Source organism: Dendrobates tinctorius, unplaced genomic scaffold (genome assembly GCF_039654945.1).
Source record: "Dendrobates tinctorius isolate UK_male_01 unplaced genomic scaffold, ASM3965494v1 ptg000017l, whole genome shotgun sequence".
Lineage (NCBI taxonomy): Eukaryota > Metazoa > Chordata > Amphibia > Anura > Dendrobatidae > Dendrobates > Dendrobates tinctorius.
The window spans coordinates 11634106-11778284 of record NW_027361685.1 but is presented as its reverse complement, the minus strand read 5'-3'; the positions used below and the strand labels follow the sequence as shown (position 1 = coordinate 11778284).

At 45.5% G+C, this 144179-nt stretch overlaps 2 protein-coding genes across 7 annotated transcripts; one reads left to right on the top strand and one right to left on the bottom strand.

The window, feature by feature from the left end:
• Positions 1 to 26204: 26204 nt before the first annotated feature.
• On the bottom strand, positions 26205 to 60686 carry LOC141082288 (uncharacterized). 6 transcript variants are annotated; one of them, XM_073566235.1, is made up of 7 exons: positions 60553 to 60686; positions 39824 to 39970; positions 38499 to 38645; positions 38294 to 38417; positions 38113 to 38210; positions 37824 to 37914; positions 26205 to 27618 (listed from the first exon to the last, which is right to left on the bottom strand). In XM_073566235.1, the coding sequence occupies exons 2-7, from the start codon at positions 39899 to 39901 to the stop codon at positions 26258 to 26260; spliced, it is 1899 nt and encodes a 632-aa protein (XP_073422336.1). In that variant the 5' UTR covers positions 39902 to 39970; positions 60553 to 60686; the 3' UTR covers positions 26205 to 26257. The 6 variants fall into 6 exon arrangements, with proteins under 6 accessions (XP_073422336.1, XP_073422339.1, XP_073422340.1 ...); XM_073566238.1 differs by having other exon boundaries at positions 26205 to 27615; XM_073566239.1 differs by having other exon boundaries at positions 38294 to 38372.
• Positions 60687 to 61615: 929 nt separating this feature from the next.
• Positions 61616 to 99370, top strand: LOC141082340 (uncharacterized). The gene is made up of 10 exons (XM_073566286.1): positions 61616 to 61699; positions 83922 to 84101; positions 88343 to 88466; positions 88545 to 88642; positions 91142 to 91291; positions 91421 to 91600; positions 91683 to 91806; positions 91890 to 91987; positions 92186 to 92276; positions 96624 to 99370. The coding sequence occupies exons 1-10, from the start codon at positions 61616 to 61618 to the stop codon at positions 98222 to 98224; spliced, it is 2730 nt and encodes a 909-aa protein (XP_073422387.1). The 3' UTR covers positions 98225 to 99370.
• The last annotated feature ends 44809 nt before the right edge of the window (positions 99371 to 144179 follow it).

The following is a 144179-nucleotide window of genomic DNA, read 5'->3' as shown; positions in this document are numbered from 1 at the left end:
CATTTCCCACATTAAGAACATGAAAAAGGTTTCTCCCCTCCCCTGAGTTTTTTGGTGACTAAGAAGAGATGATTTCTTCACAAAACATTTCCCACATTCTGAACAGGAAAAAGGCTTCTCCCCTGTGTGAGTTCTCTGGTGCTTAAACAAATTTGATTTCCAGTTAAAACATTTCCCACATTCTGAACAGGAAAAAGGCTTCTCCCCCGTGTGAGTTCTTTCGTGCTTAAACAAATCTGATTTCCAGTTAAAACATTTCCCACATTCTGAACAGGAAAAAGGCTTCTCCCCTGTGTGAGTTCTTTGGTGACTAAGAAGAGATGATTTCCTCACAAAACATTTCCCACATTCTGAACAGGAAAAAGGCTTCTCCCCCGTGTGAGTTCTTTGGTGCTTAAACAAATCTGATTTCCAGTTAAAACATTTCCCACATTCTGAACAGGAAAAAGGCTTCTCCCCTGTGTGAGTTCTTTGGTGCCTAACCAAATTTGATTTCTCTTTAAAACATTTCCCACATTCTGAACAGCTAAAAGGCTTCTCCCCTGTGTGAGTTCTTTGGTGCTTAACCAAATCTGATTTCTTTGTAAAACATTTCCCACATTCTGAACAGTATAAAGCCTTCTCCCCCGTGTGAGTTCTTTGGTGCCTAACCAAATCAGATTTCTGGCTAAAATACTTCCCACATAGTGAGCAGCAAAAAGGCTTCTCCCCTGTGTGAGTTATTTGGTGCTTAAACAAATCTGATTTCTTTGTAAAACATTTCCCACATTCTGAACAGTAAAAAGGCTTCTCCCCTGTGTGAGTTCTATGGTGAGTTATAAGCAGTGATTTACGTGCAAAACATTTCCCACATTCTGAACATGAACATGGCTTCTCTGCTGTGTGAGTTCTCTCATGTGTAACAAGATGTGAATTCTGAGTAAAACATTTCCCACATTCTGAACAAGAAAATCTATTCTCTGTTTTGTGAATTTTTTCATGTTTAAGAAAAGTCTTTTCAAGAAAACTATTTCCATATTCTGAATATGAAAATGGCTCCTTTCCTTTACAATCAATTAATTTTTTAATCCTTATTTTGTGACTTTGATTTTCCTTAGTAGTTGGTAATGAACCAAAAGATGGGACCTGTTTCATAGGATCAGATGACAGATCTTTGCTGTGAAGGGATGATGGTATATGTGGAGTAATCGCATTCACTTCAATTGGATCCTGTGAGATCTCAAGATCATCAGATTTAAAAATTGAAGATGTCAGCGTTCCCTCTGATCTCCTGGTACAGTCCTCTGCTAAAAATAAAACCAATTAATAATTTTGAATAAAATTTTCTCAAATTTTATACTTTTGGACATTTCTATTTAAGCTGTCCATAAAAAATACAAGCTTTTAAGAAATATTGAATTATTCACCAAGACAATGACAGTTCACAGTCTAATCGAAAGCCTCATAGCATGAACCAGTGCATCATGGTGCTCAATGGTTTATTCATTCTGCCTCCCAAACATGGAATAAAAAGCCAACAAACAATGTAAGTGTGAGTATAATATAACTAGTTTTTCTTCTCTTTCAGGTTACATCGGGGGCTTATCCACAGCATTACAGAATGCTGTAGATAAGCCCCTGATGGCGACGCTGAAAGGCCAAAAATGTGGTGACAGATTCACTTTAATTTACGGTGTGTGTCTCCTGGAGCACAATCTGGACATTATGTGTTGGATAATAAAATGGCAAATGTGCAATTTTCATGTTGCAACATCCAATGCGAGCACATTTCTGTAAAGTGTCACTACTCCCATAGAATAATTCACTGAGGGTTATAATTTCCATAATGGAGTCACTTTATGGGGATTTCTACTGCTTTAGTTTCCTGAAATTGTGTTATATTAGGGCATCTGCAGATGGTGTGTCCCCTCTCCCCTGGAATCTGCTCCTGCGATGTTTGGTTCCATCACCAAGCAGCGCCTTATTTATGGTGCAGACGTTGCTGGTAATAGAAGCGATGTCAAAACCAGAAGTTCTGGGTGGCGCTGGCTCTGTCCAGCCACTAAGATTAGGGTGCCTGAGACCAGTAGTTTCATCCAGCCTGGCAGTATGGGTTTGTGTGCTGTCCAGCAATCTGGTAGCAATCTGCTACCTGCTTAAGCCAATTAGAAAGCACCAAACCCTACTAAAGCTTGAAGCCTATTCCCGGAATCTGCCAGATACAGCCTTGTTCTCCTCCGGTTCAGTCCTCTGTGCTCAGCTGGTGTATTTGTCCTGGTGAAAACTCTCTGGGTAATTAGAGTTTGGGGCTCGGTGGTTCTTGGCAAACTAAAGTATCGTAAGGGCCAATATTTTCTGTCAGATGAGTTTCAAGAAGAAAGATTAGACATTTACGGATAACTTTTTATAATAGTGCAGAGCTGAGGTGCCTTATATTTAGATCTCAGGCATTTGGCAGAGGTAATGGAGACCTTATTTTAAAGGCTACCAGGTAGTTGCAGACTCACATAAGTGAGGCAGGCCGAACACACCATCATCAGACTACCATACAAAATGAACCTGTACAAAAAGAACTAGAATAAAAAACATGTTACCGTATTTTTGGGATTATAAAACGCTTTGGATTATAAGACTTTGAGGAGAAAAATAGGAAAACATTTTTTTTTAATAAAATGGTGGTGCTTCTTATAATCCATGCGTCTTATTGCTGTGGCGAAGCGGGGTCCAGGGTCGCTTCTCGAGGAGGCAGGAGTGGGGTGATGCTGCAGGTCGCAGGGTGGGATGAGGGGGTGTCCGATGTGCAGTGCACCGCTGCGAGTGTTTGGTGCTGCTGGGGTGCCTGGCGCTGCTGCCTGGGGTGTCCGCTGCTGCTGTCCGGGGTGGCCACCGCTGCTGCCCAGGGTGGCCACCGCTGCTGTTGCCCGGGGTGTCCGCCGCTGCGAGGGTGCTCTACCGACATGTCGTGAAAGGCCAGAGGCCCCTGCATAGCCGTGGTTTCTTCCTGTGCAGTGGACTCCGTGAACATGGCCGCCGGGGAGCCATGCATGTGCAAATGGAGATCTCGGTATCAAGATCTCTGGAGATGAGATTTCAGCCCTGAAATTAGATCTCAGGATTCTAGGAAGCCAACAGCATAATTACCCTCCACTTTCTCTTACAGGCCCAGCATAATATTTTCCTTCATGTGACTTTCTATCTTGTCAGCACATTCTACATACGCTATCATTTGGCTTTATAGTTACAGATCTGGGCAGGTAACGGTCAGCATTTTGAGGTAGGTTGATCCTCCAGGTTGTAAGTTCTATAGAAAAGGATTTTCAATGCCCAAAGTGATTTGAACAGTTTTGGGTGGAGGAGAATGTTCTGGTCTAGAGGCAAAATGGTGATCATGGTAATACGGCCGGACTACAAATCTGTGACTTCTCTGCATTCAGTGGTTACTACTCACCTGGGTAGTCATATGTGGGAATCTCCTCTTTACACCGCTCATCACCCCTCACATATGTCTCTGTAGTGTTAATATGGGTCAGATCTTCACCCTGAAACAAATATTGCAAAAGTCACAGACAGATGGAGAAGTCCCATCTATGATCAGCTCTAATCCTGCCATCTCCACCGTTCTCATTACACAAGTTGTTGGAATATGTTTAGTGCAACAACTCCATTCCTGTCTACGAGTGTTTAGTTGCTAGATTTGTATGCTGTTTATAAAGTTTAAAAAAAACACTCCCAGAGGCTCACACAGGGAGAGCATGTGACTGTACTTCCTGTTTTCCTGCTGTGTCTGTGTATGAGAGAAGCAGCCTGTTGTAGATGCTGCACAGATAAAGGCACACAAATGATTTATTCCTGATCTATTAAGCTTATCATATATTGTTCCTGAATAAACAAGTTCTGTTGACACACGCTTGGAGAGAATCGTGGGTAATCCGCTGCCAACAGAAGTTCTGTGACATATTAAGAGAAGTATAGAGACTACATCATAGAATCATAGAATTGCAGAGTTGGAAGGGACCTCCTGGGCCATCTGGTCCAACCCCCTGCTCAAAGCAGGATTCGCTAAATCATCCCAGTCAGATGTCTGTCCAGCCTCTGTTTGAAGACTTCCATTGAAGGAGAACTCGCCACTTCTCGTGGCAGCTTGTTCCACTCATTGATCACTCTAGCTGTCAAAAAGTTTTTTCTAATATCTAATCTGTGTCTCCTCCCATTCAGTTTCATCCCATTGCTTCTAGTCTTTCCTTGTGCAAATGAGAATAAAGTTGATCCTTCTACAATGTGACAGCCCTTTAGATATTTGTAGACAGCTATTAAGTCTCCTCTCAGTCTTCTCTGTTGCAAACTAAACATTCCCAAATCCTGCAACCTTTCCTCATAAGACAGGGTTTGCAGACCGGTCACCATTCTGGTCGATCTTTTCTGAACTTGCTCCAGTTTGTTGATGTCTTTTTTAAAATGTGGTGCCCAAAACTGGACACAATATTCCAGATGAGGTCTGACCAAAGAGGAGTAGAGGGAAATAATGACTTCACGTGATCTAGACTGTATGCTTCTGTTAATACATACTAGAATTGCATTTGCCTTTTTTGCTGCTGCATCACACTGTTGACTCATATTCAGTCTGTGATCTATTAGTATACCCAAGTCTTTTTCACATGTGCTGTTGCTTAGCCCTATTCCTCCCATTCTGTATATGCTTTTTCATTTTTATTGCCCAGATGTAGTACTTTGCATTTTTCCCTGTTAAAAACCATTCTGTTAGTTGCTGCCCACTTCTCCAGTTTATTTATATCTTTTTGAATCCTCTCTCTCACGTCAAATAATTATTCTCGTCTACTCCTTCTTGGTCAGATCTCTTCTGGAACACTGTGTCCAGGTCTGGGTACCACATTTAAAAAAAAAAAATAGAAAAGCAAGAGCAAGATCAGAGAAGAGCTAACAGGATGGTGAAATAAAACAAGACTGAGCACAAGACCTTCACAGCCATCTACACATCATAGGGGAGATCTCCTGACACCTTCTCTCCATCTACCTGATGATCCTGAGGAGCACTGGGATCTTCTTGGTTACAGTCCTGTGGAAGAAGAGGACGGGGACATCTCTCTGGTGTTGTCCTCTTACTGGATAGATCTGGAGGAAACACATTCAGGGACTGAATTCATTCTCTACATACAGATAATTATAGGCCGTGTGTATTTAGTCTTGTCTATTACCTGGAGATGTGAGGGGCTGGGGAACCTCCATTATGACGTTCTTGTACAGATCCCTGTGTCCTTCTAAATACTCCCATTCCTCCATGGAGAAATAGACGGCGACATCCTGACACCTTATAGGAACCTGACACATACAATGATACCGTCATCCCCCCGATCCCTTCATAGTGTTACTGTATAATGTCCCAGCATTCCCAGCGGTGTCACCTCTCCAGTCAGCAGCTCAATCATCTTGTAGATGAGTTCTAGGATCTTCTGGTCATTGATGTCCTCATGGATCAGGGGGTGAGGTGGAGGCCCCGTGATTGGGCTCAGGGGTCTTCCCCATCCCTCAGACACAGGGTCCTGACAGCGATCACTAGAGGTCTTCTTCACCACTGTGTAATCCTGGTTATGGAGAGACACATTAATAAATCTCACTACAGACATTTCCAGAGTCCTCACCTCTCCAGTTCTGTCCATCTGTTATTCCCATAGATAAGAATGATGGAATGTGACGTCATCAGAATCTCTCACCTCTCCAGTGAGACGGAAGAGGACCTCTAGGGTGAGGTGTAACATCCTCTCCGCCATCTTGTCTCTGTCCATATCCATCCTTGATGGGTAAATCAGGAAAATTTTCTTTTGTAGAAGATCTTCACTGAGAGGATCCGATATTGTAGAGACCTGAATGAGAAGATGATCCGATGTAACATCATAAGAATCCTGTGTAATAATACAATTACTGGAGATAATAAGGGAAACATATGAGGAGATTTATTATTTTACAGGGTTTAGTTTTCTTCCCTGACATCTACTAATAAAACCTATATATTTAGGCCACAGACAACAAGCAGTTTCCTCCTCGGAGTCGGCAGCTGAACACGTTCCTCATAGACTCATCTTCCATAACGCTAATTCTCGTCTCATTACCGACACTGGAATCGGCATTAGCAATACTGCAGGAGATATTCATTACACGCGACATGAGAAATAACTCCTTCATGATGAGGACGACATCTTCATCTCCTACTACGGCTCTAGAGACAGATTTGGCCAGAGTCGGTCACTGCCTCCATCTCCACTGGCCGTCTATATGAAGGTTTCCCGTCTTCCCCGCACTGGAATCCTCTCTCACGTTAGATCTCAGCTCTGAGTCACACACAGAAGTTTGAGGCTTTTAGAAAAGATTTTTAGTTTCCACAAACACAACGGACAGAAATGATCTGATCCCAAAGTCTCCATGTACAGTGATTTATGGGGTTTATTTCTGGCCTTAGGCTTTCCTATATTACAAGAAAAACTCCAGAAAAAGCCGATATTAAAATGTTTCTAAGGAAAATTGGCTCCAACAATTCTTGTAAGAAGAAAAAAATATGGAAAAAGCAGAAGACACATTTTATAATGTTTAATATGTTAAACATTTATTAAAGAGAAATGAATCTTTTTGTGCCCCAGAACATAGATGTACACCGCAGGGACGGCACAGATGAGGCTGCAGCAAAAACCCTGGCAGTTTAACCATTTGCTGCTGTGAAAAGCAAACATGGCATCTAAGAAGGTGTGACAGAGTTTGGCTGAATGCCCCCCGCCTCCAAGTACTCGATAGTATGGGGCGGCCAAGTTACTCCGATACTTACATGCCTAATAATGGGGTCTGGGCTGCAATGTATGAAGGTCTATTAGGCCGGGCCAGAGGCAGCATCCAATAAGTTACCTTATAACACCCCCATACACATTAGACTAAAGTTCCATGAAAGCACTGATTTCGGGGGATTTGGCCGACCATATAATGTATTTGGGGGCCTCCCGACAGATGATGTCAGGGCAGAGAAGGATCCGGCATCCTGAATTTCAGAGGATAATCCGTTTGTTCTTCCTGTAGATAATCCTCCTCTAGTGGAGTCTGGAGGCGACTCTCTCATACAGACCACAGGAAAGCTGGAATATTTGTGTGTATGGGGGAGTCGGGAGAGATCGCCGTCTGCCAAATGACCGTTCAGCCAACTCTGATCTCATGTGTATGGGGCCGTTAGTATTACACTGACAGGCAGTGATGATACACGGCACTACAGTAGTACAGGGCATCACCGGAGCCATCAGAGGCTTGTATGTTGTGTGATCGCACTGATCAGAGGGGTTTAAAAAAGGTTTAAAGTGGAAAAAAATCACAGTTTCAGCAACAAGAAATATCCATCACTATATGGAAAGCAGAGTCACTGCACAATGTTAGTTACGTCACATCCATAACTACTTTATTATACTCTATTATCCTGTATACATTGCAGTAGATAGAAAAAAAAATCTCTCTATCTATATTAACTGTTCAAAAAAATAAAGGGAACACTTAAACAACAGAATATATCTCCAAGTAAATCAAACTTCTGTGAAATCAAACTGTCCACTTAGGAAGCAACACTGATTGACAATAAATTTCACATGCTGTTGTGCAAATGGAATAGACAACAGATGGAAATTATTGGCAATTATCAAGACACACTCAATAAAGGAGTGGCTCTGCTGGTGGGGACCACAGACCACATCCCAGTACCAATGCTTTCTGGTTGACGTTTTGGTCACTTTTGAATGTTGGCTGTGCCTTCACACTCGTGGTAGCATGAGACGGACTCTACAACCCACACAAGTGGCTCAGGTAGTGCAGCTCATCCAGGATGGCACATCAATGCGAGCTGTGACAAGGTTTGCTGTGTCTGCCAGCATAGTGTCCAGAGGCTGGAGTCGCTACCAGGAGACAGGCCAGTCCACCAGGAGATGTGGAGGGAGCCGTATGAGAGCAACAACCCAGCAGCAGGACCGCTACCTCAACCTTTGCGCAAGGAGGAACAGGAGGAGCACTGCCAGAGCCCTGCAAAATGATCTTCAGCAGGCCACAAATGTGCATGTGTCTGCACAAATGGTTAGAAACTGACTCCATGAAGATGGTCTGAGTGCCCGACGTCCACAGATGGGGGTTGTGCTCACAGCCTAACACCGCACAGGACGCTTCGCATTTGCCACAGAACACCAGGATTGGCAAATTCACCACTGGTGCCCTGTGCTCTTCACAGATGAAAGCAGGTTCACAATGAGCACATGTGACAGACGTAGCAGAGTCTGGAGACGCCGTGGAGAGCGATCTGCTGCCCTCAACATCCTTCAGCATGACCGGTTTGGCAGTGGGTCATGTTGTGAGTTCATTTTCCCCTTCACCATTGAGGTCTGATGAACTCCCTCTTCTGGTGAAGGAAGGTAGTGAGGCTGATTACCAAACACCTGGGCAGGATGATGATGACTGGGTGACGGGAATTACTGACTGGATATAAGGCAGCCGACGCCCTTCTGCCTTGCTGGTGATCTCTCTGAGGGATTCTAGGAGACCAGTCTGATTCCTGCTCCTCAAAAGCTAAGTTTTCTGCTCTACCTTTTGCATTTGTGTTTTGGTTTTGTTTTGCATTGTTTTCTTGATTTCTGCCATTCCCTGCTGGGGTGAGCTGAATTCCTTTTTGCTCTGTCTTCAGAAAATACCTGAGTACTGATATAGTCTTTTTGAAGCCTAGCATCTTCAGGGCTTTTTTCCCTATCAGTCTGTTGGCTCTTGTTTTGATAGGGTTTTTGGCGGATTACAGACAGCAGCTTTTCTATCCTGTCCTATCTGGTTAGCTTGGGCCCCATCATTTGCTCAGCCTATCTTTCTATCTGTGTGAGTGTTTTTTCATCTTGCTTCACCGTCATTATATGTTGGGGGCTGCCTATTGCTTTGGGGTCTGCTTTGGGGCAGTTTAGATTTCCCTTTCTGTCTTTAGGCTATGTAGTTCTCCGGCTGTGATCGAGGGGTCTAGGGCACCGTAGGAACCCCCCACGGCTACTGCTAGTTGTTGTTGATAGGTTCAGGGGTCTGCAATCCGATAGCTGCCAACTTCTCTGGTTTTCTGGACTTAGCTAGTATTTCTGTTTTTGCCTCCTACGGTGACTCATTTCATAACAGGGTCAGTAATGGTGTGGGGTGGCATTTCTTTGGAGGGCCGCACGATGTTGGACTGTGAGCACAACCCCCATGGAGACACAATTGTGCCTTTACCTGGAGATAAATTCCCAGTGGGGGGCAATTTCCTAAATGCAATAACTTAAGTGGGGAATTCAGCTCTTTTCGCACTTAAGGGATCTGTATATGGAGTCTACAAACTACAGTGGGGGAAATAAGTATTTGTTATGCTGCTAATTTTGGGGCTAAAGTCACATTTTTGTGAGGAAAAAAAGTAAAATTGTCATTTTTTCCTTCTACATTGCTTAAATTCCTCTCACACTGTCCGAATTCAGATATTGTCCTGGTCAGAAAGGAGAATACAGGGAGCGAAAGGGTTAATAGGACTCACAGGAAGAACCGGCCCAGAAAGCAGAAGATCCAGGAGTGTCTGCCACATATATGACTGCTCTGTGCACAGGACCTGTGATGAGGTCACAGGAGGGGAGAAGTCAGAGGTCACATGATCAGGGGCCTCCGTGTGTGCAGGACTCAGTGTGCTGGAGCGCTCCCGATAATCAGCTGCGTGTGTCGCGCTGTGTGATAGTCACAGCACCTACATGGAGAGCGACACATGCAGCTGATTATCGGGAGCACTCCAGGGATCCGGGGTCCCGATGCAGCTATTCGGTAAGCGATATTAGCCAATAACAACTTCTCCGACGATATTCGCTCATCTTTAATAATAACAGCTCAAAGAAATTCACCGAACTTTTCATTAAGTTTAATAGTAAGACCTATTAAATATTGAGCACCAGCGGGACGAAGCATTGACAGCGGCATGTAAAAGTGTGGGCGCCCCGGGTCAAAATGACCGTTATTGTGAGCAGCAGTAAGATGAAGATGAAATGATCTCTAAAAGGCCGAACCTCTAAGATGACACATGGCCTTTGTATTTTAGGCAAAAATAATAATAAAAATATATATAGAGACTTTTTGACAATTTCATAATTGCAAAAAGGAAAAAGGGCGATGCAAAACTTTGGGCATGCTTAGAGATTTGTGTACTGAGATAATTTTGACCAAGATTTCACACCTTAATTAGCTTGTTAGGGTTATGGTGAGATCACATGGTGACCAGGAGCTACAGTCTGAGGAAAGGGCTAAAAAGCCTTCACTAGACCCCTGTACAGCTGTATAATGAGGCCCAGGCTTTATAGTGAAGGGACAGGAGTGAGGGCCTGTTCCCAGGAGCTACAGTCTGAGGAAAGGGCTAAAAAGCCTTCACTAGACCCCTGTACAGCTGTATAATGAGGCCCAGGCTTTATAGTGAAGGGACAGGAGTGAGGGCCTGTGCCCAGGAGCTACAGTCTGAGGAAAGGGCTAAAAAGCCTTCACTAGACCCCTGTACAGCTGTATAATGAGGCCCAGGCTTTATAGTGAAGGGAGAGGAGTGAGGGCCTGTTCCCAGGAGCTACAGTCTGAGGAAAGGGCTAAAAAGCCTTCACTAGACTCCTGTACAGCTGTATAATGAGGCCCAGGCTTTATAGTGAAGGGACAGGAGTGAGGGCCTGTTCCCAGGAGCTACAGTCTGAGGAAAGGGCTAAAAAGCCTACACTAGACCCCTGTACAGCTGTATAATGAGGCCCAGGCTTTATAGTGAAGGGACAGGAGTGAGGGCCTGTTCCCAGGAGCTACAGTCTGAGGAAAGGGCTAAAAACCTTCACTAGACCCCTGTACAGCTGTATAATGAGGCCCAGGCTTTATAGTGAAGGGACAGGAGTGAGGGCCTGATCCCAGGAGCTACAGTCTGAGGAAAGGGCTAAAAAGCCTTCACTAGACCCCTGTACAGCTGTATAATGAGGCCCAGGCTTTATAGTGAAGGGACAGGAGTGAGGACCTGTTCCCAGGAGCTACAGTCTGAGGAAAGGGCTAAAAACCTTCACTAGACCCCTGTACAGCTGTATAATGAGGCCCAGGCTTTATAGTGAAGGGACAGGAGTGAGGGCCTGATCCCAGGAGCTACAGTCTGAGGAAAGGGCTAAAAAGCCTTCACTAGACTCCTGTACAGCTGTATAATGAGGCCCAGGCTTTATAGTGAAGGGACAGGAGTGAGGGCCTGTTCCCAGGAGCTACAGTCTGAGGAAAGGGCTAAAAGCCTTCACTAGACCCCTGTACAGCTGTATAATGAGGCCCAGGCTTTAAAGTGAAGGGACAGGAGTGAGGGCCTGTTCCCAGGAGCTACAGTCTGAGGAAAGGGCTAAAAGCCTTCACTAGACCCCTGTACAGCTGTATAATGAGGCCCAGGCTTTATAGTGAAGGGACAGGAGTGAGGGCCTGTTCCCAGGAGCTACAGTCTGAGGAAAGGGCTAAAAACCTTCACTAGACCCCTGTACAGCTGTATAATGAGGCCCAGGCTTTATAGTGAAGGGACAGGAGTGAGGGCCTGTTCCCAGGAGCTACAGTCTGAGGAAAGGGCTAAAAACCTTCACTAGACCCCTGTACAGCTGTATAATGAGGCCCAGGTTTTATAGTGAAGGGACAGGAGTGAGGGCCTGATCCCAGGAGCTACAGTCTGAGGAAAGGGCTAAAAAGCCTTCACTAGACCCCTGTACAGCTGTATAATGAGGCCCAGGCTTTATAGTGAAGGGACAGGAGTGAGGACCTGTTCCCAGGAGCTACAGTCTGAGGAAAGGGCTAAAAGCCTTCACTAGACCCCTGTACAGCTGTATAATGAGGCCCAGGCTTTAAAGTGAAGGGACAGGAGGGAAAAAGTGGGGAAAGGAGCCAGAAGAGCCGGACTGCCCATCACTAACCTGCAGAGCCGCACTCCACATATATGGCTGCTCTGTGTACAGGACCTGTGATGAGGTCACAGGAGGGGAGGAGTCAGGGGTCACATGATCTCCGGAGTGAAGAAGCTCCATGGAGCCTTCTCCTCAGTCAGTGACATTCCCGCCATTATTTGCCCCTCACTACTGGCACAATTACCCCGCGCCGCCTTCTCTACACAGTGTTATGTGTGTAATGTAACGTGTGATTTCTCTGGAGGGAAATAGACCCCACACATGAGGGAATTATCACCAGATACCGGCCGTCTACTATATGGCGGCATATGATTGTGCTATCGACTCCACACCAGGAGCTAAAATGCCAAAATCTCGATTATTACCCCCTTCCAGAGTCCGGCTGAGGCTCATATACGGCCATGCTCCTCTCCAGTCACCGTGGGGGGTTTGGTAGAAGGATGGAATCATAGAATCATAGAATCGTAGAGTTGGAAGGGACCTCCTGGGCCATCTGGTCCAACCCCCTGCTCAAAGCAGGATTCGCTAAATCATCCCAGTTAGATGTCTGTCCAGCCTCTGTTTGAAGACTTCCATTGAAGGAGAACTCACCACTTCTCGTGGCAGCCTGTTCCACTCATTGATCACTCTAACTGTCAAAAAGTTTTTTCTAATATCTAATCTGTGTCTCCTCCCATTCAGCTTCATCCCATTGCTTCTAGTCTTTCCTTGTGCAAATGAGAATAAAGTTGATCCTTCTACAATGTGACAGCCCTTTAGATATTTGTAGACAGCTATTAAGTCTCCTCTCAGTCTTCTCTTTTGCAAACTAAACATTCCCAAATCCTGCAACCTTTCCTCATAAGACAGGGTTTGCAGACCGGTCACCATTCTGGTCGCTCTTTTCTGAACTTGCTCCAGTTTGTTGATGTCTTTTTTAAAATGTGGTGCCCAAAATTGGACACAATATTCCAGATGAGGTCTGACCAAAGAGGAGTAGAGGGAAATAATTACTTCACGTGATCTAGACTGTATGCTTCTGTTAATACATCCTAGAATTGCATTTGCCTTTTTTGCTGCTGCATCACACTGTTGACTCATATTCAGTCTGTGATCTATTAGTATACCCAAGTCTTTTTCACATGTGCTGTCACTTAGCCCTATTCCTCCCATTCTATATATGCTTTTTTCATTTTTATTGCCCAGATGTAGTACTTTGCATTTCTCCCTGTTAAAAACCATTCTGTTAGTTGCTGCCCACTTCTCCAGTTTATTTAAATCTTTTTGAATCCTCTCTCTCTCTTCTCTAGTATTAGCTATCCCTCCTAGCTTTGTGTCATCAGCAAATTTAATCAGTTTACCCTCAATTCCTTCATCTAAATCGTTGATAAAGATGTTGAACAATACAGGGCCCAGGACAGAGCCCTGTGGTACCCCACTTGAGACATTCTTCCAACTGGATGTGCAGCCATTTACGACCACTCTTTGGGTCCGATCACTAAGCCAGTTATGAATCCACCTAACAGTTGCCTTGTCCATTCCATACTTAGTCATTTTTTCAATAAGGATTGTATGAGAGACTTTGTCAAATGCTTTGCTTTAGTCAAGATATACTATATCTACAGCATTTCCTTGATCCACCCAATCAGTAATACCATCATAGAAGTAAATTAAATTAGTCTGACATGACTTATTAGTTACAAACCCATGCTGACTCTGTTTAATCACTTCATTCTTATCCAGGTATTGACATACATGTTGTTTAATAATTTGTTCAAAGATCTTTCCTGGTATAGAAGTCAGACTCACCGGCCTATAGTTGCCTGGGTCCACCTTCTTCCCCTTTTTGAAGATAGGAACAACATTTGCTCTTCTCCAGTCTTCTGGCACTTCTCCTGTTCTCCAAGAATTTTCAAAGATTATGGAGAGGGGTTCAAAAATTTCTTCTGCTATCTTCTTCAGTACTCTGGGGTGTAATTCATCTGGACCTGGAGACTTGAATACATTTAGGTTAGCTAAGTGTTTCCTCACTATCTTTCTGTTTATAGATATCCTGGATTCTTCTATTCCCTTAATAGGACAGTGAATAACAGTTGATGTTACATTTCCTTTCTGAGAGAAAACAGATGCAAAATAGGAATTTAAAAGTTCAGCCTTCTCAACATCCTGTCTTACCATTTCATCATTTTCATCCTGTAAAAATCCTATAGCATCTTTGACTTTTCTTTTACTTTTGACATATCCCCAAAATCCTTTATTATTGCTTTTGACATCTCTTGCAAGCCTCAATTCATTTTCAGCTTTAGATAATCTGATTTGTGCCTTGCAGGTTCTGCAGACAGCATTATATTCTTCTTTAGATATGCCTCCTTCTTTCCATTTTATAAACATTTTTTGCTTCCTTTTTAGCATGTGCTTAAGTTCTGTGTTCATCCATCCTGGTTTCCTTAAATGCTTCCTATTCTTCCCTCTTTTCGGAATTGTTAACAACTGTGCTTTGAGAATTTCATTTTTCAAGATTTCCCATCCTTCCTGGACATTTTTGTCTTTAAGGATATCCAGCCATTGGATCCCTCCAATTCTCTTTCTGAATCCCTTAAAATCTGCCTTTCTGAAATCTAACCTTGACGTCTGAGTCTTCACAGGTCTTCCGCCTCTAGTTATCCAAAATTCTAAAATAGCATGGTCGCTACCTCCTAGGGTCCCAGCCACTTTTACCTCCTCAACCATTTCCTCCCTGTTTATAAGGATTAGATCCAAGGTAGCAGTTCCCCTTGTTTTCTCCTTTACCTTTTGGAAGATAAAGTTGTCAGCAAGAGAGGATAAGAATTTCCTTGACCTGTTAGTTTTGCCTGAGAGAGATTCCCAACAAATGTCTGGATAGTTGAAATCTCCCATGACAACTATGTCATATTTTTTGGAGAACTTGGCCATTTGATGCATAAAGAGTTCATCCATATCTTCAGCTTGCACAGGCGGCCTGTAGTAAATGCCTACAATGGTGTCCTTTCCATTGTTCTGTCCTTGTATTCTTACCCAAACAGTTTCCACAGAACTCCCAGTCTCTGAAGCTTCAATCTCTGTGCAGATATACGCATTTCTAACATACAATGCGACACCCCCTCCTCGTTTATCAAGTCTGTTTCTTGCAAATAAGTTGTATCCTTCTAGTCTTGTATTCCAATCATGTGTATTGTCCCACCAAGTTTCAGTGATTCCAATGACATCATATTTCTTTTCCTGTGTTAGTAGTTCCAATTCTCCTTGTTTGTTGCCCATGCTTTGTGCATTAGTATAGAAACATTTTAGTTTGTGATTGGTTTCTCTTTCTCCAATATTTTTTTTAATTAGATTCTTTCGTCTTTGTTCTTCCTTTCCACTTCTAATAGCAGAGTTCTCAGTAGCATTTGTCAGGTGTATGGCTTTTTCTGGTCTTTTGCTTCCCTTCCCATGTTGTTCTAGTTTAAAGCTCTCCTTACAAGTGTAGCAAGGCGACTTCCAAATACCTGCTTTCCAGTCTTCGTAAGGTGCACCCCATCTCTAGCAAGTAGTCCATCGTATAAGTAGTTCACTCCGTGATCCAGAAATCCAAATCGTTGCTGACGGCACCATCGACGTAGCCAGTTGTTCACCTGCAGAATCTTATTCCACCTCCTTGTTCCATGGCCATCCACTGGGAGGATGGAAGAGAAGACCACCTGCGCTCCCAGTTCTTTCACTTTCTTGCCTAAGTCTTCAAAGTCTCTGCATATGGTTTCCAGGTCGTTTCTTGCGGTGTCATTTGTCCCCACATGTAGTAGCAGGAATGGGTAGTCATCTGTAGTCATGGAGGGTTGTGCCTGTGAGTCACGCGTCACCTTCCCTATCCTTTACCCCTTATACCTGACCTGTTTATCCAATTATCTGGAGCTAAATGGTTTTACAAACTTACCGTGAGAGGGGAATATAACCTTATAAGTGTACGTCAGGGGGACGAATGGAAGACCGCATTCAATACACCTGAGGGGCAGATATAAAATCTGATGCTGCCATTCGGGGTAACCAATGCTCCGGCAGTCTGTGAAAATGTCGTTAATTATATTTTTTTCTCACTGATTGGTAGATTTGTGGTAATTTTCCTGGATGATATAGTGAGTTACTCCCGTCCTCTGGAGGAGGATGCTGAGCATGTCAGACAGGTTTTCCAGGCTCTACGTGACAATTATTTATTTGCTAACCTGGAGAAATGTCAATTTGTGGTCCAGCAGGTCCAGTTCTCAGGACATTTGGCTTCTGCATTGGGGGTTCAGATAGACCCCGTTACGGTCCCAGCAGTCCCTTCATTGGTTTGGACTATAAGCCGCACTAGACTATAAAACGCACCCCAAATTTTCAGAAGGATAATAGGGCAAAAGGTAATGTGTCAAATGGGGGTCTGTCCCACAGTCTGAATTCAGTAAACCCGGGGGGGTCGGCAGCGCTGGTGGAGCCGGGTCACAGGAGGTGTGCGGTGATCCGGCGATGACCTGACTTATCCCAGGCTGGTGCAGCAGGAGCCTCTGTAACATCTGTAATCTCACTGAGGCCATTTGGAGTAAGGGGGTTTAGTTTATAAATCCAGAAGATTTCTTCCCGATGTAGTTGTCCAATGCGATTCTGATCCTGTGGGGGAATCTCCTCTGTGGGGAATATTCTCAGTTGTGTGGAATCTTTCTTGTGTTTGATGGTGTTTGACGTGAAAGCCCATGTTGGAGAAAACCCTATGGAGTATTGGAACGGTGTGAGTTCAGCCTTTTGTGGAGGGGTTGGGTCGTCCTTCCCACATATAATTTCTGGTATGAGCATATAATCACGTATGTAACATAACTGGTGGAACATGACATGGGAGTTTTGATCGGGAAAATGTCACCAGTAGAAATAAGGGTGAATTCAGAGAGACCATGGCAGATCGAGTCACAACAGAGGCAAGTTTTCAGATTGCATGTAATGAGTTTATTCGGTAGACAGGCGATTTTTAGCAAATCTTCCTCCTTTTTTATGTTTCTTGGTGCTAGGACATTTTTCAATGATGGAGGTCTTCAAAATGTCAAAAAGGGATTGCTGGGTAATGTTTTTCCCACTCCAGCTGTCTGACATGCTCATGATGCTTCTGCAGAGGACGTGAGTAACTCAATATATCATCCAAGTAAACTACCGCATATCTACCCATCGGTGAGAAAAAAAATGAAATATTTAAAGACTGCCAGAGCATTGTTTAATCTGAATGGCATCACCAAATTTTCAGTATGCCCCTCCGGTGTATTGAATGCGGCCTTCCATTCATCACCATTGTGTATACGTATAAGAGTAATCATAAGAAATTGAAAGATTTGTCACCCAGATCCTTCTTGCAATTTTATTCCATGGTGAAACGTGCCATCAAACCATATTAGAGTGCGGCGTGCAGGTAGCAGGGAGCTATACAGATGAGAGAGCCTGACGGACTACGGCCGTTTCACACTTGCTTAGCACTTCTACCGGTCCATGCTTGTCAGGGGGTTACACCACTTCCTCTTAACAAGGGTTAGGGAATGGTTAACTGAGAAGTGCAAAACATTTACAGTGAGTACAGAGAAATGATTAATGTAAAAAATGTAAAGAAATATAACATAGATCATAGCCACACAGACATATTCAATGTATCACTGAGGCCAAGGGGAACTTGTGCATCGCAATCCACAATCCATGCTGCTTCTCTTGTTAGTAGTAATCTATTCTGGTCACCGCCTTGTACAGGATAATCAGCGGGCTCAATTCCTGCAGATCTCAGCACATCGGGGTCCGCATTATGGACCTCTCTTATATCATTAATGTCACAGATCCTTTTCCTGTGTAACTGAATGGAAATGTTCTCTGAGCCTGATGTGCCGCGGTCTAATAGTCGGGGCAATATAATAATCGTCCTGGGCAGTATATGACATAAAGCGCTTGCTCTGTGCGGCCCGTGATTAGTTTATCTACCGTCATCGCCCCGATCCTCAGATTTCTCCTGTAAGATGGAGATGACAGAAGGAGCGATCCCCACAAAGGAAATGGCCTCTTGGGCGTCTTCCATGTAACCAGGTGACTTTATTGTTCTTCTCCTGGAATCTTTCCTGTAGCGATAAGTCATCTAAGTCACCGCTTCTTCTAGAAGCAATCGAGGGTTGTTCTTTGCTGCTACGGCTAAATCTTTATCTCCTCACAAATGCCAATTCCTGTTTATCGCTGATTTTATTACATTCATATTGGGATTAGGTGTAAAAGTAACAATAAACCTTTTATTATCTCGTCCTTTTTTCTGCTCTTCCTCCTGGATCTTGTAACTAGACCCACATGGGTTCCTCCATCTCTCTAGCACAGTGTAATAATGTTGGCGGATCACCTCTGTGTAATAAGTCGTCTGTCAGGTCATTCGCTTGTTGTAGGAAACCTTCTTCTCTACTATTCATTGTTCTCAGCCTCAGATACCGGCTGTATGGTCGGCCTCTGTTAGTATGTTCCAGGTGCGCATTATTAGAATGGAGGGACATATTGGTGGCTGCAGGTTTTTATAGGTGCTGGTTATTATTCTACCATCCACTATTTAATTATTCACATCTGAGAAATCTAAGTTATTCTATCCAAATTGTGAATAAATCTCATATTAACCTTATTCTCCTCGTTCAGATATGTAATGAAATCATTAACCCCTTTCTGTATCAGCCCACACCAGAAACACATCATCCACATACCGGTGGTCCGCACGGAGGTGTCAGGTGGGGTTTTACACTATAAATATATTTATTTTCACAGTCTGGCAAGAACAAATTAGTGAAACTGCAGCATCTGGCTCCCCCATCGCTGTCCCCGTCATCGGGGTGGACCAGCTGCCCCCAGAAGAGAAGGCCTTATGGGACAATATAACATTCAGGCTTTCCAGGATGAATCCAATATAGTCATCTGTTTCAGCAGTTTTTTCCATAGATTTTTTATTGCTTCCAGTCCTGTGATTTGTGGAATTCGTGCGTACAAGCTCCCGACGTCGATCAAAGCCAATTTATAACCCTCCTGCCAATCTATACCGGACACAATTCTCTATAAATCTCCGGTGTCCTTGATGTGAGCAGGTGCTATTCTCAGTAATGGTCTCAGACACCGGTCTATAAATGTAGATAAAGATTCTGTTACTGATCCGACCCCGCACACTATCGGGCGACCTGGTGGGGGCGCTGCGTCTTTGTGGACTTTAGGAATATAACACCAATGCGGCTTGTGTGGAAATTCAGGGAAGAGTTTCTCTGATATTTCTCAGACAATCGTCCCTTCTCTATGTGAAATCTCAGAGAAGATCTTAGTTGTTCCTTCTCGTTATTTGTGGGATCAGCGCTTGTTTTTCTATGTGCTGCTATCTGATCGCTGTCTTTCTGCTTCCTTAATATATTGTTCCATTGCCAGTGGCGTATCTAGGGGGGGCAGCTGGGGCTGTTGCTCCGGGCGCAGCCAGCAGGGGGGCGCAGTCGGGCCGCCTAATGCAGCGGTCCGCAGTGTCCTCCCTGGCAGCTGCGTTCTGCCGCTCCCCAGCCTGAGAGTCAGCGGTTCTCTGTGTCATCTGTCAAGCTGACAGCCGGCGCAGAGAAGGTGCGCGTGTCGGCTTCCAGGGAACAATTATATACAGACCCCAGTACAATTGAAGCTCTGACCGCCGGGTCAGAGCGACGTCAGCAGCATGATCAGGTCATGTGATCACGCTGCTGACGTCAGTCCCCGACACCCAGAGTGAACGCTGGTGGTAAGTAACTGTGCTCCAATGTGGAGCTGAAAAACCACCAAAGATGGGAGATGGGGGGTGTTAATGTGGGGAAGGGGGTTAATGTGTGGGGGGGTTAATGAGTGGGGATTAATGTGTGTGGGGGGATTAATGAGTGGGGATGGGGGTTAATGTGTGTGGGGGGTTAATGAGTGGGGATGGGGGTTAATGTGGGGGGTTAATGTGTGTGGGGGTTAATGAGTGGGGATCGGGGCTAATGTGTGGGGGTTAATGAGTGGGGATGGGGTTAATGTGTGGGGGGTTAATGAGTGGGGATGGGGGTTATTGAGAGGGGGGTTAATGAGTGGGGATGGGGGTTAATGTGTGGGGGGTTTAATGAGTGGGGATGGGGGGGTTATTGAGTGGGGGGTTAATGAGTGGGGATGGGGGTTATTGAGTGGGGGTTAATGAGTGGGGATGGGGGTTAATGTGTGTGGGGTTAATAAGTGGGGATGGGGTTATTGAGTGGGGGGTTAATGAGTGGGGATGGGGGTTAATGTGTGTGGGGATAATAAGTGGGGATGGTGGTTATTGAGTGGGGGTTAATGAGTGGGGATGGGTGTTATTGAGTGGAGGGTTAATGAGTGGGAATGGGGGTTAATGTGGGGGGTTTAAAGAGTAGGGGTGGGGCTTAATGTGTGGGAGGGTTAATGAGTGGGGATGGGGGTTAATGTGTGGGGGGTTAATGAGTGGGGATGGGGGTTAATGTGTGGGGGGCTAATGAGTTTGGATGGGGTTAATGTGTGTGGGGGGTTAATGAGTGGGGATGGGGGTTAATGTGTGGGGGGATTTGGAGTGGGGGTACATAATGTGTTGGGGGCTTTGGGAGTAGGGATGTGGGGTTATTGAGTGGGTGTGAGGGATATATAATGTGTGGGGGGATTTGGGAGTAGGGGCAGGGGGTTATTTAATGTGTGGGGGGATTTGGAGTGGGGATGGGGGTTATTTAATGTGTGGGGGTATTTGTAGTGGGGATGGGGGGTTATTTAATGTGTGTGAGGGATTTGGAGTGGGGATGGGGTGTTATTTAATGTGTGAGGGATTTGGAGTGGGGATGGGGGGGTTATTTAATGTGTGTGAGGGATTTGGAGTGGGGATGGGGGGTTATTTAATGTGTGAGGGATTTGGAGTGGGGATGGGGGGTTATTTAATGTGTGTGAGGGATTTGGAGTGGGGATGGGGGTTATTTAATGTGTGTGAGGGATTTGGAGTGGGGATGGGGGATTTAATGTGGGTGGGGGGATTTGGAATGGGGATGGGGGGTTATTTAATGTGTGTGAGGGATTGGGGATGGGGGGATTTAATGTGTGTGGGGGGGGATTTGAGGACACAAAATGAAGAGTGTGTATGAGGAAACAGTATGGGGGATGGGTGCAGACAGTATAGACAGGGAGCAAACGAGTTAATGTATGTGGACACAGTATGGGGAGTGAGGGTGATGGGATGTGTGCAGACACAGTACCATCCACCTTTTCTACAGCCCCTACCCAACATCCCTACAGTCCCTTCTGTACACTTGCTTTGGCAAAACTAATGTGTATTTAGTCCTGCCAATAAAGCTTCTTTGAATCTTGAATCTTGTATGGGGAGTCGGGGGTATGTGTGAGCAGACAGTATAGTAAATATAGGAGGAGACAGTATGGTGAACAGGGGGGATGTTAGAGGAGACAGTATGAGGAGGGAGGGGAATAGTGAGGTGACAGTATATTGCAGATATTTTTATTTAGGAGCACTATAATGACACTTCTATCTTTAAGGGCATCGTGTGGAGATTTGCAGCAGAAGACCGGAGAAGATAGAAGTCTGCAGAGACGGCTGTGGATGAGAAACTCATCATGGGGTCTGGACAAGAAGAAGAAAAGGAGACCGACTCCAGAAACAATGTCATCTGTAAGGTACCTGGATGTAAGTGTTATCTGTGATACTGACTAATTCTCTTGTTTTTATTTATGTTAGGAGCATTACAGGGGTTGTCCAGGTTTGTGCTGAGTCTGCAGACATTCTATGTGACTGCAGACTTCTGAATTCTCACAGTGCTCACTGAACGCTGTCAGGATTCTCTCATGCCGGTAATTTACATACATGCGGTCACATGCTGACTAGACATGTGTGGCCTCACTCAATGAAAATGAACAGAGCGGGGCCGGGCACGTCTAGTCGGAATGTGGCCAGAAGTATACAAATCACATACATGTGCTGACATTACTGTACATCGGCAAGTGAGAATCCTAAAAGTGTGCAGTGCATTCATTGTGAGAATTCAGAAGCTGCAGTGTCAGGATTCAGCTCTGCAGGTTCCCGTGTCATCACATGGACACGTCACTCATATGCGACTCTCATACTTATGGTCCTGTGACAACGAGCTTCTCTTCCTGCTTCTCTCAGATTCTCACTGAACATTGAGAGCATTAGGGAGAGCAGCTCGTCAGAACATGACTAAGTGTGCAAGTTGCATATGTACTTTGGTGGGGGCAAACCAAATTCTTGCCCCGGGTGCCAGAAAGCCTAGATATGCCTCTGTCCATTGGTATTAACACTACATTATTGCCTTTATCGGCTTCTCTAATAACAGGATCTTGGAGTTTTTATCTCCTTCGGTGCTCGCTGTTGTTTTTTGTTACATTATCTGTTGTTTTTTGTGCAGCACTGCCTGTGTGTCTTTTACCCCTCTGTAAAAAACATAAAAACAATTAACCCGATCAGTAGTGTTGAGCGATACCATCCGATATACAGAAGTATCGGATCGGATTGGATCGGCCCGATACCCAAAAAAGTATCGGGTATCGCCGATATCGATACCGGAAGTCCCATTCAAGTCAATGGGACAGAAATATTGGAATTAAAAAAAAAACCCTTTCTTTCCTTGTACATCCTGTTCGGGAGGGGGGGGGAAAGAGTGTGGGCGGACACTGTGCGGGTCTGTACGGGCCTCGGGGGTCTGTACGGGCCTGATGGGGGTCTGTGCGGGCCTCTCGGGGGTCTGTACGGGCCTGATGGGGGTCTGTGCCGGCTGCCGGGGGTCTGTGTAGTCTGCCGGTGGCCTGTGCGGGCTTCTCGGGGGTCTGTGCCGGCTGCTGGGGGTCTGTGTAGACTGCCGGTGGCCTGTGCGGGCCTCTCGGGGGTCTGTATGGGCCTGCCGGGGGTCTGTGTAGACTGCCGGTGGTCTGTGCGGGCCTGCCGGGGGGTTGTATGTGCAGGCATCGTCCAATAGGACTACAAGTCCCATCGGGATATGCCTGCTACAATGACAGTGATTGACACATTAGCCAATGATGGGACAGTAGTAGTCCCATCATCCGGCTAATGTGTTGAATGTAAAAAGAAAAAAAATACTACATACTGTATATACAACATACATACTACATACATGCTTCATATATACAAAATACATACATACTACATGCATAATTCATATATACTACATTCATACAACATACATACTACATATATACTACATTCATACGACATACATACTACATATATACTACATTCATACGACATACATACTACATTCATACAACATACATACTACATTCATACAACATACATACTACATTCATACAACATACATACTACATTCATACAACATACATACAACATACATACATACTACATTCATACAACATACATACTACATATATACTACATTTATACTACATATATAATGCTACAGACATACAACATACATACAATACATACTACATTCATACAACATACATACATCATGCTACAGACATACAACATACATACATACATTATACATACATACTACATACAGTACATATAACAGAGTACATACTCAACATCACTTGTCACTTTGTTCCCTGAAGCCAGTGTCATCTATGAAAAAAATTAGAAAATAACAAACAAGCGATATACTCCCTGATCCGCAGAAATCCACGAGTGTCCCACGCTGATCTCCCATGGAGAACAGCAGCATCAGCTGATGCGACCGCTCTCCACGGGGCTTCAGGAATCTAATTAAGGGTAGGTAGGTATCCTTCCGCACTGTATTCCTCTGCCACTGTAAAAAAATAGTCCCTAGTCTCACTTTTGGCATTGCTGTGTGAGAAAGTTCCCACGCAGCTTTTGCCATAAAGTGAGACTAGGGACTATTTTTTTAGAGTGGCGGAGGAATACAGTACGGAAGGATACCTACCTCCCGTCATTGGATTCCTGAAGCCCCCTGGAGAGCGGTCGCATCAGCTGATGCTGCTGTTCTCCACGGGAAATCGGCGTGGGACCCTCGTGGATTTCTGCGGATCAGGGAGTATATCGCTTGTTTGTTATTTTCTAATTTTTTTCATAGATGACACAGGCTTCGGGGAACAAAGTGACAAGTAATGGTAAGTATGTACTGTATGTTATATGTACTGTAGGTCTATATGTATGTATTGTATGTAGTATGTATGTAGCATGTTGTATGTCTGTAGCATGTTGTATGTATGTAGTATGTATGTTGTATGAATGTAGTATATATGTAGTATGTATTGAATGAATGTATTATATGTAGTATGTATGTTGTATGAATGTAGTATATATGTATGTTGTATGAATGTAGTATGTATGTTGCATGAATGTAGTATATATGTAGTATGTATGTTGCATGAATGTAGTATATATGTATGTTGTATGAATGTAGTATATATGTAGTATATATGAATGTTGTATGAATGTAGTATATATGTAGTATATATGTATGTTGTATGAATGTAGTATGAATGTAGTATAAATGTAGTATATATGTATGTTGTATGAATGTAGTATATATGTAGTATATATGTATGTTGTATGAATGTAGTATATATGTATGTTGTATGTAGTATATATGTATGTTGTATGAATGTAGTATATATGTAGCATGTATGTAGTATGTATGTTGTATGAATGTAGTATATATGTACTATGTATGTAGTATAAATGTAGTATATATGTAGTATGTATGTTGTATGAATGTAGTATATATGTAGTATGTATGTAGCATGTATGTTGTATGAATGTAGTATATATGAAGTATGCATGTAGTATGAATGTTGTATATATGTAGTATGTATGTTGTATGAATGTAGTATGTATGTATGTAGTATTTTTTTTTTTTTTTTTTACATTCAACACATTAGCCGGATGATGGGACTACTACTGTCCCATCATTGGCTAATGTGTCAATCATTGTCATTGTAGCAGGTATCGCCCGATGGGACTTGAAGTCCCATCGGACGATGCCTGCACACACAAGACCCCCGGCAGGCCCGCACAGACCACCCACAGCCGGCACAGACCCCCCCAGTAGCCGGCACAGACCCCCGACAGCCGGCACAGGCCCCCGGCAGGCCCATACAGACCACCGACAGCCGGCACAGGCCCCCGGCAGGCCCGTACAGACCACCGACAGCCGGCACAGGCCCCCGGCAGGCCCATACAGACCACCGACAGTCGACACAGGCCACCGCAGTCGGCACAGACAGCGCATCATGATGACATCATTTCAGCAGCCAATCACAGCCACAACAGTGGCTCATAGCATTATGGGAACTTCCGATTCCGATATCCAATACTGAAAAAATATCGGTACTCGGTATCGGAATTCCGATACAGCTAATATCGGCCGATACCCAATATTTGCAGTATCGTAATGCTCAACTCTACCGATCGTAAACACCGGAAATAGACAAAATATGAGAGTGCCAAAATTATGTTTTTATGGTTGGCACAATTCCACAAAAAATTGCTGTAACGAGCAATCACAATTGTACTAATAAAAACGTTATCTCGTCCTGCAAAAAATAATCCATCATACAGCTCCACCGGAGGAAAATAACAATGTTACGGGTCTCGGAAAATGGCGAAACTGCTCCAAAAATGTTTCTTTGCAAACCTCAGATTTTTTTAATCCACTAAAATAATTAAAAAAACTGGACATGTTTGCTTTTTTACAGAGGGAAATGAGATCATTGGGTGTGAAACATAGAGCCACAAGTCACCTGTGTATAGAGCGAGTGTATAGAGCTGTGAGCCTATAGTAACCCACTAATATCTGGATTTATACGTAATGCCACCACTAAATGCTCCATCACCGGTGTGTATAGAAGTGATGAGGGACGCCCTTGTCTCGTCCCATTATTAATAGATGATGTGTCAGATAGGAGGCAGTCTCCCCTAATTATCAGTTTAAGGTCAGTGTGTAAGGAGAGAATGATAGATAACAAGAAAAGGCCCAACCCAATATGTCGTAGTATATCCAAAGAAATGGGCCTACCATTAATGGCACTTCAAAAATACTGATATATCCAATAAGACAGAAGTATGAGCCATAAAATATACAACTTTATTAAAGCACAATGGCCGAACAATAAAGGCACAATAAAAAGGAGATACCTGGCTAATAAACCAAACAAGGTAAGTATGTATGTATAAATCCACTAAGGGATGTACCAATAAAAGATGAAGAAAATCTTATGACTGAATAGCATCCCACACACAAAAAAGGCTTCTCCCCTATGTGTCGTCTATGATGTTTATTAACAGTTGATTTCCAAGTAAAATATTTCCCACATTAAGAAAATGAAAAAGGCTTCTCCCCTGTGTGACTGCTCTGATGTCTAACAAGAAGCGCTTTCTGGTTAAAACATTTCCCACATTCTGAACATGAAAAAGGCTTCTCCCCTATGTGACTGCTCTGATGTCTAACAAGAAGCGCTTTCTGGTTAAAACATTTCCCACATTCTGAACATGAAAAAGGCTTCTCTCCTGTGTGGGTTCTTTTATGACTATCAAGACTTATTTTCCATTTAAAACATTTCCCACATTCTGAACATGAATATGGCTTCTCTGCTGTGTGGATTCTCTGGTGCTTAACACAATTTGATTTATTGTTAAAACATTTACCACATTCTGAACAGGAAAAAGGCTTCTCCCCTGTGTGAGTTCTCTGGTGGGTAACAAAATGTGATATCTGGTTAAAGCATTTCCCACATTCTGAACAGGAAAAAGGCTTCTCTCCTGTGTGAATTCTCTGGTGAGTAACAAAATGTGATTTACGTGCAAAACATTTCCCACATTCTGAACAGGAAAAAGGCTTCTCCCCTGTGTGAGTTCTATGGTGATTAACACAATCTGATTTATTGCTAAAAGATTTCCCACATTCTGAACAGGAAAAAGGCTTCTCCCCTGTGTGAGTTCTCTGGTGATTAACAAAATGTGATTTCTGGTTAAAACATTTCCCACATTCTGAACAAGAAAAAGGCTTCTCCCCTGTGTGAGTTCTCTGGTGAGTAACAAGCTCTGATTTCTGTTTAAAACATTTCCTACATTCTGAACATGAAAAAGGCTTCTCTCCTGTGTGAATTCTCTGGTGAACACCAAGGTCTGATTTCTGATTAAAACATTTCTCACATTCTGAACAGGAAAAAGGCTTCTCCCCTGTGTGAGTTCTCTGGTGAATAACAAAATGTGATTTCTGGTTAAAACATTTCCCACATTCTGAACAAGAAAAAGGCTTCTCCCCTGTGTGAGTTCTCTGGTGAGTAACAAAATGTGATTTACGTGCAAAACATTTCTCACATTTTGAACAGGAAAAAGGCTTCTCCCCTGTGTGAGTTCTTTGGTGCCTAACAAAATGTGATTTCCATGTAAAATATTTCCCACAGTCTGAACATGAAAATGACTTCTTTCCTTTAGGAGCAGTTTGTTTTTTAATGCCTCTTTTGTGACTTTGATTTTCCTTAGTAGTCAGTAATGAATCAGAAGATAGGACCGGTTTCATAGCATCAGATGACAGATCTTTGCTGTGAATGGATGATGGTATATCTTGAGTAACCGCAATCACTTCAGTTGTAACTTGTAGGATCTCAAGATCATCAGATTTAAAAATTGAAGATGTCAGCTGTCCCTCTGATCTCCTGGTACAGCCATCTGCTAAGATAAAAAACAGTTATTTTTAATAAGATATCTGAGTTTTATTGTCAGGAACACCGCACTACACTCGCTCACTGAGCCAGTGCGCGTGTCCTGAGTACAGAAACAGTGTTAAAAGATACCTGTGGAGCAGAGTAGCAGAGGTGACCATGCGTGCATCAAACTATCGGTGTCAGGATCCTGTCAGCGCCGGAAAGTAAAGATGCACAGGACCTGAGGACGCTGAAGTTAGCAAGCTGGCACAGGACCTATGGTCATGTGACTGCAAGGGGGCGGGGCTTAGCGTCCTGCTTTCAGAGATGACAGGACACCATACAACAACTCAGAGTCAGGAAAAACGGAGGTCACACACAGTCCGGGCAAACGAGGCACAGGAGGGACAAACTGACGGGTGGTCAGACAAAGCCAAAGGTCATATACAAGACGGCGACGTGGTACCAAGGGGACAAGCAGAGGGAAGTCGGGTCACAAGCAGAGAGTCATACTCGAGAGGTAGCGCAGTACAAGAGGGACAGGCAGAACTCGAAACAGGGACAGAACTGGATCAAAACCAAACAAGCAAGTTACCAGGCACAAGGCACACGTACGCACAAGGTCAACTAACTCAGCCGAGGGCAGGAGTATAACTGACACCGGACCTAGGTCCAGCGAGCATTAAATAGCCGCCCTCTGCCAGAGAGAGGCAGAAACAATTAACCCCCAGTCTGATCAGGATGGGCCAAAGCGAAACCCCGCCCTGGATCATGACATTTATATTTTTGAACATTTCTACTTAAACTGACTATAAAAGTGGCAAGCTATGTAAAAAAAAACTTTATTTACCAAGACAAATGACAGTTCACAGTCTAATAGAAAACCTTGTTGGATGAACCAGTAGTGTGCGGTGTCCAACTGTTTGTTCATTCTGCCTCCCAAATATCAAATATAGAGAAACCAATCAATGTTATGTAGGTGAAAATAATACCAATTCTCATCTCACAAAAAACAAGTCCCCACTCAGGTCGTACATCTGTCAATGGAAAAACAGAGGTTCCCACACTATTAGTGGCTCAAAGGCTGTTGAAAAGCAACAAGGTTTCTATAAACCAATCCAGCAAAATCCGCTCTCACTTCGGAGTCTTGCAGTGAGCGCAAACAACATTTAGGATCCCTGTATTTAGCAATATTATAGTGAGAAGAACCCACTTAATTTGTGGTGTGTGTCTCCTGGAGCACAATCTGGGCGCTATGTGCTGGGTAAGAAAATGGCAGATGTGTAATTTTCACTCTCCAACATCCACTGCGTGTTCATTTCCAGAAAGTGGCTGTAGAGTGAAAATATTCACTCCTCCTACACACGTGGCCAAAGTTGTTGGTACCCCTCGTTTGATGACAGAAAATCCCACAATGGTCACAGAAATAACTTGAATCTGACAAAAGTAATAATAAATAAAAAATCTATCAAAATTAACAAATGAAAGTCAGACATTGCTTTTCAGCCATGCTTCCACAGTATTTAAAAAAATAAAACTCATGAAATAGGCCTGGACAGAAATGATGGGACCCTTAACTAAAATATTTTGTTGCACAAGCTTTTGAGGCAATCAAACGATTCCTGTAACTGTCAATGAGACTTCTGCACCTCTCGACAGGTATTTTGGCCCAGTCCTCAAGAGCAACTGCTCCAGTTGTCTTGTGTTTAAAGGTTGCCTTTTCCAGATGGCATGTTTCAGCTCTTTCCAAAGATGTTCAATAGGATTTAGGTCAGAGCTCATAGAAGATCACGTCAGAATAGTCCATTGTTTTCCTCTCAGCCATTCTTGCATGTTTTTAGCTGTCTATTTTGTGTTGCTATCCTGTTGCAAGACTCATGACCTGCGACTGAGACCAAGCTTTCTGACACTGGGCAGCACATTTCACTCTAGAATCCCTTGAGTCTTGAGATTTCATTGCTCCCTGCACACATTCTAGAAACCCTGTGCCAGATCCAGCAAAGCAGCCACAGAACATAACAGAGCCTCCTCCATGTTTCACAGAAGGGACAGTGTTCTTTTCGTGATATGCTTCATTTTTCTGTCTGAGAACATAGAGCTGATGTGCTTTGCCAAAAGTTCCATTTTTGTCTCATTTGTCCATAGGACATTCTCCCAGAAGCTTTGTGGCTTGTCAACATTTAGTTTGGCAAATTCCAGTCTGGCTTTTTTATGATTATTTTCAACAATGGTGTCCTCCTTGGTCGTCTCCCATGAAGTCCACTTTGGCTCATACAACGACAGATGGTGCAATTTGAAATTGTTGTTCCTTGAGCTTGAAGTTCACCTTTAATCTGTTTAGAAGTTTTTCTGGGCTCTTTTGTTACCATTCATATTATCCGTCTCTTTGATTTTTCATCAATTTTCCTCCTGCGGCCACGTCCAGGTAGGTTGGCTACAGTCCCATGGATATTAAATTTCTGAATAATATGTGCAACTGTGGTCACAGGAACATGAAGCTGCTTGGAGATGGTCTTAGAACTTTTACCTGTAACATGTTTGTCTATAATTTTCTTTCTAATCTCCTGGGACAACTCTTTCCTTCGCTTCCTCTGGTCCATGTTCAGTGTACACACCATGTCACCAAACAGCACAGTGAGTATCTGTAGCCTCTATACAGGCCACTCACTGATTCCAAGATTGTAGACACCTGTGATGCCAATTAGTGGACACACTGCGATTTACCATGTCCCTTCTGTCACATTATTTTCAGGGGTACCATCATTTCTGTCCAGGCCTATTTCATGAGTTTTATTTTTTTTAAAAAATTCTGTGGAAGCATGGCTGAAAAGCAATGTCTGACTTTCATTTGTTCATTTTCATAGATTTTTGATTTATTATTACTTTTGTCAGATTCAAGTCATTTCTGTGACCATTGTGGGTTTTTCTGTCATTAAACGAGGGGTACCAACAATTTTGACCCCGTGTGTATAGATTATAACCCTCAGTGAATTAATTTATAAAATGGAATCACTTTATGGGGATTTCGACTATTCTGGTTTTCTGTCATTTAGTTACATTAGGGCTTCTGCATATGGTGTGTCCAATCTCATCTGGGATCTGTTCCTGCTGTCCAGCTGGAGTAATCTGCTCCCTACTTCAGCCAATTGGAAAGCACCACACCCTACTAAAGCGCAAAGCACATGGCCGGAATCTGCCAGATACAGCGCTGTTCTCCTCTGGTTCAGTCCTCTGTGCTCAGCTTGCGGCTTGTGTATTTGTTTCCTGCTGTGACTGTGGCCTGTTTACTGACTACTCTTGTGTCTTCTGATTCTGTCCTTCTGGTTCTGACCCAGCTACCTGACTATTCTTCTTGCCATCTAACACCACAGAATAGCAGGTAACACCATGGCCCAAACCTAGGGGTCCCAGTGTTAGTCTAGGGCCATGTATTGGTGTTAAAGGGCGATGAGCAAGGCAATCCTTGGGATATGGAAAGCAGAGAAGATAGAGCCAAGCATGTTCATGGTGGATATCTTTTGATGAGCGAGAATACTCATTGCTCGGGTTTTCCCGAGCATGCTCGGGTGTCCTCCGAGTATTTTGGCAAGCTCGGAGATTTAGTTTTTGTCGTCTCAGCTGCATGATTTGCGACTGCTAGACAGCTTGAATACATGTGTGGAATGCCTGTTAGGGAATACCCCCATGTATTCGTCCTGGCTACAAGTTGCAAATCATGCAGCCGAGATGATGAAAACTAAATCTCCGAGCATGCCAAAATACTTGGAGGACACCCGAGCATACTCGGGAAAACCCGAGCAACGAGCATACTCGCTCATCACTAATTGTGTCTGCAAACTATTCCAGCTAGATCTGCATTCAAATAGCTAAATGGCGCTCCTTCCCTTCTGAACACTGCCATGTGCCCAGACAGTAGTGTACAACCATATATAGGGTATAGTGCGAAGCTGGAAAATAATTTGTAAGATCCATTTGTTTTCTATTATCCTTTGTGAATAATTTATCACCACATAAAGTGACACACGTCAGATATTAATAATGGGGCCTGATTAAGAACACAAATCTGGCTGCAGGAAGAGGTTAAATCAGAGGATTTTGGACACTACTGTAATCAAACACTGTGACTATAGACAATAACATCTACTGAAATGATCAAACTCCACAGTCTCCATCAGTAATAAATGAGCAGCTAGTGGTGAAACCTCTCTGGGGTAATTAGAGTATGGGGCTCGGTGACGTCACAATCTAAACTATCGTAAGCTCCAATATTTTCTGTCAGATGAGTTTCAAGAAGAAATATTACACATTTATAGAGAACTGTGTATAATAGTGCAGAGCGGAGATGTCTTAAAGGGAACCTGTCAGCCGGATTGTGCTCAGTAACCTACAGACACTGTCAGGTCAGCACCGTTATACTGATTACAATGATACCTGATGATGAAATCCGTCTTGTGGTTGTTGTTTAATCTGTATTTGTAGTTTTCAGTTAATGAGATTCTCGTGCTCTGGGGCGGGGCTGTGGGTGGGGCTGTGGGCGGGGCTTTATGTGGTGCTCTGATTACATATTCATCTGTATTGGCTTATGACAGGTTGCTGACCCCTCACTGACCTGCCCCCATTATTACATAATGCATATAATAGCATTGATATTATTGGTGATAATGCCTATAATATTGTGGCTATTGTGAGGCTTAGAAAAAAAATTACATCCAGCAAAATGTCACCAGCGGCCCCTGTCCAGTAGCCTCTATCTCTTACTTATAGATGCTACTTGTGCAGGCGCCGCCATCTCCGGTGACATTTTGCTGGATGTAATTTTTTTCTAAGCCTCACAATAGCCACAATATTATAGGCATTATCACCGGTAATATCAATGCTATTATATGCATTATGTAATAATGGGGGCAGGTCAGTGAGGGATCAGCGACCTGTCATAAGCCAATACAGATGAATATGTAATCAGAGCACCACATAAAGCTCCGCCCACAGCCCCACCCACAGCCCCGCCCCAGAGCACGAGAATCTCATGTCAGTACATTCTACGTACGCTGTCATTTGGCTTGATATTTTACAGATCTGGGCAGGTAACGGTCAACATCTCCTAATCCCAGGGGGTAGGTGGAACCTCCAGGTTGTAAGTTCTGTAGAAAAGGGCTTTCAAAGCCAAAAGTCATTTGCACAGTTTTGGGTGGAGGAGAATGTTGTGGTCTAGAGGCAAAATGGTGACCATGGTAATACGGCCGGACTACACCACCGATAAAGCAGCCACAGCCGGTGACTGAGAGGAATCTGTGACTTCTCTGCATTCATAGTAGCATAGTTTTGAAGGCTGAAGGAAGACCTTATGTCCATCTAGTTCAGCCTATTTTTAGTGCAGCTGTTCTGCATTCAGAATTAATAATAATAATAATAATTTTTATTTATATAGCGCCAACATATTCCGCAGCACTTTACAATTAAGCGGGGACATGTACAGACAATAAATTCAATACAAGTTAAGACAATTCAAACAATGACATTAGGAGTGAGGTCCCTGCTCGCAAGCTTACAATCTACAAGGAAATGGGGGGACACAGTAGGTGAGAAATGCTTGTTAATTCAGGTCTGGCAATTATAATAGGGATTTTCATATAAAGCTGCATGATCCGGTCATCAGCCCGTGTGTTTAAGCGCAATAGACAAGTATCAAGTGCAGTTATCATGTGCATGAAGGGTGTGGAGACAGATGAATAGTAGGGTGCAGATTCAGAATAATATTTGGAAGGAGGGAACAGGGCAAAGTTAGCTTGCTGAGTAGTTGATGTGATAGGCTTCTTTGAAGAGATGGGTTTTCAAAGCGCGCTTGAATAGGTCAGGGCTAGGTATCAGTCTGATCGTCTGGGGAAGTGCATTCCAGAGAGCTGGAGCAGCACGAGAGAAGTCTTGGAGACGGAGGTGCGAGGTTCGGATTACGGGGGATGTTAGTCTTAGGTCATTTGTAGAACGGAGGGCACGTGTAGGGCGATAGACAGAGATGAGAGAGGAGATATAAGGCGGTGCAGAACAGTGGAGAGCTTTGTGGGTGAGAGAGATGAGTTTATACTGGACCCTGTAGCGAATAGGTAGCCAGTGTAATGACTGGCACAAGATGGAGGCATCGGTGAAGCGGCTGGACAGAAATATGACCCTGGCTGCCGCATTCAAGATGGATTGGAGAGGAGAAAGTTTGGTAAGAGGGAGACCGATCAGAAGAGAGTTGCAGTAGTCCAGACGAGAATGAATAAGAGCGACAGTAAGAGTCTTAGCAGTTTCAAAGGTGAGAAAAGGTCGGATTCTGGAGATGTTTTTAAGATGCAGGTGACAAGAGCGACTGAGTGATCGGATGTACGGAGTAAAGGAAAGTTCAGTGTCGAATATGACCCCAAGACAGCGGGCATGCTGCTTGGGAGTTATGGTTGAACCCTCCAGGGTTATTTCGATGTTAGGTAGTGTGAGGTTAGTAGAGGGGAGAAACACAAGAAGTTCAGTTTTAGAGAGATTTAGTTTCAGATAGAGGGAGGACATGATGCTAGAGACAGCAGACAGACAATCCTTGGTATTTTGAATTAGGGTAGGGGTGATGTCAGGGGAAGAAGTGTATAATTGGGTGTCATCAGCATAGAGATGATACTGGAACCCAAATCTGCTGATTGTTTGTCCAATAGGGGCAGTGTATAAAGAGAAGAGGAGGGGGCCTAGGACTGAGCCCTGCGGGACCCCGATAGTAAGGGGACGAGAAGAGGAAGAGGAGCCAGAAAAAGATACAGTGAAGGAGCGGTCAGAGAGGTAGGAGGAGAACCAGGAGAGGGCTGTGTCCTTGAGGCCTATAGAGCGGAGCATAGTGAGGAGAAGCTGGTGATCCACAGTGTCAAATGCGGCAGAGAGATCCAGGAGAATCAGCAGGGAGCAATGACCTTTCGATTTAGCTGTTATTAAATCATTAGAGACTTTAGTGAGGGCAGTTTCAGTAGAGTGTAAAGAGCGGAAACCAGATTGTAAGGGGTCGAGAAGAGAGTTATCCGAGAGATAGCGGATTAGACGGGAGTGGACCAGGCGTTCCAGGAGTTTAGAGATGAAGGGAAGGTTAGAGACAGGTCTGTAGTTAGCAGTGCAGTTCTGGTCCAGGGATGGCTTTTTAAGTAAAGGGGTTATGATGGCATGTTTAAATGAGGAGGGAAATATACCTGAAGAAAGAGAGAGGTTAAATATTTTAGTCAGGTGAGTGGTGACCACTGGTGAGAGAGACTGCAGGAGCTGTGAAGGAATGGGGTCACTGTTGCAGGTTGTAGGCCGAGCAGAAGCGAGGAGCTTGGAAACTTCTTCTTCTGAAACAGGCTCAAAGATGTCTAGTGAGCTTGAGGTGCGGCAGGGAAGGGGATCCAGGCACTGAGGAGATAGGGCTGAGATATCCTGATGGATGTGGTTGATTTTTTCTAGGAAATAAGTGGCCAGATCCTCACCGCTGAGGTTGGTGATGGGGGCCTGTACTTTAGGTTTCAGGAGGGAGTTTAAGGTTTCAAAAAGTCGTCTTGGGTTGTTGGATAGTGAGGTGATGAGGGTGGTGAAGTAGGATTGTTTGGCCAGATGAAGGGCAGAGTTATAGGTTTTGAGCATGAACTTATAGTGGATGAAGTCTTCTGCTAAGAGAGATTTTCTCCACTGCCGCTCTGCACACCTCGAGCAGCGCTGAAGAGAGCGTGTTTGCGTTGTGTGCCAGGGCTGCTTTTGTCTGTGTTGGGTCTTTCTGCGTATAGAAGGTGCTGCTTCATCTAGGGCATTCTTCAGTGTATTATTGAAGTGTGACAATGCTATGTCTGGACAGGAGAGGGTGGAGATGGGGGCTAAAGATGTGTGGAGATTGTCCCTAAGCTGTTGGGTATTAATGGTACGTGTATTCCGATAAGTGTGGTAAGTGGGGGTGTCCCGGGTGAGGAGACAATTCTTGACAGAGAAGGAAAGAAGGTTGTGGTCCGAGAGCGGGAGAGGTGAATTAGTAAAGTTGTGCAGCGAGCCGGGACGGGAGAAAACCAGGTCCAGAGTATTCCCGTCCTCATGTGTAGGAGAATTAGTAAACTGTGAGAGGCCGAATGAAGAAGTTAGAGAAAGAAGATGAGAGGCAGACTGGGAGAGCGGATCATTGATGGGGATGTTAAAGTCTCCCATGATGAGGGTGGGGATGTCACAGGACAGAAAGTGAGTAAGCCAGGTGGTGAAGTGGTCTAGAAACTGGCGGGAGGAGCCTGGAGGGCGGGTGGAGAATTCACACATAAGAAGAGCATTCTGCCCAATATGAATAAACATCAGAAAGGGTTAGATTAAAACAATAATCCTTTTATTAATCATCACATAAAACCACAATAACATAGTAATAGTAGATGAAGTAGTCGGTGTTTGGGAAACAAAAATAGATTCCCCGGAACTGATTCAGAGCCTAGGCATAATAAAGTGCACCATGAGAGAAATCCCCCCAAAAAAGCAGTAAGGTACCCGTATCAAGTCATCACCCTGTACATACAATCTCAAATCACTATGGATCCCATAAAGAGCAAAGTATCCTAATGCAGGATAGAGAGACTGCTAATAAAAGAGCACTGTGGCTAGTATGCAGGGAATCGCCCACCATAGAGGCTATACCTTCTTTGCTATACTTGTACATATATATTAGGTCTCCCCTAAGTCTTCTCTTTTCTAGAGTAAATAGACCTAATTTTGATAACCTTTCTGGGTATTGTAGTAAACCAACTCCATTTATCATTTTAGTAGCCCGCCTTTGAACCCTTTCAAGTTCAGTAATGTCTTTCTTGAGCACCGGCGTCCAAAATTGCACACAATACTCCAAGTGTGGTCTGACGAGTGATTTGTACAGAGGGAGAATTATGTTTTCATCTTGTGTCCCCAGACCTCTTCTAATGCATCCCATGACCCTATTTGCTTTGGTGGCAGCTGCCTGACACTGGGCACTCCAATTTAGCTTCTTATTGACTAAGATGCCTAAGTCTTTTTCCATGTCTGATTTCCCCAGCAGTTTCCCATTTAGTAAGTAATTGTAGCGTCTGTTTCTCCTTCCCATGTGCATAACCTTACACCTTACACTAGTGTAATGACAAAAAAAATTTTTTATGAAACCATGTGCAATGGAGGAACTTTTATGGGTTATTTAAGAATAAGTATTGCTTTTTTTGTTTTTTAAAAAAAGTTCCCCCTTTCATTCAAATGAACTAAGGCAAAAATGGTATTTTTCCGCCAAGAAAGGACATGCAATTTTGCATTATTATCTTTTATGTTGACAATAGGAGGGCAGATTCCTCGTCCAGATAGACCTGTTTGCTTTTACACTGTTGCTGGAATTTCTAGAAGACATTTTCTGAATGTACTTCTTGATCATAAAACTTGAAGCTTTGCACTGAAAATGAAAAGATAATACTAAGTTCCAAAATATTTTAAAATATTCCAGAATGTTCTATATGTGAATAAAATACCACTTTTTGTTACAACTTAGAAAGATATTTTCTTTAAAGATTAAAATTAAAAGATGAAAAATCTTTTGAAAAAGAGGGGGAACTTTTTTGAATATTTTACAAATTTGATGATACTAATGTCATTTGAATGCAATTGTTCCTCCAATGTAAGGGGTTTCATTTTCGTTTTGCAAAATTTTTAAAATTGTCATCACCCTACTTACACTTATCTGTGTTAAACCTCATTTGCCATTTTTCAGTCCAATTCTCCAATTTACTCAAATCTGTCTGTAGTTGCAAACTGTCCTCCTTTGTGGTAACTACCTTACATAGTTTTGTATCATCTGCAAATACTGATATTTTACTGTGTAAGCCATCCACTAGATCATTAATAAATATATTAAATAGTAGGGGGCCCAATACAGAACCCTGTGGTCCCCCACTAGTAACCCTGGCCCAATCTGAGTGTGCCCCATTAATAACCACTCTTTGTTTTCACTAAGCCAGCTACCTACCCATCTACACACATTTTCCCCTAGCCCAAGCTTTCTCATCTTACTTACCAATCTTTTATGTGGGACAGTGTCAAATGCTTTAGAGAAGTCGAGATAAATGACATCCAATGATTCTCCTTGGTCCATTTGAGAGCTTACATCCTCATAGAAGCTGATCAGGTTAGTTTCACAGGAGCGATCCTTCATAAATCCATATTGATATGGAGTTAAACATTTATTAACATTCAGTGGTTACTACTCACCTGGGTAGTCATATGTGGGAATCTCCTCTTTACACCGCTCATCACCCCTCACATATGTCTCTGTAGTGTTAATATGGGTCAGATCTTCACCCTGAAACAAATATTGTAACAGTCACAGACAGATGGAGAAGTCCCATCTATGATCAGCTCTAATCCTGCCATCTCCACCGCTCTCATTACACAAGTATAAAACATATAATACTGGTGGATAAAACAAGACTGAGCACAAGACCTTCACAGCCGTCTACACATCATAGGGGAGATCTCCTGACACCTTCTCTCCATCTACCTGATGATCCTGAGGAGCACTGGGATCTTCTTGGTTACAGTCCTGTGGAAGAAGAGGACGGGGACATCTCTCTGGTGTTGTCCTCTTACTGGATAGATCTGGAGGAAACACATACAGGGACTGAATTCATTCTCTACATACAGATAATTATAGGCCGTGTGTATTTAGTCCTGTCTATTACCTGGAGATGTGAGGGGCTGGGGAACCTCCATTATGACGTTCTTGTACAGATCTCTGTGTCCTTCTAAATACTCCCACTCCTCCATGGAGAAATAGACAGCAACATCCTGACACCTTATGGGAACTTGACACATACAATGATACCGTCATCCCCCCAATCCCTTCATAGTTACTGTATAATGTCCCAGCATTCCCAGCAGTGTCACCTCTCCAGTCAGCAGCTCAATCATCTTGTACGTGAGTTCTAGGATCATCTGGTCATTGATGTCCTCATGGATCAGGGGTCTTCCCCATCCCTCAGACACTGGGTGCTGACAGCGATCACTAGAGGTCTTCTTCACCACTGTGTAATCCTGGTTATGGAGAGACACATTAATAAATCTCACTACAGACATTTCCAGAGTCCTCACCTCTCCAGTTCTGTCCATCTGTGTTAAGGGCTGGCGGAATGCACCAAATAATAAAGGTGGTATGAGGTGCGTTCGCAGCCTGGGGTCCACCATGCAGAGATGGAAACCTGCTGCTCAGTAATGGTGGTGACTATATGGCAAATAATAAAGAGACACACGTGGGTTAGCTTCACCTGGTGTGTACGGGAGCGAGTTCTGTTGATTCACAGAACCGAGGTGCCGCACAATGTAGGTGCCGAAGCCTGTTAAACTCACAGGGCTTGGCCGGATGAGCGCTAGTATACAGACACAGGACTCCGCCCCAAGGATACGGGGTTAGAGTCCCTCTAGTCCACTAGCGCTCAGTGCACAGTAGCGGAGCCAGCAAGAGGCCAAATGAGAGATAACGCACCAGTGTGCACTGCACCAGTCTGGCGGATGCCACTAACCACCCAGAGTGGGGAGGAAAGCGATAGATTTGCGCACGGTGCCGCATTGGCAGTTACTGCTACCTGACGCGGTAGGACAGTGCCTTAAGCAGAGCGGCAGTCAGAAACTAGCAAGTGCAGAGGACTGTGGCATATAGCCTAGCCACTGACAGGTGCTGACTCTAACAACATACACAACCAAGGGTAGGGATTTCATAATGAGTCATTCGAAGTAACAAGCATCCGTCATCATACACACCATAAGCCACAAGAGTCTATACTAGCGCATGGCCGAGCGGCCATGCGACTCTTTTATAGCAGTGTCCTTTCGGGACCTTTACAGTAATGGACTAATCCGAGCAGGAACGGGACCTGCGCATGTGACCTCCTACCTCCAATGAGAGGTCATCCCACAGGCATGCTCAGTACCCAAAAGACAGGACTTAGTCCCAGAAGTGTCTACTTTTGCTGCTGACTCAAGCATGGAGTTATAGCAGAGCCAGAATGAGCAACCAGACGCCTAGCATCAGCCTGGGCAAGACGCCTGGACCGACGCCTCTGCTCAGCAGGAATCTCTGCGGCTGCAGAGGAATGGGAGACCGCAGAGGACATGGCTTGAGATTCCCCCTGTGCAGTGGGGGAAGCTCGGCACCTAACAATCTGTTATTCCCATAGATAAGAATGAGGTAATGTGACGTCATCAGAATCTCTCACCTCTCCAGTAAGCCAGAAGAGGATCTCTAGGGTGAAGTGTAATATCATCTCTGCCATCTTGTCTCTGTCCATATCCATCCTTGATGGGGAAATCAGGAAAATTCTCTTCTATAGATCTTCACTGAGAGGATCCAATATTGTAGAGACCTGAATGAGAAGATGATCAGATGTAACATAAGGATCCACTTGCTGATGTGAAAAGCAAACATGGCATCTAAGAAGGTGTGACAGTTTGGCTTCAAGTACTCGATAGTATGGGTCGGCCTAGTTACTACGATACTTACATGCCTAATAATGGTGTCTGGGCTGCAATGTATGAAGGTCTATTAGGCAGAGTCCAATAAGTTACCTTATAACGCCCCCATACACATTAGACTAATGTTACATGAAAGCACTTATTTCGGGGGGTTTGGCCGACCATATAATGTTTTGGGGGCCTCCCGACAGATGATGTCAGGGCAGAGAAGGATCCGGCATCCTGAATTTCAGAGGACAATCCGTTTGTTCTTCCTGTAGATAATCCTCCTCTAGAGGAGTCTGGAGGCGACTCTCTCATACAGACCACAGGAAAGCTGGAATATTTGTGTGTATGGGGGAGTCGGGAGAGATCGCCGTCTGCCAAATGACCATTCAGCCAACTCTGATCTCATGTGTATGGGGCCGTTAGTATTACACTGACCGGCAGTGATGATACACGGGAGTACAGGGCATCATGGAGCCATCAGAGGCTTGTATGTTGTGTGATCACACTGATCAGAGGGGTTTAAAAAAAGGGTTAAAGTGGAAAAAAAAATAGAATTAGACTTACCGGTAATTCGATTTCTTGAAACCTTCCACGATAACATAGGAGGTCGTCTCCACACCCTAATGGGGGACAGGAAGCACGAGAGGTTAAAAGGTCCTTCCCTCCTCCCTTTCACCAGTGACTTACAACTGATTACCATAGCACCGGTTACCTTTAAGATTCTCAGAATTTGTCCAAGAATACAGGAAGGGAAATAGTGGTGTCGTGGAAGGTTTCTAGAAACCGAATTACTGGTAAGTCTAATTCTATTTTCTCTAGCAACCTTCCACGACAGCATAGGAGGCATAACAACCTATACTGCACTGGGGGGGGAGACAACGGCCTGAAGAACTTTTCGGCCAAAGACTAGATCCCTGATGGATACGAGGTCTAATCTATAATGTCTAGTAAAGGTAAAGGTTGCTGCCCTACAAATCTGCTCTGAAGATGCGCCTGCCCTCTCAGCCCATGACTTAGAGGTAGACCGTGTTGAATGCACTTTGATTCCAGCAGGGGGAGTGATGTTTTGTGTCAGGTAAGCTTCAGAGATAGCCCTTCTAATCCAATTAGCAATGGTGTTCTTTGCCACCTTCTTCCCTCTGTTTGGGCCAGAGGTATGAATAAATAGGTTGTGGTCGACTCTATAGGGTTTGGTAAACTCCAGGTAGTGGAGAACTATACGTCTTACATCCAGCGTATGGAACACATCTTCCTTGGGGTTTGCTGGGTTCTGACAGAATGACGGAAGGATTATATTCTGTGACCTATGGAAGTTGGACACTACCTTCGGCAGAAAAGATGGGTCAAGAGAGAGAACTATGGAATCATCTCTAATAGTTAGGTAGGGTTCTCTAACTGAGAGCACCTGGAGCTCTCCTACTCATCTTGCTGAAGTTATTCCTACAAGGAAGGCGACTTTACAGGTGAGAAGCTGGGAAGTGCTGGATGACAAGGGCTCAAAGGGAGATTGAGTGAGTCCCGTAAGCACCACATTCAAGTCCCATGTTGGGACCGCTATTAACTTCTTTGGATGAAGTCTAGTGGCCGATGTCATGAATCTTCTTATCCACCTGTGGTTGGCCAAGTCACAATCGAACATAGCACTTAATGCTGACACTTGAACTTTCAAAGTGGTAGGTTTTAGATCTAGTTCTAGCCCCCTCTGCAAGAAATCCAGGATACGAGAAATGTTAGGTTTCTCTGGATCAGGCAGGTCTGGTAGACACCATGAGGAGAATCTCTTCCATATCTTATAATATATGGCGATAGTGACCGGTTTTCGGGATTTCTGTAGGGTCTTTATTACCGCCACTGATAAGCCCCTAGCCCTCAGGATCTGGGCTTCAGTAGCCAGGCCGCCAACCTCATTCCTCGTAGGTTTGGGTGATGTAGGGGGCCCTGCGAGAGAAGGCAGTCTTCCATGGGTAGGATGAATGGTCCATCTACCACCAGTTCCGTGATCAGAGAGTACCAGCTCCTCTTTGGCCATAATGGAGCTACTAGGATGGTTGGGGTATGATTGTCCCGAATCTTCTTCAGGGTTGCGGCAAGGATTGGGACTGGCGGAAAGGCGTAAGCTAGATGGAACCTCCACCTGTGGGCGAAGGTATCCACTCCCAGGGACCTGTCTCTGGGGTTCAGTGAAAAGTATTTCTCCACTTGAGCATTTTCTCCTGAGGCTAATAGGTCCACTTCCGGTAGGACCCACCTGTCGACCAGTTTCTGGAAGATTATTTTGCTTAGGGTCCATTCGGCCGGCTGGATGCTTTTCCTGCTTAGGAAATCTGCCTGAAGATTGGCCGTACCCTTCAGGTGAATTGCCATCAAAGAGCGGAGGTGCTTTTCGGCCCAGGAAAATATTCGGTTTGAGAGGCCATCCAGGCTGCTGGATCTCGTACCCCCCCTGGTGCCTGAGATGGGCCACCGTTGTTATATTGTCTGAGTAGACTCTGATGTGCTGGCCCCGGACCAGGTGTCTGCCAGTAGAGCTTCTTCCACTGCCTTCAACTCTCTGAAGTTTGAGGATTTTGCGCTCACTTTCTGGCTCCATAACCCCTGGAATGGGTGACGAGACACTACCGCTCCCCAGCCTTTTTTGCTGGCGTCTGTTGTTACCGTGACTAAAGGGGTCTGAGACCAGTTGATTCCCCTGCACAGGTTCTTGTGGTCCATCCACCATGCCAGCAAGGCTCTCACTACCCCTGGGGTCTGGACCTTTTTGTTCAGACAGGTGTGATCCCGATTCCAGTTTCTTAGGATATGGGACTGGAGCGTTCTGAAGTGGGCCTGTGCCCAAGGTACTGATTGGATACAGGAGGTCATAGACCCTAGTATGGACATAGCTGACCTGAGGGTCGGGGGATCTCTGGTCCCTGAACTCTGAGATCCTTGATATTATGGATCTCTGGTGCTCCTCCGGGAGGAAGGAGGTCTGAACCTGACGGGTGACCAAGCTGCGGATCTCGTCAATTAGTGACGGGTGCTCGGCCCTGACCACTTTATCTGTGCATGCCTGACATAACTTTTTCTCCCAATAAGAGGGAAGTTTCGTGCTGCATATGACACATTTGGCCGTTTTGCTGGATGTATTGGTGCTTTTATGGGCAGACTTTTCTCCCTATAAAAAAGAGGGGGAGAAGTATTTTAAGGAACTCTATCCCGGATCGCACCACTAGGACCCACCCCAGGTAACACTCACTGTGGCTGGGGCAGCGCTGGGCTCTGCAGATGCAGGGCAGGAAGAACTGTCCATGACAGCAGGGGATGTCTTACCTGTCGGTGTCTTCCGGCGGGTTAATGAAGGGTTAACTCCGCCCTCAGCGCATTAGCTTGTTTCCCCCTCCTCCTAGCTGGGTCCTGGAGCAGGCACAGCAGATGCTGGCGAGCTCCGCGCGCTGGCAGCAGCATGGGGGCCGCCATGACAGCGCGCCCTCCACATACCCCAAAAGTGACCCGCGTGTACAGCACGCAGGGGAGGAGGAGACGCCGGAGAGCACTGGCCCGCTTTACTCCCCAAAGGGGAGAACGGGAGGGCCAGGAACGGTCCCGAATGCAGGTGCAGAACAGAGGAGGGGAGGCTGCGCCACCGACCACCACTGCCCGGCTCTTTCACACAGCACACCAGACCTCTCCATGCCCCATGGGGGACAGGAAAGACACTGGTGAGAGGGAGGAGGGAGGGACCTTTTAACCTCTCGTGCTTCCTGTCCCCCATTAGGGCGTGGAGACGACCTCCTATGCTGTCGTGGAATGTTGCTAGAGAAAATCACAGTTTTAGTAACAAGAAATATCTGTCACTATATGGAAATCAGAGTCACTGCACAATGTTAGTTACGTCACGTCCATAACTGCTTTATTATACTCTATTATCCTTTATACAGTGGAGTAGATAGAAATCACAGATCCCACAGCAATAGCTGGAATTGGACCCTCCAACATAAAGAAAAAAAAAAATCTCCATATCTCTCTCTATAATATATATATATAGCAGAATCATATCTCCTGACTCTGCAGTTAGCCAGTGAGTATATATTGGTGGCGCAGATTTTATTCTTCCCATTGAGCTGGCTCTTCAGGACCTTTGATGGTGTTTGGATGTTGCCGCTTTCCTTGCCTCCTCATCATGGTTACCGTATCCCTGTGGGATGCGTAAGTCTTTGTAGCATGTCTGTACATCTGCTACCTGCCCTGCTGATAATTCCACTCCATCAGTCTTAACTACCTTGCCTCTCTTTATTACCAACTGACCACACTTATTCAGTCCGAAGGACGCTCCGATGTCCCGATATCTTCACTGTAGATCCTTGTCAGGTGGATAAGTGAATTGTTGTCTTGATCGTTTTTCGCATACAGCTTGAGGTCATCCATGTAGAGGAGGTGGCTGATGGTGCTTCCACTCTTGAACTTGTATCCATAGACAGACTCTGCAATTATCTGACTGAGGGGCTTCAAGCCTATGCAGAACAGCAATGGGGACAGTGCATGACCTTGGTATATGCCGCATTGGATGGTCACTTGTGCTAGTTGTCTTGAGTTGACTTATAATGTTATTCTCCATAGCCTCATTGAGTTTCTGAGGAAGGTTCTTAATTTCTTGTCGACATTGTAGAGAGCCAAGCATTCAGAGATCCATGTGTGTAGAATTGAGTCATAGGCTTTCCTGTAGTCAATCTGTGAAGGGTTAATACTAAAATCAGAGCTGAAGTTTCACTTCTCCATTTTTCCTGAAGGTTTCATTTCTCCATTTTTGTTGCTGTAAGATAAATTTTGTAATTAGGTAAAAGGTCAAACTGTCATGAAACCAGACTGTTCCCATCAGGTGCAAGATTAGGGAGTTGGGGGTATATTACTCTGAAGAATATGCCATTATATTACTTTCTATGCTATTTGGATACAGACATATATGTAGTTTCTGGTTTTCTGCAATATTATTGGCTTATAAAGTGAAATGATGCTATTGGTACTTGAGAACCTTGCATAATTAAGCAAAAGATTATAAAAGAAGTGACTAAAATAAAGGGGACTAGTGATCTGTCTCGATCCTCCCATACAGAGACCCCCGTCTCCGTGTGGTCATTTGAGTTGCTAGCAACACTCTGTGGATTAATTTGGACATCACTGGCTCAACCGTAAAGGGTTAATTTAGCCCTACCTCGACAGCTGGCGGCCCAACGTGGGGCCCCCGAACAGGGACGCCTCTGCCCATGGAGGACAAGACAAAGGACCCTCGGAGCGGACACAGGTGCTGGAAAATTGGGACTGATCATCCCCCACAACAACCACGGTAATTTGGCAGTTAACTGTTCAGACTGACCGTTGGTGTGGTTTTCCTGTGCTTGTTGCTGCAAAGAGGATCTGAGGTTTGTCTCCGTGGTGGGGTGATGCATGGCTGGAATCATATAGAGGTGCAGTCCTGTTGGGGGCCCAGTGCTCAAACCGTACCTCATAAGGAACGGACACCCCGGATTGACCAGTGATTGTGACTCTCTTTATAGTCAAAATATCCTGAATTCCTGATCATTGTTAGTAATCGGGCGTGGTGACGTGATCGAAGACTGGGTAGGATACATAACTCAGGTATATATAGATAGATATATATATATATAACCAGAGGTGTCCGGAGAGATAGTCTGAGACGCCCTCCTCCTTTCACTGAGTACCGCGAATTTTGGGTATCCCAGAGGGTGATTATTGACCCGGTGGAACAGACTGATACGGCCGCTCCAGATCTGTGCACAACTAAGGTAAGGATATTTAGCGCTAAATGAGAGAATCCGTGGAAGGAAAAGAATTTTGTGGCTTGGCACATGAATTGTGTGACGAAGGTGTTAGGAAGAACAGAGGAAGTGAATTCTGATTGTTTCTGTTACTGCTATGTTGAAGAAGGAAAAATTGTCTATTATGGCAAGGACTGGATGTATTGTGGTTCAAGAAAGTGACTGTGGTGTGAGAAAGTGATTGGTTTAGAAGGAACTGAGATTGATACTAATGTGTAAGGCAGACAAATAGTTAAAAGTGATGATTTGAAAGAAGAGGTCTCCCTGCTAGATAATAATTGTACAAGGAGACCAGGAGACGCTGACGGTACCTACTATCATCCGCCGCTAGCCTCAGTCCCCGCTATGTCTAATATTGCTAGTGGTTATGAGTATACTCCCTTCACCCCATCCCAAATAGACACCCTTTGCAATCAATTACCCAATCCAGAGTCTTCCCCCATGGCTTTCTACAGGCAAATGGCAGCAAATTGAGAGATTTATTCCACTTCCCGAAGAGATCTATTACACATACTTCGAGTAAAAGTTGGGGAGGGGTATTTTCCAATTATTGAGGGTGGCATAATGTATAATGTCAATCTGGATGGGGGAACCTATGAGAGTGGTGTTGATTTTTGCAATGCTTTAAAGGTTTGGGCACAAGATAAATTAGCGGACCAAGCTATCTCTCTCACAGATATCACAAAGGCCGAAGGGGAGACTGCCGAGAAGTTCTATGGGCGTCCTATGGCAGTATTTAGAGATCTGGGATTCTCCCTGTATATTGAAGCCCATACACATCTTTTTGTGGCACTTTGATGTCCGGCCTCAGACCCGAATTGCAAGAGGCAATAATTTCAGTTAGACCTGACGTTGAGAATTCCACTCCGGACAATGTATTGAAAGTAATAAAAAGTTTTCAGAAGACTTTAACCCGCTCTGTTCAGCATAGAGAAAAAGAAAAAGAAAAAAAAACAAAACAAAACTAGCAACCTCCAGCCCCCACTGCAGCTGCGAGCACAAAGTGTGCCCTTCAGCCCACACAGCAAACTCTCGCCCCCCTCAGACTTCAGCTACTGAGAACCTTACTCCTCAGCCCCTCCCTGCTAATTCTCGTCAGCAATTCTGGCGCTGTGCCCGATTCGGACACTTTTATGGAGATTGTCATACAGGCCTCTGTTTTAATCGGAGTAGATGGCAGACCCAATTAATATACTGTAATAAACCCCATAAAATCCTTCCCCGAGGTTACTATTCAGTTTGTAATCTCTCCCACATGTCCAGTAAATTTACTAGGGGCAGATTTATTATCACAGTTCTGCTCCGAAATACAATTCCAAGATGATGGTCAGATGGTTCTTAGGTTATATAATCCCTATGTAGATGAAGACAGTGAGGAAATCTGTATTTTGCATGCCTTTCCCACAGTTATGCCACAAGGGGCCCAAAACAGTCCCAACCAGTATGCAAAAAAAATATGAGCAGGTGTCTTTTGCCATTTCTGGCATTGTTAGCCTCCTTAAGTATCTGGCAGCACTGAACTGTCGGGTTTCGGCCTCGAGACTTCAGTTCTGCCTTGGTCAAGTGATATTCTTGGGTCACTTTCTCCTTCAGGGTGTCTGACACCTCACAGAAGAAAGAAAAATAGCTGTCAGCAACCTTCCTTTCCCAAAAGATGAAGCTGAACTCCAGCGTTTTCTTGGACTATGCACTTATTGTTGTCAGTGGATACCGGATGCATCCCGCATAATGCATCCTCTTTACAATGCCTTGAAAGACGGTATAATGAACTATAAGGAAAGATGGCAGTGATGAGGATTACCTCCAACATGATTGTTCCCAATTTCTGATAGAAGAAACAGCTACTCCACCAAATGTCAGTGAGAATCCACTCCCAGATCCTGATCTGGTGTTATACACGGATGTTTCAAGATATGCTGACGAGTTTGGTAGATTCCACACAGGATACGCTGTTACCACAGAGGACACTGTAGTGCACGCAGCTGCGCTCCCGCCCTCACAGTCAGCACAAGAAGCAGAACTCCAGGCTCTGTCTACTGCATGTACTTTGGCCAAGAACAGACGGGCTAATATATACACGGACTCACGGTATGCATTTGGTATTGCTCACGATTTTGGGGCTCTATGGACCAATCGAGGGTTTATTACTACTGCCGGAACCCCAGTGAAAAATGCTGAAGCTGTTAAAACCCTCATGGACTCGATCAAATTACCTACTCAGGTGGCCATTATCAAAGTTAAGGCGCACGGTCCTAGGACCAGTCCACAGACTGTTGGCAACACATTTGCGGATATGCAAGCAAAAGCCGCCGCTCTTTTACCCGTTGAACTAACCATACCAACTGTGGTGACCACACGCTCTCAGTGTAAACAGTTACAAGAAGCATTAACCCTACAAGAACCTGATGATCTACAACAGACTGAAGTTTTCTGTTGGACCCTGTTTAATGACGATGCAGAGAATGTCTCCAAAGGAAGAGGTGAAGCAATGGAAGACTGATGGGGCACGAATGAATAATGGTCTCTGGAAAAAGGACCAACTTGTGTGTCTCCCTAAGCGGATGTACCCTGCTATTGCCACATGGGCACATGGACCTACACATCGAGGAAAGAATCAGGCCCTCGCACTGGTGCAAAAATTCTACTGGGCCCCGGTTCTCCAGCTGGCTGGAAGCATTCCCTGTTACCAACATGACTGCAAAAACCACAGCGAAGAAATTGGTGATGGAAGTCATATGCAGATATGGGGTTCCAGAAGTTGTTGAAAGTGATCAAGGCCCGGCCTTTTCTTCTCATGTGTACCAAGAAGTTCTGACAATGCTTGGATCCACTGTAGCCCTCCATACTCCGTACCACCCACAATCCAGTGGTGAAGTTGAGAGGCTGAACGGCACACTGAAGGGACAATTGACCAAAATGATGCAGGAGACTACGGCTCCATGGTCAGAGCTCCTACCCATTGTACTATACCATATCCGTACTCCCCTATTACAAAATATTGCTTGTCCCCATATGAGATATTGTTTGGTACTAGGCCCCCAGTTGCAAATTTCCAGCCCCAGCAGTTATCAGAAGAAACTGACCATGCTGTTCAATATGTTATTCTGCTTAGTAAAAATCTTGCTAACACCTATGCTCTAGTTTCCTCTTCTTTACCAGATTCAGTAGAAACCGACACCTGTCATAACCTGAAGCCTGGAGATTTGGTAGTCGTGAAAAGGCATGTCAGGAAGCATGGACTAGAACCCTTGTATGACGGTCCCTATCAAGTCCACCTCATCACCCAACAAGCCAATAGCAAATAAAGGGGGGCATAATGTTTTAGTTTTCGCATTTTTCATATTATTATTGGTAGAAGTTAAAGTTACAAGATATACAATGACTCAGAGATCAATACGATAAAGATAATGATCGTAATAAGGACAGTTGGTGGTCAGACACCTTCTCCTTTCTCAATCCAGCCAATTGATTTAAGGGAATTGGGGGCTGGATAGCTGGGATTTTACAAAGCTTGTTACATATTGCTGCCTGTATCCTTGTTGTATATGTGATACTAAAAATTGTTCTTTGGTGTGTTTCTGTATGTATTAGGAAATTCTACACTAAGCCAGCTAATGATGATACCAAAGGCGTCGTTGCCCCTGCTCTTCTCTGCACCGATTTCAAAAGGCTACTTGATGAAGACGTCGAAGCCAAGCACATGGCTACCTACAAAAGATCTCCACCACAGTTATCAAAAATTGTTATTCGTGAACTGCAGTACACAGGGGGGACGGGTGCACCGCGACAGCCATGACTGGTAACACAGCATCAGTCATGTGAAGACCAGTACCCCTCAAGCTGTTAGCTTGGGATAACAGATATGCATCATCAGAGGTGCTAACAAAATTTATCTAGGGGTGAATGTGAAGGGTTAATACTAAAATCAGAGCTGAAGTTTCACTTCTCCATTTTTCCTGAAGGCTTCGTTTCTCCGTTTTTGTTGCTGTAAGATAAATTTTGTAATTAGGTAAAAGTTCAAACTGTCATGAAACCAGACTGTTCCCATCAGGTGCAAGATAAGGGAGGTGGGGGTGTATTACTCTGAAGAATATGCCATTATATTACTTTCTATGCTATTTGGATACGGACATATATGTAGTTTCCGGTTTTCTTGCAATATTATTGGCTTATAAAGTGAAATGATGCTATTGGTACTTGAGAACCTTGCATAATTAAGCAAAAGATTATAAAAGAAGTGAATAAAATAAAGTAAATGCTCCTGTACAGAGACCCCCATCTCCGTGTGGTCATTTGAGTTGGTTTGGTCCCGTAGCCCATTTATCATCAGATTGTCTTGGTTCCTCGACATCTGACGCGGACCTTGTTAATCTGGGCAATGTCCCAGCTGGAAAGACTCTTTGTTCAAGAGACACTCTCATGTTTATTGAGGTAGGCACCATAGTGTTATGGACCACTTCTGGTATATTACGTCCAACAGGGCAGAGCTAGGATTTGAACCCAGTTTCCCACATTGGTGGCTGTGACTTTACTAAACGTGGCACGTGTATTGCTGGCTTCTATTATATCTTTTACCGAATGTTACTGACTTTTATGTTACGGACTTTTTCCGATCATAAGAAAAATTTTCATTTTACCAATCATGAATCAGAATGTACCATATTAGCGCTGAATTTATGTTTGGTGATCGTTTTCCTAACATATTTGCTCATCTCTAATTTTATTTTTGGAGGTACTGTAGGAACATTATACTGTGTGTGGGGGTATGGCGGTACTATGAAAAGATTATACTGTGTGGGGGTATGGCGGTACTATGAGAACATTATACTGTGTGTGGAGATATGGCGGTACTGTGAGAACATTATACTGTGTGGGGGTATGGCGGTACTAGGAGAACATTATACTGTGTGTGGGGGTATGGCGGTACTATGAGAACATTATACTGTGTGGGGGTATGGCGGTACTATGGGAAGATTGTACAGTGTGGGGGTATGGTGGTACTATGAGAACATTATACTGTCTGTGTGGGGGTATGGCGGTACTGTAGGAACAATATACTGTGTGTGGGGGTATGGCGGTACTGTAGGAACATTATACTGTGTGTGGGGGTATGGCGAAACTGTAGGAACATTATACTGTGTGTGGGGGTATGGCGGTACTGTAGGAACATTATACTGTGTGTGGGGGTATGGCGGTACTGTAGGAACATTATACTGTGTGTGGGGGTATGGCGGTACTGTAGGAACATTATACTGTGTGTGGGGGTATGGCGGTACTGTAGGAACATTATACTGTGTGTGGGGGTATGGCGGTACTGTAGGAACATTATACTGTGTGTGGGGGTATGGCGGTACTGTAGGAACATTATACTGTGTGTGGGGGTATGGCGGTACTGTAGGAACATTATACTGTGTGTGGGGGTATGGCGGTACTGTAGGAACATTATACTGTGTGGAGGGGTATGGCGGTACTGTAGGAACATTATACTGTGTGTGGGGGTATGGCGGTACTGTAGGAACATTATACTGTGTGGGGGGTATGGCGGTACTATGAGAACATTATACTGTGTGTGGGGGTATGGCGGTACTATGAGAACATTATACTGTGTGGGGGTATGGCGGTACTATGAGAACATTATACTGTGTGGGGGGATGGTGATACTGTGAGAAGATTATACTATGTGTGGTGGGATGGTGATACTGTGAGAAGATTATGCTGAGTGTGGGGGTATGGTGATACTGTGAGAAGATTATACTGTGTGTGGTGGGATGGTGATACTGTGAGAAGATTATACTGTGTGTGGGGGATGGTGATACTGTGAGAAGATTATACTGTGTGTGGGGGGATGGTGATACTGTGAGAAGATTATACTGTGTATGGTGGGATGGTGGTACTGTGAGAAGATTATACTGTGTGTGGGGGGATGGTGATACTGTAAGAAGATTATACTGTGTGTGGTGGGATGGCGATACTGTGAGATTATACTGTGTGTGGTGGGATGGTGGTACTGTGAGAAGATTATACTGTGTGTGGGGGGGATGGTGATACTGTGAGAAGATTATACTGTGTGTGGGGGGGATGGTGATAGTGTGAGATTATACTGTGTGTGGGGGGATGGTGATACTGTGAGAAGATTATACTGTGTGGGGGGATGGTGATACTGTGAGAAGATTATACTGTGTGTGGTGGGATGGTGATACTGTGAGAAGATTATACTGTGTGTGGTGGGATGGTGATACTGTGAGAAGATTATACTGTGTGTGGGGGGATGGTGATACTGTGAGAAGATTATACTGTGTGTGGTGGGATGGTGATACTGTGAGAAGATTATACTGTGTGTGGTGCGATGGTGATACTGTGTGTGGTGGGATGGTGATACTGTGAGAAGATTATACTGTGTGTGGTGGGATGGTGATACTGTGAGAAGATTATACTATGTGTGGTGGGATGGTGATACTGTGAGAAGATTATACTGTGTGTGGTGGGATGGTGATACTGTGAGAAGATTATACTGTGTGTGGTGGGATGGTGATACTGTGAGAAGATTATACTGTGTGTGGTGGGATGGTAATACTGTGAGAAGATTATACTGTGTGTGGTGGGATGGTGATACTGTGAGAAGATTATACTGTGTGTGGGGGATAATGATACTGTGAGAAGATTATACTGTGTGTGGTGGGATGGTGATACTGTGAGAAGATTATACTGTGTGTGGGGGATAGTGATACTGTGAGAAGATTATACTGTGTATGGTGGGATGGTGATACTGTGAGATTATACTGTGTGTGGTGGGATGGTGGTACTGTGAGAAGATTATACTGTGTGTGGTGGGATGATGATACTGTGAGAAGATTATACTGTGTGTGGTGGGATGGTGATATTGTGAGAAGATTATACTGTGTATGGTGGGATGGTGATACTGTGAGAAGATTATACTGTGTATGGTGGGATGGTGGTACTGTGAGAAGATTATACTGTGTGTGGTGGGATGATGATACTGTGAGAAGATTATACTGTGTGTGGTGGGATGGTGATATTGTGAGAAGATTATACTGTGTGTGGTGGGATGGTGATACTGTGAGAAGATTATACTGTGTGTGGTGGGATGGTAATACTGTGAGAAGATTATACTGTGTGTGGTGGGATGGTGATACTGTGAGAAGATTATACCGTGTGTGGGGGATAGTGATACTGTGAGAAGATTATACTGTGTATGGTGGGATGGTGATACTGTGAGAAGATTATACTGTGGGTGGGGGGATGGTGATACTGTGAGATTATACTGTGTGTGGTGGGATGGTGATACTGTGAGAAGATTATACTGTGTGTGGGGGATAGTGATACTGTGAGAAGATTATACTGTGTATGGTGGGATGGTGATACTGTGAGAAGATTATACTGTGTGTGGTGGGATGGTGATACTGTGAGATTATACTGTGTGTGATGGGATGGTGATACTGTGAGAAGATTATACTGTGTGTGGTGGGATGGTGATAGTGTGAGAAGATTATACTGTGTGTGGTGGGATGGTGATACTGTGAGAAGATTATACTGTGTGTGGTGGGATGGTAATACTGTGAGAAGATTATACTGTGTGTGGTGGGATGGTGATACTGTGAGAAGAATATACTGTGTGTGGTGGGATGGTGATACTGTGAGAAGAATATACTGTGTGTGGTGGGATGGTGATACTGTGAGAAGAATATACTGTGTGTGGTGGGATGGTGATACTGTGAGAAGATTATACTGTGTGTGGTGGGATGGTGATACTGTGAGAAGATTATACTGTGTGTGGTGGGATGGTGATACTGTGAGAAGATTATACTGTGTGTGGTGGGATGGTGATACTGTGAGAAGATTATACTGTGTGTGGGGGGATGGTGATACTGTGAGAAGATTATACTGTGTGTGGGGGATAATGATACTGTGAGAAGATTATACTGTGTGTGGTGGGATGGTGATACTGTGAGAAGATTATACTGTGTGTGGGGGATAGTGATACTGTGAGAAGATTATACTGTGTCTGGTGGTATGGTGATACTGTGAGAAGATTATACTGTGTGTGGTGGGATGGTGGTACTGTGAGAAGATTATACTGTGTGTGGTGGGATGATGATACTGTGAGAAGATTATACTGTGTGTGGTGGGATGGTGATATTGTGAGAAGATTATACTGTGTATGGTGGGATGGTGATACTGTGAGAAGATTATACTGTGTATGGTGGGATGGTGGTACTGTGAGAAGATTATACTGTGTGTGGTGGGATGATGATACTGTGAGAAGATTATACTGTGTGTGGTGGGATGGTGATATTGTGAGAAGATTATACTGTGTGTGGTGGGATGGTGATACTGTGAGAAGATTATACTGTGTGTGGTGGGATGGTAATACTGTGAGAAGATTATACTGTGTGTGGTGGGATGGTGATACTGTGAGAAGATTATACCGTGTGTGGGGGATAGTGATACTGTGAGAAGATTATACTGTGTATGGTGGGATGGTGATACTGTGAGAAGATTATACTGTGGGTGGGGGGATGGTGATACTGTGAGAAGATTATACTGTGTGTGGTGGGATGGTGATACTGTGAGAAGATTATACTGTGTGTGGGGGATAGTGATACTGTGAGAAGATTATACTGTGTATGGTGGGATGGTGATACTGTGAGAAGATTATACTGTGTGTGGTGGGATGGTGATACTGTGAGATTATACTGTGTGTGATGGGATGGTGATACTGTGAGAAGATTATACTGTGTGTGGTGGGATGGTGATAGTGTGAGAAGATTATACTGTGTGTGGTGGGATGGTGATACTGTGAGAAGATTATACTGTGTGTGGTGGGATGGTGATACTGTGAGAAGATTATACTGTGTGTGGTGGGATGGTGATACTGTGAGAAGAATATACTGTGTGTGGTGGGATGGTGATACTGTGAGAAGAATATACTGTGTGTGGTGGGATGGTGATACTGTGAGAAGAATATACTGTGTGTGGTGGGATGGTGATACTGTGAGAAGATTATACTGTGTGTGGTGGGATGGTGATACTGTGAGAAGATTATACTGTGTGTGGTGGGATGGTGATACTGTGAGAAGATTATACTGTGTGTGGTGGGATGGTGATACTGTGAGAAGATTATACTGTGTGTGGGGGGATGGTGATACTGTGAGAAGATTATACTGTGTGTGGGGGATAATGATACTGTGAGAAGATTATACTGAGTGTGGTGGGATGGTGATACTGTGAGATTATACTGTGTGTGGTGGGATGGTGATACTGTGAGAAGATTATACTGTGTGTGGTGGGATGGTGATACTGTGAGAAGATTATACTGTGTGTGGTGGGATGGTGATACTGTGAGATTATGCTGTGTGTGGTGGGATGGTGATACTGTGAGAAGATTATACTGTGTGTGGTGGGATGGCGATACTGTGGAAATATCTTTTGTGTGAGAGATGCCAGTACTGTGGACACACTATACTGTGTGAGGGGCATCATATATACTGCATAAGGCTGGTTTCACACTTGCGCTTTTTTGCGTTTTACATGGGTGCGCATACACATGCGTTTTTTTGTAGTGTGCGCTCGCGCGCACAAAATGCATCTTGTTGCATTTTTTGTGCGTCCAACCTGTCCCAAAAAAACTCATGTGCACGCAATGCGTTTATTTTCACCCACTCATTATAGTCTACGGGTGTGCTGACGTGCGCATGGTAATGCGCACATCAGCGCAAAAAAAGCATGTGTATTTTTTTTAAAAAACGCGCCTAAACCCGCAAAAAATGCACACAAACGCATGATGCATTTTTATGTGCGTTTGCAAAGAGTGTGAAAGTAGCCTAAGGGGTGTTAGAAGGAGAGTCATAAGAACAAATCCTCAGGGCTGTGCGGCATTTGTACATAGACTGCCATCTGCCATACAGATGGCAGTCTATGTGGAATCAATGGGGAAAGGGAGAGTTTCAGGGAGGAAGAGTCTAGATGGTGCACCAGGTCAGGTGACCTTGAGGACACAGTTTCCTGATATTATAAAGGCCACAGCCCCAAAGGAAAGGGGTGCGGGGAGGAATCTGAGGTACCGGCCATGGTAAAGTGCCCGAGGCAGCTGGTTGTGGGGCAGAACCCTGCTTACAGGGGCATAATGGGGGCATTACACTGTGTGGGGCCAAGAAAGGGGCCCTGTACTATGGGAACACTCCGTGCGCAGTATGAGCCTTTTTGACAGTGCGCCGACCTGCGCCAAACGCAACCTGCTGCAGTTTGGTTGCGCCGACGCACCGTCAAAAAGGCGCATGCGCCGCCAAACGCATACTGCGCATGGCCTGTGCCCCCAGTGATAAAGGGGAGCGGGAGATAAGGGACGCAGGGCGCATGCAGCGTCATGCGCCGGTAGGCGGAGCTACCGGCGGAGGCGGGGCTTAGCGACGGCCGTGCGCAGGCCGTCGCTGCGCTCAAAAACGCTAGTGTGAAACTAGCCTTAGATTGTGTACAGAGGCCACGACTTTACCACTGATGACCAATCCGTATCCTTAGGATGGGTGATCAATGTCTGATCGGTGGGTGCAACACCGCCACTCCCATCACTCACCTGTCACTGGAAGCTGGAACTGCACATACCCTGCACCCCTCCGTCTCACTCACCCTGCAGCCTCTCACACCCCTCCATCTCCCACACCCCCTGCCCCCTCTCGCTCCCCTCTATCACACACCCCCTGCCCCCTCTCGCTCCCCTCTATCACACACCCCCTGCACCCTCTCGCTCCCCTCTATCACACACCCCCTGCACCCTCTCGCTCCCCTCTATCACACACCCCCTGCACCCTCTCGCTCCCCTCTATCACACACCCCCTGCACCCTCTCGCTCCCCTCTATCACACACCCCCTGCACCCTCTCGCTCCCCTCTATCACACACCCCCTGCACCCTCTCGCTCCCCTCTATCACACACCCCCTGCACCCTCTCGCTCCCCTCTATCACACACCCCCTGCACCCTCTCGCTCCCCTCTATCACACACCCCCTGCAGCCTCTCGCTCCCCTCTATCACACACCCCCTGCAGCCTCTCGCTCCCCTCTATCACACACCCCCTGCAGCCTCTCGCTCCCCTCTATCACACACCCCCTGCAGCCTCTCGCTCCCCTCTATCACACACCCCCTGCAGCCTCTCGCTCCCCTCTATCACACACCCCCTGCCCCCTCTCGCTCCCCTCTATCACACACCCCCTGCCCCCTCTCGCTCCCCTCTATCACACACCCCCTGCCCCCTCTCGCTCCCCTCTATCACACACCCCCTGCCCCCTCCCGCTCCCCTCTATCACACACCCCCTGCCCCCTCCCGCTCCCCTCTATCACACACCCCCTGCCCCCTCCCGCTCCCCTCTATCACACACCCCCTGCCCCCTCCCGCTCCCCTCTATCACACACCCCCTGCCCCGTCTCGCTCCCCTCTATCACACACCCCCTGCCCCGTCTCGCTCCCCTCTATCACACACCCCCTGCCCCCTCTCGCTCCCCTCTATCACACACCCCCTGCCCCCTCTCGCTCCCCTCTATCACACACCCCCTGCCCCCTCTCGCTCCCCTCTATCACACACCCCCTGCCCCCTCTCGCTCCCCTCTATCACACACCCCCTGCCCCCTCTCGCTCCCCTCTATCACACACCCCCTGCCCCCTCTCGCTCCCCTCTATCACACACCCCCTGCCCCCTCTCGCTCCCCTCTATCACACACCCCCTGCCCCCTCTCGCTCCCCTCTATCACACACCCCCTGCCCCCTCTCGCTCCCCTCTATCACACACCCCCTGCCCCCTCTCGCTCCCCTCTATCACACACCCCCTGCCCCCTCTCGCTCCCCTCTATCACACACCCCCTGCCCCCTCTCGCTCCCCTCTATCACACACCCCCTGCCCCCTCTCGCTCCCCTCTATCACACACCCCCTGCCCCCTCTCGCTCCCCTCTATCACACACCCCCTGCCCCCTCTCGCTCCCCTCTATCACACACCCCCTGCGCCCTCTCGCTCCCCTCTATCACACACCCCCTGCGCCCTCTCGCTCCCCTCTATCACACACCCCCTGCCCCCTCTCGCTCCCCTCTATCACACACCCCCTGCCCCCTCTCGCTCCCCTCTATCACACACCCCCTGCACCCACTCGCTCCCCTCTATCACACACCCCCTGCACCCACCCGCTCCCCTCTATCACACACCCCCTGCCCCCACCCGCTCCCCTCTATCACACACCCCCTGCCCCCTCCCGCTCCCCTCTATCACACACCCCCTGCCCCCTCCCGCTCCCCTCTATCACACACCCCCTGCCCCCTCCCGCTCCCCTCTATCACACACCCCCTGCCCCCTCCCCTCTATCACACACCCCCTGCCCCCTCCCGCTCCCCTCTATCACACACCCCCTGCCCCCTCCCCTCTGTCACACACCCCCTGCCCCCTCTCGCTCCCCTCTATCACACACCCCCTGCGCCCTCTCGCTCCCCTCTATCACACACCCCCTGCCCCCTCTCGCTCCCCTCTATCACACACCCCCTGCCCCCTCTCGCTCCCCTCTATCACACACCCCCTGCCCCCTCTCGCTCCCCTCTATCACACACCCCCTGCACCCACTCGCTCCCCTCTATCACACACCCCCTGCCCCCTCTCGCTCCCCTCTATCACACACCCCCTGCCCCCTCCCGCTCCCCTCTATCACACACCCCCTGCCCCCTCCCGCTCCCCTCTATCACACACCCCCTGCAGCCTCTCGCTCCCCTCTATCACACACCCCCTGCGCCCTCTCGCTCCCCTCTATCACACACCCCCTGCCCCCTCTCGCTCCCCTCTATCACACACCCCCTGCGCCCTCCCGCTCCCCTCTATCACACACCCCCTGCCCCCTCCCGCTCCCCTCTATCACACACCCCCTGCCCCCTCCCGCTCCCCTCTATCACACACCCCCTGCCCCCTCTTGCTCCCCTCTATCACACACCCCCTGCACCCTCCCGCTCCCCTCTATCACACACCCCCTGCCCCCTCTTGCTCCCCTCTATCACACACCCCCTGCACCCTCTCGCTCCCCTCTATCACACACCCCCTGCCCCCTCTCGCTCCCGTCTATCACACACCCCCTGCACCCTCTCGCTCCCCTCTATCACACACCCCCTGCGCCCTCTCGCTCCCCTCTATCACACACCCCCTGCACCCACTCGCTCCCCTCTATCACACACCCCCTGCTCCCTCCCGCTCCCCTCTATCACACACCCCCTGCACCCTCTCGCTCCCCTCTATCACACACCCCCTGCCCCCTCCCGCTCCCCTCTATCACACACCCCCTGCACCCTCTCGCTCCCCTCTATCACACACCCCCTGCCCCCTCTCGCTCCCCTCTATCACACACCCCCTGCACCCACTCGCTCCCCTCTATCACACACCCCCTGCACCCACCCGCTCCCCTCTATCACACACCCCCTGCCCCCACCCGCTCCCCTCTATCACACACCCCCTGCCCCCTCCCGCTCCCCTCTATCACACACCCCCTGCCCCCTCCCGCTCCCCTCTATCACACACCCCCTGCCCCCTCCCGCTCCCCTCTATCACACACCCCCTGCCCCCTCCCCTCTATCACACACCCCCTGCCCCCTCCCGCTCCCCTCTATCACACACCCCCTGCCCCCTCCCCTCTGTCACACACCCCCTGCCCCCTCTCGCTCCCCTCTATCACACACCCCCTGCGCCCTCTCGCTCCCCTCTATCACACACCCCCTGCCCCCTCTCGCTCCCCTCTATCACACACCCCCTGCCCCCTCTCGCTCCCCTCTATCACACACCCCCTGCCCCCTCTCGCTCCCCTCTATCACACACCCCCTGCACCCACTCGCTCCCCTCTATCACACACCCCCTGCCCCCTCTCGCTCCCCTCTATCACACACCCCCTGCCCCCTCCCGCTCCCCTCTATCACACACCCCCTGCCCCCTCCCGCTCCCCTCTATCACACACCCCCTGCAGCCTCTCGCTCCCCTCTATCACACACCCCCTGCGCCCTCTCGCTCCCCTCTATCACACACCCCCTGCCCCCTCTCGCTCCCCTCTATCACACACCCCCTGCGCCCTCCCGCTCCCCTCTATCACACACCCCCTGCCCCCTCCCGCTCCCCTCTATCACACACCCCCTGCCCCCTCCCGCTCCCCTCTATCACACACCCCCTGCCCCCTCTTGCTCCCCTCTATCACACACCCCCTGCACCCTCCCGCTCCCCTCTATCACACACCCCCTGCCCCCTCTTGCTCCCCTCTATCACACACCCCCTGCACCCTCTCGCTCCCCTCTATCACACACCCCCTGCCCCCTCTCGCTCCCGTCTATCACACACCCCCTGCACCCTCTCGCTCCCCTCTATCACACACCCCCTGCGCCCTCTCGCTCCCCTCTATCACACACCCCCTGCACCCACTCGCTCCCCTCTATCACACACCCCCTGCTCCCTCCCGCTCCCCTCTATCACACACCCCCTGCACCCTCTCGCTCCCCTCTATCACACACCCCCTGCCCCCTCCCGCTCCCCTCTATCACACACCCCCTGCACCCTCTCGCTCCCCTCTATCACACACCCCCTGCACCCACTCGCTCCCCTCTATCACACACCCCCTGTCCTCCCCATGTTCCCTGTTCCCGCCATTACCTCTCACAAGTTTCCCATCTTCTCAGCTTCCAGCCTGCAAGCTCTCTGGCTCCTCCCCCTTAAATGACATGATCGTTACCTCATCGCAGGTCCTGTACCATGCATCGGTGGCCCCAGATCATGTGACCCCTGACTCCTCCCCTCCTGTGACCTCATCACAGGTCCTGTGTGCACAGAGCAGTCATATATGTGGCGGACGCTCCTGCACCTTCTGCTTTCTGGGCCGGTTCCTCCTGTGAGTCCTATTAACCCTTTCGCTCCCTGTCTTCTCCTTTCTGACAGGACAATCTCTGAATTCGGACAGTGTGACAGGAATTTCAGCAATGTGGAAGGAAGAAATGACAATTTTCCTGTTTTCCTCACAGAAATGTGACTTTCCCCCAATGTATCATTGTCCTAAAGGTGACAGGAGCGCTGAGGCCGCACAGTGCGCCGTGTCTCCTGAGGGCCGGTACCCCACAGGCTCGGGAGGGAAGGGGCGCCATTGTGGCTGGGATAGACGGCGGACGCCGTGTGACGTGTGAAGAGCTCTGACACCAGAACAGCAGAGACCCCACAAGTGGCCCCATGTTACCCCCTCCACCTCTGGGGGCTCATCTAGGGGGCAGGGAGGATTATTAACCCTCAGGGGGTCACAGAATTGTGTAACATTGAGCGGAGGAATGAAATGTTCCCACTAAAATGTCGCTCTGTCCCCAAGTCTGTAATTATCACACGGGAGAAGAGGAGAAAACAGAAACCACTTGTTCCACAATTTCCCCTGAGTGCCGATACCCCATAAGGGGCCGGACACTCCTCAGGAGGGAAGGAGGGCCGTCTGACAGGGCAGAGTCTGCTCTTATGGTGTTAGGGGCCATGTCACATTATCAGAGCCCCCAATAAGAGGCGCCATGTTACACCCGCCACCTCTCAATTACTCATCTGTGTCCCAGAATTTTATACCATTGGGCGATGAGGAAAAAATAATTACATTTTACCACAAAAATAGTTTTCTCCCCAGAGTTTACCTTTATAAAAGGGGAAATAGGTAAAAACGGCCCCAAAATGTGTCAGACAATTCCCGATGACTGTCCGGCGCTTCATGCCCACCCGGCGAGGCTTGGGAGGGAAGACGCTATTGGATTCCTGGAGAACACATTTTCTTAGGGTACAGTGGGGAGAATAAGTCTTTGATGTTCTGCCGATTTTCCAGGTTTCCCCCTACAGAGAATGGAGAGGTCGGTAATTGTTATTGTAGGAAGACTTCACCTGTGAGAGACAGAATCTAACAATAAATAACAGACGATCACATCCTATGATTTCTAAGGAATTAATGGGAATTTTATTGCATGAAATAAGTATTTGACACAATAGAGAAACAGGATTTTTGGCCCCCTCCTCCATACAGATCTTCTCCAGATATTTCAGTTTTCGGAGCTGTTGCTTGGCAACATTGAGTTTCCGCTCCTCCAAAGATTTCCTGTTGGGTTCAGGTCTGGAGACCGGCTAGGCCACTCCAGGACCCTGACATTCTTCTTTAGTAGCCACTCCTTAGTTTCCCTGTCTCTGTGTTTTGGGTCATTGTTCTGCTCAAAGACCCAGCCTCGACCCATCTTCAATGCTGTTACTGAGAGAAGGAGGTTGTTAGCCAAAATCTCCCGGTACATGACCCCATCCATCCTTCCTTCAATACGTTGCAGTTGTCCTGTCCCCTTTGCAGAAAAACACCCCCAAAGTATGATGTTTCCCCCACTAGGCTTCACGGTTGGGACTGTGTTCTTGGGGTTGTACTCATCCTTCTTGTTCCTCCTCACATATGTATGGAGTTGATACCCAAAAATTCTCTTTTGGTCTCATCTGACCACTTGACCTTCTCCCATGCCTCCTCTGGATCATCCAGATGGTCATTGGCGACCTTCAAATAGGCCTGGACATGTGCTGGCGTGAGCAGGGGAACCTTCCGTGCCTTGCAGGATTTTAATCCATGACAGCATCATGTATTGCTAACTGTAATGTTTGAGACTGTGGTCCCAGCTCTCTTCAAGTCATTGACCAGGTCCTCGTCCCATGTAGTTCTGGCCTGATTCCTGACCTTTCTCAGAATCACCCTTACTCTACGAGGCGAGATCTTGCATGGAGCCCCAGACTACGGAAGATCAGTCATCTTGTATTTCTTCAATGTTTCTAATAATTGCACCAACAGTTGCCTTCTCACCTAGCTGCTTGCCTATTGTCCTGTAGCTCATCCCAGCCTTGTGCAGGTCTACAATTTTTTCCCTGGTGTCCTTGGACAGCTCTTTGGTCTTGGCCATTGTGGAGAGGTTGGGAGTGTGATTGAGTGTGTGGACAGGTTTCTAGTATACAGGTAATAAGTTTAAATAGGTGCAATTAATACAGGTAATGAGTGCAGAGTAGGAGGCTTCATAAAGAAAAACTAACAGGTCTGTGAGAGCCAGAATTCTGGCTAGTTGGCAGGTGATCAAATACTACTTTACTACTTTCATCCAATAAAATTTAATTTACTTATTTAGAAAACATACAATGTGATTTTCTGTTTTTTATTTTTACATTTTGTCTCACAGTTGAAGTGTACCTGCAATAAAAATTACAGACCTCTTCATTCTTTGTAGGTTGGAAAACTTGCAAAATTGCCAGCATAACAAATACTTATTTTCCCCACTGTAGTTTGTGGACTCCATATACAGTATGTGGGCCCTGGTATATACTATGTGGGCTGTGCTATATACTATGTGGGCTGTGCTATATGCTATGTGGGCCGTGCTATATACTATGTGGACTGTGCTATATACTATGTGGGCTGTGTTATATACTATGTGGACTGTGCTATATACTATGTGGGCCGTGCTATATACTATGTGGGCTGTGCTATATACTATGTGGGCTGTGCTATATACTATTTTGGCTGTGCTATATACTATGTGGGCTGTGCTATATACTATGTGGGCTGTGCTATATACTATGTCGCTGTGCTATATACTACGTGGACTGTGTTATATACTACGTGGGCTGTGTTATATACTACGTGGGCTGTGTTATATACTATGTGGGCTGGGCTATATACTATGTGGGCTGTGCTATATACTACGTGGACTGTTATATACTACGTGGGCTGTGTTATATACTATGTGGCTGTGCTATATACTATGTGGCTGTGCTATATACTATGTGGCTGTGCTATATACTATGTGGCTGTGCTATATACTATGTGGGCTGTGCTATATACTATGTGGGCCGTGCTATATACTATGTGGGCCGTGCTATATACTATGTGGGCCGTGCTATATACTATGTGGGCCGTGCTATATACTATGTGGGCCGTGCTATATACTATGTGGGCCGTGCTATATACTATGTGGGCCGTGCTATATACTATGTGGGCCGTGCTATATACTATGTGGGCTGTGCTATATGCTATGTGGGTTGTGTTATATGCTATGTGGGCTGTGCTGTATGCTATGTGGACTGTGTTATATACTATGTGGCTGTGCTATATACTATGTGGGCTGTGTTATATACTATGTGGACTGTGTTATATACTATGTGGCTGTGCTATATACTATGTGGGCTGTGCTATATACTATGTGGGCTGTGCTGTATACTATGTGGGCTGTGCTGTATACTATGTGGGCTGTGCTGTATACTATGTGGGCTGTGCTGTATACTATGTGGGCTGTGCTGTATACTATGTGGGCTGTGCTGTATACTATGTGGGCTGTGCTATATACTATGTGGGCTGTGCTATATACTATGTGGGCTGTGCTATATACTATGGGCTGTGCTATATACTATGTGGGCTGTGTTATATACTATGTGGGCTGTGTTATATACTATGTGGGCTGTGCTATATACTCTGTGAGCTGTGCTATATACTATGTGAGCTGTGCTATATACTATGTGGGCTGTGCTGTATACTATGTGGGCTGTACTGTATACTATGTGGGCTGTGTTATATACTATGTGGGCTGTGCTATATACTATGTAGGCTGTGTTATATACAACGTGGCTGTGCTATATACTATGTGGCTGTGCTGTATACTATGTGGGCTGTGTTATATACTATGTGGGCTGTGTTATATACTATGTGGGCTGTGTTATATACTATGTGGGCTGTGCTATATACTATGTGAACTGTGCTATATACTATGTGGGCTGTGCTATATACTATGTGGGCTGTGCTATATACTATGTGGGCTGTGCTATATACTATGTGAGCTGTGCTATATACTATGTGGGCTGTGCTGTATACTATGTGGGCTGTGCTGTATACTATGTGGGCTGTGCTGTATACTATGTGGGCTGTGCTATATACTATGTGGGCTGTGCTATATACTATGTGGGCTGTGCTATATACTATGTGAGCTGTGCTATATACTATGTGGGCTGTGCTGTATACTATGTGGGCTGTACTGTATACTATGTGGGCTGTGTAATATACTATGTGGGCTGTGCTATATACTATGTAGGCTGTGTTATATACAACGTGGCTGTGTTATATACTATGTGGGCTGTGTTATAATATTATTGGGGGGTATATTATATTCTATGGGGGAGGCTGTGTTATATACTATGTGGGCTACATTATATTCTATATGGAGGACTATGGGAAGTGTATAATACTATATGGAAGACTGAGCAGTGTATTTTAATATATGGAGGACTATAGGGAGTGTATTATACTATATAGAGGACTATGGGGCACATAATAATATATGGAGGACTATAGGGAGTGTATTATACTATATAGAGGACTATGGGGCACATATTATATGGAGGACTATGAGGTGTGGATTTTACAATATGGAGGACTGCACATTATAATATATGTCGGACTATGGGGTGTATTATACTAAACAAGCAAAATGCTGCATATTCATTGAGTGATTGGATTGTTTATGCCGGAAGAAAAATCATTGTTCTCAGCAGCACATCGCCGGTGTAAACTGTAGATGTGCTGCTGATAACATGATACTGTCTGGGGACAGATTGATCTAATAGTGATTGTTCTGTTCCCATCATTATTCCTCAGCCAGTGGAAAGAGGCCGGGAAACAAGTGTGGAACGATTTCAATATTGTCAATCATGCTTGTTTAGCGGCCTGAACTCAGCGCATGCAACTACAACCGAAATGCTCCTGTGTGATGTGCCATATGTCAGCATTTGGGCCCCATTTTAAACTTTGCCTAGGGCCCCACTTTGCCTAAAACCGGCCCTGTGTGTCACAGTAAGTTTGTAAAACCATTTAGCTCAGGATAATTGGATAAACAGGTCAGGTATAAGGGGTAAAGGATAGGGAAGGTGAACCGTGACTCACAGGCACAACCCTCCATCCTTCTACCAAACCCCCCACGGTGACCGGAGAGGAGCATGGCCGTTTATGAGCCTCAGTCGGTCTCTGGAAGGGAGGAAATAAACGAGATTTCAGCAGATTAGTTTCAATAAATTTTTATTTAGAAACTTATTAAACCAAGTCCAAGTTATGATCTCCCATGCAAGGGAGCATAAGCTAACAATTTACCATACATTCAATAAACTTCAAATAATATAAGGGGAGACAGGACATAGACAGGGGTAGGGAAAGGCACAAAGGATTTATTTATACGATATCCAATAATCTATAATGGTATCATCAATGACCAATCCAGGGCGATTAAAGCAGTTATGCAACTCACTATTGTAGGATCATATCTGAATCCCGTCCCAGGCCGTGATCAGTTCTCAATTGGCTACAGAGAGAGCCTCCGTGCCTGATCCAGTCGAGTATCTGAGTGAAGCTCCATCCAGGGATGCCAAACCCTGAAGAAAGAATCCCACCTGTCGGTTCTAGTTGCTTCTATTCTTTTATATAACATAATGTCGTTCATCTTCTCTTTCACCATAGATATTGGCAGTGAGGGCGACTTCCACTTTGCCGCAATGTGGATTTTAGTGACCATACATAAGTAGTTTACTAGCTTCTGAAATCTTTCTGGAAGCCGGGAAGGCCTGGTTCCCAGTAAAAGGGTAGAAGGTTCCAGATTAACCGGTCCACCATACATCTGTGCTATCAGACGCTTCACCTTCTCCCAAAGCCCAGAAACCACCGTACAAGACCACCAAATATGTCTCATGTCACCAGATATTCCACAGCCCCAAAACAGTCTCCCGAGATATTGGGAAAAATGCTGTGAATTTTTTCTGGTCCATAATAGACTCTGTGCAATAGTTTTAAGGAGGTCTCCACAAGGGAAGTCTGGTGACTACCTCATGATAGGGTGTCATAGCTACGATACTATTCATCAATTGACTGTTCAAACCCTGAATCCTCCTCCCACTGTAACATATACTTCAATTTTTTATCATCTTCTGGAGAATTTATAGCATAGTAGATCAATGAGATCGTTCCCCTGCCCAAAGGGTCATTTAGACATTAATTTTCAAACCTCGTTGCCCTGAGAGTAGTACCGCTCGGGAGGATCTGCTTTGCAAAGTGGGAGATCTGGTTCAATCGCATTACCTCCCTAACTGGAGGTTCAAATATTTGAACAAATTCCTGTCTGTCAAGTAAGGCTGTGTTCACACACAGCGTTTTTTTAGCGGTATTTTTAGCGGTTTTTCCAATAAAACCGCTAAAAATAAGCTTCCCATTCATTTCTATGCATTTTTCACCACGAAAAAAACCGCATCACGGTAAAAAACGCAGCATGCTCAATAATTACGCAGATTTTTCCGCGTTTCTGGCTAGTTATATGCGTTTTGAAAACGCAGAAAAAAAACACACAAAAAACACGCGCAGAAAAAAACGCGCGGTTTCTGGAAAGGGAGTCAGGTTTTTCAGCAGAAAATTTCTGCTACGTGTGCACTTAGCCTAAGATATTAAATGGGGAACACAAATGTTTAAGGCTATGTGCACACGTAGCAGAAATTTTCTGCTGAAAAACCTGACTCCCTTTCCAGAAACCGCGCGTTTTTTTCTGCGCGTTTTCCGCGTGGTTTTTTTGCGTTTTTTTCCGCGTAGTTTCTAGACACATGGAAAAAGCCAGAAACGCGGAACAAAACGCGAAATTAATGAGCATGCTGCGTTTTTTACAGCGATGCGTTTTTTTTTTTCGCGGTAAAAAACGCATCAATGTGCACAAAAAGTGCAAAATTAATGGGAAGCTTCTTTGTCGCGTTTGCCAAAAAAACCGCGATAAAAACGCTGTGTGTGAACACAGCCTAAGTATATGAATACCTTTCAGCTTCCACCAAGAAAACATTTGTGGCTCAAGACCTGGCGGGAACATGGGGTTTTGTAATATAGCTGTCAGGGGAGAAGGGCTTGATTGTAAGTTATATTTAAACTTTCCTCCAAAGAAGCAACGAGTGGACTGTAAAAGGAGCCACATTCATTAACCCCCGTGGAAGTCGGTCTGTGGTCCACATTAGGCCTGATAAAGAGAATGGTTTGGAGAGAAATGATTCCAGAATAACCCATCTCGGACTATTGGGATATCAACACGCACTTATTAATGGAGCAATCTGTGCCGACTTGTAATAAAGTGTAAAATTAGGGAGAGATAAACCCCCTTCTTTTCTGTGACGGAACATAAGTTTTTGCACAATTCTGGGTTGTTTTCCTAGCCAAAGAAACTTAGACATCATAGAGTGTGAATGAGTGAACGTTCTGGCTGGTACCATAATTGGGAGGGACCTAAATAGATACAGTCATATGTAAAAGTTTGGGCACCCCTATTAATGTTAACCTTTTTTCTTTATAACAAGCTATTTCAGTTTCATATATCTAATAACTGATGGACTCAGTTATATTTCTGGATTTTAATGAGGTTTATTGTATTAACAGAAAATGTGCAATCTGCATTTAAACAAAATTTGACTGGTGCAAAAGTATGGGCACCCTTATCATTTTCTTGATTTGAACACTCCTAACTACTTTTTACTGACTTCCTGAAGCACTAAATTGGTTTTGTAACCTCATTGAGCTTTGAACTTCATAGCCAGGTGTATCCAATCATGAGAAAAGGTATTTAAGGTGGCCACTTGCAAGTAGTTCTCCTATTTGATTCTCCTATGAAGAGTGGCATCATGGGCTCCTCAAAACAACTCTCAAATGATCTGAAAACAAAGATTATTCAACATAGCTTTTCAGGGGAAGGATACAAAAAGTTGTCTCAGAGATTTAACCTGTCAGTTTCCACTGTGAGGAACATAGTAAGGAAATGGAAGAACACAGGTACAGTTCTTGTTAAGCCCAGAAGTGGCAGGCCAAGAAAAATATCAGAAAGGCAGAGAAGAAGAATGGTGAGAACAGTCAAGGACAATCCACAGACCACCTCCAAAGACCTGCAGCATCATCTTGCTGCAGATGGTGTCACTGTGCATCGGTCAACAATACAGCGCACTTTGCACAAGGAGAAGCTGTATGGGAGAGTGATGCGAAAGAAGCCGTTTCTGCAAGCACACCACAAACAGTCGCCTGAGGTCTGCAAAAGCACATTTGTACAAGCCAGTTACATTTTGGAAGAAGGGCCTGTGGACTGATGAAACAAAGATTGAGTTGTTTGGTCATACAAAAAGGCGTTATGCATGGAGGCTAAAAAACACAGCATTCCAAGAAAAACACTTGCTACCCACAGTAAAATTTGGTGGAGGTTCCATCATGCTTTGGGGCTGTGTGGCCAATGCCGGCACCGGGAATCTTGTTAAAGTTGAGGGTCGCATGGATTCAACTCAGTATCAGCAGATTCTTGACAATTATGTGCAAGAATCAGTGACGAAGTTGAAGTTACGCAGGGGATGGATATTTCAGCAAGACAATGATCCAAAACACCGCTCCAAATCTACTCAGGCATTCATGCAGAGGAACAATTACAATGTTCTGTAATGGCCATCCCAGTCCCCAGACCTGAATATCATTGAACATCTGTGGGATAATTTGAAGTGGGCTGTCCATGCTCGGCGACCATCAAACTTAACTGAACTGGAATTGTTTTGTAAACAGGAATGGTCACAAATACCTTTATCCAGGATCCAGGAACTCATTAATAGCTACAGGAAGCGACTAGAGGCTGTTATTTTTGCAAAATGAGGATCTACGAAATATTAATGTCAATTTTATGTTGAGGTGCCCATACTTTTGCACCGGTCAAATTTTGTTTAAATGCAGATTGCACATTTTCTGTTAGTACAATAAACCTCATTTGAATCCAGAAATATAACTGAGTCCATCAGTTATTAGATATATGAAACTGAAATAGCTGTTGCAAAAAACAAAATTGTTATAAAGAAAAAAGGTTAACATTAATAGGGGTGCCCAAACTTTAACATATGACTGTATAAGAAGCGAGGCAGTGACACCATTTTTAATGCATGTTTTCTGCCGAGCCAGGATAACTTTGAGGAAGCCCATCTATCCAGGTCCCTCTGGAAGTTTTGGATCAGTGGAGTGTAATTCCACCGAAACAGAGGTGACCTGTTGGCTGTTAAGTTGATACCCAGATATGTTAGATACCGTATTTTTCAGACCATAAGACGCACTTTTTTCCCTCAAAATTTTGGGGGAAAGTGGGGGGTGCATCTTATGGTCGCAATATACTAACCTGCGGTGCGGTGGTGGCAGCGGGCGGGGCTCTGCGGTGCGGGGTGGCGGCGAGATCTGAACCCGCGCATGCGCCGTCCCCGGACCAGCGGCCATCTTTCCGGCAGCCATGTTCCCGGAGGCCACCGCAACATGGCGGCAGCCAGCAAGGGATGTGCGGGGGACTCCGGGCTGTGAGGAAATGCCGGCGGAGCCGCCGCCCCTGCACCGGAGCACAGCCCGCCACCACCCTCACCCAGCACAGGCCACCTGCCCCTGCCCCAGCACAGCTGCCCCTGCCCCAGCACAGCTGCCCAGCATAACCAACCTGCCCCAGCACAGAGCCGTCACCGCACGAGCCTGGACCACTGAATGACCCCTGTGAATACTCCTCCACCTGTGCCGGATCCCTTCCCAGGTAAGCTGAATTCGGACTGTAAGACGGACCCCCATTTGACACATTATTATTTTTTTCCCTATTTTCCTTCTGAAAATTGGGGTGCGTTTTATGGTCCGGTGCGTCTTGTAGTCCGAAAAATACAGTAATGTTCTTTGTCTATAAACCCAAAATGGGAGGCTATATTAGTTTGCTCTGTCTTAGGAAAATTTACAAAAAATGCTTTGGATTTATCAATGTTAATCTTTAACCCTGAGATCTTCTCAAATTCGTGAAGGAGGGAAAACAAGTGAGGGAGTGTAGTGTGGGGACTTATTAATGTTAGCAGGAGATCATCCGCAAAGAGGCTGACTTTATATTGGTCTCCCATATTCTCAGGGCCCAGGATATTCTGATCTCTCCTTATTGCTTCCACAATGGGTTCCATTGCAAGTGCAAAAAGATCCAGAGATAGAGGACAGCCCTGCCTGGTACCCTCTGAATATTAATTGGAGGGGGATGTGGTGACGGGAGTTTTACATAAGCGATAGGGCTATCATATAACAATTGGAGGCACTTTATAAGTTTAGGGGAGAATCCGACTTCCGATAGAACCGTAAAGAGATATGTCCAGGACACCGAATCGAAAGCCCTCTCAATATCTATTGCAAGCAGGAGAAGTCGCTTTCGCTGTACGTTAGTTGTATGAATAATATTTAACGCTCTCCTAATATTATCTGGGGCCTGTCGCGCTGGTATAAAACCAACCTGATCCCGGTGGATGAGGTGAGGGAGGATTTTATTGGTCCTGTTAGTCACAATGGATGTAAAGATTTTGAAGTCAATGTATAAGAGGGATATAGGTCTATAATTTGTGGTGAGATGATCTTTCTTAGGATTAGGGATTACGGTTACATGCGCCACGTAGAACTCAGGGGGCAGCTGTGAGCCATTTAGTAGTGAATTACAGAGGTTTTTATATGTGGTGTCAGCACATCGCTGCATTTTTTATAATATATTGCTGTAAGACCATCCGGCCCCGGGGCCTTTCCTCTTTTTAGTTTTTTGATTGTTGAAACTATTTCCTCCTCAGAGATGTGTAGATGGAGTTGTTGTGCCGCGGACTCAGTCAGGTTAGGTAGATGTAGTGTGTGAAGGAATGACTCCAGTAGTGAGGGGGGTGGTGATTGTCGGGGCGAATACAAACTCTGGGGGTATTCATTATAAGTGCTATACATGACATCGGGGTGGGCTGAGGTCTGACCCTTAGGGTCTTTTATAGAGGAGATTATATGCAGTGACTCTCTCATTCTGAGCTTACGAGCGGCATCTTATTAGGCTTATTGGCATGGTGATAAAACGCGGCTTTACTCCAAGTTAGCGCCTCTCCGTTCTGGTGGTGAGAATGGCGTCTAGTTGTCATTTCATATCTTGTATTTGTGTAGATAAGTATAGGGGTGAAGAGCGCTGATTGGCCAATTCTAACTCCTGCAGTTTCTCCTCCAGTCTGGGCTGTAATTCAGACCTTTCTTCTTCCTGTCGGCCGATAACTTAATCACAGAACCGGGAATAGATTTTCTGTGCGCGAGTCACATTGCTCCAAGTGAGGCCTCCTCCGCTGTGTGAGTTTAGGGGAAATTTGTTATATCTTCTCTTATAGCAGTTACATTAGAGATTTGGGCATTTTAGCTCCTGGTGTGGAGTCGATAGCACAATCATATGCCGCCATATAGTAGACGGCCGGTAACCGGTGAGAATTCCCTCCTGTGTGGGGTCTATTTCCCTCCAGAGAAATCACACGTCACATTCCACACATAACACTGTGTAGAGAAGGCGGCGCGGGGTAATTGTGCCAGTAGTGAGGGGCGAATAATGGCGGGAATGTCACTGACTGAGGAGAAGGCTCCATGGAGGTCTTCTCTCCGGAGATCATGTGACCCCTGACTCCTCCCCTCCTGTGACCTCATCACAGGTCCTGTGCACAGAGCAGCCGTATATGTGGAGTGCGGCTCTGCAGGTTAGTGATCGGCAGTCCAGCTCTTCTTTCTCCTTTCCCCACTTTTCTCCCTCCTGTCCCTTCACTATAAAGCCTGAGCCTCATTATACAGCTGTACAGGGGTCTAGTGAAGGCTTTTTAGCCCTTTCCTCATACTGTAGCTCCTGGGAACAGGCCCTCACTCCTGTCCCCTCACTATAAAGCCTGGGCATCATTATACAGCTGTACAGGGGTCTAGTGAAGGCTTTTTAGCCCTTTCCTCAGTCTGTAGCTCCTGGGATCAGGCCCTCACTCCTGTCCCCTCACTATAAAGCCTAGGCCTCATTATACAGCTGTACAGGGGTCTAGTGAAGGCTTTTTAGCCCTTTCCTCAGACTGTAGCTCCTGGGAACAGGCCCTCACTCCTGTCCCTTCACTATAAAGCCTGGGCCTCATTATACAGCTGTACAGGGGTCTAGTGAAGGCTTTTTAGCCCTTTCCTCAGACTGTAGCTCCTGGGAACAGGCCCTCACTCCTGTCCCTTCACTATAAAGCCTGGGCCTCATTATACAGCTGCACAGGGGTCTAGTGAAGGCTTTTTAGCCCTTTCCTCAATGTGTAGCTCCTGGGAACAGGCCCTCACTCTTGTCCCTTCACTATAAAGCCTAGGCCTCATTATACAGCTGTACAGGGGTCTAGTGAAGGCTTTTTAGCCCCTTCCTCAGACTGTAGCTCCTGGGAACAGGCCCTCACTCCTGTCCCTTCACTATAAAGCCTGGGCCTCATTATACGGCTGTACAGGGGTCTAGTGAAGGCTTTTTAGCCCTTTCCTCAGACTGTAGCTCCTGGGAACAGGCCCTCACTCTTGTCCCTTCACTATAAAGCCTGGGCCTCATTATACAGCTGTACAGGGGTCTAGTGAAGGCTTTTTAGCCCTTTCCTCAGACTGTAGCTCCTGGGAACAGGCCCCCACTCCTGTCCCTTCACTATAAAGCCTGGACCTCATTATACAGCTGTACAGGTTTCTAGTGAAGGCTTTTTAGCCCTTTCCTCAGTCTGTAGCTCCTGGGAACAGGACCTCACTCCTGTCCCTTCACTATAAAGCCTGGGCCTCATTATACAGCTGTACAGGGGTCTAGTGAAGGCTTTTTAGCCCTTTCCTCAGACTGTAGCTCCTGGGAACAGACCCTCACTCCTGTCCCGTCACTATAAAGCCTGTGCCTCATTATACAGCTGTACAGGGGTCTAGTGAAGGCTTTTTAGCCCTTTCCTCAGACTGTAGTTCCTGGGATCAGGCTCTCACTCCTGTCCCTTCACTATAAAGCCTGGGCCTCATTATACAGCTGTACAGGGGTCTAGTGAAGGCTTTTTAGTCCTTTCCTCAGACTGTAGCTCCTGGGAACAGGCCCTCACTCCTGTCCCTTCACTATAAAGCCTGGACCTCATTATACTGCTGTACAGGGGTTTAGTGAAGGCTTTTTAGCCCTTTCCTTGGACTGTAGCTCCTGGGATCAGGCCCACACTCCTGTCCCTTCACTATAAAGCCTGGGCCTCATTATACAGCTGTACAGGAGTCTAGTGAAGGCTTTTTAGCCCTTTACTCAGACTGTAGCTCCTGGGAACAGGCCCTTACTCCTGTCCCTTCACTATAAAGCCTGGGCCTCATTATACAGCTGTACAGGGGTCTAGTGAAGGCTTTTTAGCCCTTTCCTCAGTGTGTAGCTCCTGGGAACAGGCCCTCACTCTTGTCCCTTCACTATAAAGCCTAGGCCTCATTATACAGCTGTACAGGGGTCTAGTGAAGGCTTTTTAGGCCTTTCCTCAGACTGTAGCTCCTGGGAACAGGCCCTCACTCCTGTCCCTTCACTATAAAGCCTTGGCCTCATTATACAGCTGTACAGGGGTCTAGTGAAGGCTTTTTAGTCCTTTCCTCAGACTGTAGCTCCTGGAAACAGGCCCTCACTCCTGTCCCTTTACTATAAAGCCTGGGCCTCATTATACTGCTGTACAGGGTTTTAGTGAAGGCTTTTTAGCCCTTTCCTCAGACTGTAGCTCCTGGGATCAGGCCCACACTCCTGTCCCTTCACTATAAAGCCTGGGCCTCATTATACAGCTGTACAGGGGTCTAGTGAAGGCTTTTTAGCCCTTTCTTCAGTCTGTAGCTCCTGGGATCAGGCCCACACTCCTGTCCCTTCACTATAAAGCCTGGGCCTCATTATACAGCTGTACAGGAGTCTAGTGAAGGCTTTTTAGCCCTTTCCTCAGACTGTAGCTCCTGGGAACAGGCCCTCACTCCTGTCCCTTCACTATAAAGCCTGGGCCTCATTATACAGCTGTACAGGGGTCTAGTGAAGGCTTTTTAGCCCTTTCCTCAGTGTGTAGCTCCTGGGAACAGGCCCTCACTCTTGTCCCTTCACTATAAAGCCTAGGCCTCATTATACAGCTGTACAGGGGTCTAGTGAAGGCTTTTTAGCCCCTTCCTCAGACTGTAGCTCCTGGGAACAGGCCCTCACTCCTGTCCCTTCACTATAAAGCCTGGGCCTCATTATACGGCTGTACAGGGGTCTAGTGAAGGCTTTTTAGCCCTTTCCTCAGACTGTAGCTCCTGGGAACAGGCCCTCACTCTTGTCCCTTCACTATAAAGCCTGGGCCTCATTATACAGCTGTACAGGGGTCTAGTGAAGGCTTTTTAGCCCTTTCCTCAGACTGTAGCTCCTGGGAACAGGCCCCCACTCCTGTCCCTTCACTATAAAGCCTGGACCTCATTATACAGCTGTACAGGTTTCTAGTGAAGGCTTTTTAGCCCTTTCCTCAGTCTGTAGCTCCTGGGAACAGGCCCTCACTCCTGTCCCTTCACTATAAAGCCTGAGCCTCATTATACAGCTGTACAGGGGTCTAGTGAAGGCTTTTTAGCCCTTTCCTCAGTGTGTAGCTCCTGGGAACAGGCCCTCACTCTTGTCCCTTCACTATAATGCCTAGGCCTCATTATACAGCTGTACAGGGGTCTAGTGAAGGCTTTTTAGCCCCTTCCTCAGACTGTAGCTCCTGGGAACAGGCCCTCACTCCTGTCCCTTCACTATAAAGCCTGGGCCTCATTATACGGCTGTACAGGGGTCTAGTGAAGGCTTTTTAGCCCTTTCCTCAGACTGTAGCTCCTGGGAACAGGCCCTCACTCTTGTCCCTTCACTATAAAGCCTGGGCCTCATTATACAGCTGTACAGGGGTCTAGTGAAGGCTTTTTAGCCCTTTCCTCAGACTGTAGCTCCTGGGAACAGGCCCCCACTCCTGTCCCTTCACTATAAAGCCTGGACCTCATTATACAGCTGTACAGGGGTCTAGTGAAGGCTTTTTAGCCCTTTCCTCAGACTGTAGCTCCTGGGAACAGGCCTCCACTCCTGTCCCTTCACTATAAAGCCTGGACCTCATTATACAGCTGTACAGGTTTCTAGTGAAGGCTTTTTAGCCCTTTCCTCAGTCTGTAGCTCCTGGGAACAGGCCCTCACTCCTGTCCCTTCACTATAAAGCCTGAGCCTCATTATACAGCTGTACAGGGGTCTAGTGAAGGCTTTTTAGCCCTTTCCTCAGACTGTAGCTCCTGGGAACAGACCCTCACTCCTGTCCCGTCACTATAAAGCCTGTGCCTCATTATACTGCTGTACAGGGGTCTAGTGAAGGCTTTTTAGCCCTTTCCTCAGACTGTAGTTCCTGGGATCAGGCTCTCACTCCTGTCCCTTCACTATAAAGCCTGGGCCTCATTATACAGCTGTACAGGGGTCTAGTGAAGGCTTTTTAGTCCTTTCCTCAGACTGTAGCTCCTGGGAACAGGCCCTCACTCCTGTCCCTTCACTATAAAGCCTGGGCCTCATTATACTGCTGTACAGGGTTTTAGTGAAGGCTTTTTAGCCCTTTCCTCAGACTGTAGCTCCTGGGATCAGGCCCACACTCCTGTCCCTTCACTATAAAGCCTGGGCCTCATTATACAGCTGTACAGGGGTCTAGTGAAGGCTTTTTAGCCCTTTCTTCAGTCTGTAGCTCCTGGGATCAGGCCCACACTCCTGTCCCTTCACTATAAAGCCTGGGCCTCATTATACAGCTGTACAGGAGTCTAGTGAAGGCTTTTTAGCCCTTTCCTCAGACTGTAGCTCCTGGGAACAGGCCCTCACTCCTGTCCCTTCACTATAAAGCCTGGGCCTCATTATACAGCTGTACAGGGGTCTAGTGAAGGCTTTTTAGCCCTTTCCTCAGTGTGTAGCTCCTGGGAACAGGCCCTCACTCTTGTCCCTTCACTATAAAGCCTGTGCCTCATTATACAGCTGTACAGGGGTCTAGTGAAGGCTTTTTAGCCCTTTCCTCAGACTGTAGCTCCTGGGAACAGGCCCTCACTCCAGTCCCTTCACTATAAAGCCTGTGCCTCATTATACAGCTATACAGGGGTCTAGTGAAGGCTTTTTAGCCCTTTCCTCAGACTGTAGCTCCTGGGAACAGGCCCTCACTCCTGTCCCTTCACTATAAAGCCTGGGCCTCATTATACAGCTGTACAGGGGTCTAGTGAAGGCTTTTTAGCCCTTTCCTCAGACTGTAGCTCCTGAGATCAGGCCCTCACTCCTGTCCCTTCACTATAAAGCCTGGGCCTCATTATACAGCTGTACAGGGGTCTAGTGAAGGCATTTTAGCCCTTTCCTCAGACTGTAGCTCCTGGGATCAGGCTCTCACTCCTGTCCCTTCACTATAAAGCCTGGGCCTCATTATACAGCTGTACAGGGGTCTAATGAAGGGTTTTTAGTCCTTTCCTCAGACTGTAGCTCCTGGGAACAGGCCCTCACTCCTGTCCCTTCACTATAAAGCCTGGGCCTCATTATACACCTGTACAGGGGTCTAGTGAAGGCTTTTTAGCCCTTTCCTCAGTGTGTAGCTGCTGGGAACAGGCCCTGACTCTTGTCCCTTCACTATAAAGCCTAGGCCTCATTATACAGCTGTACAGGGGTCTAGTGAAGGCTTTTTAGCCCTTCCTCAGACTGTAGCTCCTGGGAACAGGCCCTCACTCCTGTCCCTTCACTATAAAGCCTGGGCCTCATTATACAGCTGTACAGGGGTCTAATGAAGGCTTTTTAGTCCTTTCCTCAGACTGTAGCTCCTGGGAACAGGCCCTCTCTCCTGTCCCTTCACTATAAAGCATGGGCCTCATTATATAGCTGTACAGGGGTCTAGTGAAGGCTTTTTAGCCCTTTCCTCAGTGTGTAACTCCTGGGAACAGGCCCTCACTCTTGTCCCTTCACTATAAAGCCTAGGCCTCATTATACAGCTGTACAGGGGTCTAGTGAAGGCTTTTTAGCCCTTTCCTCAGACTGTAGCTCCTGGGAACAGGCCCTCACTCCTGTCCCTTCACTATAAAGCCTGGGCCTCATTATACAGCTGTACAGGGGTCTAGTGAAGGCTTTTTAGCCCTTTCCTCAGTGTGTAGCTCCTGGGAACAGGCCCTCACTCTTGTCCCTTCACTATAAAGCCTAGGCCTCATTATACAGCTGTACAGGGGTCTAGTGAAGGCTTTTTAGCCCTTTCCTCAGACTGTAGCTCCTGGGAACAGGCCCTCACTCCTGTCCCTTCACTATAAAGCCTGGGCCTCATTATACAGCTGTACAGGGGTCTAGTGAAGGCTTTTTAGCCCTTTCCTCAGACTGTAGCTCCTGGGCACAAGCCCTCACTCCTCTCCTTTCACTATAAATCCTGGGCCTCATTATACAGCTGTACAGGGGTCTAGTGAAGGCTTTTTAGTCCTTTCCTCAGACTGTAGCTCCTGGAAACAGGCCCTCACTCCTGTCCCTTCACTATAAAGCCTGGGCCTCATTATACAACTGTACAGGGGTCTAGTGAAGGCTTTTTAGTCCTTTCCTCAGACTGTAGCTCCTGGAAACAGGCCCTCACTCCTGTCCCTTTACTATAAAGCCTGGGCCTCATTATACAGCTGTACAGGCGTCTAGTGAAGGCTTTTTAGCCCTTTCCTCAGACTGTAGCTCCTGGGAACAGGCCCTCACTCCTGTCCCTTCACTATAAAGCCTGGGCCTCATTATACAGCTGTACAGGGGTCTAGTGAAGGCTTTTTAGCCCTTTCCTCAGACTGGAGCTCCTGAGATCAGGCCCTCACTCCTGTCCCTTCACTATAAAGCCTGGGCCTCATTATACAGCTGTACAGGGGTCTAGTGAAGGCATTTTAGCCCTTTCCTCAGACTGTAGCTCCTGGGATCAGGCTCTCACTCCTGTCCCTTCACTATAAAGCCTGGGCCTCATTATACAGCTGTACAGGGGTCTAATGAAGGCTTTTTAGTCCTTTCCTCAGACTGTAGCTCCTGGGAACAGGCCCTCCTGTCCCTTCACTATAAAGCCTGGGCCTCATTATACAGCTGTACAGGGGTCTAGTGAAGGCTTTTTAGCCCTTTCCTCAGTGTGTAGCTCCTGGGAACAGGCCCTCACTCCTGTCCCTTCACTATAAAGCCTGGGCCTCATTATACAGCTGTACAGGGGTCTAGTGAAGGCTTTTTAGCCCTTTCCTCAGACTGTAGCTCCTGGGAACAGGCCCCCACTCCTGTCCCTTCACTATAAAGCCTGGACCTCATTATACAGCTGTACAGGGGTCTAGTGAAGGCTTTTTAGCCCTTTCCTCAGACTGTAGCTCCTGGGAACAGGCCTCACTCCTATCCCTTCACTATAAAGCCTGGGCCTCATTATACAGCTGTACAGGGGTCTAGTGAAGGCTTTTTAGCCCTTTCCTCAGACTGTAGCTCCTGGGAACAGGCCCCCACTCCTGTCCCTTCACTTTAAAGCCTGGACCTCATTATATAGCTGTACAGGGGTCTAGTGAAGGCTTTTTAGCCCTTTCCTCAGTCTGTAGCTCCTGGGAACAGGCCTCACTCCTATCCCTTCACTATAAAGCCTGGGCCTCATTATACAGCTGTACAGGGGTCTAGTGAAGGCTTTTTAGCCCTTTCCTCAGACTGTAGCTCCTGGGAACAGACCCTCACTCCTGTCCCGTCACTATAAAGCCTGTGCCTCATTATACAGCTGTACAGGGGTCTAGTGAAGGCTTTTTAGCCCTTTCCTCAGACTGTAGCTCCTGGGAACAGGCCCCCACTCCTGTCCCTTCACTATAAAGCCTGGACCTCATTATACAGCTGTACAGGGGTGTAGTGAAGGCTTTTTAGCCCTTTCCTCAGTCTGTAGCTCCTGGGAACAGGCCCTCACTCCTGTCCCTTCACTATAAAGCCTGGGCCTCATTATACAGATGTACAGGGGTCTAGTGAAGGCTTTTTAGCCCTTTCCTCAGACTGTAGCTCCTGGGAACAGACCCTCACTCCTGTCCCGTCATTATAAAGCCTGTGCCTCATTATACAGCTGTACAGGGGTCTAGTGAAGGCTTTTTAGCCCTTTCCTCAGACTGTAGCTCCTGGGAACAGGCCCTCACTCCTGACCCTTCACTATAAAGCCTGGGCCTCATTATACAGCTGTACAGGGGTCTAGTGAAGGCTTTTTAGCCCTTTCCTCAGACTGTAGCTCCTGGTCTCCATGTGATCTCACCATAACCCTAACAAGCGAATTAAGGTGTGAAATCTTGATCAAAATTATCTCAGTACACAAATCTCTAAATGTGCCCAAAGTTTTGCATCGCCCCTTTTACTTTTTGCAATTATGAAATTGTCTATATATATATATATATATATATGTGTTTTATTATTATTTTTGCCTAAAATACAAAGGCCATGTGTCATCTTAGAGGTTCGGCCTTTTAGAGATCATTTCATCTTCATCTTACTACTCACAATAACGGTCATTTTGACCAGGGGCGCCCACACTTTTACATGCCGCTGTCAATGCTTCATCCCGCTGGTGCTCAATATTTAATAGGGTCTTGCTATTAATCTTAATGAAAATTTCGGTTAATTTCTTTGAGCTGTTATTACTAGAGATGAGCGAATATCGTCGGAGAAGTTGTTATTGGCTAATATCGCTTACCGAATAGCTGCATCGGGACCCCGGATCCCTGGAGCGCTCCCGATAATCAGCTGCATGTGTCGCCCTCCATGCAGGTGCTGTGACTATCACACAGCGCGACACACGCAGCTGATTATCGGGAGCGCTCCAGCACACTGAGTCCTGCACACACTGAGGCCCCTGATCATGTGACCCCTGACTCCTCCCCTCCTGTGACCTCATCACAGGTCCTGTGCACAGAGCAGTCATATATGTGGCAGACACTCCTGGTCTTCTGCTTTCTGGGCCGGTTCCTCCTGTGAGTCCTATTAACCCTTTCGCTCCCTGTATTCTCCTTTCTGACTAGGACAATATCTGAATTCGGACAGTGTGACAGAAATGTAAGCAATGTGGAAGGAAAAAATGACAATTTTACTTTTTTCCTCACAAAAATGTGACTTTAGCCCCAAAATTGGCAGCGTAACAAATCCTTATTCCCCCACTGTAGTTTGTAGACTCCATATACAGATCCCTTAAGTGAGAAAAGAGCTAAATTCCCCACTTAAGTTATTGCATTTTGGAAATTGCCCCCACTGGGAATTTATCTCCAGGTAAAGGCACAATTGTGTCTCCATGGGGGTTGTGCTCGCAGCCCAACATCGTGTGACCCTCCAAAGAAATGCCACCCCGCACCATTACTGACCACTGCCAAACCGGTCATGCTGAAGGATGTTGCAGACAGCAGATCGCTCTCCACGGCGTCTCCAGACTCTGTCACGTCTGTCACATGTGCTCAGTGTGAACCTGCTTTCATCTGTGAAGAGCACAGGGCGCCAGTGGTGAATTTGCCAACCCTGGTGTTCTGTGGCAAATGCCAAGCGTCCTGTACGGTGTTGGGCTGTGAGCACAACCCCCATCTGTGGGCATCGGGCCCTCAGACCATCCTCATGGAGTCAGTTTCTAACCGTTTGTACAGACACATGCACATTTGTGGCCTGCTGAAGATCATTTTGCAGGGCTCTGGCAGTGCTCCTCCTGTTCCTCCTTGCATAAAGGTGGAGGTAGCGGTCCTGCTGCTGGGTTGGTGCCCTCCTACGGCCCCCTCCACATCTCCTGGTGTACTGGCCTATTCCTGGTAGCGCCTCCAGCCTCTGGACACTACGCTGACAGACACAGCAAACCTTCTTGCCACAGCTCGCATTGATGTGCCATCCTGATTGAGCTGCACTACCTGAGCCACTTGTGTGGGTTGTAGAGTCTGTCTCATGCTACCACGAGTGTGAAAGCACAACCAACATTCAAAAGTGACTAAAACATCATCCAGAAGCATTGGTACTGAGATGTGGTCTGTGGTCCCCACCTGCAGAACCACTCCTTTATTGAGGGTGTCTTGATAATTGCCAATAATTTCCATCTGTTGTCTATTCCATTTACACAACAGCATGTGAAATTGATTGTCAATCAGTGTTGCTTCCTAAGTGGACAGTTTGATTTCACAGAAGTTTGATTTACTTGGAGTTATATTCTGTTATTTAAGTGTTCCCTTTATTTTTTTGAACAGTGTATATAGATAGATAGATTTTTTTTTCTTTGCATTGGAGGGTCCAATTCCAGCTATTGCTGTGGGACCTGTGATTTCTGTCTACTCCACTGTGTACAGGATAATTGAGTATAATAAAGTAGTTATGGACGAGACGTAACTAACATTGTGCAGTGACTCTGCTTTCCATATAGTGATGGATATTTCTTGTTGATGAAACTGTGATTTTTTTTTCAACTTCAAACCTTTTTTAAACCCCTCTCATCAGTGCGATCATACAACATACAAGCCTCTGATGGCTCCGGTGATGCCCTGTACTACTGTAGTGCCGTGTATCATCACTGCCTGTCAGTGTAACACTAACGGCCCCATACACATGAGATCATAGTTGGCTGAACGGTCATTTGGCAGACGGCGATCTCTCCCGACTCCCCCATACACACAAATATTCCAGCTTTCCTGTGGTCTGTATGAGAGAGTCGCCTCCAGACTCCTCTAGAGGAGGATTATCTACAGGAAGAACAGATGGATTATCCTCTGAAATTCAGGATGCCAGATCCTTCTCTGTCCTGACATCATCTGTCGGGAGGCCCCCAAATACATTGTATGGTCGGCCAAACCCCCTGAAGTCAGTGCTTTCATGGAACTTTAGTCTAATGTGTATGGGGGCGTTATAAGGTAACTTATTGGACGCTGCCTCTGGCCCGACCTAATAGACCTTCATACATTGCAGCCCAGACCCCGTTATTAGGCATGTAAGTATCGCAGTAACTAGGCCGCCCCATACTATCGAGTACTTGGAGGCGGGGGGCATTCAGCCAAACTCTGTCACACCTTCTTAGTTGTCATGTTTGCTTTTCAGGGTTTTTGTTGCAGCCTCATCTGTGCCATCCCTGCGGTGTACATCTATGTTCTGGGGCCCAAAAAGATTAATTTCTTTTTAATAAATGTTTAACATGTTAAAAACTATAAAATGTGTTTTGCTTTTTACATATTTTTTTCTTCTTACAAGAATTGTTGGAGCCAATTTTCCTTAGAAACATTTAAATTTCGGCTTTTTCTGGAGTTTTTCTTGTAACATAGGAAAGCCTAAGGCCAGAAATAAACCCCATAAATCACTGTACATGGAGACTTTGAGATCAGATCATTTCTGTCCGCGTTGATTGTGGAAACAAAAAATCTTTTCTAAAAGCCTCAAACTTCTGTGTGTGACTCAGAGCTGAGATCTAACGGGATAGAAGATTCCAGTGCGGGGAGACGGGAAACCTTCATATAGACGGCCGGTGGGGATGGAGGCAGTGACCGACTCTGGCCAAATCTGTCTCTAGAGCCGCAGTAGAAGATGAAGATGTCGTCCTCACCATGAAGTAGTTATTTCTCATGTCGCGTGTAATGAATCTCTCCTGCAGTATTGCTAATACCGATTTCAGTGTCTGTAATGAGACGAGAATTAGCATTATGGAAGATGAGTCTATGAGGAACGTGTTCAGCTGCCGACTCCGAGGAGGAAACTGCTTGTTGTCTGTGGCCTAAATATATAGGTTTTATTAGTAGATGTCAGGGGAGAAAACTAAACCCTGTAAGATAATAAATCTCCTCATATGTTTCCCTTATTATCTCCAGTAATTGTATTATTACACAGGATTCTTATGATGTTACATCGGATCATCTTCTTCTCATTCAGGTCTCTACAATATCGGATCCTCTCAGTGAAGATCTTCTACAAAAGAGAATTTTCCTGGTTTGCCCATCAAGGATGTATATGGACTGAGACAAGATGGCGGAGATGATATTACACCTCACCCTAGAGATCCTCCTCCGTCTCACTGGAGAGGTGAGAGATTCTGATGATGTCACATTACATCATTCTTATCTATGGGAATAACAGATGGACAGAACTGGAGAGGTGAGGACTCTGGAAATGTCTGTAGTGAGAGTTATTAATGTGTCTCTCCATTACCAGGATTACACAGTGGTGAAGAAGACCTCTAGTGATCGCTGTCAGGACCCTGTGTCTGAGGGATGGGGAAGACCCCTGAGCCAAATCACGGGGCCTCCACCTCACCCCCTGATCCATGAGGACATCAATGAGCAGAAGATCCTAGAACTCATCTACAAGATGATTGAGCTGCTAACTGGAGAGGTGACATTGCTGGGAATGCTGGGACATTATTACTATTTATTTATAAAGCACCATTGGTTCCATGGTGCTGTACATGAGAAGGGGTTACATAGAATTACAGATATCACCGACAGTAAACAAACTAACAATGACAGACTGATACAGAGGGGAGAGAGGACCCTGCCCTTTCGGGCTTACATGCTACAGGATGGTGGGGAAGGAGACAGTAGGTTGGGGGGTTGCAGCAGTTCCGGTGTTGGTTGAGGTGATATCTGCGGTAGTGGTTAAGAGGTAGTGGAGTCATTGCAGGCTGTAGGCTTTTTTGAAGAGGTGGGTTTTCAGGTTCCGTCTGAAGGATCCGAGTGTGGTTGATAGCCGGACGTGTTGGGGCAAAGAATTCCAGCGAATAGGGGCACTTCGGGAGAAGTCTTGGAGGCGGTTGGGTGAGGAGCGAATAAGTGTGGAGGAGAGAAGGAGGTCTTGGGAGGACCAGAGATTACGTGAGGGAAGGTATCAGGAGATTAGTTCAGAGACATATGGGGGAGACAGGTTATAGATGGCCTTGTAGGTCAGTATTAGTAAATTGAATTGGATACGCTGAGGGAATGGGAGCCAGTGAAGAGATTTGCAGAGGGGAGAAGCAGAGGAGTAGCGAGGAGAGAGATGAATTAGTCAGGCGGCAGAGTTAAGGATGGACTGGAGAGATGCAAGGGTGTTAGCAGGGAAGCCACAGAAAAGGATGTTGCAATAGTCGAGGTGGGAGATGATGAGGGCATGCACAAGTAGTTTAGTAGATTGAGAGTTGAGGAAGGGACAGATTCTGGAAATATTTTTGAGCTGGAGGCGGCAGAAGGTGGAGAGAGCTTGGATGTGCGGTTTGAAGGACAGGGCAGAGTCAATGGTTACTCCCAGGCAGTGGACCTCGGGTAGGGGGGAAAGCGTGATGTCAATTGTTATAGAAATGTCGGGTAAGGAAGATCTGTGAGATGGGGGAAAGATGATGAGTTCAGATTTGTCCACATTGAGTTTGAGGAAGCGAGAGGAGAAGAAAGAGGATATGGCTGATAGACACTCTGGGATTCTGGAGAGCAGAGAGGTGACGTCTGGGCCAGAGAGGTAGATCTGAGTATCATCGGCATAAAGGTGGTACTGGAATCCATGGGACTCCATGTTGCCCCAGGCCAAGTGTATAGATTGGGAAGAGTAGGGGTCCTAGAACAGAGCCTTGGGGGACTCCAACAGAGAGAGGGTGGGATGAGGAGGTAGTGTGGGAGTGGGAGACGCTGAATGTGCGGTTGGAAAGGTATGAGGAAATCCAGGATAGGGCGAGATCTTTGATGCCGAAGGAGGAGAGGATGTGTAGTAGGAGGCAGTGGTCAACTGTGTTGAAAGCAGAGGACAGGTCTAGAAGGAGGAGTATAGAGTGTTGTCCCATAGATTTGGCTGTAAGTAGGTAATTGGTAATTCTGGTCAGGGCTGTCTCAGTGGAATGATGGGGGCGGAAGCCAGATTGTAGATTGTCAAAGAGCAAGTTAGATGAGAGGTGGGAGGAAAGGTGAGCGTGGACATGCTGCTCCAGGAGTTTAGAAGCGAATGGGAGCAGCGATATTGGGCGATAGCTAGATGTGGCTATTGGGTCGAGGGTCGGCTTTTTAAGGATAGGCGTGATTGTGGCATGTTTGAAAGCAGAAGGGAAGGTACCAGAAGTAAATGATAGGTTGAAGAGGTGGTTTAGGGATGGAATAAGAGTGGTGGCGAGGTTGTGGAGGAGGTGAGATGGCATAGGATCAAGTGCACAAGTGGTGAGGTGTGATTTGGAGAGATGAGCAAGCTCCCCTTCAGTGATGTTATATAGGGAGGTTATGGGGTTTGGGCTTTGGTCTGGTGTGTAAAGGGGTTGTGGTGGTTGAGCAATAAAGACATGCCATGTTTGGGCCATCTTGTTTTTGAAGTGTGCGCAAAGTCCTCGGCAGAGATGAGGGAGGTTGGAGGGGGCAGTGGTGGGTGGAGGAGGGAGTTAAAAGTACTGAACAACTGTTTGGGGTTGTGGGATAAGGAAGATACGAGGGATGTAAAGTAGGCCTGTTTAGCAGAGGTGAGGGCAGATTTGAATGCAAGTGTTGCTTGTTTTAGTGCAGTGAAGTCGTCTTGCGAATGCGTTTTCTTCCAGCGCCGTTCTGCAATTCTGAATGCTTGCCGAAGCTTTTTAGTGGTGTTATTGTGCCAGGGTTGTCTATTGATTCGTCGCACTCTGTTATGCATGACAGGGGCGACCGGGTCGATGGCTGATGCAAGAGTGGCATTGTAGAAACTAGTGGCAGTGTCTGTGTCGTGGAGTGAAGATATGGAGGACAGTGGTAGAATAGAGTCAGAGAGTTTGTGAGTGTCTAGATGTGTGAGGTTTCTGCGGGGGTGCGCATGCTGCTGGACATGGGTGACAGGTGAGGAGGACAGGGATGAGAAAGTGCGTAGATGGTGGTCAGATAGAGGGGAGGTGGTGAAGTTAGAAAGACAGCAGAGGCGGGTGAAAACCAGGTCTAATGTATGTCCGTCTGTGTGGGTGGCTGAGGAGGACCACAGAGTAAGTCCAAAGGATGATGTAAGGGACAGGAGTTTGGAGGCTGCTGAATGGTGGTTGTCAATGGGGATGTTGAAGTCACCCATGATGATGGTGGGAATGTCAGCAGAGAGAAAGTGAAGGAACCAGGTGGAGAATTGGTCAATGAAGGCAGTGGTCGGACCTGGAGGTCGGTATAGGACGGCCACTTGGAGGTTGGAGGGAGAGTAGATGTGGACAGAGTGGACTTCAAAAGAGGGGAGGATAAGGGAGGGTAGAGGTTGGATTGGGTTGAAGCTGCAATTGGAAGAAAGGAGAAGGCCCACTCCCCGTCATGTCTGTTGCCAGGGCGAGGAGTGTAGGTGAAGTGGAGGCCGCCGTAACCTAGCACAGCAGGGGAGGCAGTGTCGGAGGGTGTCAGCCATGTTTCGGTGAGGCCAAGGAAGGAAAAATTACGAGAGGTAAAGAGGTCGTGAATCACATGGAGTTTATTGCAGATGGAGCTGGCATTCCAGAGTGATCCAAAGAGTGGGAGCAGGGTGGTGGGTGTCAAGGGCATGGATTTGAGGTGGGAAAGATTTCTGGTGTTTGTGTTGATTTGGGAACGATAGAAGGGGGTAATAATGGGAGGTATGGGCTGTGGGGGTCCAGGGTTGAGAGATATATCGCCAGCAGTGAGGAGAAGCAGAGAGAGGGAGAGCATGTGGGAGAAGGAGGGTGGGTGGCTTGTTTTGTATTTTATTAGGAGAGCTCTGAGGTCAAGGAGCAGGTCAGCAGAGGAGGTCAGGTGGGGAGGCAAGAGGGAAGGAGAGATTATTATTTGGTTAGCGGGTGATGGGGTTTGCGGATAGCGAAGGAGAGTGAGGAGTAGTGGAGCCAAAACTGTTAGTGCGTATGTCAGCATGGTGAGAGTAATATAAAAGGCAAAAGAAATTTAGTACATCTTAATGCAGCAGTTAGTCATACCTTCTGGTCACTTCAGGCTCATTTCAGATGTTATCCTTAGAAGACATCCTTGGAATAACAGACCGAGGTCAGACAGACCTCTTAGTCTGAATTTATACTAACTTAACAGCACATGAAAGGGCCCAGGTGTGATCAGAAAGGGAGGAGCAGCAGGGAGACTGGATGCAGACACAGGAGACGATTAATTAAAGTCACAAGTGGAAATGCAAAGGGAGATAGTATTGCAGCCAGAACACATACCAGTGATAGCAGACAGATACAGGGGTGATTGGGGTTCAGGAAAGCTGGGTGATGATGGTATTGCAGCCTGAACACATACCAGTGATAGCAGACAGATACAGGGGTGATTGGGGTTCAGGAAAGATGGATGATGATGGTATTGCAGCCGGGATACATACCATTGATAGCAGACAGATACAGGGGTGATGATGGTATTGCAGCCGGGATACATACCATTGATAGCAGACAGATACAGGGGTGATTGTGGTTCAGGAAAGATGGGTGATGATGGTATTGCAGCCAGAACACATACCTGTGGATGAAGCAGATCAATTGTCAGAGTGATAGTAATAGTGAAGCATAGTAATAATAATAATGAAGCATCTAGAGCAAGGGAGTCATTTTCAGGCATATTTCAGATGTTATCCTTAGAACGACATCCTTGGAATGACAGACCGACATTATACAGTAACACTATGAAGAGATCGGGGGGGATTGACGGTATCATTGTGTGTGTCAGGTTCCTATAAGGTGTCACGATGTCGCTGTCTATTTCTCCATGGAGGAGTGGGAGTATATAGAAGGACACAGAGATCTATACAAGGACGTCATAATGGAGGTTCCCCAGCCCCTCACATCTCCAGGTAATAGACAGGACTAAATACACACCGCATATAATATATGTAGAGAATGAATTCAGTCCCTGTATGTGTTTCCTCCAGATCTATCCAGTAAGAGGACAACACCAGAGAGATGTCCCCGTCCTCTTCTTCCACAGGACTGTAACCAAGAAGATCCCAGTGCTCCTCAGGATCATCAGGTAGATGGAGAGAAGGTGTCAGGAGATCTCCCCTATGATGTGTAGACGGCTGTGAAGGTCTTGTGCTCAGTCTTGTTTTATCCACCAGTATTATATGTTTTATACTTGTGTGATGAGAACGGTAGAGATGGCAGGATTAGAGCTGACACCAGTGACCGGAGGTAAACTTTTTACCTCCAATCACAGCTGAGCGGTTATGCTGTGTTCTGACAACGTGGGAACCACGGCTCTGTGACCGGCGGGGATGATTTTACCGCCAATCAGAAGCGCTACACCGGTGTTTACCGCACCTTCACACAGCTTGGGAAACACCGGCTTTTGTGCTGTGCATGATCGGCTATATTCTGCTATTAAATCAGCAAAAGTGTTGTGCCTGCCATCTGATGTATATACTTCTCATCAAGTTCTTGTTAAGTGAAGGAAAGTCTATTTTTTAACTTTGGTCTCCCTCATTCATCTCCATACTATCTGGTCTGGGCCTACAACGACAGCATGCAATCTCCGGAGTCGGGAGATATGACTCTGCTATAATGTATGTGTGTATATATATATATATATAATTATACTATACTAGATGGTGGCCCGATTCTAACGCATCGGGTATTCTAGAATATGTATGTAGTTTATTTATGAAGATTTAAGAATAATGCAATGAATGTTCGGGCGGTGTAGAAAATTGCTTTGGAAAGGCTTCTGGAATCGACTTTGGGATTGCCCCTTGCAGACCTGGGGGCCTGGACCCTCATCTGACCTTGTTTTCCCTGGGCACACCGCTGGTGAAGTTTCCCTCTCTGCCTGCTGCACGCGCCATCTTCTTCCTTTGTGGTGACGTCACCGCTACCCGATGTTCGGCCGGTGTGGAGATTTCCTTCTGAACAGTATCTGCATCCTGCCTTAGGCTTGATCTTTGCCGACCGGGGGTTTTTCGCCCTCCTCTGCTCAAGTTAAGGCAGGGCACATCGTTGGTGAAGTTCCTGTGGAGGACTGCTGCGGCGCCATCTTCCTCCACCTTCAGTGACGTCCCCGGGTGCGACCAATCAGCGACGCGGGATTTCCGTTACAGACAGAATTAGACGAATATATATATATACTAGATGGTGGCCCAATTCTAACGCATCGGGTATTCTAGAATATGGCCAAATTCGCATGCGTTTTGCCGCAGAAAACATGCGTTTTTCACGCGCGGAATTCAAGCGCATACCAAACGATTTGAAGCATCGCTTGGAATGTGATTGACAGGTTGGTCACACTTGTGAAGCATAGTGTTTTTGACAATTGTGATCAACTTTTTACTATTGATTGAAACCACAATTTTTTGCAAGTATTTAAATAGGCACTTCAACACATGAATCCACACTTGCGGGTAAAAAAGAATATTACTCCTTCTTATCCAAAATGAAGCGAACCACAATTATATTACCAACATGTAACTTTATTAAACAAAATAAAGACATTTAAAATTGGCTACATATTCATTGTTTCCTGATAACCTACCCCAAAAGGGGAAAAAAACAGCAGACAATTATCTCTGTTTTGTTTAATAAAGTTAGATGTTTTTAATATAATTGTGGTTCGCTTCATTTTGGATAAGAAGGAGTAATATTCTTTTTTGTCCGCAAGTGTGGATTTTTACTATTGATGATGCCTATGCAGCATCAATAGTAAAAGATAGCATGTAAAAAAGAATAAAAAAAAATTAAAAAAAGGTTATTCTCACCTTCCGACGGTCCCCGGACTCTTTCTTTCCTCTCCACGCTCCCGGCATCTTCCGTTCCCAGTTATGCTTAGCGCGAATTACCGGAGATGACGTCACTCTCGAGAGCGCGATGCTTGCGAGATTGCGACGTCATCAGCGGTCTTTCTCGCAAAGCATTACTGGGAACGGAAGATGCCGGCTGCGTGGTTAGAGGCGGGAGAGCTCCGGGGGCCGTCGGAGGGTGAGTATATCACTATTTTTTGCTTTAATTCTATTTTTACAGGTTTATGGTACCCACGGTCCAGAGGAGTCTCCCGACGGTAGCGGTGGCGTGTGTCCTTCAAATTCCGGACTGCGCCTGCGCACTGCGCCTGTCGCTGATTGGTTGCGGCCTGCCGGCCACGACCAATCAGCGACACGGGATTTCCGTTACAGACAGACAGAGTTAGACGATTATATAAATAGATATATATATATATGTTATATATAGCTGACCCGTGGAAGCGCTGATAGGCCGTCATCAGAGTTTACTCACTCCTTTCTTCAGCCTCCCGGCCATGAAGTTTTAAACTTTTGCTACAAATAAACTACGGACTTTCAATATGGATCGGTGAGTGCTTCAGTCCTTACTTTCTTTGATGGTGAAATTATATATATATAGATATATTCTGTATATATGTGTGTATGTGTATATATATATGTTTGGCAGAGTCATATCTCCCGACTCTGCAGATTGCTGCTGTCATTGTATTATTACACAGGATTCTTATGATGTTACATCGGATCATATTCTTCTCATTCAGGTCTCTACAATATCGGATCCTCTCAGTGAAGATCTTCTACAAAAGAGAATTTTCCTGATTTACCCATCAAGGATGGATATGGACAGAGACAAGATGGCGGAGAGGATGTTACACCTCACACTAGAGATCCTCTTCCGTCTCACTGGAGAGGTGAGAGATTCTGATGACGTCACATTACATCATTCTTATCTATGGGAATAACAGATGGACAGAACTGGAGAGGTGAGGACTCTGGAAATGTCTGTAGTGAGATTTATTAATGTGTCTCTCCATAACCAGGATTACACAGTGGTGAAGAAGACCTCTAGTGATCACTGTAAGGACCCTGTGTCTGAGGGATGTGGAAGACCCCTGAACTCAATCACGGGGCCTCCACCTCACCCCCTGATCCATGAGGACATCAATGACCAGAAGATCCTAGAACTCATCTACAAGATGATTGAGCTGCTGACTGGAGAGGTGACACTGCTGGGAATGCTGGGACATTATACAGTAACACTATGAAGGGATCGGGGGATGACGGTATCATTGTATGTGTCAGGTTCCTATAAGGTGTCAGGATGTCGCTGTCTATTTCTCCATGGAGGAGTGGGAGTATTTGGAAGGACACAGAGATCTGTACAAGGACGTCATAATGGAGGTTCCCCAGCCCCTCACATCACCAGGTAATAGACAGGACTAAATACACACGGCCTATAATTATCTGTATGTAGAGAATGAATTCAGTCCCTGTATGTGTTTCCTCCAGATCTATCCAGTAAGAGGACAACACCAGAGAGATGTCCCCGTCCTCTTCTTCCACAGGACTGTAACCAAGAAGATCCCAGTGCTCTTCAGGATCATCAGGTAGATGGAGAGAAGGTGTCAGGAGATCTCCCCTATGATGTGTAGACGGCTGTGAAGGTCTTGTGCTCAGTCTTGTTTTATCCACCATTATTATATGTTTTATACTTGTGTAATGAGAACGGTGGAGATGGCAGGATTAGAGCTGATCATAGATGGGACTTCTCCATCTGTCGGTGACTTTTACAATATTTGTTTCAGGGTGAAGATCTGACCCATATTAATACTACAGAGACATATGTGAGAGATGATGAGTGGTGTAAAGAGAAGATTCCCACATATGACTACCCAGGTGAGTAGTAACCACTGAATGCAGAGAAGTCACAGATTCCTCTCAGTCACCGGCTGTGGCTGCTTTATCGGTGGTGTAGTCCGGCCGTATTACCATGATCACCATTTTGCCTCTAGACCACAACATTCTCCTCCACCCAAAACTGTTCAAATGACTTTGGGCAGTGAAAGCCCTTTTCTATAGAACTTAAAACCTGGAGGATCCACCTACCCCCTGGTATTAGTGTGAGGGTGATCCCTTAAAGAGAGATCTATATGATTACTTGTACCTAACCCAATATAGGCCGAGTGCGCGCTTAAAGAGTCACACCGAACACAGAGTTAGATGTCTACTCCTTTCTCAGCAAAGGCTTGCACACAACTGAAGTTTATTCTCAAGACAAAGAGACGGGAAATGGGTGTCACACCATCTTCTGAGTAGCCAGTGTCAGTCTATGATAGGTCCATTTCAGCTTCACTTCCATATATGGTATCCAGTATCTCAGCTTCTGCATTCCAAGGATTCCTTCCAAGGTGTTGTCTGAAGACACAGACGCCATCTTGGTACACCATATCTGAACTGACTTATATAAGGTTAGCTGCGTTGTACAGTACCATGAAAGTGAATGTAAATTGAAAAACGCTGTGCACATGCTGCAGAAAAATCTGCGTGGAAACGCTGCGGGTTCATGTCAATTCTTTGTGCGGATCTGCAGCGTTTCTGCACCCATTGACTTGCATTAAGTCGGGCATATCCGGAGCAAAACCGCAGATCTAAAAAATATCTGCGTTTTTGCTGTGGATGAAACGCTGCAGATCGGGAGGGGGGGGAAGAGTGGGGGCGGCGTGTCGGCGGAGACTGTCTGCTTGTGTATGTGTGTGGGCGGTGACTGTGTGCGTGTATGGGCCTGTGTGTGCGGGGGTCATCAGGCGGTCTGCCGGGCTGTGCGAAGGTCATTAGGCATATGTCAGGGCTGTGCGGGGGTCATTAGGCATATGTCGGGGCTGTGCGGGGGTCATCGGGCGGTCTGCTGGGCTGTGTGTGGGTCATTAGGCATATGCCGGGGCTGTGTGGGGGTCATTAGGCATATGTCGGGGCTGTGCGGGGGTCATTGGGCGGTCTGCGGGGCTGTGCGGGGGTCATTAGGCACATGCCGGGGCTGTGCGGGGGTCATTAGGCATATGTCGGGGCTGTGCGGGGGTCATCGGGCGGTCTGCTGGGCTGTGCGTGGGTCATTAGGTATACGCCGTGGCTGTGTGGGGGTCATTGCGCGGTCTGCCGGGCTGTGCGGGGGTCATTAGGCATATGTCGGGGCTGTGCGGGGGTCATTGGGCGGTCTGCCGGGCTGTGCAGGGGTCATTAGGCATATGTCGGGGCTGTGCGGGGGTCATTGGGCGGTCTGCCGGGCTGTGCGGGGGTCATTAGGCATATGCCGGGGCTGTGCGGGGGTCATTGGGCGGTCTGCGGGGCTGTGCGGGGGTCATTAGGCATATGCCGGGCTGTGCGGGGGTCATTAGGCATATGTCGGGGCTGTGCGGGGGTCATTGGGCGGTCTGCTGGGCTGTGCAGGGGTCATTAGGCATATGCCGGGGCTGTGCGGGGGTCATTGGGCGGTCTGCCGGGCTGTGCGGGGGTCATCAGGCGGTCTGCTGGGCTGTGCGGGGGTCATTAGGCATATGCCGGGGCTGTGCGGGGGTCATTAGGCATATGCCGGGCTGTGCGGGGGTCATTAGGCATATGCCGGGGCTGTGCGGGGGTCATCGGGCGGTCTGCTGGGCTGTGCGTGGGTCATTAGGCATACGCCGTGGCTGTGCGGGGGTCATTGGGCGGTCTGCCGGGCTGTGCGGGGGTCATTAGGCATATGTCGGGGCTGTGCGGGGGTCATTGGGCGGTCTGCGGGGCTGTGTGTACTACAAGTCCCATCGGGCTATGCCTGCTACACTGTCAGTGCTTATACACTTAGATTGGAAGGAAGGATCATCCCCGCGCTGCCGCAAGAAGAATTCCAGAAATTGTAGAGGTGTTAACGTGGTTTCTTCTACGTGTTTGGGGGGTTCAGGTGACCCCTTCATCAGGACATACCACAAATATTGTACCAAATCATTCTCAAACACTATCCGAAGCCAGGAAACATCTAGAAAAGATTAAATTACAAATTAATCTAATTTAAAGATAAAACCACTGCTGCCCCGAAGACACTGAGAGGTAATAATAAATCTGGGACCAAAGGAGCCAACTCTAATTCGGATCTGTCCAGTTCTCTCCCTCTTTCACTTCTTGAGTTATCCATTCATGATACCACTCCAAGCATGTTGGTACCTTCACTAACCACTATCTCATTAGGTCCTGACGACCCTGATACCTCCACTCCACCAGCCCCACCAATGACACTATTGTAGTGGATCATTCAGATGCCTCTAAATCCGGGACGGTTCCTCTTTTACCCCGGGCAATAAAAAACTCCCAACTGAACCAATTTTTTGTACCCAAAACCGTAAAAAGAAAAAGCACTACAGAGGAACTAGGGGAGGGAGAAAAAGAGGAAAAATACCACCTTAACCCCTCCATCGCTAATGAATTAACTTCTAATAGTTGTAATCTTTCTGACTACAAACTCTCTGAAAGTGAGGAATCCCTCCTATCTAGAGGATTGTCCTTCTGTCTCTCCAACAAACCTAAGGATTTTAATTTATTTTTAGATTTACAAATTTTCATAAGGAAATTAAACCTTAAAAGACATTTCTTTATTAAGGAAAATAAATCCAACCCTCCAACCAACACAGAAAATACTGAAGAAACAGATGAATGTTTTCACCTGAACGTACCTGCTAAGTCTAAATTTTATCCTGTTGAGGACAAAAGCCACCATCTATCTATTATCTATCTATCTATCCTTCTATCTATCTATCCTTCTATCTATCTATCTATCTATTATCTATCTATCCTATAGCTATCTATCTATTTCTCTATTTATTTATCCTTCTATCTATTTATCCTTCTATCTATTATCTATGTATCTGTGTGTTATGGAGTGTGGGTTGGACAAATGTAAATGAGGAGGTTGGACAGAAATGACATCACAAATCTTTTTTTTTTGTTAAATAAGATATCTTTATTTAGCTTACAAAAACGCATACAAATCCGCCTGAAAAACCGCAGCAAAAAGGCATCAAAGACGCAACTGAGTTTTCTCCCAAGAACTGTGGATTTTGTGCGGAAAAATCCGCGGCAAAATCTGCAACGTGTGCACGCAGCCTATATGTTGTTTGCGCACACTGCAAGACTCAGAAGTGAGAGCGGATTTTGCTGGATTGGTTTATGGAAACCTTGTTGCTTTTCAGCAGCCTTTGAGCCACTAATAGTGCGGGAACCTCTGTTTTTCCATTGACAGATGATGGACCTGAGTGAGGACTTGTTTTTTGTGAGATGAGAATTGGTGTTATTTTCGCCTACATAACATTGATTGGTTTCTTTATATTTGATACTAGATGTGTGCCCGATGCTATCGCATCGGGAGGGCAGTAACATCACGATGGGGGCAGCTTTGTGGTGCTGGGGGTGGCGGCCCACCCACTTCCATGCAGTCACAACTGGCAGGAAAGACTTTGTTTTGCGATCTGTGCTGGAGATGGTGTGCGGCGCTTCCAGAGGGTGGCCGCACCCAATCTCCAGCACAGGCCTCAAGTCGCAGTCTTTCCTGGTGACTGTGACTGCATGGAGGTGGGTGGGGAGGCAGCGGTGGGATCCGGCGCATGTAGTCAGACAGTGGGTCCTGGCGGGGGTCTGGCGGTGGCATCCCTCTCATTACTCCCCCCTCATTACACCCTCTCATTATACCCCCTTTATTACACCCCTCTCTTTATACCCCCTCGTTACACCCCTTTAACAGCCTCATGATCGCAGTGATGGCCGGGATCCGAGCGGTGGCCGGGATCCGAGTAGCGGTCGGGATCCCAGCGCCGGTAGGGATCACAGTGGCAGCCTGGATATAAGCGGCAGCTGGGATCCCAGGGGTATTCGGGATCGCAGCTGCGTCCTGGATCTGAGCGGCATCACTTGGGTGTACCAAAATAGCGGTCGGCGTACTTCCGGTGCGGCGCAGTGGATTGTGGGATTCGGGGACATCCAGATGGAAGTGGATGACAGACAATTTAAGGCAATTATATATATACATTTGGGAGGCAGAATGAACAAACAGTTGAACACCGCACACTACTGGCTCATCCAACATGGTTTTCAATTAGACTGTGAACTGTCATTGTCTTGGTAAATAAAGTTTTTTACATAGCTTGCCATTTTTTAAGTAGAAGTGTTGAAAAATATAAACCTCAAGGATATTTTATTTAAAAAAATTGTTTATTATGTTAGATGACTGTACCAGGAGATCAGAGGGACAGCTGACATCTTCAATTTTTAAATCTGATGATCTTGATATCCTACAAGATACACCTGAAATGAATGCCGTTACTCCAGACACATCATCATCCATTCACAGCAAAGATCTGTCATCTGAACCTATGAAACATGTCCCATCTTCTGATTCTTTACTGACTACTAAGGAAAATCAAAGTCACAAAAGAGGCATTAAAAAACAAACTGCTCCTAAAGCAAAGAAGTCATTTTCATGTTCAGAATGTGGTAAATATTTTACACGGAAATCAGATTTTGTTACTCACCAGAGAATTCACACAGGGGAGAAGCCTTTTTCATGTTCAGAATGTGGGAAATGTTTTAATCATAAAGGGAATCTTAATGAACACCATAGAACTCACACAGGGGAGAAGCCTGTTTCATGTTCAGAATGTGGGAAATGTTTTATCAATAAATCAGTTTGTGTTAAGCACCAGAGAATCCACACAGGAGAGAAGCCTTTTTCATGTTTAGAATGTGGGAAATGTTTTGCACATAAATCACATTTTGTTACCCACCAAAGAACTCACACAGGGGAGAAGCCTTTTTCCTGTTCTGAATGTGGGAAATGTTTTGCACATAAATCACATTTTGTTACCCACCAAAGAACTCACACAGGGGAGAAGCCTTTTTCCTGTTCAGAATGTGGGAAATGTTTTAACACTAAATCAGAATGTGTTACGCACCAGAGAACTCACACAGGAGAGAAGCCTTTTTCATGTTTAGAATGTGGGAAATGTTTTAACACTAAATCAGATTGTGTTATGCACCAGAGAACTCACACAGGAGAGAAGCCTTTTTCATGTTCAGAATGTGGGAAATGTTTTATCAATAAATCAGTTTGTGTTAAGCACCAGAGAACTCACACAGGGGAGAAGCCTTTTTCATGTTCAGAATGTGGGAAATGTTTTAACCTTAAAAGGAATCTTGATGAACACCATAGAACTCACACAGGGATGAAGCCTGTTTCATGTTCAGAATGTGGGAAATGTTTTAGCAGTAAATCAGCCTGTGCTAAGCACCATAGAATCCACACAGGAGAGAAGCCTGTTTCATGTTCAGAATGTGGGAAATGTTTTATCAGTAAATCAGCTTGTGCTAAGCACCATAGAATCCACACAGGAGAGAAGCCTTTTTCATGTTCAGAATGTGGGAAATGTTTTAAACTTAAAAGGAATCTTGATGAACACCATAAAACTCACACAGGGGAGAAGCCTGTTTCATGTTCAGAATGTGGGAAATGTTTTATCAGTAAATCAGCTTGTGTTAAGCACCAGAGAACTCACACAGGAGAGAAGCCTTTTTCATGTTTAGAATGTGGGAAATGTTTTAACAGTAAATCAGATTGTGTTAAACACCAGAGAACTCACACAGGAGAGAAGCCTTTTTCATGTTTAGAATGTGGGAAATGTTTTAACCAGAAAGGGAGTCTTGATGAACACCATAGAACTCATACAGGGGAGAAGCCTTTTTCATGTTCAGAATGTGGGAAATGTTTTACAAGGAAATCAAATTGTGTTAAGCACCAGAGAACCCACATACAGGAGAATTCCTGTTAATGTGGGAAATTTTTTAACCAGGAAGCGCTTCTTGATCGCCATCAGAGCAGTCACACAGAGGAGAAGCCATTTTCATTTTCTTAATGTAGGAAATATTTTACTTGGAAATCAACTGTTAATAAACATCAGAGATGTCACATAGGGGAGAAGCCTTTTTTTATATTCATAATGTTGGATTAGTTTTAACCAAAATTAAATGTTCTTAAATGGGTTGTCTCTTGTCATTCCTCATGTTTGCTGACAAAAGGATAAAACTAAACTTTATTAATTCCAAATATAAAGCTATACCCATAATTCACCCCCTGAAGATTAGTCAGAAGGTGACTAATAGAAAAAACATATACCCCACATCTCAGTATATAGGGTGAGGTGAGGTTTACACACTCACTCTCCAAGCCTCTCATTTCTGCGGGTTTCATCGTCCTCACCAAAGGCGACTCATCAAGAGACTATTTAATATTGACCTATATTCAAGCGAGACTAAGCGAAAAAAAAAACTATAATCATGTATCATGTTATTCAGAACAGTCAGAAAACTAGCCACATATTGGCAGATCCCAGACCTCAAACTATATACTTCGGAAGGTTATAAGCCCCTCCAGTGTCAGGAATAGATAGTATGAATTTGAATTTACCAAATGGCTGCAATGAAACAAAGAGTGAAAAATTTAAAGCGGTCTGAATACTTTCCATACCCACTGTATCAGTAAAAATAACTCCTCTTTATTAGGTAAAGTATAAAAGAATTGCGCCATTTTCCGATATCCGTCGCTTCTCCATTTTTCATGATTTCAAGTTGGGTGAAGGCTTATTTTTCATGTCAAGCTGACTTTTTTAATGGATGCCATTTTGGTGCAGATACGATCTTTTGGTCGTCCTTTACTGAATTTTAATGTTGCGGTGACCAAGAAAAGTAATTCTGGGGTTTTGACATTTTTTCTCGTTACGCCATTTAGCGATCGGGTTAATTCTTTTTTATATTGATAGATCGGGCGATTCTGAATCCGGCTATAACAAATATGTGTATGTTTGATTTTTTATTGTTTTATTTTGAAAGGGGCGAAAGGGGGGTGATTTGAACTTTTATATTTTAGTATTTTTAAAAACATTTTTTTTTACTTTTGGCATTGTGAAGACATACAGCATTGTATCTTAATTAACCAGACGACTATTTTTAGCAAACGAAAAATAATAGAATGTTATCTGTATGTTGGCTTTAAATTTAAGTGCTGATTTCTGGTTGGTCAAGAAAACAGACTTTTGCTTGTGTAAGCCGGTAATATTGACTTTTATTGTGCGCTTATCCTTGATCACTAGTGATGTTTGCTGATTGTAGAAAAATATATATATATATATATTTTCTTGCACGGTTGAGAATCAAAAGTAAAGGCAATGTTGAATTGAGGATAAAATAAATCTTGTTTTTAATTGTTCATTTCAAAAAGTGATTACAAAAATGAAGAAAAGTAAGTTCATGACATGCAGTAATTATTTGAAGAGAAAACGAGCATTGTTCTTACATATAGTCTTGAGCAGCTGTCCGGGTGTTCGAGAGTCTCAAGGGATATGAGATCTCCTGAACACGAGTTAGGCCGGCTTTATATACTATTCTGACCTATAAACTACAACCACATATGGTGGCTTGCCACTATGTTCATAAGTTCTTCCATATTAAGTGAACCGTAGTTATTTTAACAATATGCATACAGTTATTTATGCATTACCTTAGTCTGAGATATTTAAGCCTAAAGTCTGAGATCTTTAGAACCATTCATTATCTCTAAATAGTCACATTTTGACAGCTTTGACTATTTTGACCTATACATTTGACAAGAGAGACAGCTGTGTGAGCCAAGGCACTCAGAATAAGTCAGTCACTTCTCTAAAGTAAGCAAAGCCTGTTAACTATATTCTGTATGAGAGAATTAATCCATATATTTTTTATTATAGAAATACTGATATTTTACAGTCCCCCCTGATTATGATTTGAGACATATCATAATCAATCCTAACTCATTCTCTCACCATTCGTATCACATTCATTCTTTATTCTGAAAACCTTGTATCACATCTGCCCTGAATGTCATCTGAATTTTCAAACCTATTGTAAAAACAAAAATTAGATCAGAGAGTTATATTTTTTCGTTTTAACATCTCTCTTAAAATATCATCTTCCTTTTTCATTTCTATCTTTATATTCTTATAAATTCTCCTAATTTTACACATAATAATTATTTGATATATTATACACAGCAAAACTATGATAAATAAAATAACGATCGGATTAGACAATACATTTCCTGCTGCCATTTTCGCTGAAGACTGTGACCAACTAGTTACAGATTTTCCTAAATTTCTCCACCAAGATGAGCCTGACATACTCGTCCATTCATGTTCAATATCATTTAGATTACCTTGTTCATGTCTAAATACAATTTCAGCTTCTTTTAATTGTTTTGTCAGCAGATTTAATAAACCCTTGTCTTTCTTTATTTCATTTGTCCACAAATCCCAAGGAAATTTATTGACTTGTGACAAATTGAACTGGATCGGAAGGATTTTCAGACGTCTTGAGCCTATTGACGTAATATTAATACTTCCTTCCCTCTTTGTGAGAGTTTTAACATTTCCCTCAATACAATATAAACCCATTGTCAGATTTTCGACATGTACACAAGATGAGAAGAATGCAGAAACTGCTTCTTTTCCTGACATGACTTGGAAACAAGTTTTGTTAGCGCTTACTGGTGTCACCAAGTCATGTATCGTGTGGACATTCTCAACTCTGGCATGACAAGAAGTATGATTATGGAAACATGAATGATAAATGACTTTATCCTGTCCAGGTAGACACATTACCTTGGAAACAAAATTTAAGCATGATGAAGTGTCTAATTGTTCAATGTTTGTACCATCAAATGCAAAATCTGTGTACTGTAATTGATAATATAACAATTGTGTAGGACTGACAGGAATTCCCAGAACACCTATAGGAACCAGGGTTTCTTCTCTTCCTGACACTGGGATCAATGATGTTCCTACACAAATGTTCTGTTCACATCCTAACCACTTATTTACCCACAAATCTGTATGGTTTAACGCAAAGTTATATTCTATGGGCAAATTTCTTATTAGCCCTAAAGGGGTAATTCCACTTTGTAAGGCTTGTGCAATCATTGTCAGATTGGTGGAATATTCAATCTGAATTTCTAGACATGTTTTGGCCACTTGAGATTCCTGTTCACTTTCCATTAAAGCTAAAGTAGCATCTTGAAGATGTGATACAGAAGATCCCAATACAGTAGCAGTGTTCAAAACCATCTTTTCAAGGACTTGATTCAAGCTTTTCTGAATCTTTACCCCTTTTCCTCCAATATACCCAATATTTTCCAGATCTGATTTAAGTGTATGAATGTCCATAGTGTTAATTAAACTTCCCACTGTTCCTAATCCCCCCAAAATACCTTCTAACACTCCCCTCTTACTTCTAACCTGTGTTGAAGTTCTTTTCCCAAACCATTGTTCTATTCCCATCTCCATGTTAGTGAGATGTGACTGACACTGGGGATATCTAGAAGAGATTTTCCAGTTAGACATGTTAAAGGTCCATACCATGGTCAGAAACACTCCATCTCGTAACAGAGGTTTAGTTTGGAACTGATTGATCTGAAAAGGAGTAGATGGTTGAAATCTTGTCTGTGTGCATACATTATCTACTGCTGACCATATATTTACCTTTACATCTCTACATTGTTTGTAGTTATATTTCGTTAAAATGCAACATTGGTAAAGTCCAGAATCCTTAGGAGATGGATTATCTACAGAAAAAATAAAATCCTTATTTAACCATCTCACGTTACCGGATTGACCTCTGTGTATAACATTTGTTGGACCATTTGAAAAACTTCCCAAAAATGATTTATCTTTGGTCCATATTAACAAAGATTCTGAAGGTAGCTCTAACCTCGTGCTGCATTTTAGTAATAAAGGAGACATATTTTCTTGACTATATACTGCTTGTGGTGTAACCCTTACTTCTGGAGCTATAGTATTTGAAACTGTAAAAACTACAGATACCTGTACTTGTACTGGTTCTCTGGTTATCTGAAAATTCCATGTTTTTACCCAATCCTCGTCTCCTTCTGTAATAGAAAGAAATGAAGGATCTAAAACTTTCCCAAAAAGTTGTGTCTTTAACAAAGCATCTGTTTTGGATGTTTCAACTTTCCCTTTTGCGATCATATCATTTGTAATGTCGCCTGACCACACAGCTCTCTCTTCACCTCTTATCTCTATATTCCAGAATAACACATCTGTAGGACTACATTCCCATGTGCCTGTCTTATTATTGTGTATATAATCTCCTTGTAACTGTGTGAACTTCGTCTTAGGTCCTGTGGCTGCATGTAATATTATGTCAGTGTCATGTATGAAGTGTAGCTCAATACAGCATTTTGCACCAAAACCCATGCAAATGTTTCCAGTAATATCTACTGAATCGTCCGGTATGTCCTCATCTATTAAGCTTTGTAGATTCGTTCCTCTTGGTTTCCTTGGATGTAAAGTTCCTTTGAAAAGTTCCTTCACTTCACTAGTATTTGTTCCATGGTGTGAAATATCTTCAGCGTAGATCACAATTGAAACAGTACAAAACAGCAGAAATGTGATTCCCATCAGATAGTAGCTTTTCCTGGGAAATGTCTTTTTCTCCTGAAGGATTGGTGTTGAATCCCTTCCATCAAGGACGTGGAGTTTCATATTCCCGTTCTTATTGGAATCCATTTCTTCCTAAAAGAAATGCAGTATCATTATTTTGCAATATACAGTTTGCATTGATCAACATGTACCCACAATTTTTGTTGTCTGCGGGTATTTTTAACCACCTTAGATGCTCGTTGCACCAGAATCATCACTTGTCCCATGGTTTCGATAATTTCAAAGGGACCTTCCCAATTACTTTCCCAAGGTCCATTCTTCCTGAAAGTTTTAATCATCACTAGAGCCCCTTTCTTGAATTTGGATACATATGGTGGCTCCATTCTCTGCATTCTTGATGCAGCATGTGGAAGAATCGTTTTCAAATTTTCCTGCAACAATTGCAACCATTTGGACCTTGCAACAGCATCTTTTTGTGGTGTAGACAAAAATGGTTCATGAGGAAAAATCAATGGCATTTTTCTTCCTGTCATCAGTTCAAAAGGAGTAAACTGAGTTGTGGCAGAGGTTGTTCCTCTTACACTCAACAGTACAAAAGGTACTGCATCAACCCAAGTATTGCCTTTGTCCAATAACATCTTGGCAATTCTGGATTTTATTGTTCTATTCATCCTTTCCACAATACCAGCAGACTGTGGATGGTAGGGTACATGAAACTGTTGTCGTACCCCTAGAATAGCACAAACGGCTTGCATGATTTTTCCTGTAAAGTGACTTCCTCGATCAGAGGTGATCATTCTTGGGATCCCCCAAGTACAAAAGACATGATTAACTAATGCTCTAGCTGTAGACAAAGCATCATCTTTCCTGACAGGTAAAATTTCAACCCACTTAGAAAAAACATCTACCACAACCAATGCATACCTGAGACCATTTTTACCTGATGGTAACGGTCCAATGTAGTCGATTTGTAACGTAGACCATGGACCATCTGCAGGTGCGATTCGGAGTAGTGGCGGTTTCTGTCCTTTTGGTCTTGGATTAATTTGGGCACAAATGAGACATGATTGAACAACACTTTGCACTGTCTCTTCCATCTTTTCCCAGTAAAATTTCTCTCTGAGAATGCCTAACAATTTTTGTTGGCCCAAATGACCCAAACTTTCATGATTGTATTTTGTGAACTCAACCTGTAGATGTCTTGGGACAACAGGACGCAACTCCCCGTTTAAGTCATGACACAAAACCCCGTTTTCACAAACAAAGGGAGGTTTTGGATCAACCCGGGAAGCAACAAGAGATGAGTCTTTTTCTTGTTCTTCCGCAAAAGAAGGGATATACGTGTCTGTTCTTTGAACTGCTGAAACCTCGAGAGGTTCAGGTTCAAACACCTCTTCTCCTGTCAGGGCTGCCTCTTTGGCTAGCATATCTGCGGTTGCATTTCCAACAGATAATTCATCATCAGATTTTTTATGGGCCGGAACCTTGACAATAGCAAAACCATTAGGGTTTTTTGATGCTATCCTGAAAATTGTCTTCAGTGTGTCACTGTGAACAAGAGTCTTATTAGATGAATCTACATAACCTCTTTTTTCCCAAACTGACAAGTAATCTGTCAGTGATCTTACAACATAAGAGCTATCACTGTAGATCACAATGGGACACTGATCATCTGCTTCATTCAGCTGTAGTACCATTTTTACTGCTTCTAGCTCTGCTCTTTGAGCTGAAAAATGACTCGGTAATTTGTGCTTCACAACCTGTCCTCTGTTGGGATAAAAAATGGCATATCCTGAATAATAGTGCCCATCTGAATAGAATCTGGAACCATCTACAAAAATTGGTTCGTCTGTTACCTCTGCTTTCCGTCTGAAAAGTGATGGACTTGGATCCTGAAAAGACTGTAGACAATCATGAGTTTGTCCTTCATATTGCATCAGCTGAGGAAGAACATATTTGGCCTTGTAATCTACCTCTATTTGTTTGGGAGACAATGACAATAACCAATGAGCAAATCTCTGATGTGACACACCTGGGATATTATTCTCAAAGAGAAGTTTTAGTGTAGAATGAGGAGTTTGCAAAATGATTTTGTTGAACCCGACAATATGTTCGGTTGCTTTGACTGCAAAGTACACACCTACCAAGTGTCTTGCACAGGTCTCAAAACCTTTTTCAACAGGTGAGAGAAGTTTTGAAAAATAGCCCAAAATTCTCCACTCTTCTCCCTGTAATTGCAGCAATACAGCAGAAACAGATGTTCCTGATGTATGCACTTGCAAAGCAAATGGAGCCGAAGGATCTACTGTGGACAAAGCAGGTGCATTTTGTAAATTCATTTTCAATTGTTCAAATGAGGTTTGCTGTTCATCACCCCAAGGACCAAAGTAATCACTGTTTTCACCTTTCAAAAGATCATATAAAGATCTGGCCTTATCTGCAAAATTCTCAATGAAATCCCTTGAATAATTCATAAGACCTAAAAAATGTCTTAATGCCTTGTGTGATGTCGGAATTGGTAGGGAAGCAATTGCCTCAATTCTTTCCTGCAGTGGCTGCCTTTTTCCTGGACTCAACAGCACCCCTAAAAATCTGACCTCAGTCTGCATCAATTTGACCTTTTTGGTGTTCAATTTCAACCCTGCATCATGCAGCAACTCAAACAATTCTGTCAGAAGAGAAACATGTGTCTCTTTATCCTCTGTAGACAATAAAATATCATCCACATATTGCAGAATGCAATCAGGCCTCGAAAATCTGGATAATACCTTTGCCAATGCCTGATGAAAAACACTAGGTGACAAATGTGCTCCTTGAGGTAACCTGCAAAACAGATATTGCTCGTCCAAGAAAGTAAATGCAAACTTATACTGACAGCTCTTTTCAAGAGGTATACTGAAAAAACCATTGCTAATGTCCAGTACAGAAAAGTATTTGGCCTTTGCATTTAACCTTGCCATCATGTCATGAGTATCTGCCACAATTGGTGCGACATTGGGTGTATGCTTATTGAACATCCGTAAATCCAATATCATTCGATAAGAACCATCAGATTTCAAAACACACCACAAAGGATTGTTACTTACAGAATTAGCCTTTCGGATAACACCTTGATCTAACAATTCCTGTATGATCTTTGACATAGAGTCAATTGATTCTGGAGGCAATTTATACTGACGCTGTGGCGGGGGATCACGCCCCTCCACATTCACGATAACGTCTTTCATTGTTCCAACCTGATTCCTGAACTGAGCCCAAAGAGAAGGAAAAAGCTGTACAATTTCTGTCAATACCTTGTCATCATTAGTGTCAGGCCACAAATGGTCAGATGACACCACATCATTCAAGCAAATACTTCCAACATGGCTATAATCATTAGGATCAATGACTACCGGTTTACAACCATTGGAATCTTTCCAGATCACTTGATTTCCTAGGTCAACTACCCATCCGAATTTCTGCATAAAATCTGTGCCAAGTATATTTTCAGAATCACGACAATACCAGATGTCAATTTCTGTTTTGAAAGAACTAGGTATTTCCAAAATCACATTGGGAACTAAGGTTGCTTTAGTTCCACCTTTTCCACTGAAACCGACAATTGTACAAACTGGTGAATCTGGGTTTAGCTTCAAATCAAGGTTTGTAACACTTAACTGAGCTCCTGTGTCAATGAGAAATACAACATTCTGGCCTGCTAAACTTACTTTGATAAATGGTCTTCCACAGTCATCCAATGTAACTCGAGTCACAAATTCCAATGGATGTGGTACAGGAATAGTCTGTGATTGTCAGAAAGATGAAGGAGATGGGAGAAGACCAGTGTCCTTTTTAAAAGACCTTGGAATTCTATCCCTTGACTCTGTTTCCTTCACTGTCATCTCTCTGATCTGTCTGATTAATGGTGCATATGGTGACTGTGTTTGTCTGTTGGCAGTATGAGTAGTTGCAGGAGATTGTAATGCAGGTGTGGAAGGTGTGATGTATGATTTTGGCATGAGTCCGTTTTCCCTTCCAAGCTTACCTGTTCCTTGTGTACCTATTTCTGATTCTGTTCTCAAAAATTTCCTGCACTGCCACTTCAAATGTCCAGGTATACCACAAAAATAACAATGGACATTGTTCCTTTGTGTAGTATTTTTACCTCTATGATCAATGTGATCCCTGCTCTTGGAGATTACTATGGATCTAGGTTTCAGCTGACTGTCTTCTTTATCATGAACTACCGCTATTTTAGCCTTGACCTGATTTTGTTTCATGGATCTCCTTACTCTGTCAATAAAAACTGTTGCTTCTTGCAATGATGGCTGAGTGTTAGCCAATTGCACTGAGGCAGGATCTAAGTACTTGAACTTCTTTACAAAAAATTTGATCATGGAGGCCGGCTCTTCGTGAGGCCTGAGATCCATTACCATCCTATAGGCCTGTTCAAACTTTACCAAAAAAGAGAACGGATCTTCAGAAATATTTGTTTGTAAACTCCCTAAAATATCAACTGTAGGCATGTCTTCTCCAGTTGTAAACAATACTAATTGTCTAAGTCTGTCTTCTTTTGTACTATGTGCCATTTCATTCTCATCATTTAATCTGGGTGTGGTCTGTAATCTTTTTCCCATATGTGAAGATAACCAAACTTTGAATATTTTATTCTTTTGCTCATCATTCAGATTGTATTTGTCTGTGTTTGATTCAAAAGTGTCCGCATTATAAAAGGCATCCATCTTATCATTGTAATTTGGAATGTCTTTTACAATTTTCATTAGCTGATCGTGTATTTTCAGATTAATGCGTGCTGCTCTGTCATGTAATTTTTTCCGTTGTAATTCTACTGCCTCTAATTCCTCTACTGAAGCATCTGGATTTTGCATATTTGGTACAAATGATGAGGCAACAGCACTGTCCTCCTGTTTACCTGTTGATCTTGTGTTAGCAGAAACCCTTTTTATATCTTGTTGTAATTTAGACAATAACTCTGTCCTGGTATCTATTTGATCCTCCAATTGCTCTATGTGCTCTGACAAAATCAAGCAATTTGGACAATCAAGGTAATCCCCGTCAGACTCTTGTGTGTCACGTGGTGTGTCAGTGTGATTAATGTCTTGTGTGACAATGCATGTTTTATAGGTGTTAGGTTCAGTTTTCTCAAAGACTAGGCTATTATACACATGAACTAGCTGCATAACATTCTGAAGTTTCCTTTGTAATTTTCTTACTGAGAAAAACCTTTTGTCAATTTTAACATTTTCTGCCTCACATTGATTATACAAACTAGACCATAATTGGGCATCCGTATGATTATGAACAAACTTGAAATCTATGTTACTTTTCTTACAATAATTATAGATAAAATCCATTTTTTTCCTCACCTATTGAGAGTCTTTCCCGTCAATGGATGGTCCTCTGTGTCCTTATGCAATCCTCAGATCTCCATCTGGATGAGACGCATGCAGCTCTGTACGATCCTCACCCGTCGTCTCTAGGTTCAGTCTGATCCTTGTGCCGTGAAATAGTGGAATTCCTGAGGAGGCTTGTACAACAGGTGTTTTTAGCAGAGTTCTCGTGCTCTCCCCCCTTGTACAATCGAGGAAGGAATGCCAGCCAAAATTAGCACAAAAGAGCAGGCTGGCTTTGGCTCGCCAAAATGAAGAAAAATATATATCTTCCTTACTTACTTACAAGTAAGTGCTCGGTTGAGAATTAAAAAGTAAAAGCAATGTTGAATTGAGGATAAAATAAATCTTGTTTTAATTGTTCATTCAAAAAGTGATTACAAAAATGAAGAAAAGTAAGTTCATGACATGCAATAATTATTTGGAGAGAGAAACAAGCATCGTTCTTACATATAGTCTTGAGCAGCTGTGATCCGGGTGTTCGAGAGTCTCAAGGGTTATGAGATCTCCTGAACAAGAGTTAGGTCGGCTTATATACTATTTTGACCTATAAACTACAACCACATATGGTGGCTTGCCTCTATGTTCATAACTTCTTCCATATTAAGTGAACCCTAGTTATTTTAACAATATGCATACAGTTATTTATGCATTACCTTAGTCTGAGATATTTAAGCCTAAAGCCTGAGATCTTTAGAACCATTCATTACCTCTAAATAGTCACATTTTGACAGCTCTGACACGTGACTTATACGTTTGACAAGTAAGAAACAGCTGTATGAGCCAAGGCACTCAGAATAACTCAGTCACTTCTCTAAAGTAAGCAGAGCCTGTTAGCTGGACTAGACTCTGTATGTGAGAATTAATCTATATATTTTTTATTATAGAAATACTGATATTTTACATGTGGATAGGATAAGGGGTCTGCAATCCGCTAGTTACCAACCTCTCCTGTTTTCTGGGCTTAGCTTGCTTTTTGTTTTTTCCTCCTCGGTGACTCATTCATAACAGAATCACCAGCCATACCGCAGATTCTAAGGTACTCAAAAGCAGGAGAGAATTGTAAAGAAAAAAAAAAGTGTCGGAATTTTTTTTTTTTTATATGTATATTTTCTCCTCTTTTTCTCTGGGGCTGTAGGAGGATTCTTTTTTTTTTTCTCCTTGATGGAGATTAAGCAATTGTCTGATCGTGTGGAGCAGCTCGCTGCTGAAGAGCGGGGAATTTCCGCCTATCTCACTCATTCACATGCTGTTGAACCAAAGATCCCTGATGTGTTTTTTGGGGATCGGTCTAAATTTTTGAATTTTAAGAATAATTGTAAATTATATCTTGCCTTGAAGCCTAACTCATCGGGGAGCTCTGCGCAGCAGGTTAAAATTGTCATCTCCTTGCTGCGCAGCGATCTCCAGGATTGGGCGTTTTCTTTGACACCTGAAGATCCTGTTTTGACTAATGTGGATGCATTTTTTCAAGCCTTGGGGTTGTTATATGATGAACCTAATGCTATTGATCAAGCTGACAGAGCCCTATTGGCATTGAACCAGGGTCAGGATCCTGCAGAGTTATACTGTCAGAAATTCCGAAAGTGGGCGGTCCTTACTACATGGAATGATAGTGCATTGGCAGCTCTATTTCGGAAGGGTTTGTCTGAAACTTTAAAAGATACTATGGTGGGATTTCCTGTTCCCTCTGGTCTTGATGATTCTATGTCATTAGCCATTCAAGTTGATCGGTGTTTACGTGAACGCAAGACTACACGGGAGGCGCTGCCACCTTTTGAACAAATGTCTGAACCTATGCAATCTGATAGAGTTTTGTCTAGGGCGCAACATCAGGAGTTTAGAAGGCGTAATAAGCTGTGTTTTTTTCTGTGGAGATGCCTCTCATGTTATTTCTGTCTGCCCTAAATGAGAGAAACGTTTTGCACACACATTTGCTGTGGGTAGTATACAACCTAAGTTTCTTTTGGCAATTACTCTGATCTGCTCCTTATCCACATTTTCCACCAAGGCTTTTGTGGATTCAGGAGCAGCCTTGAATCTAATGGACTTGGATTTTGCTAAACATTGTGGTTTTCCTATGACACCTCTGCGGACGCCTATTCCATTGAGGGGTATTGATGCTACTCCTTTGGCGAAGAATAAACCTCAGTTTTGGACCCAGGTGATAATGCAGGTCGCCCCAGACCACCAAGAAAATTGCAGATTTTTGGTGTTGCATAATTTACATGATACCATTGTTCTGGGTTTTCCCTGGTTGCAAATCCATAATCCGGTTTTGGATTGGAAATCTGTGTCTGTGGTTAGTTGGGGTTGTCGGTGTGCTCTTGGCGACACTCCTGTTTTCTCCACCTCTCACCAGACACATGATGTTCCTGACTATTTGGCTGATTTTTATGATGTATTTAGTGAGAGCAAGTCCGCGTCTTTGCCTCCTCATAGGAGTTATGACTGTGCAATTGAGTTGAGACCTGGGTGTAAATTTCCTAAGGGTCGACTTTTCAATTTATCTGTACCCGAACACGAGGCTATGCGATCTTATATTAAGGAGTCGTTGGAGAAGAGTCATATTAGACCATCCTCTTCACCCTTAGGTGCTGGGTTTTTTTTCATGGCCAAGAAAGATGGTTCATTAAGGCCTTGTATTGACTATCGTTCCCTTAACAAAATTACGGTTAAATATCAGTATCCGTTACCCCTGATTTCTGATTTATTCTCCAGAGTTAAAGGTGCTTGCTGGTTTACCAAGCTTGACCTCAGGGGGGCGTATAATCTTATTCGCATCAAGCATGGGGATGAATGGAAGACGGCGTTTAATACTCCAGAGGGATATTTTGAGTACCTGGTGATGCCTTTTGGGCTCACTAATGCCCCATCTGTCTTCCAATCCTTCATGAATGATATTTTCCGGGACTTTGTGGATAAGTTTTTGATCATCTATCTGGATGATATTTTGATCTTTTCCAGGGATTGGGATTCTCATGTGGAACATGTTCGGAATGTGTTATGGATTTTGAGGGAGAATTCCTTGTATGTTAAGGGATCGAAGTGCCTTTTTGGTGTACAGAGAATTTCATTTTTGGGATTTATTTTGTCTCCGTCAACTATTGAAATGGACCCGGCCAAGGTACAGGCCATTTATGATTGGGTTCAACCCACTTCTTTGAAGGCTCTCCAGAAGTTTTTGGGTTTTGCTAATTTTTATCGTAAATTTATAGCTAATTTTTCTGGTATTGCTAAACTACTGACTGATTTAAGGGTGCTGATGTGCTGAATTGGTCTTCAGAGGCTGTTTCGGCCTTTCAGGAGCTGAAGCGGAGGTTCACTTCTGCTCCGGTTTTGCGGCAACCTGATGTCTCACTTCCTTTTCAGGTGGAGGTAGACGCTTCAGAGATTGGTGCAGGAGCTGTTTTGTCCCAAAAAGATCCGGTGAAGTCTAAAATGAATCCCTGTGACTTCTTTTCCCGAAAGTTCTCCCTATCTGAACGCAACTATGATGTGGGGAATCGGGAATTGTTAGCCATGAAATGGGCATTTGAGGAGTGGAGACATTGGTTGGAGGGAGCTAGACATCAAGTTGTGGTCCTCACTGACCACAAGAATTTGATTTACCTTGACTCGGCCAAACGCTTGAATCCTAGACAGGCTAGGTGGGCCTTGTTTTTTACGCGTTTTGATTTTGTGGTCTCCTTTCTTCCAGGCACTAAGAATGTTATGGCAGATGCCCTTTCTAGGAGTTTCTTTGCTGATTCTCCTATTGTGACCAAGCCTACTACCATCCTAGGTGAGGGGGTAGTTCTTTCTGCCATCTCGCCTGATTTGAGACGTGCTCTGGAAGAATGCCAGGAGGACAAACCTGAGCGTTGTCCTATGGGAAAATTGTATGTTCCTGACCAGTGGAGGAAGAGAGTGATGTCTGAAGTTCATTGCTCCGCATTGGCAGGTCATCCAGGTATTTTTGGTACCAGAGATTTGGTGAGTCGGTCTGTTTGGTGGCCTGCCTTATCTCGTGATGTCAGGAATTTTGTGCAGTCCTGTGGGACTTGTTCTCGGTCTAAACCCTGTTCTCGCTCTAGTGGGTTGTTGATGCCCTTGCCGGTGCCTAAGAGGCCATGGACCCATATTTCAATGGATTTTATTTCTGATCTTCCTGTCTCTCAGAGAATGACTGTTATCTGGGTGATTTGTGATAGATTCTCTAAGATGGTCCATCTTGTACCACTCCCAAAGTTGCCATCTTCCTCAGAGTTGGTACCCTTGTTTTTACAACAGATGGTTCGGTTGCATGGGATTCCTGAGAACATTTTATTGGACAGAGGAGTTCAGTTTGTTTCCAGATTCTGGAAAGCCTTTTGTTCCATGCTGGGAATTCAGTTGTCCTTCTCCTCTGCGTTTCACCCTCAGACCAATGGGCAGATGGAGAGAACAAACCAGACTTTGGAGTCCTATTTGAGATGTTTTATATCTGCTTGGGTTTCATTTTTGCCCTTGGCCGAATTCGCTTTAAATAATAGAGCTAGTTCTACCACCTTGATGTCCCCCTTTTTCTGTAACTTTGGGTTTCATCCTCGATTTTCTTCAGGGCAAGTGGAATCTTCAGCCTGCCCAGGTGTCGACACTGTGGTAGAGAGAATGCAGCATATTTGGGACCAAGTAGTGGATAAGTTGTCTCTCCCAGGAAAAGGCCCAGCGGTTTTCTAACCGGCATATGACCATTGGTCCCCGGTTTAAACTGGGTGATATGGTTTGGTTGTCATCAAAGAATATCTCTATGAAGGTGGCTTCTCCAAAGTTCAAGCCAAGATTTATTGGACCTTACAAGATTTTAGAGATTCTTAATCCGGTTTCTTTTCGATTGGCTCTTCCTTTTACGTTTAAGATCCATAACGCGCTTCATAAGTCGCTGTTGAAGAGATATGTTGAGCCAATAGTTCCTATGGCGGCACCTCCTGACCCTGTATTTGTTAAAGGTAATGTGGAATATGAGGTAGAGAAAATACTGGATTTTCGTCTGGCTAGACGGAGACTCCAGCATTTGGTCAAGTAGACAGGTTATGGCCAGGAGGACAATTCTTGGGTCTCTGCCTCTGATATTCATGCCGATAGATTGATTCGTGCTTTTCATCGGGCCCATCCTGATCGGCCCTGGTGGCGTGAATGAGGGTTCGGTGACCCCTCCTCAAGGGGGGTACTGTTGTGAGCTCATTTTCGGGTTTGCCTCTGGCTTCTGGTGAGGGTTATGGAGCTGGCTGTGCTGACAGAGGAGTAGTGAATTCTCTATCTGGACTCCCTCTGTTGGTGAAGTGAGGGAATGAAGCTGATCTAAATGGCAGAGCCCGACCACCTGAGGAAGAGGACTGTGATTGGATGCCAGGAGTTTCTGTTTGGATTTAATGCAGCCGACTCCCTAGTTTTGTTGCTGGTGATTTCTCCTGACTGTGGCTTCTGGTTTCCAGTTTGGTTCCTGCCTTCTTAAAGCTAAGTTTTCTCTGCTATTGTTCATGAGTTTTTGTCTGGTTTGCTTAGTTTTTGTGTTCAGCCAGCCCTGGCTGGGACTGGGCTGAATCACCATTTTGTCTCTGATCAGTTGATCTCTTTTGCTCTGTCTTCAGAATATACCTGAGTGCTGATATAGGGAATTGAAGTCTAGCGACTTCAGGGTCTTTTTTTTATCAGACGTGTTGGACATTTTTTTGGCAGGGTTTTTTTGCGTGATTGCAGACAGCAGCTTTTCTTTCCTGTCCTTTCTAGTTAGTGAGGGCCCTATTGTTTGCTCAGCCTATCTTTCTATCTGTGTTTGTGTTTTCATCTTGTTTCACCGACAATACATGTTGGGGGCTGTCTATTGCTTTGGGGTCTGCTCTGGGGCAGTTTAGATTTTCCCTTTCTTTCTTTAGGCTTATTCAGTTGTCCGGCTGTGACGAGGCGTCTAGGACCACCGTAGGCACGCTCCACGGCTACTGCTAGTTGTGTGGATAGGATCAGGGGTCTGCAGTCCGCTAGTTACCAACCTCTCCGGTTTTCTGGGCTTAGCTTGCTTTTTGTTTTTTCCTCCTCGGTGACTTATTCATAACACAAGTCCTCTTCTTCTCTGAAGAGGCAATTTCCATATTTAATTTCCCAGGGAAGCATGCATGGCGTATAAGTCTCCTCACTTTGACATGCCTGGGTCATCCCATCAATGTTTTTTTTAATGGGTAGAACAGATTTCCATTGGCGAGAACCATTCAGATTGTTACCATCTGGTGAATCATTGTTTTTTTCTGGGGCTGGAGGGTGTCACTGTATGGAACCCCAAGGATTGCACTTTTAATTTTTCATCTAGCTGAGTCATTCTTCATAACATTATTATTTTCGTTTCCACGATTTTTCTCTTCATTGAATATTTTGTTTTACATTTGAAAGAAATCCTCTACTTCACCCATTGTCAAACTCACAACAAGCAGATCTTCCACTATCCCCAAAAGATCCCCTTCTGCGAGCACAATCACCCAGAAAAAACTTCCACTCTGACAGTACCTCCATCACGGGGCCTTACGCAGTGGCCTTCCCCTGCAACGTATCGCCCACTCGGCCCTTCACCACGGGCTAAGCTAAGCGGAGAACCATAATAAGTGCATTAGTTTTTATGGACCATCCAGCTGTATACTATTGACATCCATCATATATAACGAGTACTGAGCCATGGTGCAACTATCATCCGCATTGCTCAGGGCACAGCGACTGCCGTGATAAAGGCCCTGCGTGGCCAAAACGTTGGCTCATTTCTGTAGTTCATGGCTCAGTTCACCTTTATAACATTTTCCACCTTATCTGCTGATTTGAGGCCGAAGTTTTCTTCTAACTTCTACTGGCATCCATCATATATAACGTGTACGGTCACGTGAATGTCCACTCTTGAACACTATTTTGTTTTTCCAAGTAGGTGTGTGCTGATTTAATTTTTTAATAAAACTTTATTGTTGTCATGGCTTCTTTTTTTACCTGTTGCAAAGTTCCAAATCCCCTTCCGCCACCACTAGAAGGAGCTCACTGTATAGTATTGATGCATTAAGCTCCTAAGCTCTCTCTAGTGGTTACTGCAGATAGGCAGAATTTCTCCTGGCTTGTACAGGGTGGGCCATTGATATGGATACACCTAAATAAAATGGGAATGGTTGGTGATATCAACTTCCTGTTTGTGGCACATTAGTATATGGGAGGGGGGAAACTTTTCAAGATGGGTGGTGACCATGCTGGCCATTTTGAAGTCGGCCATTTTGGATCCAACTTTATTTTTTCCAATAGAAAGAGGGTCATAAGTGACAAACTTATTGAGAATTTCACAAGAAAAACAATGGTGTGCTTGCTTTTAATGTAACTTTATTCTTTCATGAGTTATTTACAAGTTTATGACCACTTATAAAATGTGTTCAAAGTGCTGCCCATTGTGTTGGATTGTCAATGCAACCCTCTTCTCCCACTCTTGACACACTGATAGCAACACTGCAGAAGAAATGCTAGTCTAAGGGGGTCAGATTCCTTGTAGGAATGCTCGGACCTAACACCCATAATGTAGTGGTGCACCATCTTGCTGGAAAACCTCAGGGAAAGCGCCATCTTCAGAGCATAAAGAGGGCAACACATCATCATGGAGCAATTTCAGATATCCAGTGGCATTGAGGTTTCCATTGGTGAAGAATGGCCCCACTATCTTTGTACCCCATATACCACACCATACCAACAATTATGGGTGTCAGGTCCGAGCATTCCTACATGAACAGTTTCCTGGAAAGTGGATTGGTTGTCGTGGGCCAGGTAAAATGCAACGCCCGCTAGGGCTGGTGGGGGTACTCGGTACCGGGCCCGTTGATCTCAATGGGAGTTGTCACGGCAGCTGTGTCCCGGCCCGTGGCCCTGGGCGTCCATTGTAAAAGGGGAATGTTAAGTGTGCTAGTAATGATTAAAGTTTATGAGTGAATGATTTGTGACGTCACCTGTGGTGTTCGGCAAGGGAGGTGTTAAGCCGATGTTGCAAGCAGATCCTCAGGGACAGAATGTGTGGTGCAGCAATGATGTTGTGGCCCTCCACAGGTAGGGCTGTAGTCCCAGGGCAGTGTAGATGAAGAGATAGTCAAGCGATAGGGGAGAGATATAGATTGTACAATGCCAGGCACAGAGATGTAGCAGTGCTGAGCGTGTTGGCGCAGGAATAACTGGAGGACACCCGGGCATGTAGTTCCAAAGCTTTACTCACAGTCTGTTGGACATACAGGTACCCGCATCCATGCCATGTCCTCCGGGTCAGGGGCTCAGTCAACCTCCAAGATAGGTGAAGCACTCCGTTCCAACACTCCGCCAGCATATGCCTTTCCTGAACGTCTCCCTCTTAGCGCCTAGTTGAAGTACTCACAGTACTGAGTTACACTGGAGTTCCTCCTTTCAGATGTTCCTATGAACTCTACTTGTACAGCAAACAGCTGTAGCCTGCTTCGGGGACTCCTTGCTACTAAGTCCTGGCTTACCTACGATGCTGTTTTGCCCCCAAGTCTTGTGTGGGAATAAAGTGGTCACTACTTCTATTTCTCCGGTGTCTGCTGCAGGACCATTAGTATCCATACAACCTCGGGGACCGGACCCCGGCCTTGCGCTCAGAACTTGGTTCTCTTCTAACCCTAATCCTTAGTCCTCTCCTTCTCCTTATGTTCCGTACAAAACTATCTTTCTTATGGAGAATCAGGCTTTCTGAAAATGTCTCTTTCCTGTGCCAGCAGATCCAGGTCACTGAGGTCTGCTGCAGCACTTCCCTCCTCCATCCCACTCCGAGGATCTCCTCAGACCATCTCTCGTCACAGACCCTCTGCCTCAGACTCCCTGAGTCAGACTGCCTGAATCCTAACCTCTCCCGCTCTCTGGTGCACACTAAGCTCCACGCACCTCCCAGCACTCTTCGTGTTCCAAGCAGGGAGCCACCAAAGGTGCTTTGCTACACTACTATGTTGTGTGGGATGCAGATGTTGGAGTGTGGTCAGGTGTCTCCACTTTACCTGGATGGTGAGGTACCACACCTCAGGAGGAGGTGCAGTACCTCTGTGGAGACTGAACCCTCAGGGGTGACAATTTCTATTCCTCCGGTGTCTGCTGCAGGACCATTAGTATCCATACAACCTCGGCGACCGGACCCCGGCCATGCGCTAAGAACTTCTAGGAAGGGCTCTCCTCTAACCCTGGTCCTTAATTCTCTTCTCCTCACGTTCCGTACTAATCCTTCTTTCTTATGGAGAATCAGGCTTTCTAAATGTCTCTTTCCCGTGCAAGCAGACCCTGGTCACTGAGGCCTGCTGCAGCACTTCCATCAATCGAACCCTCTCCCGGGGATCTTTCACACTTACTGACTAAATCCTATCTTCTTCCCTCTCTTCTCAGTGCAGACTAAGCTCCACCCACCTCCCAGCACTCTTCGTGTTCCATGCAGGGAGCCACCAAAGGTGCTTTGCTACACTACTATGTTGTGTGGGATGCAGGTGTTGGAGTGTGGTCAGGTGTCTCCACCTTACCTGGATGGTGGGGTACCACATATCAGGAGGAGGTGCAGTACCACTGTGGAGACTGAACCCTCAGGGGCACCACAGAATGGCCGCCAAGGTCTCCCGATCTGACCCCTTAGACTTTTATCTTTGGGGTCATGTGAAGGCAATTGTCTATGTTGTGAAGACTCGAGATGTGCAGCATCTGAAACAATGGATACTGTGAGCCTGTGCTAGCATTTCTTCTGCGATGTATATATGTATGATGTGTATATGGGCCCGGGACTATGGGATGGCGGATATGTATGATGGGTATATGGCCAGGGACTATGGGATGGAGGATGCGTGATTGGTATATAGGCACTGAACTATTGGATGGAGGATATATATGATGGGTATATGGGCACAGGACTTTAGGATGGAGGATATGTATGATGGGTATATGGGCACTGGACTATGGGATGGAGGATATGTATGATGGGTATATGGGCACAGGACTTTGGGATGGAGGATATATATGATGGGTATATGGGCACTGGACTATGGGATGGAGGATATAATGGGTATATGGGCACTGGACTGTGGGATGGAGGATATGATGGGTATATGGGCACTGGACTATGGGATGGAGGAAATGTATGATGGGTATATGGGCACTGGACTATGGGATGGAGGATGCGTGATGGGTATATGGGCACTGAACTATTGGATGGAGGATATATATGATGGGTATATGGGCACAGGACTTTGGGATGGAAGATATGTATGATAGGTATATGGGCACTGGACTATGGCATGGAGGATATGTATGATGGGTATATGGGCACAGGACTTTGGGATGGAGGATATGTATGCTGGGTATATGGGCACTGGACTATGGGATGGAGGATATAATGGGTATATGGGCACTGGACTATGGGATGGAGGAAATGTATGATGTTTATATTGGCACAGGACTTTGGGATGGAGGATAAGTATGATGGGTATATGGGCACTGGACTATGGGATGGAGGATATGTATGATGGGTATATGGGCACTGGACTATGGGATGGAGGATATAATGGGTATATGGGCACTGGACTATGGGATGGAGGAAATATATGATGGGTATATTGGCACAGGACTTTGGGATGGAGGATAAGTATGATGGGTATATGGGCACTGGACTATGGGATGGAGGATATGTATGATGGGTATATGGGCACAGGACTATGGAATGGAGGATATGTATGATGGGTATAAAGACACTTTACTATGGGATGGAAGATATGTATGATGGGTTTATGGGCACTGGACTATGGGATGGAGGATATGTATGACGGGTATATGGGCACTGGACTATGGGATGGCGGATAATCATTACAATTTGTTATAACTAACCACAGTTAGTTACTATGCCTGGGCAACGCCAGGCTCTTCAGCTAGTGACATGATAATGAGGGGCGGGGCTTGATACACACACACACATACATACATTTGTTTTTTTATATATATGGATTAACCATTGGGTTACGTATTTGTCTTCTAGTTCAATGGTTTCTTTTCCAATAATCCTATGTTTTCACTCCGATGCTGATCCATCAAGCTCACTAGTGGTGCACAGCTTTACACCACTATACCTGTGACTTCAGAAACTTACAGAACACCAGCTCACATCTCATATAGGAAACTTCTGACACAACTAAATAACGCCATTTATAAATGATTTATTTACTGGCAAGAACTTTTTCATTCATTTCACATACATGTTCATTCTTTTACGTGACCTCACTTACTATTTAGTGCTTTTTAATATAATTAATGTACGTAAATGTTTTTTTGTCTTTCATTAACCATAATTTATCTTTGTGTGATGGACTTTCTCATGAACTTTGACATATCGTGCTTTGTTGGAGTTTTTTTTTTTTTCAAAAAGACTGCATATAAAACGTTCCAGGCTTGACATGTTTATCCGCTATCAGGTTTCGTCCTGAGGAAGACGTCCTGCGTGACTGTGAAATGCGTTGACTTTGAAAACCTATTGGAATAAACATTTTTAGTGAAAATCTCCATCTCCGATGGTCTCCATCAGCAGCGCAGGTACAGACACATTATACCCGGATCAGCTCTTCTGCTCGGTCTTTGGCCCCGGGTCCTGCAGCAGCTGATTTATGCATTGAGCATGGTGTAAAGGCGCCACTCCATCAGCTGAGTGTAATACTCCCCTACTCTCATTACATCTGGTTATCAGGTAAGACCCTATTTTTCGCTTGTTTGTTCCTCAGTATCTCGACTACAAGAAATCTCTGTAACACTTTCAGGTCACTTGGATAAAACCAATGAAGGGACTGCTGGGACCTTAATGGAGTCCATCTGAACCCCTAATGCAGAAGCCACATGTCCTGAGAACTGGACCTGCTGGACCACAAATTGTCATTTCTCCAGGTTACCAAATAAATAGTTGTCACGTAGAACCTGGAGACCCTGTCTGACATGCTCAGCATGCTCCTCCAGAGGACGGGAGTAACTAACTATATCATCCAGGAGAATTACCACAAATCTACCAATCAGTGAGAAAAAATATAATTAATGACACAGTCACAGACTGCCGGAGCATTGGTTACCCCGAATGGCAGCATCAGGTTTAATATCTGCACCTCAGGTGTATTGAATGCGGCCTTCCATTCATCACCCTGACGTACACTTATAAGGTTATATTCCCCTCTCATGGTAAGTTTGTAAAACCATTTAGCTCCAGATAATTGGATAAACAGGTCAGGTATAAGGGGTAAAGGATAGGGATGGGGAACCGTGACTCACAGGTCCAACCCTCCATCCTTCTACCAAACCCCCCACGGTGACTGGAGAGGAACATGGCCGTATATGAGCCTCAGCCGGACTCTGGAAGGGAGGAAATAACCGAGATTTGGGCATTTTAGCTCCTGGTGTGGAGTCGATAGCACAATCATATGCCGCCATATAGTAGACGGCCGGTGACTGGTGAGAATTCCCTCATGTGTGGGGTCTATTTCCCTCCAGAGAAATCACACGCTACATTCCACACATAACACTGTGTAGACAAGGCGGCGCGGGGTAATTGTGCCAGTAGTGAGGGGCAAATAATGGCGGGAATGTCACTGACTGAGGAGAAGGCTCCATGGAGCGTCTTCACTCCAGAGATCATGTGACCCCTGACTCCTCCCCTCCTGTGACCTCATCACAGGTCCTGTGCACAGAGCAGCCATATATGTGGAGTGCGGCTCTGCAGGTGGAGGGATGTGGAGATTCCCCATTACTGAGCACATTAATACTAGATATCGCAGCCAATTCCCAGAAGAAGAATCTTGGAAACATCGGCTCATCTTCGCATTCAAGTCTCTACAATATCGGATCCTCTCAGTGAAGATCTTCTACAAAAGAGAATTTTCCTGATTTACCCACCAAGGATGGATATGGACAGAGACAAGATGGCGGAGAGGATGTTACACCTCACCCTAGAGATCCTCTTCCGTCTCACTGGAGAGGTGAGAGATTCTGATGACGTCACATTACATCATTCTTATCTATGGGAATAACAGATGGACAGAACTGGAGAGGTGAGGACTCTGGAAATGTCTGTAGTGAGATTTATTAATGTGTCTCTCCATAACCAGGATTACACAGTGGTGAAGAAGACCTCTAGTGATCGCTGTCAGGACCCTGTGTCTGAGGGATGGAGAAGACCCCTGAGCCCAATCACGGGGCCTCCACCTCACCCCCTGATCCATGAGGACATCAATGACGAGAAGATCCTAGACCTCATCTACAAGATCATTGAGCTGCTGACTGGAGAGGTGACACTGCTGGGAATGCTGGGACATTATACAGTAACACTATGAAGGGATCGGGGGGATGACGGTATCATTGTATGTGTCAGGTTCCTATAAGATGTCAGGATGTCGCTGTCTATTTCTCCATGGAGGAGTGGGAGTATTTAGAAGGACACAAAGATCTGTACAAGAACGTCATAATGGAGGTTCCCCAGCCCCTCACATCTCCAGGTAATAGACAGGACTAAATACACACGGCCTATAATTATCTGTATGTAGAGAATTAATTCAGTCCCTGTATGTGTTTCCTCCAGATCTATCCAGTAAGAGGACAACACCAGAGAGATGTCCCCGTCCTCTTCTTCCACAGGACTGTAAACAAGAAGATCCCAGTGCTCCTCAGGATCATCAGGTAGATGGAGAGAAGGTGTCAGGAGATCTCCCCTATGAAGTGTAGATGGCTGTGAAGGTCTTGTGCTCAGTCTTGTTTTATCTACCAGTATTATATGTTTTATACTTGTGTGATGAGAACGGTGGAGATGGTAGGATTAGAGCTGATCATAGATGGGACTTCTCCATCTGTCGGTGACTTTTACAATATTTGTTTCAGGGTGAAGATCTGACCCATATTAATACTACAGAGACATATGTGAGAGATGATGAGTGGTGTAAAGAGGAGATTCCCACATATGACTACCCAGGTGAGTAGTAACCACTGAATGCAGAGAAGTCACAGATTCCTCTCAGTCACTGGCTGTGGCTGCTTTATCGGTGGTGTAGTCCGGCCGTATTACCATGATCACCATTTTGCCTCTAGACCACAACATTCTCCTCCACCTAAAACTGTTCAAATGACTTTGGGCATTGAAAGTCCTTTTGTATAGAACTTACAACCTGGAGGATCCACCTACCCCCTGGGATTAGTGTGAGGGTGATCCCTTATAGCGAGATCTATATGATTGCTTGTACCTGACCCAATAAAGGCCAAGTGCGCGCTTAAAGAGTCACACCGAGCACAGAGTTAGATGTCTACTCCTTTCTCAGCAAAGGCTTGCACACAACTGAAGTTTATTCTCCAGACAAAGAGACAGGAGATGGGTGTCACACAATCTCCTGAGTAGCCAGTGTCAGTCTATGATAGGTCCATTTCAGCTTCACTTCTATATATGGTATCCAGTATCTCAGCTTCTGCATTCCAAGGATTCCTTCCAGGGTGTTGTCTGAAGACACAGACGCCATCTTGGTACACCATATCTGAACTGACTTATATAAGGTTTAACCCCTTCATGACCCAGCCTATTTTGACCTTAATGACCTGGCCATTTTTCGCAATTCTGACCAGTGTCCCTTTATGAGGTTATAACTCAGGAACGCTTCAACGGATCCTAGCGATTCTGAGATTGTTTTTTTGTTACATATTGGGCTTCATGTTAGTGGTAAATTTAGGTCAATAATTTTTGCGTTTATTTGTGAAAAAATTGGAAATTTCACAGTTCTCAAATTTTTAATTTTTATTCTATTAAACCAGAGAGTTATGTGACACAAAATAGTTAATAAATAACATTTCCCACATGTCTACTTTACATCAGCACAATTTTGGGAAAAAAAAATTTTCTTAGGAAGTTATAAGGGTTAAAAGTCGACCAGCGATTTCTCATTTTTACAACACCATTTTTTTTTAAGCGACCACCTCACATTTGAAGTCACTTTGAGGGGTCAATATGACAGAAAACACCCAAAAGTGACACCATTCCAAAAACTGCACCCCTCAACGTGCTCAAAACTACATTCAAGAAGATTATTAACCCTTCAGGTGCCTCACAGGAACTAAAGCAATGTGGAAGGAAAAAATAGACATTTTAATTTTTCCAACAAAAATGTTGTTTTAGCCTCAAGTTTTTCATTTTCACATGGGCAAAAGGATAAAATGGATCCTAAATTTGTTGGCAATTTCTCCTGAGTACACTGATACCTCATATGTGGTCATAAACCACTGTTTGGGCGCACGGCAGGGTCCGGAAGGGAAGGAGCGCCATTTGACTTTTTGAATGGAAAATTAGCTCCAATTGTTATCGGACACCATGTCGCGTATGGAAAGTATGTAGTGTACATCAGATTGGTGTGTGGTGTGGTGTAGTGTACGTCAGGTTGGTGTGTGTGTGGTGCAGTATACACCACACACACACACACACACACACAACAACCTGACATACACTACAACACATACACGAACCTGACGTACACTATACCACACCATACATCAATCTGATGTACACTACGCCACAGACACCAACCTGACACACTTTGTCAGGTTGGTGTGTGTGGTGTTGTGTATGTCAGGTCTGTGTGTGGTGTAGTGTATGTCAGGTTGGTGTGTGTGGTGTTGTGTATGTCAGGTCTGTGTGTGGTGTAGTGTACGTCAGTTCGGTGTGTGGTGTAGTGTATGTCAGGTTGGTGTGTGTGTGTTGTAGTGTATGTCAGGTCGGTGTGTGGTGTAGTGTTGTATATGTCAGGTCTGTGTGTGGTGTAGTGTATGTCAGGTCTGTGTGTGTGGTGTAGTGTATGTCAGTTTGGTGTTGTGTATGTCAGGTTGGTGTGTAAGGTGTTGTATATGTCAGGACAGTGTGTGGTGTAGTGTATGTCATGTCTGTGTTTGGTGTAGTGTATGTCAGGTCGGTGTGTATGGTGTAGTGTACATTAGGTTGGTGTTTGGTGTAGAGTATGTCAGGTCGGTGTGTGGTGTTGTGTATGTCTGGTTGGTGTGTGGTGTAGTGTATGTCAGGTTGGTGTGTGTGTGGTGTAGTGTATGTCAGTTCGGTGTGTGGTGTTGTGTATGTCAGGTCTGTGTGTGGTGTAGTGTATGTCAGGTCGGTGTGTATGGTGTAGTGTACGTTAGGTTGGTGTGTGGTGTAGTGTATGTCAGGTCGGTGTGTGTGGTGTAGTGTACGTCAGGTTGGGGTGTGTGGTGTAGTGTATGTCAGGTTGGTGTGTGTGGTGTAGTGTATGTCAGGTCTGTGTGTGGTGTAGTGTATGTCAGGTCTGTGTGTGGTGTAGTGTATGTCAGGTTGGGGTGTGTAGTGTAGTGTATGTCAGTTCGGTGTGTGGTGTAGTGTATGTCAGGTCTGTGTGTGATGTAGTGTATGTCAGGTTGGGGTGTGTGGTGTTGTGTATGTCAGGTCGGTGTGTGTGGTGTAGTGTATGTCAGGTTGGGGTGTGTGGTGTAGTGTATGTCAGGTCGGTGTGTGTGGTGTAGTGTATGTCAGGTTGGTGTGTGTGGTGTAGTGTATGTCAGGTCGGTGTGTGGTGTACTGTATGTCAGGTCGGTGTGTGTGGTGTAGTGTACATCAGGTCTGTGTGTGGTGTAGTGTATGTCAGGTCTGTGTGTGGTGTAGTTTATGTCAGGTCTGTGTGTGGTGTAGTGTATGTCAGGTTGGGGTGTGTGGTGTAGTGTATGTCAGGTCGGTGTGTGTGGTGTAGTGTATGTCAGGTTGGTGTGTGTGGTGTTGTGTATGTCAGGTCTGTGTGTGGTGTAGTGTATGTCAGGTTGGTGTGTGGTGTAGTGTATGTCAGGTTGGTGTGTGTGTGTTGTAGTGTATGTCAGGTCGGTGTGTGGTGTAGTGTTGTATATGTCAGGTCTGTGTGTGGTGTAGTGTATGTCAGGTCTGTGTGTGTGGTGTAGTGTATGTCAGTTTGGTGTGTGGTGTTGTGTATGTCAGGTTGGTGTGTAAGGTGTTGTATATGTCAGGACAGTGTGTGGTGTAGTGTATGTCATGTCTGTGTTTGGTGTAGTGTATGTCAGGTCGGTGTGTATGGTGTAGTGTACATTAGGTTGGTGTTTGGTGTAGAGTATGTCAGGTCGGTGTGTGGTGTTGTGTATGTCTGGTTGGTGTGTGGTGTAGTGTATGTCAGGTTGGTGTGTGTGTGGTGTAGTGTATGTCAGTTCGGTGTGTGGTGTTGTGTATGTCAGGTTGGTGTGTATGGTGTTGTATATGTCAGGTCTGTGTGTGGTGTAGTGTATGTCAGGTCGGTGTGTATGGTGTAGTGTACGTTAGGTTGGTGTGTGGTGTAGTGTATGTCAGGTCGGTGTGTGTGGTGTAGTGTACGTCAGGTTGGGGTGTGTGGTGTAGTGTATGTCAGGTTGGTGTGTGTGGTGTAGTGTATGTCAGGTCTGTGTGTGGTGTAGTGTATGTCAGGTCTGTGTGTGGTGTAGTGTATGTCAGGTTGGGGTGTGTAGTGTAGTGTATGTCAGTTCGGTGTGTGGTGTAGTGTATGTCAGGTCTGTGTGTGATGTAGTGTATGTCAGGTTGGGGTGTGTGGTGTTGTGTATGTCAGGTCGGTGTGTGTGGTGTAGTGTATGTCAGGTTGGGGTGTGTGGTGTAGTGTATGTCAGGTCGGTGTGTGTGGTGTAGTGTATGTCAGGTTGGTGTGTGTGGTGTAGTGTATGTCAGGTCGGTGTGTGGTGTACTGTATGTCAGGTCGGTGTGTGTGGTGTAGTGTACATCAGGTCTGTGTGTGGTGTAGTGTATGTCAGGTCTGTGTGTGGTGTAGTTTATGTCAGGTCTGTGTGTGGTGTAGTGTATGTCAGGTTGGGGTGTGTGGTGTAGTGTATGTCAGGTCGGTGTGTGTGGTGTAGTGTATGTCAGGTTGGTGTGTGTGGTGTTGTGTATGTCAGGTCTGTGTGTGGTGTAGTGTATGTCAGGTTGGTGTGTGGTGTAGTGTATGTCAGGTTGGTGTGTGGAGTAGTGTATGTCAGGTTGGTGTGTGTGGTGTAGTGTATGTCAGGTCTGTGTGTGGTGTAGTGTATGTCAGGTTGGTGTGTGGTGTAGTGTATGTCAGGTTGGGGTGTGTGGTGTAGTGTATGTCAGGTTGTGGTGTGTGTGGTGTTGTGTATGTCAGGTCTGTGTGTGGTGTAGTGTATGTCAGGTTGGTGTGTGTTGTAGTGTATGTCAGGTTGGTGTGTGTGGTGTAGTGTATGTCAGGTTGGTGTGTGTGGTGTAGTGTATGTCAGGTTGGTGTGTGGTGTAGTGTATGTCAGGTTGGTGTGTGGTGTAGTGTATGTCAGTTTGGTGTGTGTGGTGTAGTGTATGTCAGGTTGGTGTGTGTGGTGTAGTGTATGTCAGGTCGGTGTGTGGTGTAGTGTACGTCAGGTTGTGGTGTGTGGTGTAGTGTATGTCAGGTTGGGGTGTGTGGTGTAGTGTATGTCAGGTCGGTGTGTGTGGTGTAGTGTATGTCAGGTTGGTGTGTGGTGTAGTGTATGTCAGGTCGGTGTGTGGTGTACTGTATGTCAGGTTGGTGTGTGTGGTGTAGTGTATGTCAGGTTGGTGTGTGGTGTAGTGTACGTCAGGTTGTGGTGTGTGGTGTAGTGTATGTCAGGTTGGTGTGTGGTGTAGTGTATGTCAGGTTGGGGTGTGTGGTGTAGTGTATGTCAGGTCGGTGTGTGTGGTGTAGTGTATGTCAGGTTGGTGTGTGGTGTAGTGTATGTCAGATCGGTGTGTGGTGTACTGTATGTCAGGTTGGTGTGTGTGGTGTAGTGTATGTCAGGTCGGTGTGTGGTGTAGTGTACGTCAGGTTGTGGTGTGTGGTGTAGTGTATGTCAGGTTGGTGTGTGGTGTAGTGTACGTCAGGTTGGGGTGTGTGGTGTAGTGTATGTCAGGTCGGTGTGTGTGGTGTAGTGTACGTCAGGTTGGGGTGTGTGGTGTAGTGTATGTCAGGTCGGTGTGTGGTGTAGTGTACGTCAGGTTGTGGTGTGTGGTGTAGTGTATGTCAGGTCGGTGTGTGGTGTACTGTATGTCAGGTTGGTGTGTGTGGTGTAGTATATGTCAGGTCGGTGTGTGGTGTAGTGTACGTCAGGTTGTGGTGTGTGGTGTAGTGTATGTCAGGTTGGTGTGTGGTGTAGTGTATGTCAGGTTGGGGTGTGTGGTGTAGTGTATGTCAGGTCGGTGTGTGGTGTAGTGTACGTCAGGTTGTGGTGTGTGGTGTAGTGTATGTCAGGTTGGTGTGTGGTGTAGTGTATGTCAGGTTGGGGTATGTGGTGTAGTGTATGTCAGGTCGGTGTGTGTGGTGTAGTGTATGTCAGGTCGGTGTGTGGTGTAGTGTATGTCAGGTTGGTGTGTGGTGTAGTGTATGTCAGGTCGGGGTATGTGGTGTAGTGTATGTCAGGTCGGTGTGTGTGGTGTAGTGTATGTCAGGTCGGTGTATGGTGTAGTGTACGTCAGGTTGGTGTGTGTGGTGTAGTGTATGTCAGGTCGGTGTGTGGTGTAGTGTACGTCAGGTTGTGGTGTGTGGTGTAGTGTATGTCAGGTTGGTGTGTGTGGTGTAGTGTATGTCAGGTCGGTGTGTGTGGTGTAGTGTATGTCAGGTCGGTGTGTGGTGTACTGTATGTCAGGTTGGTGTGTGTGGTGTAGTGTATGTCAGGTCGGTGTGTGGTGTAGTGTATGTCAGGTCGGTGTGTGTGGTGTAGTGTATGTCAGTGTAGTGTATGTCAGGTCGGTGTGTGTGTGGTGTAGTGTATGTCAGGTCGGTGTGTGGTGTAGTGTACGTCAGGTTGTGGTGTGTGGTGTAGTGTATGTCAGGTTGGTGTGTGATGTTGTGTATGTCAGGTTGGGGTGTGTGGTGTAGTGTATGTCAGCCTGGTGTGGGTGAGTTCTGTAGTGGAGTGTCAGGATGTGTTTAGTCCCTGGACGTGTGATGAATTCTGAAGCATTCATTCATACACAGTCCAGGTTTGTCGGGACACGTTTCACATTGGAAACGAGTTTCCCTTCTTATCCCCCTTTTATAGCACACCCGGCACATTTATTTTTGCTCTCCCCTTAGTGGGAGCATGTTGTCCTGGTACCATACGGGAAACTTGAGTTCCAGGGGGGCTGGGGCGCGCTCCGTCCTCCTCTCCAAAAATCATGGCCTTTATCACCGCCTCCTGGAACTGAAGGAAGGTGCTGTTGGTCTGGCCTGCACATCGTGATAGCACGCATGCGTTATACAGTGCCATTTGTACGATGTGCACAGCCAGTTTTTTATACCACACTTTCGCCTTCTGCATGGCACGATAGGGCTGGAGGACTTTATCACAAAGATCAACTCCCCCCATGTGTTTGTTGTACCCCAGGGCACAGTCCGGTTTGTGGACCTGGTCTGGGGTACCTCGAACGGTGGTGGCCGTGGTGCCGGGACCATGGATTGTTGTCAAGAGAAAGACGTCTCTTTTGTCTTTGAACTTGACCACAACCATGTTGCCGCTACATTGGGCTCGGCTCTCACCCTTTCGGAGAGCCTGCTCAATTAGCGACAAAGGGAGACCCCTCTGGTTTCTGCGCATGATACCGCAAGCGACAGTAGCTCTGGCAGAGAGGGATTGAAATAGTGCGATGCTTGTATAAAAGTTATCAACGTACAGATGGTCACCTTTATCAAGCATTGGGTGGACCAAATCCCACACTATTTTCCCACTCACCCCCAGAGCAGGTGGACATTCTGGGGGCTGGATCCTGGTGTCCTTCCCTTGGTAAACTCTAAAGCTGAGCGTGTACCCTGAGGTAATCTCACACAGCTTGTAGAGTTTTATCCCGTACCTCGCCCTTTTGCTGGGCAGGTACTGATGGAACTGAAGCCTCCCTTTGAAGTGGATGAGGGATTCATCCACACAAATTTCCCTTTGAGGAATGTACACTTCAGAAAACTTGTTGCTGAAGTGTTCGATGACCGGCCGAATTTTGAACAGTCTATCAAAATTGGGGTCATCACGGGGAAGACTGTCAGTGTTGTCCCTAAAATGGAGAAACTTATGAATCGCCTCAAAACGTTTGTGACTCATAACTATGCCAAATACTGGAGTTTGATATAAAATATCAGTACTCCAGCATTGACGAATTTCTGGTTTCTTCACAATCCCCATGTGAAGGACCAGTCCCCAATATTTCATCATTTCTACAGAGTCAATGGGACTCCAAGTAGAGAATGATGAATTAGGGTTTTCAGCAAAAAATTGCTGGGCGTACAAGTTTGTTTGCTCCACCATAAGACTGACGATTGACTCCGAGAAATAGACTTTGAAAGTCTATTTCCCTGAAGTTGGCAGTCTCGAACTGGATTCCTGATTGGGGAACGAAATCAGGAATCCGTGGAGCAAAATTCTCAGGGACAGGGGTCCAGGAGGGGGCACTAGTGCTAGGTTGGGCCTGACTAGCGCTAGGTTGGGGGTTACTCATATTTGGCTGTGGGTCTTCTCCCTCGGCCTCCGTCTCTTCCTCCCTGGGCTCCAGACTATTTCTCATCCTGCAACATCTTGGTGGTGGTAAGTCTGTGTCGCTGGAGGAGGAAGAGTGGGAGGAATAGAGAAAAGTGGGGTCCTCTCCCTCACTATCCGCTTCGGAGGCAGTAAAGGCATATGCCTCCTCAGCTGAGTACACCCTTTGAGACTGGGATGACTGTGACGAGTGGGACATTGTGTATGTGGTGTGTATGTGTAAAAAAAGATAAACTTTATTATAGTGTGCGTGTGTATGTGCGAGTGGTGAAACTTTCTACTACAGGAGGGGGCTGTCAGGCGCGGGGGGGCAGGAGGGGGCTGTCAGGCGCGGTGGGTCAGGAGGTAGCAGCAGCAGGGTGGTGATCGCCGGGGGCGATCACCGGGGCAGGGGGCGACCACAGGGCCGGGGGGGTGGAATCAGCAGCAGAGGGGAGCAGAGGACAGCACAGAGGAGAGATCAGTGGCAGCAGCAGCAGGGGTTGATTACTGGGGCAGGGGTTGATTACTGGGGCAGGGGCTGATCACCTGGGCTGGGGGGTGATCACAGGGGCAGGGAGGCGATCACAGGGTCGGGGGGTGAAATCAGGCAGCAGAGGAGAGCGGATGACAGCACAGAGGAGAGATCGGCGGCAGCAGCAGGGGTTGATTACTGGGGCGGGGGGTGATCAGAGGGGCGACTACTGGTGCAGGGGGGCGTGATCACAGGGCCGGAGGGAGTGGAATCGGGCAGCAGAGGGGAGCGGAGGACAGTACAGAGGGGAGATCAGTGGCGGCAGCAGCAGGGAGTAATTACTGGGGCAGGGGGGGTGCGATCACCTGGGCAGGGGGGCGATCACCTGGGCGGGGGGGGCGATCACCTGGGCAGGGGGGTGATCACAGGGGCAGAGGGGCGACTACTGGTGCAGGGGGGCATGATCACAGGGCCGGAGGGAGTGGAATTGGGCAGCAGAGGGGAGCGGAGGACAGTACAGAGGGGAGATCAGTGGTGGCAGCAGCAGGGGGGTAATTACTGGGGTAGGGGGGTGATTACTGGGCAGGGGGGTGTGATCACCTGGGCAGGGGGGCGATCACCTGGGCAGGGGGGGTGATCACAGGGATGGGGGGTATAATCAGGCAACAGAGGGGAGCGGAGCACAGTACCAGAGGATCGGCGGCAGTGGCTGCAGGCATGGTGATCGGCGACAGTAGCAGCAGGCAGAGACCTGTCAGGTGTCAGGGCAGCAGGCAGCACCTCGCTCTTCACCTTCCACTGACAGGATGAGGCTGAAGAGCGAGGGCAGCCATACCTGACACCCGCCCCACATCTGATTGGAGGGATAGCGTCACGTGGACGCTAGCTCCAATCAGATCTGGGGGGTGACACAGAGGTCACCTAGCTCCAGCCAATGGCTGATGCTATTGCAGCATCAGCCATTGCTGGATTGTAATATTTCACCAAGTTTCATTGTTGAAATATTACAATCGCTCTGATTGGCTGTTGAAAGTGAAACAGCCAATCAGAGTGATCGTAACCACGAGGGGGGGCAAAGCCACCCCCCTGGGGTTAACTACATGTCCACCAATACCTGAGGGTGGGGTGACATTTCGGTGACCCCGGTCACCCGACCCGCAGGAACGTGATTTATACCATGACGCCTACGTAGGCGTCATGGGTCGGGAAGGGGTTAATAAATGATTTCATCAGCCATTCTCTCCTTCACATTGGGAGACGCTGACCGTTACCTGCCCAGATCTGTAACTATAAAGCCAAATGACAGCGTACGTAGAATGTGCTGACAAGATAGAAAATCACTTGAAGAAAAATCTTATGCTGGGCCTGTAAGAGAAAGCGGAGGGTAATGATGCTGTTGGCTTCCTAGATCCCTGAGATCTTATCGGATGAATCTTCTCTCCCTTCTGTGCTGCTGAATGTCTCATGGTCCCTACAAGACCAGGTCCAGTCTTTCTGGCCAAACTTCCCTTTTATGATCGACAACAGTAAATGTGCAGTGAGGCCAAGTGTGAATTTCTGTCCAATAACAGCAGAGTTTCCCTTTATCCTGACTTTTCCATTTGTATTAAAACCAACTAACTTCAAGGAGGATTGTGATAATCTCCAGGACAAACATTCCACCTGTGCCATGATAGATCTCTAAGCTGTGCGTGGCTGAGGGCTGTAATATACATTTATTCCCGCCTGCAGGAGATGTGTTGGCTCCAGCCCTGGTGTCATGGATTCTCTCCACGTCATACATTACATTGTTTCTGATCCTAAGGAATTCAGATTACTGCACAATCTCTCCTGAAATGGGGAGCAATATTATTATCTCTAATCTTCTGCTCAGGATCCATAGTAGCTCCAATGCTCCACCATAAATGAGGGCAACTCTGGTTTACTGTTGTTTAACCCCTTAATGTTCAAGGATGGGCACAGTCCGTCATGGCAGGATGTCAGTTCCCGCACCATGATGGACTGTGTCCGTTAGCGACAGAGCCAGTTTGCAGCTTAATGACCAGGCCAATTTTTACAATTCTGACCACTGTCCCTTTATGAGGTTATAACTCTGTAACGCTTTAATGGATCCTGCTGATTCTGAGATAGTTTTTTCGTGACATATTGTACTTCATGTTAGTGGTAAAATGTCTTCGATAAGTCTTGTGTTTATTTATGAAAAAAACAGAAATATGGCAAAAAATTTTAAAATTTTGCAATTTTAAAACTTTAAATTTTTATGCCCTTAAATCAGAGAGATGTGTCACATAAATTTCTTAATAAATAACATTTCCCACATGTCTACTTTACATCAGCACAATTTTGGGTGCAAAATTTTTTTTTGTTAGGAAGTTATAAGGGTTAAAAGTTGACCAGCGATTTCTCATTTTTACAACAAAATTTACAAAGCCATTTTTTTTAGGGACCACATCATATTTAAAGTCATTTTGAGGGGTGTACATGACAGAAAATACCCAAAAGTGGCACCATTCTAAAAACTAGACCCCTCAAGGTGCTCAAAACCACATTCAAGAAGTTTATTAACCCTTTAAGTGCTTCACAGGAACGAAAGCAATGTGGATGGAAAAAATTAACATTTAACTTTTTTTTGGAAAAAAATTACTTCAGAACCAATTTTTTTTATTTTCACAAGTGTTAAAAGAGAAAATCAACCACAAAATTTGTTGTACAATTTCTCCTGAATACGCCGATACCCCATATGTGGGGGTAAACCCCTTTTTCAGCACACGGCAGAGCTCGCAAGGGATGGAGCACCGTTTGACTTTTTCAACGCAGAATTGGCTGGAATTAAGATCAGATGCCATGTTGTGTTCGGAGAGCCCTTAATGTGCCTAAACAGTGGAAAACTCCAACAAGTGACCCCATTTTGGAAACTAGACCCATTAAGGAACTTATCTAGATGTGTGGTGAGCACTTTCAACCTTCAAGTGCTTCACAGAAGTTTATAACGTAGAGCCGTGAAAATAAATCCATTTTTTTTTCCACAAAAATGATCTTTTCACCCCCAAATTTTTATTTTTACAAGGGTAACAGGAGAAATCATACCCCCACAGTTATTATGCGATTTGTCCTGAGTACGCTGATACCCCATATGTGGGGAGGAACCACTGTTTGGGTGCATGGGAGAGCTTGGAAGGGAAGGAGTGCCATTTTGGAATGCAGACTTTGATGGAATGGTCTGCGGGCATCATGTTGCGTTTGCAGAGCCCCTGATGGGCCTAAACAGTGGAAACCCCCAACAAGTGACTCCATTTTGGAAACTAGACCCATGAAGGAACTTATCTAGATGTGTGGTGAGCACTTTGAACCTTCAAGTGCTTCACAGAAGTTTATAACGTAGAGCCGTGAAAATAAGAAATCCATTTTTTTTTCCACAAAAATGATCTTTTCACCCCCAAATTTTTATTTTTACAAGGGTAACAGGAGAAATCATACCCCCACAGTTATTATGTGATTTGTCCTGAGTACGCTGATACCCCATATGTGGGGAGGAACCACTGTTTGGGCGCATGGGAGAGCTCGGAAGGGAAGGAGTGCCATTTTGGAATGCAGACTTTGATGGAATGGTCTGCGTGCATCATGTTGCGTTTGCAGAGCCCCTGATGGGCCTAAACAGTGGAAACTCCCAACAAGTGACCCCATTTTGGAAACTAGACCCATGAAGGAACTTATCTAGATGTGTGGTGAGCACTTTGAACCTTCAAGTGCTTCACAGAAGTTTATAAACGCAGAGCCGTGAAAATAAGAAATCCATTTTTTTTTCCACAAAAATGATCTATTCACCCCCAAATTTTTATTTTTACAAGGGTAACAGGAGAAATCATACCCCCACAGTTATTATGCGATTTGTCCTGAGTACGCTGATACCCAATATGTGGGGAGGAACCACTGTTTGGGCGCATGGAAGAGCTCGGAAGGGAAGGAGTGCCATTTTGGAATGCAGACTTTGATGGAATGGTCTGCGTGCATCATGTTGCGTTTGCAGAGCCCCTGATGGGCCTAAACAGTGGAAACTCCCAACAAGTGACTCCATTTTGGAAACTAGACCCATGAAGGAACTTATCTAGATGTGTGGTGAGCACTTTGAGCCTTCAAGTGCTTCACAGAAGTTTATAAACGCAGAGCCGTGAAAATAAGAAATCCATTTTTTTTCCACAAAAATGATCTTTTCGCGCCCAAATTTTTATTTTTACAAGGGTAACAGGAGAAATCATACCCCCACAGTTATTATGCAATTTGTCCTGAGTACACTGATACCCCATATGTGGGGGGGAACCACTGTTTGGGCGCATGGGAGAGCTCGGAAGGGAAGGAGTGCCATTTTGGAATTCAGACTTTGATGGAATGGTCTGCGGGCATCATGTTGCGTTTGCAGAGCCCCTGATGGGCCTAAACAGTGGAAACCCCCCACAAGTGACCCCATTTTGGAAATTAGACCCCCTAAGGAACTTATCTAGATGTGTGGTGAGCACTTTGAACCTTCAAGTGCTTCACAGAAGTTTATAACGTAGAGCCGTGAAAATAAGAAATCCATTTTTTTTCCACAAAAATGATCTTTTCGCGCCCAAATTTTTATTTTTACAAGGGTAACAGGAGAAATCATACCCCCACAGTTATTATGCAATTTGTCCTGAGTACACTGATACCCCATATGTGGGGGGGAACCACTGTTTGGGCGCATGGGAGAGCTCGGAAGGGAAGGAGTGCCATTTTGGAATTCAGACTTTGATGGAATGGTCTGCGGGCATCATGTTGCGTTTGCAGAGCCCCTGATGGGCCTAAACAGTGGAAACCCCCCACAAGTGACCCCATTTTGGAAATTAGACCCCCTAAGGAACTTATCTAGATGTGTGGTGAGCACTTTGAACCTTCAAGTGCTTCACAGAAGTTTATAACGTAGAGCCGTGAAAATAAGAAATCCATTTTTTTTCCACAAAAATGATCTTTTCGCGCCCAAATTTTTATTTTTACAAGGGTAACAGGAGAAATCATACCCCCACAGTTATTATGCAATTTGTCCTGAGTACACTGATACCCCATATGTGGGGGGGAACCACTGTTTGGGCGCATGGGAGAGCTCGGAAGGGAAGGAGTGCCATTTTGGAATTCAGACTTTGATGGAATGGTCTGCGGGCATCATGTTGCATTTGCAGAGCCCCTGATGGGCCTAAACAGTGGAAACCCCCCACAAGTGACCCCATTTTGGAAATTAGACCCCCTAAGGAACTTATCTAGATGTGTGGTGAGCACTTTGAACCCCCAAGCGCGTCACAGAAGTTTATAAACGCAGAGCCGTGAAAATAAAAAGTCTTTTTTATTTCCACAAAAGTGATTTTTTAGACCCCAATTTTTAGACCCCCAAAGTTGGTAAATAGTGGAAACCCCTCAATTCTTGCTCCAACCCTAACCCCAACACACCCCTAACCCTAATCCCAACCCTAATCCTAACCCTAATCCTAGTTCGCCCTAACCCTAGCCCAACCCTAGCCCAACCCTAACCCTTAACCCTAGCCCAACCCTAACCCTTAACCCTAGCCCAACCCTAACCCTAGCCCAACCCTAACCCTTAATCCTAGCCCAACCCTAACCCTAGCCTAGCCCTAACCCTAGCCTAACCCTAGCCTAACCCTAACCCTAGCCTAACCCTAACCCTAGCTTAACCCTAACCCTAGCCTAACCCTAACCCTAGCCTAACCCTAACCCTAGCCTAACCCTAGCCTAACCCTAGTCTAACCCTAACCCTAGCCTAACCCTAGCCTAACCCTAACCCTAGCCTAACCCTAACCCTAGCCTAACCCTAGCCTAACCCTAGCCTAACCCTAACCCTAGCCTAACCCTAGCCTAACCCTAGCCTAACCCTAGCCTAACCCTAACCCTAGCCTAACCCTAACCCTAACCCTAGCCTAACCCTAGCCTAACCCTAGCCTAACCCTAACCCTAGCCTAACCCTAGCCTAACCCTAACCCTAGCCTAACCCTAACCCTAGCCTAACCCTAGCCTAACCCTAACCCTAGCCTAACCCTAGCCTAACCCTAGCCTAACCCTAGCCTAACCCTAACCCTAACCCTAGCCTAACCCTAACCCTAGCCTAACCCTAACCCTAACCCTAGCCTAACCCTAACCCTAACCCTACCCCTAGCCTAACCCTAACCCTAGCCTAACCCTAACCCTAACCCTAGCCTAACCCTAACCCTAACCCTTATGGAAAACTGAAAAAAAAAATATTTTTTTTATTTCATTATGTGTGCCAGAATAAGGGGGTGATAAAAGGGGGGGTTATGTACTATTTTTATTATTTTGATCACTATGATCGTTTATCATAGTGATCAAAATAATGAATGGAATCTGCCAGCCGGAGCCAGCAGATTCCCGGCGGGCGCACTGCGCATGCGCCCGCCATTTTCAAGATGGCGGCGCCCATCGGATGACGCCGGCGGGCGCGGGACCACCGGGAGGGGACGGAGGACAAGGGAGAGGTACCGGGAGGGGACCAGATCGGGGACCCTATTTCTCTATCCTCTGATGTGCGATCACATCAGAGGAAAGAGAAATTAAATGTAAAATCGCGGCTTTTTTTTTTTTTGCGGTCGCCGTTATAGGGTTAATAACGGCGATCGCAAAAGCGGGGGTCGGTAAAAACCGACCGATTCATGTTCTCTGGGGTCTCGGCTACCCCTGGCAGCCGAGACCCCGGAGAAAATCCGACACTGGGGGGCGCTATTCACTTAAATCACAGCGCCGTGAATTAACGGCGCTGTGGTTTAAGTACCCTTAATTACCGCCGATAAAAGGCGTATCGGCGGTCGTTAAGGGTTAAACTGTCACTGCATGTAAAACAAAAATAAATTAAAAAAATATTAAAAATAATTATTAAAAAATCCCCTAATACACATTTTTATCTCAAAAAATAAACAAAAAAGTAGACACGTTTGGTATCGCCGCGTCCGTAAAAATCCCATCTATAAAAGTGTTACCCTAGTTAACCCCTTCAGTGAACACCATAAAAAAAACACAAAAAACTAGCAAATTATACTTTTTCCAAGCGATATCATCATACTGCTTGGAAAAAGTGGAATAAAACGCGATCAAAAAAGCGAATGGTAATAAATATAGTATCACTGAATGTGCCATCTCGTCCCGAAAAAACGAGCCGCCATACAGCTCCACCAGCGGAAAAATATTTTTTCTATGAAAGTTTTTATAGTGTAATAAAACACCAAAACATAAAAAATGATATGTGAGGTATCGCTTTAATCGTAGTTACTCGTAGCATAAAACTGCCATACTAATTTTACCACACGTGGAACTGAGAAAAAAAAACAATTCCTCAATTGCTGGTTTTTGTTGATTGTGCCCCCACAAAAAGCGGAATAGAAAGCGATCAAAAAATGCTATGTGCCCGAAAATGGTACCAATAAAAACATCATCTCGTCCCGCAAAAATCAAAAAACCTCACTTGACTCTGTCGGCCGAAATATGGAAAAATCATAGCTCTCAAAATACGGCGATGCAAAAACTTCTTACAAAAAATTCTTCAAAAAAAAAAGCATCTTTTAGGCTACTTTCACACATCGGTGTGAATGATCCGGAGGGGTGCAGCGGAAAGCCGGACCGCCGGATCAGGCGTGTAGCGGAGACAGCGGATGCAGGTGCGGCTTGGAAAACATTTAAAGGAGCCACACCGGGGGCAAGCGAGAGACCGGGTATACCGGGGAAGGGAAGCCGGTATGTACCGAGGAGAGAGAGAGCCGGTATGTACCGAGGAGAGAGAGAGAGACGCTGCGCCAGGCACTTGTGGGGTTAAAACTCACAGTGCCCGCGCATGCGCTGTTGAAAAAGCCGGTCCGGCGCTGCAAAAAAAACGTTGCAGCCAACATTTTTAGCAGACACTGGACGGCGCAGGTTTGCCATTTCCGGCAAAAACCCGAGGCGCCGCATGTCCATCTGGCACGATGCGGCGAACATTATATTCTATGTGCCAAAACCGGATCCAATTCCGGATCCAGCTTTCACACTTTTCGCCGCATCGTGCCGGATTCAAAAAACCGGATGTGTGAAAGAGGCCTTACTGTGTGACAGAAGCTAAACATTAAAAAAGGATATAAATCTGATATCGCTGTAATCGCACCAACCCGAGGAATAAAGTCGCCATATCACTAATACCGCACGAGGAACGGCGTAAAAAATAACACCAATTCTTCACTGTTTGTGGATGTGTGCATTCTGCCTCCCAAAGATCGCAGTAAGGCGATCACAGTGATTTACCCCCACATATGGGGTATCAGCGTACTCAAGACAAATTGCACAACTTTTGGGGTCCTATTTCTCCTGTTACCCTTGTGAAAATAAAAATTTGGGGGCAAAAAGATCATTTTTGTGGAAAAAAATATGATTATTTTATTTTCATGACTCTACGTTATAAACTTCTGTGAAGCCCTTGGGGGTTCAAAGTATTCACCACACAACTAGATAAGTTCCTTGGGGGGGTCTAGTTTCCAAAATGGGGTCACTTGTGGGGGGTTTGCACTGTTTAGGCACATCAGGGGCTCTCCAAACGTGACATGGTGTCTGATCTCAATTCCAGCCAATTTTGCGTTGAAAAAGTCAAATGGTGCTACTTCCCTTCCGAGCTCTGCCATGTGCCGAAACAGTGGTTTATCCCCACATATGGGGTATCAGTGTACTCAGGACAAATTGCACAATAATTTTTATTTGTCCGGTTACCCTTGGGAAAATAAAAATTGGGGGCAAAAAGATCATTTTTGTGGAAAAAATATTTTTTTTAATTTTACGGCTCTATGTTATAACCTTCTGTGAAGCCCTTGGGGGTTCAAAGTGCTCAACACACATTTAGATAAGTTCCTTGGGAGTTCTAGTTTCCAAAATGGGGTCACTTATGGGGGGTTTCCACTGTTTAGGTACATCAGGGACTCTCTAAACGTGACATGGCGTCCAATCTCGATTCCAGTCAATTTGACAGTCAAAATCTCAGATTATTATTATTAATATTTATTTATAAAGCACCATAGGTTCCATGGTGCTGTACATGAGAAGGGGTTACATACAAATTACAGATATCACTTACAGTAAACAAACTAACAATCACAGACTGATATAGTGGGGAGAGAGGACCCTGCCCTTTCAGGCTTACATGTTACAGGATGGTGGGGAAGGAGACAGTAGGTTGGGGGGTTGCAGCAGCTCCAGTGATGGTGAGGCGGTAGCTCCAGTAGTGGTGAGGAGGCAGCTGGGATCATTGTAGGCTGTAGGCTTTCCTGAAGAGGTGGGTTTTCAGGTTCCGTCTGAGGGATCCGAGTGTGGTTGATAGTCGGACGTGTTGGGGCAGGGAATTCCAGAGGATGGGGGCTATTGGGGAGAAGTCTTGGAGGCGGTTGGGTGAGGAGCGAATAAGTGTGGAGGAGAGAAAGAGGTCTTGGGAGGACCAGAGTTTACGTGAGGGAAGGTATCGGGAGATTAGTTCAGAGATGTATGGAGGAGACAGGTTGTAGATGGCCTTGTAGGTCAGTATTAGTAATTTAAATTGGATACGCTGATGGAATGGGAGCCAGTGAAGAGATTTGCAGAGGGGAGAAGCGGAGGAGTAGTGAGGAGAGAGATGAATTAATCAGGGGGCAGAGTTGAGGATGGAATGGAGAGGTGCAAGGGTGTTAGCAGGGAGGCCACAGAAAAGGATGTTGCAATAGTCGAGGCGGGAGAAGATGAGGGCATGTACAAGCATTTTAGTAGAATGAGGGTTGAGGAAGGGACGGATTCTGGAAATATTTTTGATCTGGAGTCGACAGGAGGTGGAGAGAGCTTGGATGTGTGGTTTGAAGGACAGGGCAGAGTCAAGGGTTACTCCCAGGCAGTGGACCTCTGGTATGGGGGAAAGCGTGATGTTTTCAATTGTTATAGAACGGTCGGGTAAGGAAGATCTGTGAGATGGGGGAAAGATGATCAGTTCAGATTTGTCCACATTGAGTTTGAGGAAGCGAGAGGATAAGAAGGAGGATATGGCTGATAGACACTCTGGGATTCTGGAGAGCAGAGAGGTGATGTCTGGGCCAGAGAGGTAGACCTGAGTATCATCGGCATAAAGGTGGTACTGGAATCCGTGGGACATTGAGTTGCCCCAGGCCAAGTGTGTAGATTGAGAAGAGTAGGGGTCCTAGAATAGAGCCTTGGGGGACTCCAACAGAGAGAGGATGGGAGATGCTGAATGTGCGGTTGGAAAGGTATGAGGAGATCCAGGATAGGGCGAGGTCTTTGATGCCAAAGCAGGAGAGGATCTGTAGTAGGACGCAGAGGTCAACTGTGTCGAAAGCAGAGGACAGGTCTAGAAGGAGGAGTATAGAGTATTGTGGGTTAGCTTTGGCTGTAAGTAGGTCATTGGTAATTTTGGTCAGGGCTGTCTCAGTGGAATGATGGGGGCAGAAGCCAGATTGTAGATTGTCAAAGAGCAAGTTAGATGAGAGGTCGGAGGAAAGTTCAGTGTGGACATGCTGCTCCAGGAGTTTAGAAGCGAATGGGAGCAGCGATATTGGGCAATAGCTGGACGTGGCTGTTGGATCGAGGGTTGGCTTTTTAAGGATAGGTGTGATTGTGGCATGTTTGAAAGCAGAAGGGAAGGTACCAGAAGTTAGTGATAGGTTGAAGAGGTGGGTTAGGGATGGGATAAGGGTGGTGGTGATGTTGGGGAGGAGGTGGGATGGGATAGGGTCCAAGTGCACAAGTGGTGAGGTGTGATTTGGAGAGAAGATGAGCAAGCTCCCCTTCAGTGATGTTAGATAAGGAGGTTATGGGTTTTGGGCATTGGTCTGGTATACAAAGGGGTTGTGGTGCGGCAAATTCCTCGGCAGAGATTAGGGAGGTCGGAGGGGGCAGTGGTGGGCGGAGGAGGGAGTTAAAAGTATTGAAGAACTGTTTGTGGTTGTGGGATAAGGAAGATACAAGGGATGTAAAGTAGGCCTGTTTAGCAGAGGTGAGAGCTGATTTGAATGCAAGTGTTGCTTGTTTGAGTGCAGTGAAGTCGTCTTGCGAATGCGTTTTCTTCCAGCGCCATTCTGCAATTCTGGATGCTTGCCGAAGCTTTTTAGTGGTGTTATTGTGCCAGGGTTGTCTATTGATTCGTCGCACTCTGTTATGCGTGACAGGGGCGACTGAGTCGATGGCTGATGCAGAGTGGCATTGTAGAAACTAGTGGCAGTATCTGTGTCATGGAGTGAAGCTATGGAGGACAGTGGTAGAATAGAGTCAGAGAGTGTGCGAGTGTCTAGATGTGCGAGGTTTCTGCGTGGGTGCGCATGCTGCTGGACATGGGTGACAGGTGAGGAGGACAGGGATGAGAAAGTGAGTAGATGGTGGTCAGATAGAGGGAGAGGGGAGGTGGTGAAATTAGAAAGAGAGCAAAGGCGGGTGAAGACCAGGTCTAGTGTATGTCCTTCTGCGTGGGTGGCTGAGGAGGGCCACTGAGTAAGTCCAAAGGATGAAGTAAGGGACAGGAGTTTGGAGGCTGCCGACTGGTGGGTGTCAATGGGGATGTAGAAGTCACGAATGATGATGGTGGGACTGTCAGCAGAGAGAAAGTGAAGGAGCCAGGTAGAGAATTGGTAAATGAAGGCAGTGGTCGGGCCCGGAGGTCGGTATATGACAGCCACTTGGAGGTTGGAGGGAGAATAGATGCGGACGGAGTGGACTTCAAAAGAGGGGAGGATAAGGGAGGGAAGAGGTGGGATTGGGTTGAAGGTGCAGTTGGAAGAATGGAGAAGGCCCACTCCTCCGCCATGTCTGTTTCCAGGGCGAGTAGTGTGGGTGAAGTGGAGGCCGCCGTAACATAGCGCAGCAGTGGAGGCGGTAACGGAGGGTGTCAGCCATGTTTCGGTGAGGCCAATGAAGGAAAAGTTACAAGAGGTAAAGAGGTCGTGGATCACATGGAGTTTATTGCAGACGGAGTGAGCATTCCAGAGTGATCCAGAGAGTGGGAGCCGGGTGGTGGTTGTCAGAGGCACGGATTTGAGGTGGGAAAGATTTCTGGTGTTTGTGTTCGTTTGGGAACGATAGAAGGGGGTAGTAATGGGAGGTATGAGCTGTGGGGGTCCAGGGTTGGGAGATATGTCGCCAGCAGTGAGGAGAAGCAGAGAGAGGGAGAGCATGTGGGAGAAGGAGGGTGGGTGGCTTGTTTTGTATTTTATTAGGAGAGCTCTGAGGTTGAGGAGCAGGCCAGCAGAGGAGGTCAGGTGGGGAGGCAAGAGGGACGGAGAGATTATTATTTGGTTAGCGGGTGCTGGGGTTTGCGGATAGCGAAGGAGAGTGAGGATTAAAGGAGCCAAAACTGTTAGAGCATATGTCAGCATGGTGAGAGTAATTTAGAAGGCAAAAGAAATTTAGTAAATTTGAACGCAGTGGTTAGTCGTACCGTCTGGTCACTTCAGACTCATTTCAGATGTTATCCTTAGAAGACAACCTTGGAAAGACAGACCGAGGTCAGACAGACCTCTGAGTCTGAATTTATACTAACTTAACAGCACATGAAAGGGCCCAGGTGTGATCAGAAGGAGGGAGGAGCAGAAGGGAGGCTGGACGCAGACACAGGAGATGAATAATTAGAACTCAGAAAAAAAACACAAATGCAAATGGTCAGATCTAAAAGGACAGATAATGCATTGATAGGAAACAGATACAGGGGTGATTGGGGGTTCAGGAAAGATGGGTGATGATGGTATTGCAGCCAGAACACATACCAGTGATAGCAGACAGATACAGGGGTGATTGGGGGTTCAGGAACTCAAATGATGCTCCTTTCCTTCTGAGCACCTAAATATTGGTCTTCCTCCACACATGGGGTAACAGTGTACTCAGGAGAAATTACACAACAAATATTGTGGTTCATTTTCTCCTGAAACCCTTGACAAAATAAAAAAAAATTGTGTCCGATGTAAAATCTTTGGGAAAAAGTTAAATGTTCATTTTCTCCTCCTCATTGCCTCAATTCTTGTGAAGCACCTGAAGGGTTAATAACCTTCTTGAATGTGGTTTTGAGCCCCTTGAGGGGTGCAGTTTTTAGAATGGTGTCACTTTTGGGTATTTTCTGTCATATTGACCCCTCCAAACTCACTTCAAATGTGAGGTGTTTCCTAAAAAAAATGGTTTTGTAAATTTTGTCAGAAAAATGAGAAATCGCTGGTCAACTTTTAACCCTTATAACTTCCTAACAAAAAAAATGTTGTTTCCCAAATTGTGCTGATGTAAAGTAGACATGTGGGAAATGTTATTTATTAACTATTTTGTGTGAAATATCTCTGTGATTTAAGGGCATGAAAATTAAAAGTTTGGAAATTGCAAAATTTTCAAAATTTTTGACAAATCTGTTATTTTCATAAATAAACGCAAGTCATATCGAAGAAATTTTACCACTAACATGAAGTATGATATGTCATGAAAAAACAATGTCCGAATCAGCAGGATCCGTTGAAGCGTTCCAGAGTTATAAGCACATAGAGTGACAGTAGTCCAGTTTTCAAAATTAAGGCCTGTTGATTAACCTACAAAGTGGCTTGGTCCTTAAGGGGTCAATCTTTACTTGTAGTTTTCAGTTAATGAGATTCTCGTGCTCTCTGACCTGCCCCCTATTATTACATAATGCATATAATAGCATTGATATTATTGGTGATAATGCCTATAATATTGTTGCTATTGTGAGGCTCAGAAAAAAAAATGACATCCAGTAAAATGACACCAGCGGCCCCTGTCCAGTAGCCTCTGTCTCTTACTTATAGATACAACTGGACAGGCACTGCCATCGCTGGTGACATTTTGCTGGATGTAATTTTTTTTTCTAAGCCTCACAATAGCCACAATATTATAGGCATTATCA

Excerpts from the sequence above, each read along its gene's own strand:
- LOC141082288 (XM_073566235.1), bottom strand. The coding sequence starts at position 39,901 with ATGGATATGGACAGAGACAAGATGGCAGAGATGATATTACACTTCACC. Across the intron at positions 38,211-38,293 it reads CCAGCCCCTCACATCTCCAG|ATCTATCCAGTAAGAGGACA; the intron begins GTAATAGACAGG and ends TGTTTCCTCCAG. Across the intron at positions 37,915-38,112 it reads GTGCTCCTCAGGATCATCAG|GGTGAAGATCTGACCCATAT; the intron begins GTAGATGGAGAG and ends TATTTGTTTCAG.
- LOC141082340 (XM_073566286.1), top strand. The coding sequence starts at position 61,616 with ATGACTGTCCGGCGCTTCATGCCCACCCGGCGAGGCTTGGGAGGGAAG. Across the intron at positions 91,292-91,420 it reads TCTTCCGTCTCACTGGAGAG|GATTACACAGTGGTGAAGAA; the intron begins GTGAGAGATTCT and ends CTCCATAACCAG. Across the intron at positions 91,601-91,682 it reads TTGAGCTGCTGACTGGAGAG|GTTCCTATAAGGTGTCAGGA; the intron begins GTGACACTGCTG and ends TGTATGTGTCAG.